The sequence below is a fragment of the Phoenix dactylifera genome, unplaced genomic scaffold (assembly GCF_009389715.1).
Source record: "Phoenix dactylifera cultivar Barhee BC4 unplaced genomic scaffold, palm_55x_up_171113_PBpolish2nd_filt_p 001009F, whole genome shotgun sequence".
Lineage (NCBI taxonomy): Eukaryota > Viridiplantae > Streptophyta > Magnoliopsida > Arecales > Arecaceae > Phoenix > Phoenix dactylifera.
This window is the reverse complement of record NW_024068363.1, coordinates 42,408-167,291: the sequence shown is the minus strand read 5'-3', so window position 1 is coordinate 167,291 and position 124,884 is coordinate 42,408. Positions and strand designations below refer to the sequence as shown.

The 124,884-nt window shown below is 42.7% G+C and overlaps 2 protein-coding genes across 2 annotated transcripts; both read left to right on the top strand.

The window, feature by feature from the left end:
* Positions 1-3,813: 3,813 nt before the first annotated feature.
* Positions 3,814-65,375, top strand: LOC103696096 (DNA repair and recombination protein RAD54). Its single transcript, XM_039121193.1, is given in 31 exon segments — positions 3,814-4,151; positions 6,063-6,132; positions 6,134-6,212; positions 6,215-6,320; positions 6,322-6,349; positions 6,351-6,447; positions 6,503-6,506; positions 6,895-6,947; positions 6,950-6,977; positions 7,087-7,327; positions 7,473-7,598; positions 7,885-7,941; positions 8,077-8,163; positions 43,015-43,106; positions 43,454-43,486; positions 45,847-45,877; positions 46,042-46,116; positions 46,230-46,316; positions 47,568-47,642; positions 47,644-47,660; positions 47,743-47,768; positions 47,771-47,821; positions 47,824-47,873; positions 62,380-62,499; positions 62,577-62,690; positions 62,782-62,865; positions 63,006-63,083; positions 63,165-63,223; positions 63,836-64,040; positions 64,131-64,229; positions 64,527-65,375. Coding segments are annotated over 31 exon segments (2,853 nt in total). The 5' UTR covers positions 3,814-3,918; the 3' UTR covers positions 64,875-65,375.
* A 14,673-nt stretch (positions 65,376-80,048) lies between these two features.
* LOC103696095 lies at positions 80,049-81,325 on the top strand. Its single transcript, XM_008777623.4, has 2 exons — positions 80,049-80,597; positions 80,867-81,325. The coding sequence occupies exons 1-2, from the start codon at positions 80,151-80,153 to the stop codon at positions 80,873-80,875; spliced, it is 456 nt and encodes a 151-aa protein (XP_008775845.1). The 5' UTR covers positions 80,049-80,150; the 3' UTR covers positions 80,876-81,325.
* Positions 81,326-124,884: the final 43,559 nt, after the last annotated feature.

Genomic DNA, 124,884 nt, shown 5'->3' with positions numbered 1-124,884 from the left:
ATTTATATCAACAACAAGGGCATCGTAGGAACTCTCCAGACCTATGCTCTTTTGCCTCCGGGTGGTTCTATATACACCCCCCTATTGCTCAGGACACCCCCCAAAAATTAAAAAAAAATTAAATACTCTCTACACCCCCCCATTTGCTAAGGACACCCCTAAAAAATTAAAAATTCCTAAATTACCCCCCCCTCCCCACCCCCTCACCTAAATTGCTCTCTACACCCCCAAACCCCCCCCACCCCGCTCTTCCCCTCCAAAACACCCGCCGGCTTCTCCCTTCCGCCCAAAAAACCTCACCTCAAGCACCTCGCCGGCGGCCAAACCCCCTCCGTCTCCCTTTGAACTGTTCCGCCCAAAGCACCTCGCCAACGCCCAAAACCCCCCATTCCCCCTTCTCCCTCTCGTCGCCGGCATTCTCCCGATCTCCGACCACCTCGCCGGCTTCTCCCGGAACCACCTCCCCGGCCATCTCCCGAGCAACGAGCACCTCGCCGGCGCCTCCACGACCACCTCGAGGTAGCTTCCCCCCCCCCCCCCCCGCCTCCCCAAATCGTTCGGTTCGGCCCCATGGGGCCGACCCGCTGCAATTGGGTCGGCCCCATGGGGCCGACCAAAATACATTGGTTCGGCCCCATGGGGCCGACCCAATGTATCTTGGTCCCCATGGGGCCGAATCCAAATTTTTTTTTTTCTGTTGCTAGACTAAGGATTATTTTTATTCCCAAATTTTAGCCTAGATCACGTCCTTAGGGTGAATTGGATACCCAACATCAAGGACAAGTTTTTCATTACTAGATTAGATAGTAATTTGAGAAGTAGGGATAATTTAGAATCATTATCATATAGCATTAACATGGTGCATCCAAATATGATGATCTTGTTACCTTCATCGATGTCATTCTTGATCTTGGAATGATTATCTCATATCAAATGCTCTATCAAATAATAAAACCACAACATTAGTTAACGAACAAAAACTAAAAACAAAAACTAAGAACTGCGGCATAGTTTTAGGTAAAGTCTATTATTGAGTTATGTCTTGAGTTTACGAGTCGTATACCTTTGAATTATCATTTATGTATGCAATTGAAGTAACATTGAATTATTTATCACAAAACCCAATCATGTAGATTCCAAGAAGTAACTTGTTTCTTTTTTGGCTTGTTTTATCATTTATCATTTATGTATGCAATTGAATTATTTTCTTTGATATAGCCTAACATTGAATTTCTATATTTTCGGACATGGATCCCGGTCCCTCCAGAGTTAGACCTACGGCGTCAGCTAGGAGACGTCGTGCTAGGATTGCTTCTCCCGAGCCTGCTCATATGCCATCGCCCTCTCCTGAGTCAGAGCATGATGATATGCCCGCTAGGGGCGAAGACGATGAGTCCGTTGGACCATGTCCAGGAGGTCCAGAGGATGAGTCCGTCCTGATCAGTTTCAGGACGCATATAGCAGCTTCCATCTGGAGGCAACAGGTATTGTTTATTTGTTATAGCATTATATTTTGTTTATTGATGTTTTATAAAGTAGTAGTAATTATACATTTATATTACAGGAACGGGCTCCACTAAAGTGCATGAACCATACTGCCAAGGTTGGTGAATGGAAGTGGTGGTCTTCAAACCAACCAAATACCAGGTTCAAAGCACTATTGAGGCAGTCGGGCCTCATAGAGTTAGTACAGTGCTCTTATCGATTCACCGATAAGATTCTGATTTCGGGCTTCATAGAGAGATGGCAGCCCGAGACGAACACCTTCCATATACCATTTGGCGAGATCACTATCACGTTGGATGATGTATCCGCCATTTTAGGGATTCCTGACACATACTGTAGTGCATCTGGATAGGTACCGAACTCTCTCTGCAGTGCACTCCAGCGATCATTATACTCGTCTTCCGTGGAGGACAGCACTAGTACATTCCAACTCATAATAAATTTATCCCATTTCTCCTTCAATTCGAAATTTTTTTTTCACTTGGCCAAAACATTCCTACTAATATGCCATCTACATAATAAATGTCTAGCAGTAGGAAATACTCTATGAATTGCATTTATCAAAGCCAAGTCTCTATCTGTAACAATCAACTCAGGCAAAACATCATCAGCTATGACACTGCGCAATCTCTCTAATGCCCAAGTATAGCTTTCTTCCCGCTCAGAATTTAAGTATACAAAAGCAATTGAAAATGTCATATCAGTAGATGTCACCCCCACAATCTCTAAGAGCGGAAGACGATACCTATTCGTCTTGTACGTGCAATCCATTATCAACACACGGGGAAATGCACGGAACAAATCAATGCTGCCAGGGTGTGCCCAAAATAAGTCATGCACAACATCCGTATTAGTACAATTCCTATGCCACTCAATATATTTAGCCTCTGATAATTTACCTAATAGATGTTGCATTTCAGACCTCCCGGCTTTCTCTACAACCTTAAACCGTTGACGTATATTGTAGATAGTCTTGATAGTCGTAACATTGAGGGCATCTCTTTCCTTCAATGTGATAATATGTCCTTTGGACGAACCAAACTCTTCGACATATCCACTAACAATTCCGTCTCCTGCTCAGATAATCTCCCTGCATATGAGTGCCCCTCCAGATTCTCTGCAGCGGGATGATTGTGCACTCCACATACGACCAGTAATATCCAATCATCCGCAGTATCCAATTTCTTTCCTCTTAATGCAAAAGGGCATCCACACTTCTTTGTCCCACAGGCAGTCTTTATTCGCTTTTCTTTTTTGGTTCGGTACGTCCCACCCCTCTCACAACCTAACGTAATTCTGGATTTCTTAGAAATGGTATCTGCATCGGATGATTTGATTACAACAACAAAACCATTTCGCCTCCCAGCTTCACGACACCAATTACACAAGTCCTCTCTACTCTTGAAGATCTATACATTAAACAATTTATGTAAGTACACAGTTGTAAAAATAGCTCGCTAAACTAATACAAAATTGCACAATACATTATAATACCTCGTAAGTTGTAAATTCGCTTGTGTAATCCAGTACAAATTCTGATCCAATTATACTCGATTCGGTTGTAGCATAGCCCTACATATAAAATAATTTATCACCAAGAATTAATGAATCAGAGGATCTGTTCGGCACAAAATTCAGCACGGCACGCGATTTGGCACCAGAAGCCTTCTGTTCGGCTGCACAGTGCCGGACAGAAGCCTTCTGTTCGGCAACACAGAGCCGGACAGAACCCTTCTGTTCGGCTGCACAGTGCCGGACAGAAGCCGAACAGTGAGCCGGACAGAACCCTTCTGTTCGGCTGCACAGTGCCGGACAGAAGCCTTCTGTTCGGCACTGTGCAGCCGAACATAAGGCTTCTGTTCGGTTGAGGGTTGCCGAACAGAAGGCTTCTGTTCGGCACTGTTCAGCCGAACAGAAGCCTTTTGTTCGGCGATCCAGTGCCGAACGGAGCACGAACCGTAAAAAAAAAAAAAAATTTCGAAACAAGGTGGAACACGTACCTTTGCGGCCGATTCTTCGTCCCAAATCACTAGTTGCTTGTCCATGCTTCGAATGGGGCTTAAATCTCCTTCAAAGATCGCCTAAACGATGTAAATGGATCGAGGGGTTTAAGGGGGGTTTGAGGGGTGTTTTTTTTTTCTTTTCAAAACGAAACGGAGGAGGAGGAAGGGGGGTGTACTGAGAAAATTTCAAGGGCAATATGGTAATTACACTAAAAGTTAGTTTGGGTTTTTTTTTTTGGTTTTTGGGGGTGTCCTTAGCAATAGGGGGGGTGTAATAGAACCCCCCTTTGCCTCCTCCCTGCCGCCAAAATTTGCGCCACCTCAACATTATATCCCGCGGGTGCGAAAAATATGCGAGAACGAAGCGCAGAACCCCCGAAATCACGCAAAGGAAAAAGCAGCAGCAGAAATGGTCTCGAGGAAAGAAGAAGAGGACGAGGAAGAAAAAGAAGAAGTAGCCGAGATTTCCTCCGAGTCTAATCAGAAGGACGAGAAAAACGAGGACTACAACGAAGACGATGGAGAAGAAGAAGAAGCCGATCGAGACGAAGACGATGAGGAAAGCGAGAAAGAAGAGCGTTCTTCCGAATCCCCACCTTCCGATCAAGAGCGGAAGTCCCAGAACGTCGCCGCTCTCGTCAGGTATGCCGGATGTTCTCCTATTCTCCTCTCTGATTTATCAGCAATCCGACGGTTCTGGATTTTCCTTCGTGAATCGCTGTTTTTTTTTTTTTAATTTTTTAAAGACTGAATCTGATGCTGAATCTAGGGTTTTATCTGGGAAGTATTAAGACAGGGTCCGATCAATGTCGATTTTTCTTGTTGAGGAAGGAAGAGCGAAATTTGTGATTCAGAAATTATAAGGCTGGAGTTTGGGGAAAAAAATGAAAAAATTGGGGGCATTTATTATATTTCAAGAATGGAAATGTGTAGGTCTAACTCATAATGGTGAATGGAGGACACTGAGACAATAATTCAAAAAATATGCAGAAAAACCTCGGTTAAGAAAATTATACTCTTTACTTTGCTGTAAATTGAAATTATTGCAATGTTTTTTGATATCTCTCAAGATTTCTTACCTTCTATCAAGTTCAAATAATGAGACTAATTCTTCCTTCATATAGTTTTTTCTGTTATAACAAATGAAAGGATAAAGTAAAGTCGAAACTTCAAGGCTGCCTGGAAGCTAATCCTCGTAAGAGGAGGATAATCAAGCTATATTTTCTGAACTTTGCATGTGTTTATGATTGATATATTTACTTAAAATTTCAAAAATGAATATGTGTGGTGTGTTTCTAAGATTCTTGATGAAATCACTCATATTACATAAGGTGAAAATACAAATCTTCAAAGAATTCTTGCTAGGTAAAGTGTTCAACACTGAGTTATTATATTTAACAGATATTGAAACTTTTTCCTGCGTAGAGTGTGATCATGTTTGTTAGGTATCTTCTTCCGGTAACCAATACCATGACATGTGTGGCTGTGTATGCATACATTAAGTATGCTATATTATCAGAACTCTAAATTACACAAGGCAGTGGCACACTTGGGCTTTCAAATTTCTAAGAACTTTGAGGAATTAAACCTTTACCTTATTGTGTAGTTTGCATAGACTTCAAAGGAAGGTCATTAAACTCCCAACTTTATCTTCTCCATCAGCAGATGCTTCCTTATTCTACTTCTTTATGCGGCAACTTAGATTGTTTATATGTGCAATCCAGGCTAGATCTCCAACCTGGGTGATTTTTGCTAGTCAAATACAAAGTACTGAAAAGGAAAAAAGAAAAAAAAACTTTTCTCCTGTTGCCTCCTAGTAAGCCTTACAGCACTTGGTTTTTTCTTCCAGAGTGAGATAAGACTCAAGTTAACATTTTATTGAAGGCTCATATATTTGATTTATATGGTTCGCTTAGCTAAATAATTTATAATCGCTTAGCATAATGATGTCATTTTTTCTGTTGTCGTTAGAATGTTTTAAGATCTTATAGTAATACTTAAAATTGGCAAAAACACATGAAGAGTAGAGAGGAAAGATGAAGTTGGGGTGGGACAGAATAGTGCATATTGTGGCGGTTTTACTTTTTTGGTTGTTTTATATGAAAGCATCCTGACCAGATTTCAAAGCAAATTTCAGCAAGCGGGGGCTCATATAATCAAACTTTTGTGTTCTCTGCCACAATTTTGTTCAGTTTTCCTCTGCCTTTTTGCCACTTGTTACTATTATCCAAATTCTAGAATTTCTTATTATTCTCCAAACAAGTTCTGTTGGGCTTCATAAACTTCTGCAATTATTATTTCACAAGAAAAAAGGATTACAATCTCTAGAAATGTGAGGTTACAATCAACTGGTGGATGGACCGCCTGTTCATTCATAAATATAAGAAGCATTGATAGCAGTCTTGATCTTTAAAGGGACAAGTTATTATTTATATTGTATTCTTTCTATATTCCCCATCTGCTGCTTCTTATTTTTGCAAACCTCTTTGGTTAAGTATGCAATGGTTTAATAGTTTCTTTAACAAATGATCAGTCTCCTCCTATATCTGACAGAGGAAACCTTCTTGTAAGAAGACAACCACTTATTCCACGAATACTGTCTGTTTCTGATGGAGCAGCAGTGGGCTAGAAAGCCATTTAAGCCACCATGCCCAAAGGGATATAAAGATCATAATGAAGAGCTCACTCGCCGCCTTTGGGCACGTAAAGGTTTGTTCCATGGGGTTCCTTGAGGCCATCTTTGGTTGCTATAAGCAACCTTCTACATACCCCTAGTGTTACGAATGATGATCCTTCAGAAAAAGAATCAGTATCTGCCACCTGGGATTGAGCCTTTAGTTCTTATGGCAATCTGGAGGATCAGATGAGGGAAATTAGCAATTTTTGTGCCAGATTGAAGTAGATCCACTACTTGTTCGTTATCTTCGACCTCATCAAAGTATTGTTCTTGTTTCTCTTGCAAATATGTTAAATTTTCCTTCATATTCAATTAGGAGAGTTTTCTTTTTCCTGTTTTTTCTACTCAAGAAGCATTCTCCTTGTTAAGATATACCAGTTCTCTTCACATTTTTTTGTCCACTCCAAGCAACCCCCCCAACCCAGGGGGTTGCCCCACCTCATGTCCTCTCCTGCTTCCTCTCTCAGTGGCTTAAGACCATATTAGACTTCTCAATGTTGGGTTGTTGTTAATGGTTCTTGTGACAGGACTCCTTATCGATATGATTAGTAATTATGAAAGAACTGAATCTATGTTCAAAAAATAAATGGAAGGAATTGCTTTCAGATCGACTAGTATGCTACAGTCTGTCCTGCTACAAATCAAGTTATTTGAGCCTTTTATGCTCTGAGGTTGAAAATTTCTTTAACTTTGCAATTTAATGCAGAGAAGGGTTCAATTTATGTTTGACTGTGTTTCTGGGTTATCCAGTTCTGATGGTATTCTGGATGCATTCTAGCAGATGATATGGGGTAATCAGCTTTTTCCTTTGTTATCTATCACTGTGTTCATGCTCCATTTATCTGTTCCAGTATTTGTTCCTGAGTGCCTCTTTTGTCAATTATTTCCTATATTCTGCAGATTGGGTAAGACTCTACAGTCAATTGCTGTGCTGTATACCCTCCTCCGCCAGGGCTTTGATGGTAAGCCAATGGTTAAGAGGGTTATGATTGTAACTCCTACAAGCCTTGTTAGTAACTGGGAATCTGAAATTAATAAGTGGATTAGTGGAAAAGTTCAGCTACTTGCTCTATGTGAAAGCACAAGGGCAGATGTCCTGTCTGGGATTGAAAGTTTCCTAAAACCCTGCAGTCCTTTTCAGGTTTACCTTTAAATTTTTCAATTTTTTCACAGTTAATTAGAATTGGACACTTATCACTTGTATGGCACATCAACTGGCAACCTATTTTAATTGTTACAGTAAGCTCCACTTTTGACACATTTATTAATGCATGATACTCTTCCAGGTGCTCATCATATCTTATGAGACATTTCGAATGCATTCAGCAAAATTTGAAAAGAGCGGAAGCTGTGACCTTCTCATATGTGATGAAGCTCACAGGCTGAAGAATGATCAAACATTAACAAATCGAGTATGTGAAACTCTATCATAGGCTTTTCAGATAGATGGTTGGATACTGTTGTGTTTGTAAAATGTTTGCTAGATGTTTCTTTTGATATTCTTTCTTTTGTCAACGTATTAATATGGATGGTTCTTGAAGTTCCTTTCTGGCTGTTTTAGAATTAACTGTTAAATTAGGAATTCAAATTATATATGCTTTCATTTGAATCGTTTTTCTTACTAAGGTATAAATTATATCCATATATTTATCTTCTATAATATAACATTTACAGCTTAAATTATTATACTTTTGACAGGCACTGGCTGCTCTTCCTTGTAAACAGCGTATCTTATTGTCTGGAACCCCTATGCAGGTAACTATATATATATATATTATGTACATGCATCATGATAGTATGTACATATTTGTCTATGTATATTAGTTTCACATAATGTGGATGAATTTTACAAATTTTGCTTTAGTTAATTTAGCGATTCTATTTCTACAGAATGATCTGGAGGAATTTTTTGCTATGGTGAATTTCACGAATCCTGGAGTTTTAGGGGATGCAGCATATTTCCGTAGATACTATGAAGTGAGTTGATTGCCTTATACTCAGTCAATGTTCAAGAACCCATGCATGAACAGGGAACACGTATACTCTGATTACACCAGCATTGTTTCCAATTTCATAATGAGAGATAGTAATAAATTTTCTTCGAAGTTCTAGCATATGTTATGCCATAGCTACAAAGTTGATAGTAAAGTGAAATAACTGAAGCTGGAATATTCAAATGCAAATCTAATTTCCATAATATCTTTTTTGAACTTAGTCTAAAATTTACTAGAATCTCAAAAGCATTGAAATATTTCAACCTGCATGCAACTGCGTGCAACTATCCAATTGGAGTTATATTTTAACATGATATTAGCTTTCTTGACTAATGTAAGAAGAAAATAGAATGTCTAAAAGCTACACCTTGCCATTTAGCCAGTTATCCGTAACTTTATACACCTTATACTGGAACGTGTAGTTTAATCAATCATTATCACTAATAAGATGAATCTGTATTCATGCTTAATAGATAATCTGATGCTTGACCTCTCAGGGATGCCCTGCAATGCACCAGAGGTACCCGAAGACTAGATATGAAGAGAGTTTATATCATATTATTCACTTGTTCTCCATGATCTGAGAATGGAAATAGCATAAAAACTTATGTTTGAAGTTATGGATAAGTGATTGGTATAAAAATTATGCCTTGGGTTACTAGGGCAAGGTAAAATGTAGGAACAGGAAACTAAGGAAGTTTAAGGCTTTAATTAAAGGGTTCATTTGTAAACTTATAACCAGACTACAGTGTATACCATATCACAAGCAGAAAGTACAAAGACAGGAGCATTAATAATAGAAGAATTTCAGCGATTAATAATAGAAGAATCAACATATGGAGTCCCTGTTGAAAGAAATGACCTAACACATCAAATCCAGCAGACTCATTTCAGGATTAAAATCAACTACCAAAAGGAAACTGAAATCTGATGATACAATAGGGATCATTAGCAGCAAAGAGTAATAGAATCAGTGGAGAAAGAAAGATTAATCAATGAAGAGGAGAAGTTCAAGAGTCAGGAAAGGAGGAGCAGCAGGCCAGCTAGCCTATCTTTTCTTCTCTTATTTATGGACATGACATGACTCCCAAAATAACTCTACTTCTAAAACCATCTGGATCTACCTACAAAACCATCTAGCTACCCTATCCTTTTACCGTGTGAGTCTAGGACTTTACAAATGAGGGAAAAAAACAAAGGACTTTAGCCAAATGTTACTGTTCACACAATTATAGCATATATAACAAGATATGCTGAATCCGGTACCGGTAGGCGTACCGGTCGCTTACCGGACTGGCTTGGACTGGGTACCGAACCGGTTTGCATAACACAGCGCGCCGCACGCTCTGCCCAGAGCCCACATGGGCCCATAGCTCGCTCCTGCCGCGCTGTGGCAAACCGATGCGAATCGACCAGTTTGCACCGGTTTCTAGCTATACTGATTCGCACTGGTTTCTAGCTATACCGGGACGAAACTGTCCGGTTCCGGCCAGTTTCGTGCTAGTTCTGGTCCGGTAATATTGGGTTCCGGCCCCTATGGGGCGGGAACTATTCGTTAATGCTGAATCAGATCGGTCGGCGTCGGTACTGGTTCGATACGGGCTGAACCAGTTGGTAGGGCTGGTTCAGCATTCCTTGATATATAGTGCTGTGAAAAGTAATTTTTCATTAATATTGACACTTTTTAAATAAACAAGCAATCAATAAACACTAGAGGCTCAGAACAAAAATCGAATCTGAATAGTTTGAGCAGCCTTGGTTTGTTTCCTTGATGCACGAATAGATGGATGTCGACCAATTATGTCTTTAATGTTGATGTTTGCTTCATTCAACCCTCTGGAACTCAAATTGGTGATTGCAAGCTTTTTGAGCCGATTCTTTCAATCCATTGTATCCTCCCTTGTTGCGCGTCCACTGATCCTCAATCAGTATTTCATTGGTATCTCCTTCATCTCTTCAAAATTTCTAAGTCATTGGCTTCTCTTATTATTTCAAGTTTGCCTTTCCATCCTTTTGGACTAGACTTCAGGGTCTAGAAGCTTCACTTTAACCTGCAGTGGTTAGAGCCAAAATTTTTGCATGCATTGCATTATCACTGTTCTATGATCTGCACAAAGAAAAGGTCAATCCTAGAAATAAACAATTAGATATAAGGTTCGCCGTCTCAGTACTGGATCTCATACTGGTGCCATACTAGCACAGTATTGTACCATGGTATGCTGTATCGTCAGTACCGATCGGTACCGGACGAACCACATACCGTACCGTACCGACATTCGGTACGCCTATACTAGTGCGGCACTGGTATAGGGTTCGGTATTGATACGACGAACCTTTGATCGGTACGATACGATATGTGATATTTTCGGCATACTGACAGTGTCGGTATGCCTCCTGTACTATGTACCGGTACCGAACTAGTACGTATGGTACGCCCCGTATCGCCCAGTTTGGGCTGGTACGAATATAAACTTCTGGTAGAAGCATCAAAATTGCAACATTGGTGAAATTGAGGAAATTGAGAGATGACAAATAGCAGCATCCTGGTATTCAATGTATAAAAGTTGTGGAAGTGAATGCAAGTTTAAAATTAATAGTCTGGGGGCTGTTGTAGGAAAAGTCCTAAAGCATGATAATTATCAAGGGAAATTCCATAGATATCTTAGTATTACTTGTTAGGTAACTGAATTTCTTCAAAGACTGAAAATGAAACCTAGGAACCTATTAGATAAAAATAAAATGTAATGCCAGAGTTGCGTTGTCCCATGGGCCAATGTCTGAATATTGATTTTTTTTAAAGTTTGGTGAAATTTAGTGGATGTAGTATATCAAATGCAAGAACTATGTAAAAGGGCTTAGCAAACATTTATGTATTTATATATCCACTTTAGGAAAATGAAAGGAAGCTACACACATATAGGCAATTATGTGTATACATAATACATACATACATTTCATAGATTACATACATTCATAGATCCATACATACATACATACATCTATATACATACATGCATACATATATACACATATATACATACATATATATATACATACATACATACATACATATACATACATACATACATACATATATATATATACATACATACATATATATGTATACACACATACATATATAAGATACATACATATATATAACATACATACATATATATATACGTACATACATATATATATGCGTACATACATATATATATATGCGTACATACACATACATACATACATACATACATTACATACATACATATATATATACACTACATACATACATACATATATATACACATACACACACACACATACATATACACACACACACAAATATACATACACATATATATGTATATGTGTGTGTTAAAAATTTTGATATACATTGTTGACCCCTTTCCTAATAGCTTAAGCTTGTGGGTGTAATAACTCCAAACCTCATCCAAAAAGGCTAGCCGAAAGGTATTATGTGGGTTTCTTGATCCTGTATAAGTACCCAAGATTTTTCTCAGCAAATAACAATGTGGGACTAAATACACGCCCGCACGGGTCCTCACATTACTCCTCCTATTCAACCTCTAACGTTCCTCATCAAGCTAAGGGTTTCACATCCATTCAAATCTAATCATAAGTACCACGATCGGCCTGTGGTCAGCCTCCATGAATCCATGTTGCCAGTGCCTCCTAGCCTACATAAGCTATGGGCCGGAGTTTTACTTTGATACCTGTTGCTGGAAATTGGACCCGGGGGCCGCCCGTGAAGCCGGGGAAGGAGGAGCTCCGCTGCTGCAGGGGCGGACGGCGGTGCGCCGGCTGGCTGCGTCCTCCGCTGCGGGGGGGTGTGCAAGTCCTGCAAAGAAAACCGGTGGCCGGGCTCCCCGGCGCCGGCCCTCCGATGCCTAAGTCAGAGGGGGCAAGTATGTGGAGAGAGCAGGTGAGAGAGTATGTGGAGAAGACAAAGAGAATCTTGTGTTCAATTGGTGTCTGTGCTGTTTTCTTCCTTTTTTCCCCCGGTCTAGGAGGGTTCTCTCCAGCTCCGGGTTTTTTCTCTGGTTTTTTGGTCCTCCCTCCTTTTTCCCTCCAGGTTTCCTTTATAGGAGGATTTTGTTACCTGGGAGGTGACAGGAGGTTTGTCCTGTTTTGTAATAATTGGGCACGATTTGGCCCATTAATGGCGTAATGGAGAACGGGACCGGATCAGACCGGAATCAGGAAGTTGTCACGGTCGATCGGACCTGTTGGAGTGGTTGAACCGCCGGCTGTGGTGGGCCTGGGGTCCGTGGATGGTAAGTGCATTTATTACCGAATGAACCGGCGGTCAGGGGAGAGCCATACGTTCTGATGGTTCAGTGATCCGGAGATCGTCTTGGGCCATGTTCATTAAATGCCTGAGTGCATCAGAGACTTGAGGGAGTCTCATGCATTAATGCAGGTCGTGCCGAACGCCTGCGGAGATCTTATGCCTTGATGGCTTGGAGATAGTGGCAGGTCGCAAGCCGTTAGGAGTGTCAAGTCCCTTGGACTTTAGGCGGAGGTTGAACATTTGGTTAAGGCATCGGCTCGGCAAGGGTGCCGAGCCGAGCTGATCGCCCAATGGGGCGCCCTGTGGCGGGGCTGCTTTGAGTACTCCTGGTCGGCGCCCTTTAGGCGAGCACCTTCTAGCAGAGCGCCTCGGCGCTGTCTTTGGTCGGCACTTTCTAACCGAGCAGCTTATTTTAGTTGGGCACCTCTTGGCGCGCACTCTGGTCGGCGCCTTCTAGTCGAGCGCCTTCCTGGTCGGCATCCTTTGGCCGAGCAGCTTTCTGGTGCGGCGATCTTTGGCCGAGCAGCTCTCCGTTCGGCACTCTTTGGCCGAGCAAACTTTCCGTTCGGCACTCTTTGGCCGAGCAACTTTCCGGCTGGCGCTCTTCGGCCGAGCGCCTCCGTGAATGTATGGCTTGGGGTTCTTCCCCCAACACTACCCCCCCGACTTCCGAGCTCCAGTTGGCCATCAGCTGGAGCGCGGGAAGTAGCTTTAATTGGGTCATTGCAAATTCCGGAAATTTCGATTTACTGCGCGTTTTGAGTTATCGAACGCTTCGAGGTGCCTTTAATAGGCGGCGTCTCTTCTTTCCCGAAGAGCCTCATTATTGGGACACCTTTTGCGAAGCGTCCTCGCGTCGTGGGCTCATGATGGGGCCGCACGATCCTCGATTGCGGACGCCTTTCCGCGCGATCCGATGGGGCGCTTCGACGTTCGAAGTGCTAGCCCTAATTAAATGCGTCGTTCTGTCTTTTAGACCGACACGTGTTATCATCTAACCAGGACGCAGCGCTTTCTTCGCTGATCCGGGCCGTTGGGGAGGTCTATATAAACTCTCCCCCGGCCCCCTGTCCTCTTTTTATTGCCTTCTGCTTCCAGCTTCCTATTCTCCCAGCCTTCCTCAGACCGAAGTCCCTTTTCTCCGGCATCTTTCCCAGGTCCCCTTTCTTTTTGATTTCCCTCTCTTGTAATGGGTTCTTTGGCCTAGCGAAGTAGTATCCACCATGAGTGTCCTGGAGGTCGAGATGACCGAAGAGTGGTTTTTTCCCTCTTCACGGGTTCCCGTTTGGAACCCGCCAGGCGAAGGGATCGGGTAACCGATCCTCCGGTAGGCCGGATCGGAGTGCACTCGGAGTCACTCTGGGCCGGCCTCCGATTTCCTCTTCACAGCTTTGTGAATGAGTTGCTGGCGGTTATGCCAGTTGGTTCCGGCGCAACTCACTCCAAACGCTTGGAGGACAGTGATGGGTTTCCTGTCACTGTGTTTACTACAGGGGATTCCTACCTCTGTCAACGTCTTCCGGCGACTTTTTATTTTCAAGTCGAACCCGGGAGACGGGGAGTGGCTCTACATCGCCCTCCGGGTGGGTCGGCCACTTTTTTCATGGTGCCCCCCTCATCCATTCATGGTTGGAAGGAGAAATTCTTCTTCCTGGGTTCTGAACGGTCCTGGGGGTTTGACCCCAGGTGGAGGCCGGCCCAACTTAAATCCATCAACAGGCTCCCCCAGCTTTCTCCGCCGTGAGCAGGAGATCTTCGATACCATCCGCAGCCTTGGGGACGGGATTTTGCTGAACGGCCTCATTAGCGAGGACGCCCTGGTGAACGTGGGCTTGAGCTCGGCACGTCCTCAGGGTAAGGATAGTTACAGCAACTTCTTATTTCCTTATTGTTCTAATGTTCTAATTTTGCTTATCTTTGCAGACATCGCAAAAATGGTGACCAAGAGCGAAGTCCTTTACGCCCGCTTCCAGAAGAGGGCGGCCGAACTCTCAGGAGAACCGACCGAGCCGAGGAAGAAAGCAAAGACCTCGGCGAAGACCTCGACGACCACAACAGTTGAGGCGCGCGCTTCTCGCCCCGTGCGCCCTGAGGCTGGTCGGGGAGAGGGCGTGGGCTCTGGCGGAGCCACGATGGCACTTCCGTGTCCGGTGCCGATTTCGCAAGTCCCTGGTCGGCGGGAAGCTCCAAATTCCGACCAGGGAGGGAGGACCTCAACAGATCTGGCGCTCGCACGCCCCACCTCTACCACGCAGCGGTCCGGTCAGCCGTCTACTCGACCCCAATTCCCCAGCTCTGAGCCGGGGAATAGCCAAGAAGCAACAGGGTCGGCCGCACCCAGGCCAGCTGAGGCCGGTCTGGCGGGTTCTTCGGGTCCTCAGGAGCGGGTGCCTTACGCTCCTGGATGGGCTGTTTTCGAGGGCGACTCGGCCCTCGATAATGCACAAGTGGCGCGCGAAGTTCTTCGGGTCGCGCTGCTTCCGGCCGACCAGGCCAAAATTCGGTCCATGAACTACGGCGAGTTCATGGACTCCGCTATTTGCTCTTCCATCCGAGTAAGTCAGCTTTTATCTCTGTGCAAATTTGTGTTTCGGCTTAAAACTGTTTCTTACATGTCCCTCTTGCAGCGCCTCCACGAGACCCGAGACGATGATTCACATCATCCAGGACTATCGGGACCGGGCCCGAAGGCATCAAAGGGGGCGCGAGGAAGCCGAAACAAAGTTTCCTCGCGTCTGAGGCCGAGCAGAAAGTGCTTCAAGCGAAGCTAGGGGCGGCCGAAGACGAGGTTCGGACTCTGGTCGCCGAACTTGAAGAGGAGAAGGGCGCGCACTCTTTGACTATGTCTGAAGTGCGCGACGCGGAGGCCCGCCGGACGGAGGCCGAATCGTCGCTCGCTATACGCGAGCAGGAGGTGGGGGAGGCTCGAATAAAGGTCCGAGATCTCGAGATCCGTCTACTTGACGTGCAATCTCTGCTCGCGGATCGCGAAAGAGAAATAAAGATTTTGGAGCGGAAGGCCGCCTACCACGAGGCTCGAGAGAAGGAGGCCCGGGAGCAGGCCCAGGATGCCGTCAAGCTCTTCCGCGAATCGGAAGAGTTTCGCGACTTGATGGAAGAGGAAGGCGTCAATGGTCTCATCCAGGGCTTCAAGGACTTCCGCAATCAGTTGCGGCGACTTCTCCCAGATTTCGACCTTAGCCTGCTTCAACCAGGCGCTGGGGTCGAAAACCCAGAAGCGGAGGCGGAGGTAGAGGTTCCAACCTCTGGCGGGACCGACCAGGAGGGTCAAGCTGAAGAAGGCGAGATCGCTCTCGAGGTCACCGAGGCAGCTCCCAAAGCCACCGTGGGGGCCTCGGCCGCAGAAGAGCCAGCTGTTCCTGAAGTCGCCGGGCTTGAGCCCTTGGTGTAGTTTTCCCCTTTTTCCTATCTTCTTTTTTCTTTTTTGTAAGCCGGAGCGGCCTCTATACTTTGTTAAGGCCGGGTCCGAGCTCTTGTACTAGGCCTCCGGGCTTTTTGAAATGAATATTCATTTGTGTGGAAACTCGTCTATTGTAGTTTAAGTTTCTCTGCTCGGATTGTTTTAGGTTCCGAGGATATGGGCTCTAGGGCCTGAGCTTTTCCCGCCACAGGGTTTTGAGTTAGAGTTTGGCTTGCCGAGCTCCATTGCTCGGTTCTTCGACTAATGGTATAGCAACGCTTGTGCTTATACCAAGGGTTTGGGCTCGGAACGTTTTTTCCGAGCCTAGTCCAGAATTCGACTAAGCCCTAGGGCGGTCGTTAGGACTTGGGACTTCTTAATGCGGCGAATTTCGAATCCGAGCCTCGGGTTGCCGGGGCGAACTGGATTCTTTTCTTACAAATGGACTGCATACCCGTCAGCCCGTGACGGGGATTCACCGGACTTGCAACAATGTGTCGGTGTCATGAGCACTTCTTCGCCGAGGCGATCGAAGACGCTCCTCTGTTCGGTGTCCACTTTTTGAGGACATCGGCAGAGAAATCCAATAATGGGTAATGTAAAAACATTAAATAAATGGGTACCTTGTACCGTATGCGTCCTTGCGCCGAGGCGACTGAAGACGCTTCTCTGCTCGGACTCCGTTCTTCGAGGACGTCGGCAGAGAAATCCAATAATGGGTAATGTAAAAACATTAAATAAATGGGTACCTTGTACCGTATGCGTCCTTGCGCCGAGGCGACTGAAGACGCTTCTCTGCTCGGACTCCGTTCTTCGAGGACGTCGGCAGAGAAATCCAATAATGGGTAATGTAAAAACATTAAATAAATGGGTACCTTGTACCGTATGCGTCCTTGCGCCGAGGCGACTGAAGACGCTTCTCTGCTCGGACTCCGTTCTTCGAGGACGTCGGCAGAGAAATCCAATAATGGGTAATGTAAAAACATTAAATAAATGGGTACCTTGTACCGTATGCGTCCTTGCGCCGAGGCGACTGAAGACGCTTCTCTGCTCGGACTCCGTTCTTCGAGGACGTCGGCAGAGAAATCCAGAAGCAGAATAGATAATGTAAAAAACATTAAATAAATGGGTACCTTGTACCGTATGCGTCCTTGCGCCGAGGCGACTGAAGACGCTTCTCTGCTCGGACTCCGTTCTTCGAGGACGTCGGCAGAGAAATCCAGAAGCAGAATAGATAATGTAAAAAACATTAAATAAATGGGTACCTTGTACCGTATGCGTTCTTGCGCCGAGGCGACTGAAGATGCTTCTCTGCTCGGACTCCGCTCTTCGAGGACATCGGCGGAGAAAAATCCAAGACAATGTAGAAGCATTAAATGAATGGGTACCTTGTACCGTGTACGTCCTGGCGCCGAGGCGACTGAAGACGCTTCTCTGCTCGGACTCCGTTCTTCGAGGACGTCGGCAGAGAAATCCAATAATGGGTAATGTAAAACATTAAATAAATGGGTACCTTGTACCGTATGCGTCCTTGCGCCAAGGCGACTTGAAGACGCTTCTCTGCTCGGGACTCCGCTCTTCGAGGACATCGGCGGAGAAAAATCCAAGACAATGTAGAAGCATTAAATGAATGGGTACCTTGTACCGTGTACGTCCTGGCGCCGAGGCGACTGAAGACGCTTCTCTGCTCGGACTCCGTTCTTCGAGGACGTCGGCAGAGAAATCCAATAATAGGTAATGTAAAACATTAAATAAATGGGTACCTTGTACCGTATGCGTCCTTGCGCCAAGGCGACTGAAGACGCTTCTCTGCTCGGACTCCGTTCTTCGAGGACGTCGGCAGAGAAATCCAGAAGCAGAATAGATAATGTAAAAAACATTAAATAAATGGGTACTTGTACCGTATGCGTCCTTGCGCCGAGGCGACTGAAGACGCTTCTCTGCTCGGACTCCGTTCTTCGAGGACGTCGGCAGAGAAATCCAGAAGCAGAATAGATAATGTAAAAAACATTAAATAAATGGGTACCTTGTACCGTATGCGTCCTTGCGCCAAGGCGACTGAAGACGCTTCTCTGCTCGGACTCCGTTCTTCGAGGACGTCGGCAGAGAAATCCAGAAGCAGAATAGATAATGTAAAAAACATTAAATAAATGGGTACCTTGTACCGTATACGTCCTTGCGCCGAGGCGACTGAAGACGCTTCTCTGCTCGGACTCTGCTCTTCGAGGACGTCGGCAGAGAAATCCAATAATGGGTAATGTAAAAACATTAAATAAATGGGTTACCTTGTACCGTGTACGTCCTGGCGCCGAGGCGACTGAAGACGCTTCTCTGCTCGGACTTCCGTTCTTCGAGGACGTCGGCAGAGAAATCCAATAATGGGTAATGTAAAAACATTAAATAAATGGGTACCTTGTACTGTATGCGTCCTTGCGCCAAGGCGACTGAAGACGCTTCTCTGCTCGGACTCCGTTCTTCGAGGACGTCGGCAGAGAAATCCATCGATGAAGGAACGAGCCGAGCTCGTTGGTTGAAGCTGGTAAAGAATGAGCCGAGCTCGTTTTGGCCAATAAAGACAACATCCCAACGTATCGGGGCATCCCGATGAACCGGGAGGTCTCGACGTCTCGAGGCATCCCGGCCGAGGTCGGGGTAGGAGCACGAGCCGAGCTCGTCCGGTCAGAGGACCGCTATTCAACAATCGATGGAGCACGAGCCGAGCTCGTCCGGTCAGAGAGGACCGCTACTCAATAAATGGAGCACGAGCCGAGCTCGTCCGGTCAGAGAGGACCGCTACTCAATAGTCGATGGAGCACGAGCCGAGCTCGTCCGGTCAGAGGACCGCTACTCAATAATCGATGGAGCACGAGCCGAGCTCGTCCGGTCAGAGAGGACCGCTACTCAATGGTCGATGGAGCACGAGCCGAGCTCGTCCGGTCAGAGAGACCGCTACTCAATGGTCGATGGAGCACGAGCCGAGCTCGTCCGGTCAGAGAGGACCGCTACTCAATAATCGATGGAGCACGAGCCGAGCTCGTCCGGTCAGAGGACCGCTACTCAATAATCGATGGAGCACGAGCCGAGCTCGTCCGGTCAGAGAGGACCGCTACTCAATAATCGATGGAGCACGAGCCGAGCTCGTCCGGTCAGAGAGGACCGCTACTCAATGGTCGATGGAGCACGAGCCGAGCTCGTCCGGTCAGAGAGGACCGCTACTCAATAATCGATGGAGCACGAGCCGAGCTCGTCCGGTCAGAGAGGACCGCTACTCAATGGTCAATGGAGCACGAGCCGAGCTCGTCCGGTCAGAGAGGACCGCTACTCAATGGTCGATGGAGCACGAGCCGAGCTCGTCCGGTCAGAGAGGACCGCTACTCAATGGTCGATGGAGCACGAGCCGAGCTCGTCCGGTCAGAGAGGACCGCTACTCATGTCTCGACGCCTCGAGCTTCCCGGTAACCGGGGCATCCCGACGTCTCGGGGCATCCTGACCGTGGCCAGGGTAGGAGAACGAGCCGAGCTCGTTGATGGAGAGCGCACTATAAACTCGTGGACATCTTCAGGGAGTCCACGCAGGTACTCCATCATCCCGAGGTATCAGGGCATCCCAACCGTGGTTAGGGAAGAAGAATAAACCTGATGCCATGAGATAATCAAGAAAATTGGTGAGCTTGGAATAAGTTCGCAAACCATCAGTTTATCGTGAAATGAAATTCATAGAGTGAAATTCATAGAATGAACTTTAATGGTTGAATAATGAGGGACCCCTTAGGGTTCTACTGGTGGTACACGCGGAGATTTTCAGAGCTCCAGCTCCGCGGAATGGGAGTCCCATCTAGAGACTCCAATTGATAAGCTCCGGGTCGGCGAATGCGCGTGACTCGGTATGGTCCTTCCCAATTCGGGGCCAGCTTCCCTCGCTCAGTTGGTCGGGAGGTTTCAGCTCTTCTTAGGACAAGGTCCCCTGGTCTGAAAGATTTGACTTTGACCCTGGCGTTGTAGTACTGAGCTGTCTTTTGTTGGTACCTCGCCATACGCACTCGGGCGACCTCCCTTGTTTCCTCGATCAGGTCGAGGTTGCCTCTGAGCTGCGAAGAGTTGGAGCTAGCATCGTGGTGCTCGACTCTTGGAGAGGGGAGCCCAATCTCTAGTGGAATGACGGCCTCCGTCCCATATGTCAGGTTGAAGGGAGTCTCGCCGGTGGGGACGCGGAACGTAGTCCGGTAAGCCCACAGGACATTGTATAGGTCTTCGACCCATTGTCCTTTGGATTTGTCGAGCCTGGTTTTGAGACCCTGCAAAATAGTACGATTTGTTACCTCGGTTTCTCCGTTTGTCTGAGGATGCGCGACCGAGGTGAAGCGGTGGTCAATGCCAAGCTCGGAGCAGAACTCTCTGAAATGGATGTTGTCGAACTGGCGACCGTTGTCAGAGATAAGGATGCGGGGGAGCCCAAATCTGCAAATGATGGACTTCCAAACGAAATCCCGCATCTTCTGCTCGGTGATCCGGGCGAGGGGCTCAGCTTCCACCCACTTAGTGAAGTAGTCGATGGAGACGACCAGGAACTTCCTTTGCCCGGTGGCCAGAGGAAATGGCCCGAGGATGTCAATTCCCCACTGGGCAAAAGGCCAAGGGGAGCTGATAGAAGTCAAAGGAGCCGAGGGCCGGCGCTGAACATTGGCGTTCCTTTGGCACCGGTCGCATCTTTGGACGAAATCCATAGCATCCTTCTGGAGTGTCGGCCAATAATATCCTTGGCGCAGAATTTTATGGGCCAAGGCTCGTCCTCCCAGATGGTTCCCACAAATTCCTTCGTGGACTTCGCGCAGGGCATAATTAGCTTCCGTTGGGCGAAGGCATCTGAGAAGGGGAGAGGTGAAGGATTTCCGATAGAGCTTTTCCTCGTATAGTATGTATCGGGTGGCGAGGCGCTTGATTCGGCGAGCCTCTCGTACATCAGCAGGGAGGGTTTCGTCTTGCAGATAGCTGATGAGTCCATCCATCCAGCTTGGCTCGAGCTCGGTGCAGAGGGTCTGCTCGGGCTCGTCTGTGCTGGGTTTTTGGAGATATTCCAGGACTGCCTCTTTGGGAAGCTCGCTCATGCGAGAGGACGCCAGCTTTGATAGCTGGTCGGCCCTGAGATTCTCCGACCTGGCAATATGTTGAATGTGGAAAGAGTCCAAGGTCGAGGCGAGATCCCGTACCTTCTGGAGATACTTCTGCATGGTCGGGTCTCTGGCTTCGAAGTCGCCCACAATTTGGTTGACGACGAGCTGAGAATCACTGAAGGCCTTCAAGTCCTTCACTCCTAGCTCTTTGGCTAGCTTAAGCCCGGCGACGAGCGCTTCATACTCCGCCATATTATTGGAAGCAGGAAACTCGAGGCGCAGGGCCTGCTCGGCGACCACCCCCTCCGGGCTGGTGAGAATAAATCCTGCTCCATTACCCCCCGAGTTTGAAGAGCCATCGACATGTAGAGCCCATGTAAAACTCGGGGTCCGCTCCAGCGGTGGCTCGGGTTCAGGCTCGACCTCATCTGGTATGGTGCACTCGGCCATAAAGTCTGCGAGTGCTTGCGCTTTGATCGCCTGTCTGGGCCGGTACTCAATGTCGAATTCTCCGAGCTCAATGGCCCATTTAGTGATCCGACCCGCACGATCTGATCTCTGCAGGATCTGCTTGATCGGCTGGTCAGTCAGCACAGCCACTGTGTGAGCTTGGAAGTAGGGTCGGAGCCTCCGAGCTGAGATGACCAAAGCGTAGGCGGTCTTCTCAAGCTTGGAGTATCGGGTCTCAGCATCCCTTAAGACCCGGCTGGTGTAATACACCGGTTTCTGAAGTTTCCCCTCCTCTCGGACCAGGACCGAGCTTACTGCTACAGGGGAGACAGCTAAATACAAGTAGAGGAGCTCACCTTGTTGAGGCTTCGTGAGTAGGGGAGGGGAAGCCAGCAGGTGCTTGAGCTCTTCAAAAGATTGCTGGCACTCGTCCGACCACAAAAAGTTCTTCGGCTTCTTGAGGGCTGCAAAGAATGGAAGGCAGCGCTCGGCCGAGCGGGAGATAAACCTCCCGAGGGCTGCCACTCGGCCCGTGAGCCGCTGTACCTCCTTGACCGTCCTGGGAGGCGTCATCCTTTGGAGGGCTCGGATCTTCTCTGGATTGGCCTCGATTCCTCGTTGTGTAATGATGAAGCCGAGGAATTTGCCGGAGGTGACCCCGAATGCACATTTAGCTGGGTTGAGCTTCATCTGGTACTTTCGGAGTGTGGAGAATGCTTCATTGAGGTCGGCTATGTGGTCTTGCGCCGCCTTGCTTTTCACCAGCATGTCATCCACGTAGACCTCTATGTTTCGGCCTATTTGGTCTTTGAAGATCCGGCTGACCAGCCTTTGATAAGTCGCCCCGGCATTTTTTAGACCGAATGGCATCACTTTGTAGCAGTAGGTTCCCCCGTCGGTGATGAAGGCTGTCTTTTCCTCGTCTTCTGGCGCCATGCGGATCTGGTTATATCCGGAAAAGGCGTCCATGAATGCCAGCAGCTCGTGACCCGAGGTGGAGTCCACGAGCTGGTCAATGCTGGGAAGTGGAAAGCTGTCCTTCGGGCAGGCTTTATTCAGGTCGGTGTAGTCCACGCACATACGCCACTTTCCGCTAGCTTTTTTGACGAGGACCACATTGGCGAGCCATTCCGGGTAGGATATCTCCCGGATGAAACCGGCTTCAAGGAGCTTGCCGACCTCCTCGGCTGCTGCTCGTTGTCGTTCAGGGGCGGCGCCTCGCTTCTTTTGCCGCACGGGCTTGCAGGTCGGCTTCACCTGAAGCCGGTGGACCATGACCTCCGGGTCTATCCTCGGCATATCTACAGGCGACCAGGCGAAGACATCCATATTGTCCCGTAGGAAGTCGACTCCTCTCGTTTTCGCCAAGGCCAGAGCCGATCTGCACGGTTAGCTCGGGAAAGTTCTCTCGTAAGGGAACTTGAATTAACAACTCACCAGGCTCTACCCGCTCTTTCTGGGGGTTGACCCGTGCCTCCATAACTTCAGTTGAGGGCTGGTCAGTCGTTGGGGCGGGCACCTCGGCTGGTCGTCTTGCCTCGTGGGTCGCTAGGTAGCATCGCCTTGCCACCATTTGGTCCCCTCGGACTTCACCGACTCCCTGGCTGGTGGGGAATCGCATCAGCAGGTGGTGAGTTGAGACCGCTGCTCGGAGGGCGTTGAGTCCTGGCCTTCCAAGGATGGCGTTGTAAACCGAGGGCAGGCGTATCACAAGGAAGCTCATACCCACGGTACTTTCACGAGGGGCGAGCCCGGCTGTGACCAGAAGGTCGATCTCGCCCTCTACTGGGACTGAATCCCCAGTGAATCCAACTAGCGGAGCATTCATCCTCCCGTAGCTGTTCTTTTGTCATCCCCATTTTACAATAAGCATCAAAATACAAAACATTCGCCGAGCTTCCATTATCAACCAGGATTCGTTTTACATCAAATTTATTTATGATCATGGAGATGACCATGGCATCATCATGGGGAGTTTCGACTCCCTCTAGATCGTCATCTGAGAAGGAGATGGCTTCAGAGGTGCGCGGGCGCTTCGAGGAGGCTCCTTCCCCTGAGGCTTCCCCAGTCGAGGTCCCTCCTCGATAGTGTTGATGACGCCGGCGATGGGCCTGTTGGCATTAGAACCTTCAGGCTGTGCTGCTCCTTCGGCTGGCTTCTTCCCTTCACGCCGGCCTTGTACAAACCGATCGAGCACCCCTCGGCGAATGGAGTGCTTCGATCTCATTTTGGAGCTGATAACAATCCTCGGTATCATGGCCGTGATCTCGGTGAAAACGGCAATACTTCCGGAGATCACGCCGGATTCTGGTGTCTGGCTTTGGAGGGGGGAGCCGGATGCAATCCCGACTCTCAATCTCCATGAGGATTTCAGCCCGAGGAGCATTGAGGGGAGTATACTCTTCATACCTCCCTTCAGGTGCACGGGCCTGCAGTGGGGAACCTCGGGCGGAGTGACCTCTGCTGCGGCGGTCCTCTCAACCGGGGTGGACTCTTCGGACGGGGCGGATTCTTAGCTCGTCGTGGAGACGGGCTTCTGGGTCGGCTGCGTTCCTCACGGCGCCTCTTCTTGGGGTTCTGCTCGGTCCCGCCCCGCCTGACGGCACGGCTTCCTCAGCCTTGGCATACTTCCGGGCTCGAGCGAACATTTTCTGTAAGGTCCGCTGGGAAATTCTTCTCAATCGAGAAGAGGAATCTGTAGGACCGGGCTTCCAGTCTTCAGCGCCGACATGGCGATTGACTGGTCAAGCTCCCGGACTTTCCATGTTGCGGCGGTGAACCGGTCCAAGTACTCCTTGAAGGATTCTCCCTCCTTTTGTTTGATGTCAAGGAGGGAGTCAGATGTCCGCCGCTGGGGCTGGCTGGCGGCAAAGTTGCCAGCAAATTGTCTGCCGAGCTGCTCAAAGGAAGAGACAGTACTCGGCTTCAGCCCGGTAAACCAAAGCCGGGCTGGTCCTCGGAGTGTGCCGGGAAAGCCTTGCACATCATGGCTTCCGAGGCTCCTTGTAGGGCCATTAAGACCCGGTAACTCTCCAGGTGGTCAAAGGGATCTGCCTTGCCGTTGTAAGGCTCCACCTGGGGCATCTTGAACCGGCGGGGAACCGGTTCATCTTCAATCTCCTGGGAGAAGGGCGACTTCGTATTGAACTCGAAGTCGCCGTTACGTCCCGATTTTCTCCCGTGGAGTGCCTGGATTTGGCGCTCCAGCTTTTCGACCTTCTTGTCGAGTTCATCATTCTGGAGGATCGCTACAGCGGTTCCTCCGGGTGCAGGTTGCCCTGGAACCGACTCAGCTTCTGAAGGCTGTGGCCAGCCTCCGTGATCTCTGACTGGGTGCTCTCTCCAGAGGGAGGCCTGGACTTGAGAGTCCTGACCTCGAAGAGGAAGCCCGCTTGTAGGGGCTCCGGTTGAACTGGAGCCGGGGGAGGCGGTGCTGCTGGGATGCCCCTGGGTTGCAAGCTTTGGACGGCGGTAGCCAACGCCTGCACTTGCTGCACCAGGGCATCAAATTGTTCCGGTTGAACTTGAGGTGCTGGCTCAACCGGGGTGATGAGTTCCGAAGGAACATTCTGGGCTTGGTGGAGGACGTCGAGAGGCGTTGGAAGTCCCTTTGCTTCTTAGCTTCATGGTAGCGAACTCGGGCCCTTCCTCTAGCACCACTGTTGCTGGAAATTGGACCCGGGGGCCGCCGTAAGCCGGGGAAGGAGGAGCTCCGCTGCTGCAGGGGGCGGACGGCGGTGCGCCGGCTGGCTGCGTCCTCCGCTGCGGGGGGGTGTGCAAGTCCTGCAAAGAAAACCGGTGGCCGGGCTCCCCGGGCCGGCCTTCCGATGCCTAAGTCAGAGGGGGCAAGTATGTGGAGAGAGCAGGGGAGAGAGTATGTGGAGAAGACAAAGAGAATCTTGTGTTCAATTGTGTCTGTGCTGTTTCTTCCTTTTTCCCCGGTCTAGGAGGGTTCTCTCCAGCTCCGGGTTTTTTCTCTGGTTTTTTGGTCCTCCCTCCTTTTCCCTCCAGGTTTCCTTTTATAGGAGGATTTTTGTTACCTGGGAGGTGACAGAGGTTTGTCCTGTTTTGTAATAATTGGGCACGATTTGGCCCATTATGGCGTAATGGAGAACGGGACCGGATCAGACCGGAATCAGGGAGTTGTCACGGTCGATCGGACCTGTTGGGAGTGGTTGAACCGCCGGCTGTGGTGGGCCTGGGGTCCGTGGATGGTAAGTGCATTAGTACCGAATGAACCGGCGGTCAGGGAGAGCCATACGTTCTGATGGTTCAGTGATCCGGAGATCGTCTTGGGCCGTGTTCATTAAATGCCTGGTGCATCGGAGACTTGAGGGAGTCTCATGCATTAATGGCAGGTCGAACGCTGCGGAGATCTTATGCCTTGATGGCTTGGAGATATGGCAGGTCGCAAGCCGTAGGAGTTGTCAAGTCCCTTGGACTTTAGGCGGAGGTTGAACATTTGGTTAAGGCATCGGCTCGGCAAGGGTGCCGAGCCGAGCTGATCGCCAATGGGGCGCCCTGTGGCGGGGCTGCTTTGAGTACTCCTGGTCGGCGCTTTAGGCGAGCACCTTCTAGCAGAGCGCCTCGGCGCTGTCTTTGGTCGGCACTTTCTAACCGAGCAGCTTATTTTGGTTGGGCACCTCTTGGCGCGCACTCTGGTCGGCGCCTTCTAGTCGAGCGCCTTCCTGGTCGGCATCCTTGGCCGAGCAGCTTTCTGGTCGGCGATCTTTGGCCGAGCAGCTCTCCGTTCGGCACTCTTTGGCCGAGCAACTTCCGTTCGGCACTCTTTGGCCGAGCAACTTTCCGGCTGGCGCTCTTCGGCCGAGCGCCTCCGTAAATGTATGGCTGGGGTTCTTCCCCCAACAATACCATTTGTAACAACCCAGGATCTTATCCAAAATAGCTAGCTGGAATTATTTTGGGTTCTTTGATCCTGTATAGTACTCAAAATCTCCTCGGCGAATAACCGATGTGGACTAACACGCCCACATGGATCCTCGCAGTGGGTTCTAGTGGTTAGTTAACAATAAACGAACATACATACATACGAACATATATGTGTGTGTACGTACGCATGTACGTGTGTGTACGTACGCATGTATATATGATCTATGTATGCATGTATAGTTGTAGACAATTTCCAAAATCTATGCTTAAATACTTCTAGTCTTAATATTCTAAGGCACCTTTTCCTAGTTAAAATGGGTAGTATCCAAAGTCACAGATCCTCTGCAAGGTTAAGACATTAAAAACAACATGGAAGATTATTAGTGAGTTTGAGATATTGGTTGAAAGCATGAGAATACCATATAGTATTGCTATCAGACCATATTGCCTTATTTCCAAGCCTCATAACGACACCAAATTTAAAAAGAAAACAAGAATAATTAACCATGAAGGAATCGATTGAAAATCTGTGATTTAGTTACCTTCATGAAATGGTTTATCTATATAGGCAGGGGTTTGCAATAGTAAGTTGCTCCATTGCGAGGCACGGTTCGAAATACAGAAAACAACCTTTGCACACATGGTGGTAAGGTTGTATATATCTGACCCTTCCCAAACCCTGCAGTGGCGGATGCCTAACTGTTGAATTGTTGTGCCCGAGACTTGAAATAATTTATTATTGAAGTGTGACCATCATATTCAATTAAATAGGATGTGAAAAAGTAATGTTTAGCGAGTCATTATGAATATACTATATGATCGAGTAGACATTGCTGGATATCACAGACTATAAAAAATTAAGTTAAAATCTGGTTGCAAAACTTTGGATCTAGCCTATTTCACATAAAACCGCACCCTCTAAAAATGTAGATAAAATGTGAATGCTATGTTGTTGGATCACTTCAACGATTACTAGATCCAAAAGCAACTTCAAACACTGAGTCTCCTTTCTTTGAGAATGTCTACACTCTACACTATATCCCTCACTAATCACTCTAGATTGGACACTTATATCCTCATTACAAGTAGGTAAGGTCATTTATTCCTCAATAATGTGGTCATTATGTTACCTAACAGAGGTCCACTCATATCTTCTTTAATTTGAGTGAGCCCACTGATATTCCACTTAGCTAGCTGTCCACATCTAACTTCAAGTATGATACTGTTATTTTCAGATTTGATAGAAACTGACATGTCATACGAAAATTTGTTGGAAGACCTAAATGAAAAAACAGATTAGAATAGGATCTAAAAAGGATGAATCAAATCAGAACGAATACATAGAATTTCAAAAAATATCAATTTTTGATAACTTATTTGATTTCAGAGTTTCCAAATAGAATCCAATTTTTTTTCAAGTTTCACTCATATTTTCAAGTTGGAACATTTTTTTCAAATTAAATAGAAGCTAATCTATGCCATTGTGGGAAGGTTATCAAGAAGCTCCAATTGAAAAAATAATCCATTTCAAGACTGATTTCTTGGAAATCAGAGATAATTTCAAAACTAACTTAAAGTCTCGATTTCCAAGAAGGTAAGTCAATATACAGAAAAACTTCAAAATTGAGCTGATTATATATTCCAAAATTTCAGAAACCATAATGTTGAGGTTTAGAACTTCAAAGTGACATATAAGCTTGAGCTTGAATGAAAGTTTTATAAACATAAGCAAATCTTGATTTCAAGATGCATGGAAAAACTACTTGTGAAGGGATCATAGGTTTTAGAAAAGACCATAAGTTTTGAATTTTACACAATTGAGCTTGAGCATTATTAAGAGACTCGGATGTAAAATACAAAAATTTAAATCTTAGATTCTTCTAGGAGCCTGGAAGAGTCACTTGCAAAATCAAAGGAACAAGATTGTCAACCAATTTTTCATCTTCTTTGTCTCCTCCTCCTCCTCCTCTCTCTCTCTCTCTAATGCAACACAAGGCGTAGGCAACAGGTACTATGACCAACTAGACCATTTCAAGCGTCGAAGAAGCCAACGAATTTATGGGTGAAAACTGCAGTAAGCAAAAAATTTGATTTATTTCCATCCCATAAGCGAGTATGCAAGCGAATGGGATGCAGAGGTTTTCGGCAGATTTTCTTCACACTCACTTATATGGGATTCAGAGTTTTTCGCCAGATTTTTTTTATAAATTTGTCATTAGGGACAATATTAAATTTTGGTCATGTTTCTATATTTGTAATAGAATACTTGTAGCATATTTTCTTATTGTCAAGTCCTATTTCAAGTATGATTCTATATCGGGTTTAATGCTCGATTAGGGTTAGGGTATCATGTCTAATAAATACGCATGTAATACATTGTAAGGGACAACCTTTGAGATAGTAATAAAATTTTTCTGAGAGAATTTCTTTCACCAAGTGAAGAATTCTTCAATCTAGTTTTCTTCTATTTGTGTATTATCTTCATAGCATAACCTCGTCGATCAAATCGCTCTTTTTTCCTTTTCCCATTGCGTCACTCTCTCTCTCCCCCCTCCCTCCTTAGTCTCCTCCTTCCCTCCCTCCTTGCATGCAAACTCCTCCTTTTCTCCCATAGTTTGCCCTCCTTGGCTTTGTTTGTAAGTGTTTACGGCAATTAAGAACGCATAGTTTACTAGGTTGGTTCCCCAAATTAGTTGACGAGGTCAGTCAAGTAAGCTGGTGAATGACTTAGCAGGCATACTGCTAACATAGCTTTGGGAATGTGTGATAAATGATACTGTTGCTGGTGGTCCAAACGAGAACGATTGGCACAGCGGTGTGAACGGGGTTCCGTTTGAGTTGCCTTGGTTGGTGTTGATTGCGCTCCACCTTCCACCGGGAAACCTGCAAGCAAGCCTCGCACCACCACTGGGGTAGTGGGGGCCCTCCGACGATCAAGTCAGAGGAGATTGGAGGAGAAGGAGAGATAATAGTAGCAAGTAAGAGAATGCTCTGGAAGTTCTTGCTTACCCCCCTCCTCCCCCCAGCCGCATATATACCAGGCTGGGGGGTCTTTCAGGGGGGTTCGTCATCGTGGGGCACGATGGAGCTGCCACTGACACGGCCGTTACAGGGCGTCGTGGGGCAGCGCTGGGTACGGCCATGACAGGGCGTAGTGGAGCTCCGCCTTGTACGGCTGTTACAGGGATCGTGGAGCAGCGCCAGATACAACCGTTGCAGGGAGTAGTGGAGCAGGAGGCTGCGGCGTGCCTCTGGGAATAGCCTGTCGTTATCGAGAGATGTCCGACTCGGGGTCGGGCTGCGGAGACGAAGATGTCCGACTCGGGGTCGGATTGCTGGATCAAGGGGCAGCCGACTCGGGGTCGGGCTGCGAGCCGAAGATGTCCGACTCGGGGTCGGATTGCTGGATCAAGGGGCAGCCGACTCGGGGTCGGGCTGCGAGCCGAAGATATCCGACTCGGGGTCGGATTGCTGGATCAAGGGGCAGCCGTAGTCTTCCTGGGCGCGCGTGCCGGTCACGTGGGGCATGGTGGCAGTTCCCCCGTAACAGTAGCCCCCCACTTCCGAGCCGGAACCAGAAGGGGAACGGGTGAAGGAGTGATGCTTCGAGATTGCCGCCATCCCTCGGAGAGGCGCGCGCGCTTCGAGCTCCCCGCCTTCTTTATGGCGTATGGGGTTGTTGCTGACCTGGCAGTCTGAGGATTTCGGCGGACATCCTTCCTTAATGGCGTCGATTCGCCTTTGGGGCGCGAGCGACCCTTCGGCAGCCAGGCGTCCTCTGGCGTCACCGAGGCGTCACCCACCTTTCCGCCTATTTAACCGGGGGTCCTCCTCCGTCCGCCTTTCTCTTTACAGACATCTTCGAGTTTCTCCTTTGCGCTGCCGTCATGCCGTCGGACTGTTCGCTTGCTCCTCCTTTGACGCTCTCGGAGCCGTTCTTCCTTCTCTTCCGGTGAGTTGCCCCATTCTTAATTTAGGGCTCTCCATACTCTCCTTTGTATTAGTGTACTCCAGTCGTTCCGGTCCTTTCCCCCTTCTTGACCCGTCCTGACCGTAGATTCACTGGCCATTAGGGATGGGCGAAGTGAGAGCAGACCGCATTAAGTCGGAGCGTCGCCGAAGACCTAGATAGGTTCGTGGCTCGATACCACCTTCCGAGGCCTGCAATGTTACGCTCCCGGGGCCTGAGGAGAGGATGTCCCATCCTCCTCCAGGGAAGGTTGCCATCAATGAGGGCATTCTTCAGGCCGGGTTCCGCTTTCCCCCTCGGACTTAGTCGTTCAGGTGCTTCGGGGTTTAAGAGTGGCGCCGACGCAACTGGTGCCGAACTCATGGCGCGCCCTGACGGCCTTTCAGGTTCTCTGCCGCATGCACGAGGTTCCCGCCACCCTGAATGTCTTTTGGGAATGCTACGGCCTGAGCGGCCACCCCCAGGATAAAGGGTGGTGGTGCTTTGCGGCGCGGCGAGGGTGCGGCCTCGTCAAGGAGGCTCCTACCTCCATTCACGGCTGGAAGGGCGCTTCTTTTTCGTTGACGCAGATCCCTCTTGGGGAATCAGGGCAACCTGGGAGACGCCGATGAAGTCCCCGATTGGCCTATCGAGGTTGTCGAGGGAGGAATCCGATGGCGTCGCCGTCTTGAAGGGTTGGTTGCCGAGGGCCGGCCCCCCGGTGGCTCGCCTTATTTCCGAGGATACCTTGGTGAACGTCGGTCTGAGCTCGGTCCCCGCTGACCGTGAGCCCGCCACCATTTCTTTTTTAGCTCTTTTCTCCTCTTTCGTCTCGTTCTTTCCTTCAGTTTCTCAACCTCCGACCACCTCGTCCTTTTTGCAGAGATCGACGACGTCATGCGGTCGGACAAGGCAACGGCTGTTGGTAGGACGTCCCTACTGGAAGCAGTCCGGAGGAAGAAACGAGCTCCTCCGAGCGGGGCCCCACCGGCGAAGAAGTCCCGCCGGCAGGCGACTCCGACGCCGACAGACGGGTCCGGACCCACCGATCAGGGGGACGCCGCGGGCGGACCGGCAGTTGACGCTGTATCAGCCCTCCGATGCCGAGACTACCGTTTCTCCGGAGGCATCACCCGGGCGCGCCCGAGATGGACGGGTCGGACGTGATCGGTCCCCAGCCCAGCCTTCGACTCGGTCGGCTCCGGATGATACGAGGAGGGACGCGCCGAGGCCCCGGCCGAGCGGGACCCTGTCAATTCCAGGGGCGGTCCCCGCCCCGAGCATGGTCAGCATGACTCTTCCCCAAGCGATGGGTAAGGGTAAGGCTGCAGAACCACCGTCCGACTCCGGGGAGAAGTCGGGGTCGGCCTTCACTTTCGCCGGCGCCCGAAACCTCATCGAGACGGTGCTGCTGGAGAAGGACCGCAGGCGGGTCCGGGAGATGAGGGTCCCTGACGTTGGGGCTGCCAGCTGCGTCTGTCTCATGTCGGTGAGTGTTCTTTTGGTCGCTTTCATCATTTATAGGCTCTGTTGATCCCCGCCTGACGCCCTCGTTTTTCCTATCTCTTAGCTCGCCCAGTACATGATCCGCCTGGAGGAGTGCTACGAGGAACAGGCGAGGCTTCTGGCGAGGGCCGAGAGCCAACTGAAGGCAGTAGAGGAGGGAGGTCAGGCTGCGGCGGGGAGGACGACCAGGGACCTCGAGACGAGGCTCCAGGTGGCCGAAGAGCGGGCACTCGGCTTCGCCACCCTCGAGAAGCAACTGTTGGAGGCTCAGGAGCAACTCAAGGTTGCCTCGGGTCTCGAGGGCGAGATCAAGAAGGCGGAGGAGCGGGCCGAGAAGCAGTCCCGGAAGGCTGCCGACTACCGGGAGAGGTGGGAGAAGGCCCAGCGGTCAGCCGACAACGCCCGCAACCGAACCCGGTCTCTTGAAGCCAAGCTGGGCGAATTGGAGTCGGCCTTGGAGAAGTCCGCGCGAGCGACCAGGAGCTTCATTCGCGCCTGGAGGAGGCTGAGGCTGCTCGCATTGCTGCCGAGGCGAAGCACAAGGAGGCTCAGGCTGATCTGCTGAGGGTCTCCTCCGAGGCGGATGACCGGATTGTGGCGAAGGTCTTGGAGGCGAAGCTCAGATTATGGAGCGGCAGAGGCGGCGCTGGCCGAGAAGAGTGCGGAGATCGGGCGTCAGGCGGTACAGGCTTATCGTCAGTCCGCCGAGTTCACCCGTGATATGTCGGAGGCGGTACAGGCCTATCGTCAGTCTGACGAGTTCGTCCGTGACATGTCGGACGCGGGGTCCGACTCCTTTGTCTTAGGCTTCGAGGAAGGCCTGGCAAGGGTGTCGGCTAAGTACCCCGAAATTGACCTGAGTGGGATCTCCCTTCTCGACTCCCCTCCGGCGCCATTGCCTGCTGATTCTCCAACCGTCTCCTACCCCCTGCGGACGTGCCCGCGTTCCCGACCCGGGGGTTCCTCCAAGCTGACCTTCTGTATTTTTGTTCTTTTCTTTGTGTGTTGGCGTTTTGCCAAGTTGTATGGGTCTCGGCCCTGAAACAATGAAAGTTAATGCAAATAGAGTTTCTTCATTTCACTTTCGTCCTTCTTCTTTTTAACTCTTGGTAGCGTCTCGCTGACTCCCGACTCTTGAAATTCTTCGGCGCTAGGCCAGGCTGAGGGTTAGGCCTCAGGAAATTCTTCCGGCGCTAAGCCAGGCATCCGAGGGTTAGGCCTCAGGAAATTCTTCCGGCGCTAAGCCAGGCATCCGAGGGTTAGGCCTCAGGAAATTCTTCCGGCACTAAGCCAGGCATCCGAGGGTTAGGCCTCAGGAAATTCTTCCGGCACTAAGCCAGGCATCCGAGGGTTAGGCCTCAGGAAATTCTTCCGGCGCTAAGCCAGGCATCCGAGGGTTAGGCCTCAGGAAATTCTTCCGGCGCTAAGCCAGGCATCCGAGGGTTAGGCCTCAGGAAATTCTTCCGGCGCTAAGCCAGGCATCCGAGGGTTAGGCCTCAGGAAATTCTTCCGGCGCTAAGCCAGGCATCCGAGGGTTAGGCCTCAGGAAATTCTTCCGGCGCTAAGCCAGGCATCCGAGGGTTAGGCCTCAGGAAATTCTTCCGGCGCTAAGCCAGGCATCCGAGGGTTAGGCCTCAGGAAATTCTTCCGGCGCTAAGCCAGGCATCCGAGGGTTAGGCCTCAGGAAATTCCGCTCGTTGGTCGGCCAAGGCTGGCGCAAGCCGAGGCGACCGGTCGGGGCTTCAGGCTAGTCTGCTCCCGGATGATCATCGGGTTAGCCTGGCATCCGAGGGCCGAGCCTCGGGAAATTCCGCTCGTTGGTCGGCCAAGGCTGGCGCAAGCCGAGGCGACCGGTCGGGGCTTCAGGCTAGTCTGCTCCCGGGATGATCATCGGGTTAGCCTGGCATCCGAGGGCCGAGCCTCGGGAAATTCCGCTCGTTGGTCGGCCAAGGCTGGCGCAAGCCGAGGCGACCGGTCGGGGCTTCAGGCTAGTCTGCTCCCGGGATGATCATCGGGTTAGCCTGGCATCCGAGGGCCGAGCCTCGGAAATTCCGCTCGTTGGTCGGCCAAGGCTGGCGCAAGCCGAGGCGACCGGTCGGGGCTTCAGGCTAGTCTGCTCCCGGGATGATCATCGGGTTAGCCTGGCATCCGAGGGCCGAGCCTCGGAAATTCCGCTCGTTGGTCGGCCAAGGCTGGCGCAAGCCGAGGCGACCGGTCGGGGCTTCAGGCTAGTCTGCTCCCGGGATGATCATCGGGTTAGCCTGGCATCCGAGGGCCGAGCCTCGGGAAATTCCGCTCGTTGGTCGGCCAAGGCTGGCGCAAGCCGAGGCGACCGGTCGGGGCTTCAGGCTAGTCTGCTCCCGGGATGATCATCGGGTTAGCCTGGCATCCGAGGGCCGAGCCTCGGAAATTCCGCTCGTTGGTCGGCCAAGGCTGGCGCAAGCCGAGGCGACCGGTCGGGGCTTCAGGCTAGTCTGCTCCCGGGATGATCATCGGGTTAGCCTGGCATCCGAGGGCCGAGCCTCGGGAAATTCCGCTCGTTGGTCGGCCAAGGCTGGCGCAAGCCGAGGCGACCGGTCGGGGCTTCAGGCTAGTCTGCTCCCGGGATGATCATCGGGTTAGCCTGGCATCCGAGGGCCGAGCCTCGGAAATTCCGCTCGCTGGTCGTGCGCCTGTCGCTTGCCGCCCGACGGGATTTCTCCGTGGCCAGCTGCGATCGTGTTTCTCCTCCTCTCCAAGCGTCGCCTGGGGAACACCAGATGGGCATTAAATGCTAATTGAGGGGTTACCTGGGAAATCGGATCGCCAGTTGCTGCTTGCGAGGAGTGTCAGTTAAGCGGCCGCGATACGCGCGTTCTTCGAGGCGGATGCGGCCTGGGCGCGAGCGGAGATACGTGGACCTAGGGGTACAGGCCACCCGGAGTGTCCTGCACAAAGAATGCGATTAAGGAGAATGACGCTTAGGAAATCGCGGGAAGATACGCCTCGAGAGCCGGATCGGCTCCGGATTCAATGCGCCCGCATTTATTGGAGCCACCCGCATCGGAACGACCGGGGGGCCGCAGTTTGGCTATAAATATAGGTGCAGGTGCGATGGAGCCTGCCAAGCCGGAGCTGTTCAGGTTGCCATGGATCGTGGGCCTCCTCTCCGGCGCATGGTTGAGAGACCCCTACCGAAGGAACGGGAGGCGCGCCCTTCGCGACTTCCGCCAACTAGCCGTTTCATCTGGGATCAACAAGGAGGTTCTCCCCGGCGGAACTCCGCTCTAGGCGTTTCATCCGGGATCACGTCTCCCCTCCTTGAAGTTCGGCCTCCCGATTGAGCTCCGCACCAGGCGCTTGATCCGGGACCGCGCCTCCATATGCTCTTCTCCCTTGTATTCCTTCTCTCCCCTAACACTGGGGAGGACCGGAATATCCCTTGGAGGTGGCGTTCCCCTGGAGGCAGCGGGAGCTTCGTCTGCGGCGGCTCCTCGTCTTTTTCGTGAGGCGTGGATGGCGCCTCGGTAGGAGCAGTGTGGACTTCTCCTTCGTCCACTTCTTCTTCATCCGCGCCGGCTCTTCGTCTTTTTCGTGAGACGCCGATGGCGCCTCCGGTTGGAAGCACCCACTTCCGGGGGATTGCAGCCGCTTCAGATGGAGGTTTCGGGATCCCAGATCTTCAGCTCCTCGGAGTCTCCACCTCTTCTTTACTTTCTTTACACCCTAATTCCCCTCTGGGAATTCCTTGTAATCACACGAGCACGCCGTTGTAACCAGAAATTATTGAAAAAAAAGTGTTATACATTTTTGAACTGTCTTTCTGGCATTGTCGTTCTACTGGTAATACATCCGCAGGTTAGCGGAATTCCAGCTCCTTGGAATTTCTCGACCATCTAGGGCCTCCAACTGGTAGGAGCCAGGTCGGTTTACCCAGCGAACCTATACGGGCCTTCCCAATTTGGCGCTAGCTTCCCACCTTCCGCAGGTTGAGATGCTTTAGCTCGCCTTAGCACCAGATCTCCGATTCTGAAAAGCTTCGGTCGGACCTTGGAGTTGTAATATCGGGCCACCCTCCGCTGATACATCGCCATCCGAACCTGCGCCATTTCCCTCGCTTCTTCCAAGAGATCCAGGTTCCCTCGGAGTTGCTCCGAATTGGCCTCGGGTCGGTGCGCGGCCACCCGAGGTGAGGGGAGTCCGAGCTCCACGGGGACAACGGCTTCCGTGCCATAGGTTAGGCTGAAAGGCGTCTCCCCGGTAGGGGGTGCGATACGCCCAAAGGACATTCTCGAGTTCTTCGACCCAAGCTTGCCCCGTCCGACCGATTCGCGCTTTGATTCCTTGGAGGATTGTCCGATTTGTGACCTCGGCCTCGCCGTTGGTTTGGGGATGCGACACAGATGTGAACCGATGCTCGATCCCGAACTCCTCGCAGAAGTCACGGAAATGCTTGTTGTCGAACTGTCGCCATTATCCGAGATGAGGACCCGAGGTACCCCAAATCGGACAATGATGTTCTTCTTCACGAACTTCCGGACTTGCGCCTCCGTGATAGTGGCCAGCGGCTCTGCCTCCACCCACTTGGTGAAGTAGTCGATTGCAACAATCAAAAATTTCCGCTGAGCTGAAGCGACGGGGAATGGTCCGAGGATATCCATTCCCCACTGGGCGAAGGGCCAGGGTGCAGTGATTGGTGCCAAGGGGACAGAAGGGACTCTCTGGACGTTGGCGTGGCGCTGGCAGGCGTCGCATTTCCGTACATGATCCTTTGAGTCCTCCAACAAGGTAGGCCAATAATAGCCTTGCCTCATGATCTTGTGCGCCAAGGACCTAGCCCCCAAGTGTGATCCGCAAACGCCTTCGTGGACTTCGCCGAGGACGTAGGCCGCTTCCGAGGGGCGGAGGCACTTTAAGAGGGGGGCGGTGAACGAGGTCCGATACAGCCTCCCTTCATAGAGTACGTAGTGGGCGGACTTCATAACAAGTCGCCGAGCTTGATCTTCGTCTTCAGGGAGGATCCCTTCGGCGAGGTAGGCGACAAGCGGGTCCATCCAAGACGGCTCCGGATCAATCGCCATCACCGCTCCAGCCTCGCCGATGCTCGGGGCATCCAGGGTCTCCAGGTAGATCGCCCTCGACAAGTTGTGCGCGTCTGCGCGCCACTAAGCGGGACAACCTGTCGGCCCTGGCATTTTCACTTCTTGGGACCTGCTGGATGTCGACACTGCCGAGGTCGGGAATGAGTGCTTGCACCTTCCGGACGTAATTCTGCATGGTCGGGTTCCGGGCTTCGAACTCCCCACGGACCTGCCCGACCACCAGCTGGGAGTCGGTGAAGACCTTCAGGCGCCGGATGCCGAGCTCCTTGGTGAGTTTGAGTCCCGTGACTAGGGCCTCGTACTCCGCCTCGTTGTTGGTCACTGGAAATCCGAACCTCAAGGCATACTCGGCTATCACTCCATCAGGACTGGTAAGGACCAGCCCGGCCCCTCCACCTTCGGGGTTCGACGACCCATCGATGTGAAGCGTCCAAATCGGGAGGTCGAGGCTGGGTGTTTCCGGCGACCTAGGTTCCGCCTCCTGCACCGTGCACTCAGCGAGGAAATCCGCGAGCGCCTGGGCCTTGATGGCGGGTCGGGGCTGGTAGCGGATGTCGAACTCACCAAGTTCTACTGCCCACTTCACCAGCCGTCCCGCATTCTCAGGATTGCTGAGGATCTGCCGCAGCGGTTGATCGGTCAAGAGGGTGACAGAATGGGCCTGGAAATAGGGGCGAAGCCTCCTGGTCGCGGTCAGCAGCGCGAAGGCGATCTTTTCAGCCTTCGTATACCGCGTCTCGGCATCCCGTAGGACCCGGCTGATGTAGTACACAGGCTTCTGGAGCTTTGCCTCTTCCCGAACCAGTACCGCACTGACTGCGGTTGGGGAGACCGCCAGATAGAGGTAGAGCATCTCCCCTTCTTGCGGCTTGGACAGCAGGGGAGGAGACGCCAAGTATTCCTTGAGCTGGTCGAATGCTGCTTGACATTCGGCCGTCCAGAGGAAGTCTTTCGGGCGTTTCAACACCTTGAAGAAAGGTTGGCAGCGTTCGGCCGATTTTGCCACAAATCGTCCGAGCGCGGCGACCCTCCCAGCGAGCTCCTGAACCTCCTTCACTTTGGTCGGAGGGGACATATCTTGGATGGCCTTGATTTTGTCCGGGTTGGCTTCGATCCCCCGCTGGTTGACAATGAAACCGAGGAACCTCCCGGCCGAAGCGCCAAAGGCGCACTTCGCTGGGTTCAGCTTCATGCGAAACTTCCGCAAGGTGGCGAAAGTCTCCTCCAGATCCGCGATGTGCTGGTCTGCATGGCGGCTCTTCACCAGCATATCGTCCACGTACACCTCCATGTTCCGGCCGATTTGCTCTTTGAAGATTTTGTTGACGAGGCGCTGGTAAGTGGCGCCAGCATTCTTCAGACCGAAGGGCATTACCTTGTAACAGTACAGCCCCCGGTCTGTTATAAAGGCAGTTTTCTCCTCGTCCTGTGGAGCCATCATTATCTGGTTGTAGCCGGAGAAGGCGTCCATGAAAGACAGCAGCTGATATCCGGAAGTCGCGTCGACCAGTTGGTCTATCCGCGGAAGCGGAAAGCTATCCTTGGGGCATGCCTTGTTCAGGTCGGTGTAGTCGACGCACATCCTCCACTTTCCGCTCGCCTTCCGGACAAGTACGACATTTGCCAGCCATTCGGGGTAGCTGACCTCCCTTATGAATCCTGCCTCCAAGAGCTTGTCTACCTCCTGGTCGACCACTCGGATCCGATCCGGGGCACAGTGTCTCTTCTTCTGCTTTACGGTCGGTGGGTCGGGTCGACGTTGAGGGCGTGAGAAATGACCTCCGGGTCGATCCCAGGTACATCGGCCGCCGACCAGGCAAATACATCGCATTGGCTCGGAGGAATTCCACCAACCGAGCCCGAGCTCCCGGGTCGAGATTGGCGCCGACCCGGACCGTCCGGTCCGGGCGACCTTCCTCGAGGGGAACTTCGATCACACCCTCGGCCGGCTCCCCGTGCCGCAAGGCCACCTCGTCTCTGGCGTCGAGGGACTCGACGCTTAAGGCTTCTACGGGCTTCTTCCCTTTGAGAGTTGCTAGGAAACATTGCCTTGCGGTCGGTTGGTCACCTCGGACCTCTCCAATCCCGGCCGCCGTGGGGAACCGCATGAGCAAGTGGTACGTAGAGACCACCGCGCGAAGGGCGTTCAGTCCGGGTCGTCCGAGGATAGCGTTGTAGGCCGAGGGAACACGGACGACCAAGAACCCGAGCCGCACCGTGGCTTCTGCGGGTGCAACGCCCGCAGTCACAGGCAGCTCAACGACACCTTCGGCCGAGATAGCGTCACCAGTGAATCCTATGAGGGGGGTGGATGTTTTGTGCAACAATTGTCTGGACAAGCTCATCTTTTGGAAGGCCTCGTAAAACAAAATATCAGCTGAGCTTCCACTATCCACAAGAACACGCCTTACATCATAGTTTGCCATAGTGAGGGAGATCACCATGGCGTCATCGTGGGGGGTCTGAACCCCCTTTACATCTTCATCACAAAAAGTGATTACATTACCGACCCTCTGCCTCTTTGCGACGGCTGCCCCTGATCAGTCGAGCCCCCTGCGTTCCTCTCGGGCCGGGGGCAGCCCCCAGTGATATGTGGATCACGCCCGCGACGGGTCGATTCTGCTCCCGAGGCTCCTGAGGGGCCGGGTCGGCCGGACGCGGGTCTGCGGGGGGACGTCGGTCGTTCACATATCGACCGAGACGCCCTCGGCGGATGAGAGCCTCGATCTCGTCCCGAAGCTGGAAGCAGTCTTCGGTGTCGTGGCGTGGTCCCGGTGGTACTCACAGTACGCCCGAGAGGGCCTCCTCCCAGGAATCTTCTTCATCTGTCTCGGGACCGGGAGGTTCCTCCCGCCCCTTGATTTCCATGAGGATCTGGGCCCGGGAGTCAGGAGAGGAGTGTTACCCGTTTGAAACGTCGGGCGCGGAGAACGAGGGCGTAGGGCGCCGTGGTTCCTCGCCGCGACAGGCTTCCTGCGCGACGTTGAGCGTCGGGGCTCCTCCTCTGGCGTGCCTCTTTTCGCCTTTTCTTCCCGAGCTTTGGAGGGATCTCGGCTCCTTGCTCCGGTGGGCGCCGGCCGCCTCCTCGGCGTCCGCATATTGGTTCGCCCGGGACAACAGCTCCGGGAAGCTCCGCGGCAGGCGTTTGTCCAGGGAGAAGGTGAGTCTGCCCTTTCGGAAGCCACGCTTCAGGGCTGAAAGAGCCACCTCCTGGCTCAGGTTCCGGACTTCCAGCGTAGCCTTGTTGAAGCGGGTAAGATAATCCCGCAAGCTTTCTCCCTCGTTTTGCCGGACATCAAAAGGGAGTCGGAGACAGTCGCCGCGCGCTACTGAGGCGAAATGGGTGATGAAGAGGGAGTAAAAGGTCGAGGACTGGATTGAGTTAGCTCCAAGCGGCGACCGCACGCCCTTTGCCGGGCCACGGAGGGTCGCCGGGAAGGGCCTTGCAGAGGAGAGAGGATCTGATGTCGTGGAGGAGCATAAGGGTCCTGAACTCTCGACGTGATCCGCGGGTCCACCGCCCGTCATAGGGCTCGATCGCCGCATTTTAAACCCCGGCGGATTCGGGGTCGCAGGATCTCGTGGCAAGCGCCGGCTGGGAGGAGATCTCCAAGTCGGCGAAGGGATCTTTGGAGTGGCCTTTCAGGACTGGAGTTTGTCGGTGGAGATCGTCCACCGCCGGTCCAGGGAGCGCGACCGATGGGTGGGAGACAAGGTGCACCGAGAGGGGACCGACTGGAGCGCGGGTTCCTTGAGGACTGGGGGGTCTGGGAACGCGCCCGGGCCCGCCTCTCGTACCCGCGCGAGCTCCGATGGGAAGGTCCCGGCAGAATGGCCGTGCTCCGAGAATTTCTCGCGCCGGCGCTCCTCCCATGGGAGAGGAAGGAGTCGGGTTGAGGAGGACAGGTGAGCGCTCAGGAGCAGCGGCTCTGGGCCGCTGCGGCGCCCGAGACATCAACCTGCAGGTTCTGCATGCACCTGCGCGAGGGTGCGAACCTGCTGGGCTAACTGGTCGAACTGAGCGGCTTCGACTCATCTGAATGGGGGGTGGAACGGTGGAGTGTGCTGAGAATGTGTTGGAGACGCAGCGGCCTCGGCCGGGGCGCGAGAGGCCCCGCGACCGGAGGCATTGGAAGCTCCACGACACTCGCCGTGCCATTACGCGTCTGAGATTCGGTTCCTTCTCTATGCGCCAACTGTTGCTGGTGGTCCAAACCGAGAACGATTGGCACAGCGGTGGTGAACGGGGTTCCGTTTGAGTTGCCTTGGTTGGTGTTGATTGCGCTCCACCTTCCACCGGGAAACCTGCAAGAAGCCTCGCACCACCACTGGGGTAGTGGGGGCCCTCCGACGATCAAGTCAGAGGAGATTGGAGGAGAAGGAGAGATAATAGTAGCAAGTAAGAGAATGCTCTGGAAGTTCTTGCTTACCCCCCTCCTCCCCAGCCGATATATAACAGGCTGGGGGGTCTTTCAGGGGGGTTGTCATCGTGGGGCACGATGGAGCTGCCACTGACACGGCCGTTACAGGGCGTCGTGGGGCAGCGCTGGGTACGGCGCATGACAGGGCGTAGTGGAGCTCCGCTTGTACGGCTGTTAAGGGATCGTGGAGCAGCGCCAGATCAACCGTTGCAGGGAGTAGTGGAGCAGGAGGCTGCGGCGTGCCTCTGGGGAATAGCCTGTCGTTATCGAGAGATGTCCGACTCGGGGTCGGGCTGCGGAGACGAAGATGTCCGACTCGGGGTCGGATTGCTGGATCAAGGGGCTGCCGACTCGGGGTCGGGCTGCGGAGCCGAAGATGTCCGACTCGGGGTCGGATTGCTGGATAAGGGGCTGCCGTAGTCTTCCTGGGCGCGCGTGCCGGTCACGTGGGGCATGGTGGCTAAGTTCCCGTAACAGATACTACATTTTATATTTCATATTTATTATATGCTCTTTATTTCTTATTTTCATTTTTTTTCATTTACTTAATTTATTACATGTAATATGAAGAAATGTTCCCATTTAAGTATGATAGAAAACCTAAAAATTCAAATTTCATTAGAATAATTAAGAATGAAAGTTCTAATTTCAAGCTGAAGAAACTTCACTTTGGGTTTTGGTCAAATAGAGACTTCAAATACTAAAATATTTCTCAATGTTAAGAGCTTCTAAGTTCTGTTATTTTGAAATGTATTCGAACTCAAAAGTTTAAAAAACATAATATATCTAAGTTCTAATATGGCTTTAGTCAGCACATAGTGCTTCATCAAAATGATTCACGTACAGAATTTGGTACCTGTGCAACTATTTATACATATTGTGGTTTGTTATGTTGAGAGAGTGGTAAATATCCAACATTGGACAAGGAATGGGCCTTATTACTTCTTATATACTCTGGGCCTATCCACCTTTGGGTTGGATTTTAACATAGTCTTAGAGCTCATAATCCCTCTTGCCCAGATCCTCCAACATCTCACTTCAAATCTACATGTTGCTCCTCTTTGAGTTTCGTCAAAAGGGTTCCATCTATGGTATGCTGTACCGGTCGGTACAATCAGTACTGGGCGTACTGTACCAGTACGCCAAATATCGGATACAGTGTTGGTACGCTTGGCGTACATACCGTACCGTCTATGCTACCTATGAAAGATACATTGCTGAGAGCTGAATTATCAAATTACTTATCACAATGCATGCTTCTGTTAGCTTAAGCTGCCCAAATTATTTACTAGCTTGTTACAGTCTTGATCAGCAGTTTTTGAGTTGTAGGTTGCCTTAAATGTTAGATAACTTCTACATTGGTTTTCGTATGCTGCTGAAAGTATCTAAGATGCAATATTTAGCAAGATGGGCCTCCAGATTAACATCTCTTAGTTGATAACAACTTATACCATGTTGATTTTTGATATTCAAGTGCTGCAATGTGAAATAAGTTGAGTTCTCTTTAGCTCATGAAAACAATTAATTGATTTAAATATTTCAAGAGACAGTCATATAGAAGCAGACAGGATAGTTTTTCTATGAATTTGTAATTCTTGTTATAGTGTAGTTAGTGCAGTCAATGCAGCCTTTCCTTGCTCCAATATATCTAAACTCATTGTAATGCAATTTTTTGATGGCTCTAATTAAGACACCAATCATTTGTGGAAGAGAGCCTATGGCGACCATAGAAGAAAAGAAGTTGGGTGCTGAGAGGTCTGCAGAGCTAAGTTTAAAAGTAAACAGGTAAGCTCTCTTCTAGATCATGTGAGGCCAAGGTGACATGCATAATTCTGTAGCACAGCACAATAGACTTTTTCTGCGCATAGCTTCTATGTTCATGTGGACACCATGAGCTTAATGATGCTTCAGCATAAATTGTAAGCTCTCTTTCAGATTATGCTGAGGCCCAGCTGACATGCATAATTCTGTAGCACAACACAATAGACTTGTGCATATCTTCTATGTTCATGTGGACCTGTGAGCTTAATGATGCTTCAGCATAAATTGATATAGACCATTCATTCTTGGGCATGAGGCTCAGCTGCTAAATTCCTGATAGTTTCTTTCTAACCTATGCATATGTTTTTTCAGTTTATATTGAGAAGGACAAATACATTGTTGTCAATCATTACCACAAGGTATGATGCTTATTCTTGTTTTGACTTCTTCAAGTTTGACGTGCTGCAATTCCATTGCTTCTATACTTTTTGTCTTGTTGAATTTTGGTAGTTTGAAACTTGGAAACTGGAGAATTTAAGAATCATTTTCCCATAAATATCTTTTCCACCAAAGAATATCGTGTCTCCTTTTGACCACTAATTATTCCATTTCTTGGCATGAAGTTAGTAAACCATTGCTTGCACTCTATCCCCAATATTTGTTTTTTTTAAACAGTTTTTAACGTTAAAACCATATATAGCGAAGTCAACCCTAGATTTTGGCAGGTTGACAGTACAGGCCAATGAATTTGTGGTGGAAATCTTAGCATGCATAACAATGAAACAATACTGGAAAGGATGCTTGGTGGCAAGTCTGCTTCCTGCAGGTTGAACAAAAGATCAAGATATCATAGGATGCAGGAGCCTGCTCACCTTATATGATGTTGCTATCTCGGGGAATGTGATTGAATGTTGTGATGGGCTGGCATCCCACTAAATATCAGAGACCTAGCTTGAAAATGCTGGAGCAGAACCAAGCAGACATTTAATACCATGAAGTTTCTTATTGGAGTTGAAAATTGGGATGTGGCTAAATGGCTAATGGGATAATTGGATAAATATATGTGACGAACACAGATATGTCCACAAATATACACCCATATAAAGAAAAATTGGCATGCCTTTCTTGAGGAGGCCTTTTTGTTGGGTATCAATTGGCTTTGAACTAAATATCTACTTAAGGACTGCAACACGATGTTCATCAAGGTTTTAAGTACGGTGGAAACCATCTAGAGCAAAGTTGGAGGAACCAGTACCGGGCATTGTACCAGTTCTCTAGCGGCACGAGCTGGTACGGGACATGTCAAGCCCGTACCGACGAGCGAGGGCACGTACTGTGGGAGAGAGGAAAAAAGAGAGAGAGAGAGAAGGGGAAGAGAGGGAGGGAGGCGGACGCCGGCGGAGGCTGCGGGGGGGGGGGCAGTGGAGGCTGTGGCTGGTTCTTCTATTTCGAATAAAATAGGAGTCCGCCGCAGCTTAAAAAATTTTAGAATTTTTAAGTGAAGTTGGCAAATCGGCCTCCACTGGCCCTCTCGACCTCTCCCTCTCTCTTTCGTTCTCCTTCTCCGGCTCCGGCAATGGGTCTTGGTTTCCGTTGCCGAAACCATACCGGTGAGCCACTAGTACGGCTCGGATCGGCTGGAACCATCCGGTTCGGGACGGTTCCGCCGACCTTGGTCCAGAGTATCGGATGGGACTAGTCAAGAAATGGATTGAGATGGAATGGGACATCCCCCGACTAACGAGTGGGGTTCGCAGGACATCCCATTCCACTAAATTCTAGGGGTCCCATAGTATTCAGAACCTTGATTTTCATTTACCCCCATTCAAACTCTATACTATTTGTGTCCTTTCTTTAAAGTGTTAGTTTTCAAAATTTCATACTGACATGACTTCTTCGATTTTAGATGGCTAGCCACTAGTATAAAGCATACTGATGCACAAAGAAAAATAATATTTGATGCACCAATGTGTGGCTTTTGTTTTGACGGTTATGTAATGATACTCAGTTAAGTTACATATCTTGTTGAAATGATCCCTTAATTAAGAAATGTGGACTGTGCATCTTCCAAAAAAGCAAGTAGTTTTGTCAATTGATTCTTCCATGACATTTGAGAGAGTGAGAGGAAAAGTGAGTTTGACTTCCTAAAAGCATGGAACTATGAATTCATGCAGGAGTTAAGAGTAATATAAAATTACAGTGTGTAGCACGCTTTGCTTTTTAGTTTTTGAACAAGTAGGACCAGATATATGTAATCTAATTACTTCTATTTTTGTGGTAAAACACCAACATGACTTATAAAATCACTATATTTTATTGACTAGATGCTTGCCCATTGTGACTCTCTCTCTCTCTCTCTCTCTCTCTCTCTAGAGACAGAGAAAGTGCACAATATCAAATAGTACCTTTTTTACTAAATTTCATTTTGTAATTTGCAGCCGAGGACATACCTTGAAAAGAAGAGGCAGGCTTCCTGATGTGTTGTTTTGGGAAGTCTATTAGGAATTTTCATTAAATAGTGGGTTATATGAGTGTAATTAATGTAAAAATGTAGTTCACTATACAAGAGCTAGATTTGATGCATCAGCAACGTCATATTGTAATAGAAACTTATCGAGTTTATACACATGATTCAATAGGTTTAGTTAAAGTAAATCATTGGAACAGAGTTTTCATGATGATGCTGCATGATACAAGGCTTCACATGAATCTGTTCATTCTGTTAGCATGCTTCATTTTCGCTTTGTTTTCTTTTTTGTAGTTCTGACTATCTTAGTTTCATTCCATTTAAAGTCCAGATGCACAAATAACGGTATGTTAAGAAAATGCCCTAGTTCAATGTTTGGTACCCAACAATCAATGCTCACATTGCTTTTTATCTATATAGGTGTTCATTTGCTAACTTCCGCTTTCACAGACTGCATTTTTGGCTACTGACTTGGCTATGTTAATCTAGATAGTGGAAGTGGTTTGTTGCAAATTGACCCCTCTGCAACTTGAATTGTATAACCATTTCGTGCAATCCAAAAATGTGAGAATACGTCCTTACCTTACATCTACCTTCTTGACATGTTGAGCTGATGTTGCTTTTAGTAAAATAATATATTGTTGTGATTGTTATCTTGTATCTATGCTATATTATAGGTGAAGCGTGTCATAGCTGAAGAGACAAAGCAATCCAAAATTTTAGCATACATTACTGCTCTTAAAAAGCTATGCAACCATCCAAAGGTAAGCTCAAAAATTTCCACCCTCCAGAAAGCACTTTCTCCCAAATAGAGACTTAATTTTGGTGCTTATTAAACTTATACTTCCTTAGGCTTATATTTTTCTTAACTATTTTACTTTAAATTTGCATTATTTTATTATGTTCTTGGTAAAGTTATTGAAATTGGAGCTAAAGTAACAAAAACTACTGAAACTATATCCAAAAGTAAGTTTTCTGAATCTTAGTGATGATGATCTTTTTGGTGAGTGTCTGTTCCTAATATCGTTGGTAATATTTAATGAAACTCATGAATGCTATGAAAATATGCATATTCTAGGAGAAGGTGAAAAAACCAAATAAAAGTACAAAACCTATTTTTATATATCTATAATTTCAGTGATATTTATTTTGATATGCATAAAGAAGCCTTCTATGTGTTCCTTTTTTTAACTTGAGTGTTGGCTTTCATTAGCAAATTCCCATCATTATACTATAATATGCAATAAATTATGTAATTGCAGATAGTTGGTAGCAAATAAAAAAACTATTTAACTTCATAGGATAGAAGGTGTTTGATCTTCTCCTTATTAATAATACTATGATAATAATAAAACCATCTGTTAGTATGATGTGATGAGTCCCTGCATTATATAGCAGAGATGTTTTGGGAGCTGTATCAATTTTTTTCTTTTAGTGGGACTCCTCATTGTTGATGTTTAAATACACTTGATAAATGTTTCATGTGAAAAATAAAATTTCATTTTCCTATTTAGTGAAAAATCAGAGGAAGAAGGCGAAAAAATCAAATAAAAGTACAAAACCTATTTGTATATATCTATAATTTCAGTGATATTTATTTTGATATGCATAAAGAAGCCGTCTATGTTCCTTTTTTTAACTTGAGTGTTGGCTTTCGTTAGCAAATTCTCATCATTATACCATAATATGCAATAAATTGTGTAATTGCAGATAGTTGGTAGCAAATAAAAAGCTATTTAACTTCATAGGATAGAAGGTGTTTGATCTTCTCCTTATTAATAATACTATGATAATAATAACCATCTGTTAGTATGATGTGATGAGTCCCTGGATTATATAGCAGAGATGTTTTGGAGCTGTATCAAATTTTTCTTTTTAGTGGGACTCCTCATTGTTGATATTTTAAATACACTTGATAACTGTTTCATGTGAAAAAATAAAATTTCATTTTCCTATTTAGTGAAGAATAGCCTTTACAATATTAATTTTTACCTTGCATATTCTTTGTAGTGCAGCTCATTTATGACACTATTAAAACTGGAAGTTCAGGAACATCAGGTTTTGATGATTGCATGCGCTTTTTTCCCTCCAGAGCTATTTTCTGGGAGGTAATCTTGGTAATGTTATCTCAGTCCTCTGTTAGATCAAAGTCTTATATATCACTAGGTTTTCCGTTTGTTTTTCTACTAGATCTGGATCTTGGACTGGTGGTGGTGGAATTGGGTAGAACTGTCAGGGAAAATGCATGTCTTAGCTCGATTACTGGGCCATCCCGACAGAAAACTGATGACCGAATCGTTCTTGTATCAAATTACACTCAGGTACACTAAATTCTTGGCATGGTTCTTGTATTTGGATGCATAAACAACACTACTTTGCTGGTGTCTAATTTGCTTTTAATGAATTGAGTAAGCCTAAAATGTTGACAGTGCTCTCTATGATGAGATCACAACAATATAATATTTAAATCCATATATAAGAAGAAAAGGACAAATACTATTGAATTAGACAGATTCGGTGGTCTCCAAACAGATTACAACTAACTGTATGCATATAAAATTATTTTTGTTTATAATCTTTGTTTACTTCTACAACTATTGTATGCCTATTATTTCTAGTGATTTCTAACTGCGCATAGTAGCCCACATTTTTTTTCTAAACTTCATATGACCTATTACTTATATGCAAGCTGAATATGTTATGAAAATTGATGCTTTGTCCTTTAAAAGAATGTTTATGAGCTTTGTGGACAACAGTAATAAGGTTCTTTCTTGGCACAAGGTCAAATTTGGCACAAATAAATGATGATCATTGGGCAAAATTTTTATTCAAGATTAAATGAATTTCCACAAACAAGATAGATTGTATAGGAATTCCATCCTATTAAAGAAGCTTTTACAGAAAGGCTATTCTGAATTAAGCTGTGAACTTCGGTATGCAAACAAAGTTGCATTGTAACAGCCATGAGAGTTCACCTAAAAATATTTGGAAGAATTAATTTTAAGCTTGAGAAGTTTGTTCGAGACTTGGGAGTCATGACAACAAATGCGTAATCTAGTATTAGAGGTAGATAGTTCTTATAAAGCTACAATCTATTCTACATCTCTCTTGAAAATGGATCTATAAATGGGTATAAATTGTAGAAGAGGCACCATTCGACTTGTATTAACCATCCATAATCTATACTGTATATAAATCCAGAAACTTCCATAAGTATTGAAGGAATATGAAATATGAAATATATGACTTTGTACCAGAAATTGTCAACTATTAATGTCAGCTTATGAATCTTTGTTTGCCAAACCTAATTTTACAACCTCTATCAATGCTAGCCTAAATCCTTCCAACATTTTCTAGACCCTTTCCACATTGCTTGATCTCAAATCTTTGCTTCACATCTCCATACATATCAGCTGGTTTTCCATCACTTTATCCTCAATTTTTGGGACTCCTTTCTTTCTTCTTGTGTCACGCCCCGAGCCCGAGGCGCGGCAGACGCCGCACCGCCCGCACGGCGGGCCGTGTAGACGTGCAAGGCATCAGATTACATCAAAGGAAATACAGATGTTCAAGACTTTATTTAAGGATTAATAGCAGATGCTTAAAATTGACAAAATACTTAAAAATAATTCAAAAGCAGTCTTACAAAACTCCAAAATAACATATGCCAACATAATTCAAATGTCCAAACTAAACTAACTAAAATGCCAATACTGAAAAATCATCGAAAAATCTAACGCACTCCCCAATCTCGTGCGATCAAGCTTCTGGATCTGAAAAAACAGAGAAAATAAAATAATGAGCTACACTAGCCCAGTAAGCAACAAAATACCCCAAAGTGGGGGTCAGAGCATATCAGATCAAAATACATGATAATGTCTGGATAAATCATAAATAACATCGTTTTACTATTTTCAAAAATTATTATCATTTTTTCAAAAACTCTGATACCAGAATCTCAATATGATAGGCTACGGCCACGTAACCCAGTGGTATGGGTTGCACAGAGTGCCAGAAACCACTATTGTTAGTCACCGGTGGAAACGGTGTCCAGAAACCACTATTCTAATCACCGGTGGCGCGGTGTCGAAACCGGTTCCTCACAGATTACAAGTCGACAGGTCAACGTATAATCCCCATTGGCGGGGCCAGAACAGAACAGAACAGATCATAAGCCATGCTGGAATACATATATATAAGACAGATTTCATAAATTTCCCAATCATAGTTTACGGATTTCAGAGCATACAACATAATTTTCAAATAAAATTTAACATGCCTGACCCATTTTACAGAATACAAAACATTCATCAAAATTTAATCTATTTATCAAATAATTTGGGAAATTACACTTTGAAGTATTAAGTTACTTACCTCTTCTCGCTTGATTCCTACTTCAGGTAGACAGACCAGGTTCACTTGTTTTAAATTTAATTAATTTCTTGTTAATTTCAGAACTAAGCAAAATCCAGAAATAATTCTATTGGACACAGCCCAACAGGGCCTAAAAATTGGCCCATAATGGGCATGGCCCTATAGGGCCCATATCGGATACGGCCCAATGGGCCCACATAGACTCAGCTAACTAGGGCCCCCAATGTTGGCTTCTAATTGTACCTGTATACAATAAAATTTATTGCAGGGACTAATACTTAATTACAGGGTACTGTTCTATAATAAAACTTGAGTGAGGGGACTAAATAAATATTGTTGGGGACCTTTACGTAATAAGTCTTTTCTATAGGGATCAAATACAAAATACAGAAGATCCTTTTTGTGAAATAATAATATACTGTCAAGGGCTTATCTGCAAAATTCCATTTATTGGTTAAACGGGTTCGGGTTTCGGGTTCCGGATTTCAGGTTCGGGTTCGAATCTGAACTGGACCCAAGTTGGGCCCACAAGGGTACTGTCCAACTGGGCCCAACCGAACTGGACAGGGCCCAAGTTGGGCCTGCAGTGGACAGGGCCCCAACGGCCCATCACAGTGTTCACGGCCCACAGTGGGCCTTCCTCCTTCCCGATCTCCCCATGGACAGAGGTGATGGGAAAACGGGGAAGGGGGGCGGCAGGGTGGTTGGTCTAGGTGGCCGGACGGTGGTCCGGCCGGCGGCTCGTGGGGGCGCGACTGTCGGTAGGGCGGTCATGGCCGGCGGCAGATTGCTGCGGCGACCGGCATCGAGGAAGAACCGAGAAGGGTCTCGGTGTGGGCCGATGCAAAGGGAAAAAATATGCTATTTTGGCATGGAATCAAGGCAAGAGAGGGCTTACCGGCGGGTGGCAGAGGCAGTGGGAGGAAGATTTCGCCCGCCGGTGCTCGATTCAGTGGTCAAGCGGTGGTGGCGGCGGTGCTTTCCGAAGAGGAAGAAGGTCTCGAAACAGGGGAGGCTCGGGTGGTGGTGGTGGTTGGCCAGGCGGCCACCGGCGGCTTGGGAAGAGGGAACCGAGGAGGAGAGAGGAGAAGAGAGGGCTCGGTGGTGCTCTAGGGCAAGAAAGGGTGGGGTTTTTATCGTCCTCTCCGTAACGGCCCTTCGCCGCGAAAATCGCGGCGATCGGACGAGATCCGCGGCCGTGAATTGGCCGCGGATTGGCTGGGGGGCGCCGCGGAATACCCGCGGCGTCCTTGCCCTATTTATTCCCCCGAAGGAGCCGGAGAGGATCGCCAACGCGATCCTCTGTTCTGGCTCCTCCCCTAATTGAATCGGGGCTGAAGTCGGCGAGGGCTGCCGACTTCAGCCCGTGTCTCACATTCTTCCCTCTTAAAAAAAATTTCGTCCTCGAAATTTAACATACCTTAGCTTGCAAAAAGGTCCGGATATTTTTCTTTCATCTCGTCCTCTCCAGCTCCCACGTGGCCTCTCGTTCTGAGTGATTGCTCCACTGGATCTTAACATAAGGAATCGTGCGCCTCCTCAACACTTGCTCTTTTCTATCAACCACACGTACAGGCTGCTCAGGATATGTCAAATCTTCCTAAGCTGCAAAGGGGCCACTTCTACCACATGGCTCGTATTTGGATATACTTTCATAACATAGAAACATGAAAAACATTGTGAACTCCAGACAGTGAAGGTGGAAGTGCCAATTGTAAGCCACAGCTCCTACTCTTTCCAGAATCTCAAAGGGGCCCACATAGCGTGGACTGAGTTTTCCGCGTATTCGAAATCGCATCACCCCTTTAGTAGGAGACACTTTCAGAACACATGATCTCCGACCTGAAATTCCAATTCCCTTCTTCTTATCTGCATAACTTTTCTGTCTGCTCTGAGCTATCCGGGAGGCGTTCCCTGATCAGCTGGATCTTCTCTACTGTTTGTTGCACAATCTCGGGGCCATAATTTTTCTTTTACCAACATCATCCCAACAGATAGGTAATCTACACTTTCTTCCATATAGAGCCTCATAAGGTGTCATTTGAATACTTGCCTGGTAACTGTTATTATATGCAAACTCAACCAAAGGCAAGTGACGGTCCCAAGAACCTTTCATATCCATTACACAAGCTCTTAGCATATCTTCCAAGGTCTGAATGGTTCTTCTGATTGGCCATCAGTCTGAGGGTGGAAAGCTGTGCTGAAGCTCAGAGTGGTCCCCAAGGCTTTATGCAAACTACTCCAAAAGTGAGATACCAACCGCGAGTCCCTATCGGAAACATGGATATGGGTACTCCATGCAACCTCACTATTTGTTCAATGTAGAGCTCTGCAAACTTTTCCAAGGTCATTCCTACTTTGAATGCCAAAAGTGTGCCGACTTGTCAATCTGTCCACAATCACCCATATAGCATCATAACCTTTAGGAGTGCGAGGCAACCCGGAGACGAAGTCCATGGTGATGTGTTCCCACTTCCATTCAGGAAGTGGTAGGGGCTGCAACAACCCTGCCGGTCTTTGATGCTCTGCTTTAACTTGCTGACATGTCAAACACCGAGCCACAAATTGTGCAATTTCTCTCTCATATTATTCCACCAAATGTACCTTTCAAATTCTTATACATCTTAGTACCCCCAGGATGCACTGTATATCCAGTATTATGAGCTTCCTTCATAATTTCATTCTTTAAATTGGAGTCATTTGGAATACACATTCTATTCCTGTATCTCAATGATCCATCCTCATGAAGTCTGAATTCTGATTGAGAACCTGATTCAATATCACTTCTAAGCTTTTGCAACTGAGGTCATCTGCTTGAGCAATCCTGATCCTCTCTATCAAGGTAGGTTGGACACATAAGTTTGCCAATTGTGCATCAGGGTCATGCCAACATACCTCAATTTCTGCTCTCCTCAGATCTTCCAGAATTTTCCTCTGAGAGGTGTAATGTCCGGGCCCAATACAGACCGGGCCCAATACTGTAGGGCCCAGTTGAATAGTATTGGGCCAGGGAGGGGTTAGCTGGCCCAAGATGGCCATGATCTCCCGCCTGAGGGCTGAAAAGACAAGACCACCAGATGGCTAACGGAGAAACCCCCACCGGCATGCAAAATAGGAGCCCGCCACCTCCTCCCCCTCGGGCAACGGAGCTGTGAGCTGGCCTGAGGAGGAGGGGCAGCTGGTGGCTCCCGGAGAAGTGAGGAAGGAGAGAACGCCACCTCTCCTTTGGGGTCAAGTCATAAGCCCTGTATTTAAAACCCCTAAGATTTGCTAACCCCGAATTGAATGTACCCTCCCTAAACCTCTAACCCTCTGGATCTACTGCGCCAGAGAGCCAAGCCTTGGAGCTGGAGGCGGAAGGGACCCTGCAGCCCAGGAGAGGAAGGAGGGACTGTGAACCGAGGTGATCCCCCACAGCTTCAACCGACCACAAAAGGTAAGGCTCTGTAAATAGGTCTCTGGGCAAAGACAGGGTGGAGGTACCCCTCTGTGGGGTATTCTCCCCTCTGTTTCACTGATGAAACAGAGGGGAGGAGACCGGCACAGTGAGGAGGAGACCGGCATGGGAGAGAGAGACAGGAGGAGGACTGCAGGCCGGACCTACAGGCCGCGGGCCGGCTGAGAACGCCACCCGGGCCGAGCCCAACGCACCCGGGCCGAGCCCAACCGGACTCGGCCTGCGGATGACCGACCCGGCCAAGGCCGCCCTCGGGCAGAGGGGCAGCCAAGGGGTCGCCGGGTCTGGCCGTACCGGGCGACCGGCGCGGCCCCGAGGCCGCCAGCCTCCGCCGAGCCCCCGCTCTCCACCGGCGAAGAGGTGGCGGCGCGGCTCCCACACACACACAAAAAAAAAAGGAGAAGGGAAATTAAAAAAAAAAAAGAAAAAAAAAGAGAGAGGGAACAGGGACTCACCAGTTATTGTCACGTGCGGCGGCCACCGGCTTCGGCTGCGAGCGCCGCCGGCACGAGCCTCGGCCGCAGGCCGGCCGGGGATGCGGGCGTCGAGCGTCGGCCGCGAGCGCGGCCGAGGGCGTCGGCGGGCTTCGGCCGCGGGTGACGGCCGCGGAGCCGGTCGCGGGAGCCGGCCGTCCGGGCTCAACCCCTCCCGAGCTCACCCTCCTCTCTTCGCGGCGGAAGGAAGAGAGGAGTCGGGAGAACTTCGGGAAAGAGAAGAAAAGAAGAAAAAAGAAAAGAGAAGCTTCGGGAAGGAGAAGAAAGAAGAAAAAGAAAGAGAAAGAAAGGAGAAGAAAAGAAGAAAAAGAAAAGAGAAAGAAAGGAGAAGAAAAGAAGGAAAAAGGAAAGGAAAGAAAAAGGAAAAAAAAATAAAAATGAAATGGGTTAGCCAAATTTGACTAACCCAAGCCCAATTAGACTAGGCTAAGTTTAAAAATCGAGCCCCAAAGGCTCTAAATTGGGTAAATTGGACTTGGGCTAGATCTTGGATGGGATCCAAGCAAGTAAGTTCATAGTATGATGAACTAAGAAATTTTATAATAAATAAATGGGGAATAATGTGATCCCTATGGTGTTGTTTTAGGTGATTAAGGATTTGTCACCTGGACTTGAGAATTTGGAAAGCGAATTGAGGTAAGTAACCTGTCCTAATCCGGTTATGGATCATGTCATGTTATTAATGTTTTCCTAAGCATTTATTTTAAGTATATATGTTTCATGCATGATATGTTACAATGCATAAGTAACTTGCATGATCCCAGAAGCTATGGCTATGTATGCAACATGAGGATGCTGATATTTTAATCATGCATGCAAGTTAGTATAATGAAATACTATCTAGCCAAGAGGCACTATAATGGGCTCAAGATGCTACTGAGAATGACTGAGCTGCCAGTGGCTGAGTTGGAATTGGGCCTGCCCCGCCAGTGGCTGAATAGTAACTGAGCCTGCCCCGCCAGTGGCTGAATAGTAACTGAGCTGGCCCCGCCAGTGGTCGAGTCTGACTTCGCAGTAGCATCCGAGAGAAAAAGGACCACGGCATGCCGGGGGGCACGGTTTCATATGCATATATTATGAAAATTTTGTGATTTGCACTACTGCTTTGTTTAAATTGCTTACATGTTATGCCAGGATGATTATTAGATAAACGTGCATGTCAGATTCTCAAACCCTGATTTACATGTTTAGCATACTGGTTGATCCGATAGGATTATGCAGGATTACTTACTGAGCCGTGTAGCTCACATCTGTTTATGTTCCGTTTTCTTTCAGATCCTCATCAGTGATCGCCATCAGATATGTTTTTTATTTTGTTACAGAGCTTCGTATTTTTGGAAGAAGCTTATATACTTTTGTACATTTGAATAGTATAGAAGTTCTGTATTTTTGGTTTCAACCAGTTGAAGGTTGTACTGCAAAACTTTTAATATATATATAAGGATGAATCCTTTTGGCTACCTGCTACCCCTGTATGAGGCTGCGTGCTACTGTGGGCGATAGTCGGCAATAGCACGGCCGTGTCACGGATCCGGGTCCGGGGCGTGACAAGAGGTAAGGCAGCAATACTACCAGTGGATTTTCTGCTCAGTGGCATCTGCTACCGACATTAGCTTTCCCCGGATGGTAATGAATAGACAAATCATAATCCTTCAGTAACTCTAACCATCTTCTCTGTCTTCATGTTTAGTTCCTTCTGGGTAAAAAGGTATTTCAAACTTTGTGATCAGTGTACACCTTACAAGATTCACCATATAAATAATGTCTCCAAATTTTTAATGCAAACACAACGCAGCAAGTTCCAGATCATGAACGGGGTAGTTCTCCTCATATGACTTTAATTGTCGGGAAGCATATGCATAACCTTATCATTCTGCATCAGCACACAACCCAATCCTTTCTTTGAGGCATCACTGTAGATGGTAATAACCTTCGCCACTAGAGGGGAGGGTAAGGATGGGAGCGGACACCAAACGTTGCTTAAGCTCCTGGAAGCTCTGTTCACATTTATCTGACCACTCAAACTTAACTCCTTTACGAGTTAGTCGAGTCAAAGATGCAGCAATAGAGGAAAATCCTCAACAAATCATCTATAATATCCTGCTAGGCCCAAGAAGCTGCGAATCTCAGTAACACTGTTGGGTCTGCTCCAGTTGACCACTGCCTCGATCTTCTTTGGATCCACATAGATACCCTCTTTAGATATTCAATGCCCTAGGAACATCACACTGTCTAGCTAGAATTCACTTTTCTTTAACTTACCATACAACTGCTCTTGTCTTAGGGTTTCCAGTACTAACCTCAAATGTTGCTCGTGCTCGGCCTGGCTCCTAGAATAGATCAAGATATCATCAATAAAGACTACTACAAATTTGTCCAGAAAGGGTCTGAACACCCTGTTCATCAGATCCATAAAAGCTGCAGGGGCATTGTCAGTCCAAAAGGCATGACCAAAAATTCATAGTGCCCATAACGAGTACGAAAAGCAGTTTTTAGGCACATCTTCAGCCCTTATCTTTAATTGATGGTACCCAGAACGAAGATCAATTTTAGAGAATATCTGAGCACCCTTTAACTGATCAAATAAGTCATCAATTCTTGGTAGAGGATACTTGTTCTTATTATTGCTTTATTTATCTCTCGATAATCAATACATAATCTCATACTACCATCCTTCTTCTTTACAAATAAGACTGGAGCTCCCCAAGGTGAAACACTAGGTCTGATGAAACCCTTATCAAGAAGATCCTGCAATTGCTCCTTTAATTCTTCATTTCAGCTGGAGCCATTCTATAGGGGGTCTTAGAGATTGGTGTGGTACCAGGAATCAAATCAATTGCAAATTCAATTCTCTATCTGGGGTGGGGATGCAAGCAGGGGGTCTTCGGGAAAGACATCAGCAGTATTCAGTTTACTACTGAAATATCTTCCAATTTTTTGATCACTGGACTTCTAGTGTCAACCACTGTGGCAAATATATGCCACACTCCCCTTCTAAGTAGTCGTTTGATTTGCATAGCTGGAAAAACAATCTGGGGGAGGTGTTATGCACCAGCTGCCCATGAAGCTGAATTCAGTGGTCTGCCTGGAATCCGGAAGTTTTACCCGTTTTTCATGGGCAGTTAAATGGTGGCAAATATTGATCGGCTAACCAGTCCATACGAGGAATTATGTCCAAAGTCATGCCATATCATATAACTATCAAGTCAGCAGGCAAGTCTCTACCTACTATCTGCAACTGGTACAAGCTCTTGCAGACCTGATTACTAATGCATCCCGCTTTCCCGGAGGAGTTGTAACATGCCAAATGCATGCTCTAGTGCCACACAAGGGCACGGTCATAGTTTTTGCACAAATGTAGATGATGAAACAAAGGAATGCGTAGCGCCAGAATCAAATAATGTATGAGCATAAACAGAAGCCACTGGCAATGTACCTGACACCCCAACAGTGTGGATGCCTGAGCATCCTGCTGAGTCAATGCATAAATAACGTCCTTGTGTGCGTGGTCTCCCCCTTTCTGCTGCTTAGGAGAAGAAGGCTGAGCTGACTGAGCCAAAGCAGGAGGAGGTTGCACTTGCTGGGTTCTTGTAGTTTTGAGGCCTCTGAACTGATCGAAGGTCCTGTTGAGGACACTCAGCTATCTATGACCCTGCTGGCCGCATCGGAAACAGGCACCGGATAATCGTCTACAGTGTTCAGTCTTATGCATACCACCACAAGCATCACACTTTTGCTTCTCTTGCTGAATAGTTTTTCCATAAGATCCTTGCTTCCCTGATTGCCAAGATTGGTTTATGTGATTTTGCAGTCTTGCTAGAATTCTGTCCACTGCGAGCATCATAATCTCTGCTTCTCTTCTTTTGTTTCTTATCTTTGTCATTATATATTTCTTTCCAGATAATTTTCAGATTCTTAGCCCTGTCTACCAGATCATCATAGTTCGTCGAGTGTATTGCGGTCAAACTCCGACGTAAGTGAGGCTTCAATCCTTCTTCAAATCTCCTCATCCGGGACTCTGCATCCATGATGAGGGTGGGAGCAAACCGAGATAGCCTGTCAAACTCTGCCTCATACTCATCCACAGTCATAGTTTCTTGATTCAGATTGAGAAATTTCCCTCTCTAGCTCCCTCAGGCGACTGGAGGAAAAATACTTGGAGTAGAATGTTGTGCGGATCTTTGCCAGGTAAGTGCTTTCTGCTCGGGTGCCAATGTGCGCTCCACAGACATCCACCAATGATGAGCTCGGTCTTGAAGCATATAGGTGGCAAATCTGATCTTCTCTTCATCGGTGCACTCCATTGCCCTGAAGGCTTCTCCATTTCATCTATCCAGGTTTCGGCCTCTTGAGGACTAGTAGTGCCTTTAAAAGCCGAAGGTGCCATTCTCTTGAATTCTGCTATGCTTCTTCTTTGCTCAGGGGGAGCAACATCCTGCTGGATTGGTTGCTGAGGTTGTTGCCTCTGTTGGCGTACTAACCCGACGACCTCCTCGATCAGTTCGAGCACCCGAGTTTGATTTCCGGCAGCAGCTTCTGGAGTTGATTGACTCTGGGGCCCTGAGTTATGCGATGCCTCGCCCGCTTGGTTAGTGGGGGCTCTTCCCCGAGAGCGCCCAACCATCCGATTCAAGCTACGGACACGGCGAGGCGGCATTCTGATTCAGTGAAAATATTTTAAATGTTATAAATTTATCCAAACAGAATAATACATAATAATTAACAAAACAAATGAACATTATCCCCTTATCTGGTTCCTACCCATCTCTCAACTTTCCGACGAATCCTAAAGATCCTAAAACTTAAGCTCCATCCGACTATTTCAAACACAATCCCTAGGAATCTGAAACCTGGCTTTGATACACCAAATCTGTCACGCCTCGAGCCCGAGGCGCGGCAGATGCCGCACGCCCGCACGGGCGGGCCGCACGGCGCGCGCAAGGCAGCAGATCATATCAAAGCAGATACATCTATTCAAAGATGACATAATTATTTAAATTGTCCAAAAGCGGTCTTACAAAATTTCAAAATAACCTATGCCAACATAATTCAAATGTCCAAACTAAACTAACTAAAATGCCAATAACTGAAAAATCATCGAAAAATCTAAACGCACTCCCCAATCCCATGCGATCAAGCTTCTGGATTTGAAAAACAGAGAAAATAAAATAATGAGCTACACTAGCCAGTAAGCAACAAAATACCCCAAAGTGGGTCAGAGCATATCAGATCAAAATACAGGATAATGTCTGGAATAAATCATAAATAACATCGTTTTACTATTTTCAAAAATTATTATCATTTTTCCAAAAACTCTGATACCAGAATCTCAACATGATAGGCTACGGCCACGTAACCCAGTGGCATGGGTTGCACAGAGTGCCAGAAACCACTATTGTTAGTCACCGGTGGAAACGGTGTACAGAAACCACTATTCTAATCACCGGTGGCGCGGTGTCGAAACCGGTTCCTCACAGATTACAAGTCGACAGGTCCAACGTATAATCCCATTGGCGGGGCCAGAACAGAACAGAACAGATCATAGCCATGCTGAGAATACATATATATAAAGACAGATTTCATAAATTTTCCAATCATAGTTTACAGATTTCAGAGCATACAACATAATTTTCAAATAAAATTTAACATGCTTGACCCATTTTACAGAATACAAAACATTCATCAAAATTTAATCTATTTATCAAATAATTTGGAAATTACACTTGAAGTATTAAGTTACTTACCTCTTCTCGCTTGATTCCTACTTCAGGTAGACGGACCAGGTTCACCTGTTTAAATTTAATTAATTCCTTATTAATTTCAGAACTAAGCAAAATTCAGAAATAATTCTATTGGACACAGCCCAACAGGGCCTAGAATTGGCCCATAATGGGCATGGCCCTATAGGGCCCATATCGAATACGGCCCAATGGGCCCACATAGACTCAGCTAACTAGGGCCCCCAATGTTGGCTTCTAATTGTACCTGTATACAATAAAATTTATTGCAGGGACTAATACTTAATTACAGGGTACTGTTCTATAATAAAACTTGAGTGAGGGGACTAAATAAATATTGTTGGGGACCTTTACGTAATAAGTCTTTTCTATAGGGATCAAATATAAAATACAGAAGATCTTTTTTGTGAAATAATAATATACTGTCAAGGGCTTATCTGCAAAATTCCATTTATTGGCTAAACGGGTTCGGGTTTCGGGTTCCGGGTTTCAGGTTCGGGTTCGGATCTGAACTGGACCCAAGTTGGGCCCACAAGGGTACTGTCCAACTGGGCCCAACCGAACTGGACTGGGCCCAAGTTGGGTCTGCAGTGGACTGGGCCCAAGTTGGGCCTGCAGTGGACAGGGCCCAACGGCCCATCACAGTGTTCATGGCCCACAGTGGGCCTTCCTCCTTCCCGATCTCCCCATGGACAGAGGTGATGGGAAAACAGGGAAGGAAGGGGGGCGGCAGGGTGGTCGGTCTAGGTGGCCGGACGGTGGTCCGGCCGGCGGCTCGTGGGGGCGCGACTGTCGGTAGGGCGGTCATGGCCGGCGGCAGATTGCTGCGGCGACCGTCGTCGAGGAAGAACCGAGAAGGGTCTCGGTGTGGGCCGATGCAAAGGGAAAAAAATATGCTATTTGGCATGGAATCATGGCAAGAGAGGGCTTACCGACGGTGGCAGAGGCAGTGGGAGGAAGATTTCGGCCGCCGGTGCTCGATTCGGTGGTCAAGCGGCGGTGGCGGCGGTGCTTTCCGAAGAGGAAGAAGGTCTCGAAACAGGGGAGGCTCGGGTGGTGGTGGTGGTTGGCCAAGGCGGCCCGCCGGCGGCTTGGGAAGAGGGAACCGAGGGAGGAGATGGAGAAGAGAGGGCTCGGTGGTGCTCTAGGGCAAGAAAGGGTGGGGTTTTTATCGTCCCCTCCGTAATGGCCCTCCGCCGCGAAAATCGCGGTGATCGGGCGAGATCCGCGGCCGTGAATTGGCCGCGGATTGGCTGGGGGGGGGCGCCGCGGAATACCCGCGGCGTCCTTGCCCTGTTTGTTCCCCCGAAGGAGCCGGAGGGGATCGCCAACGCGATCCTCTGTTCCGGCTCCTCCCCTAATTGAATCGGGGCTGAAGTCGGCGAGGGCTGCCGACTTCAGCCCCATGTCTCACATCTTGTGTCCTCATTTATTTTTCTAATTTTTAGTACATGTCCATCTCAGCATTGGTATTTATGCTATTCCTGTCTTATGTTGTTGGCCCTTGTGGTGTCCAGCATTTTGAGCAAAGCAGCATTGCAGGTTTGCTATTGCTCTGTAAATTTTTCTCAAGTTTCCAAGGAGTAAGTTGGTCGGGTAATGCCCCATTTATGCACAATCTCAATGCTCAGCCTCATTGCCTGAACTAATCAGTCTTCTTTCAACCAACTCCGTAAAAGTGGCTTTTTTATACATATTATTTCTTTCCAAAATTTTCAGGACATTTTTGGATCCTCATCTGCATATCATTTCTTTATTGCAGTTTGCACTCATTTGAATCTCTTTTTTTTTCCCTTTTTTTTTTTTTGGGGGGGGGGGGGGGGAGGGGGGGGGAGGGTGTGGGGGTTGTAACAATATTTGAATCTCTCTATTCTGTCAACCAATTTTGAAATCTTTTGACTTATCTCATATAGACTGGAGCAAAGGGCCACCAGCCAAACAAAACATAGTAGCCTTCTTAAAATGTGGCAAACATAAGTCCAAGCACCCACTTAACATTTTCCATTACATTAGGAAAACTCTCTTTGAAAATTTGAGTATGTAATTGTTTCGTGTGGTCTTTCAAGTTTTTTGTATGAGAAATCAAAATGACAATTTAATAAGAAGAATTGAATGAGGGCCATTCATAAAATAACAGTTTAGTTTGAGGAAATATAATTAAGCATAATCCAATAAGATAATACAATATTAATTGATAAATGGCGTTTTATTCATGTGATACGAATTACGAGCACAAGTATCAAAACAAAACAAATACACTAATCCAAAGGACAAGTCCAATTTTCCAATCCATGAAAAACATGGGCAATCGAGACCTGATGGATGATTTTTGTTCAATAAAGACTTTTGAACAGGTTTTTGGTTGATCAATCCGGCTAACCAGAATTTTCACTCAGATTAGCTAGTTTTAAAAATGTAAATTTTAGTTCAAATCCATGCTGACAAGATCTGCTTTGTTATTTTACTATCCATGAGAAACTTTTTTCCTCGATCAAGTCTAGAGATTCTTAGATTTTCCAAAATCGTTGCCGCCATCACCCTATGTAATTCATACAGGCATAAATGATTTTGTTGATCCATATAGCATGCACCAATTTTTTGCTACTACATGTGCATTGTGCCATATAATTTCAGGTTTTCTTGTTTAATTTTCCTAAAGAATTGTTGTGTTCATGTGCATGTGCTTGTCTGTATTGCTAGAAGTGCTCTACTGTTCTGGCTTTTGTATCCTTCATTGATCTTTATTATTGTTTAATTCTAACAGACATTGGATCTTTTTGCTCAATTGTGCCGGGAAAGAAGGTATCCATATCTGAGGCTTGATGGGACTACATCGATCAATAAAAGGCAAAAGTTGGTCAACCGTTTCAATGATCCATCTAAAGTGTGTACATTCTTCTCTTTCGTCTAAGAATGATGCATTGCAGAAATTTTGCTGAACAAATGGATATGATATTGCAGGATGAATTTGTATTTCTCCTAAGTAGCAAGGCTGGTGGTTGTGGACTTAATCTGATTGGTGGAAATCGCTTGGTCCTCTTTGATCCTGACTGGAACCCTGCCAATGACAAGCAGGTAATGATCTATCTTAACGGACACGATACTTTATGTCTTGCGAAAAGTTCTTCATATCTTTTACTTTCTTGTATGTCTTTGATATAAAAAGGCTGCAGCAAGAGTCTGGAGGGATGGTCAGAAGAAGCGAGTGTACATATATAGGTTCTTAAGCACTGGAACCATTGAAGAAAAGGTCTTTAACCCTAGATTTATAAATTTATAGGAACTTTTATGCATAACTAGTTCACCATTCTATATTGCTTTAATTGTATAAAGAATTGCTCAATATGAGCAGATTTTCCATTTTTTGTCTGATACAAGAATATTTTGTAGGTGTACCAGCGTCAAATGTCAAAAGAGGGCCTTCAAAAAGTTATTCAGCAGGGACAAATAGATAATCAGATGCAACAAGTATGAGAACTTGATGTATATGTCTTGCTTTTTTTTTCCCCTTCCGTCGATGCCATATTTATTATGTATCTCTTCTTTCAGGGTAATTTTCTTTCAACAGAAAACTTGCGTGATCTATTCACTTTTCATGAAAATGTCAGGTAATTCCTATTTTTCATTGTTGATTCGTTCAGCTTATTCTAATGGCATGATATGCATTTTCTTTTTATTTTCGGAATATAATTGTTAATTGGGAAACCAGTTCAGGTTTGATTTTTTTACATGTTAATGCCTGGGAGGTTTAAGGAGAACTGCCATGTTAAAAAACAGGAAGAGATGAAAATTTTTGAGTTATAAATGTTATAGTTAAGTGTTATTTAAACTTCTAGTTGCTGCGACTGTGAAACTGATAACTCAACATGTTGCAGTACTATTGTTGCACATGTTATCATGGTTTTTTGTCTTACTATTTTTATTTGGCTATGGTTTCTACTTTATATGTGTTAATTGATAGGCTCTCTCTCGCTCTCTCTATAACTGCTCATGCACATGTGCACGTGTGAGGGGGGGAAGGGGTACGGGGTGGGATGAAGGGGCAAGCTTTGTCTATTAAGCACATTGTGCTGCCCTTGTTGAACCAGCCCTACAAATCTCTTATACCATATACAAGTGTATCCAATGATCCATAGACCTTTGTGTCACTGACAATTCAGCAACTGAATTCATAAATTTTTAATACTTATACCAATCTCATGACATTGGGACTTTCATAGGTCCGAGATTCATGAAAGCATGAATTGCACCCGTTGCAAAACAGATAATCTAATGTCAGTGGATACCGATGGTAATGAGATAGAGCCTAATGATGATAAATATTCAACTGAGGAAGGCTATCAAGCCAATCAAGTGGTTGATGATATTGGCAGATTTGCTGAAATTGCTGGATGCCTGCACAAATTAAAAGGCTCGGAGAAACAGGTAGGAATATGCTGCAATCCTCTTTAGCGTATGGTCTAATCTATGTTTTTGCTACAATTATTTCTTATATGTTTTTTTCTCATGGTACAGCTTGGTGCCCCATCTGAAGAGGATCTTGGAAGTTGGGGTCATCATTGTGACCCAATGACAGTGCCCGATGCAATTCTTCAATCTTCAGCTGGTGATGAGGTATGATACCAAGTTATATGTATAATGTTCGGTAATAATTTTTCGGTAGAACTTGCATCACCTTCTGATATATACATCCACTGCCGTAGGAACCATCATCAATATGAGAAAATCACTTTATGTCTGCTTTATAGCTCCTGGGTTTCCCTTTTGTGGATCTCAGAAGCTTCACCAAAATGTAGGTTTTGTGCTCCAAAATGACTTCTTCGTTGTATACTGCAAGTCCTTGATTAAATGGTTACATGCACCAGGGATGATTAATCAATTGTTGACAATGACATTTTTGCTTCACTGTAGATCACTTTTGTTTTCACAAATCAAGTTGATGGGAAACTTGTACCAGTTGATTCGGCAGTAAAACCAACCACTCAACAGTTGAATGAACCAAAAGACTCCAAGCAAAAAGATGAGAAAGCCCTATGCTCGTCTCAGCAACTTAGATCGCAACCTTCAACATCTAATGAAAACTGTGACAGGAATAGTCCTATGTTAAGCACACTCTTTTTGAAGAGACCTGCTAAGTTGATGAGGGTACCACCAAATAGTATGCCTGCACTGAAGCAACCCAACACTTCTTGGGGTGGTCAATCATCCCTTAAAAGGATTTGTGTTGCTTCTGATACATCTGATGATGATTTTTTGTGAATCTCCCTGTTGTCAAATCATTATTCATTTTACTTGAGGGATTTCCATTTCATTCATGGAGTTTCACAGAGAGAGAGAGAGAGAGAGAGAGAGACTTGTTTTCAGATCACCATTCCATTAAGTACATAGTTCATGGGCCTAACTTTCTATCTGCTGGCTGTTATCTGTCTGGAACCTATTTTTTTGTCGAGAATATGGTCGATGAGCAAAGTTGCCAAGGTGAATCAGCATGTCTGATATTACTTCCCTTTACATTAGAATGCACATATTAACCCAAGAAGAATTGGGCAGTTAACCAAATTGTCTAATGTAACCAAACTGAAGTTGGAGTATGGACTTTTCCTGGCGATGAAGGATACATCTCTAAGCCGCATGTTAAGGTATCAAAGAAGAAGATGCCTTCTTTTTTGTATTCTTTCTCCTCATATGTAATATCTTTCTTTTTTTTTTCCCGTATGTAATATCAAGAATGCTCAATAAACTTGTTATATTCCTTTAAAATTATCTTGCACTCTTTCATATATGCCTATGCGTCATTATGAGCATTTTGTTTCCCCTGAACAGAAGTAATCCCAGTTTGCCATTTAACGAAGTTCCCTATAGCTGTTGGATCACCCAAAGAAATCTGATGTTGGGTTGTTTGAACTGATGAGGGACCAGAGTTTGAAGTGCTGTCATAACATAACCATCTACTCTTGTCCAAATTATCTGGGATTGGCTTTGTTAATCCTCATTTGCTAATAAATGTTTCTATGTGGGACAACCTCTGATGATATTTTAAGCCATGAACTAGCAAATTGTACTAATTATTGTCCTAAACAAAAACTAATAATAAGCAAGATAAATTGTCACGCCTCTGACTCGAGATCGTGAGCTGGGGGCTACAGTAACCGCCACATATTTATAGAGAATTTTTTTTCCATATGTAAGGCATTACATTATGATATCATAATTAGGTAGCAGAAATAATTTAAATAATAATGTTCAAACTTTAATTAAATGATAGAACTAAAAGACTTACATAATCAATAATATTTCAAAATCTTGCATTAACTCTAAAACAAAATCTATTTAAATAAAGAAGTTATAATCTTGTCTTTAATCGCTTTTTCATGATAAATCTCTGAGTCAAGCTAATTCTTCTGATCTATCAAAACAGTAAGAAATCGTATCATGAGCTAAACATCCTAGTAAGCAATGAACCCTTTAGCTAGACAAATCAAGCAATTAAATAGATAATGATTTGTAGAAAATAATATATATCAATCTACTAAATCCATAATAAAGTCAAATATCGTCATAACCTTCTAAAATAATATATACTATGCATCAAATTCATGCATCATGAATAATACCGCTCAAATGTTATGAATATAATAATATAATGATTGATGATAAACTTTGAAAAAATGATACATTACTTATGCTAAATTAATTTTTTCTTAAAATCTAAATATTGTTCATAAATTAATTTCTTTTAAATTACCAAATTCAACCCAACAACTGAAAACTATTACCATATCTTTTCTGTGGTAGGGTCATAACACCAATTATTTTTTCCGTGAGTTGTACATCAATTCGGGACCGCCAGTTTGCTGGCGATATATCACTAATCATCTTAGACAAACCTTCAAGACAAATCATGTGCTAACATATTAGACCCCATTGGCGGGCTTTTCAACATAGCCCGGCTGCGAGTCCAAATCTATTTCGATTCAAAACTCTTTTTCTCATAACATGATCAGTATCCTAAATCGAAAGATGAGATATCAAAATCGATCAAACATAATCAATATCAAACCCAATATGTTCAATCAAGAATCACACAATATTCTAGGAGAAGACATATAACACCATGCATCAAATTATAATTTCGATTCAAAAACTATTTATAATTTGCCGATAAATCTAAAAAAAGGTTACATTAGTTACCTTGCAAATGCAATCCAACTCATAGATCCAATTAGTCTCAAAAATTCTTCTTAGAGCATAATTTTTCAAAATTATACTTTTCATTAGAATTTGATCATAATATTATAAAAATAAAAATGCTAAATTCCAATACCCTAACACGGCTAACCAAGCAGGAGCGCCCGACGCCCTGGTCGGTTTTATCAAAGTAAAATTCATCGAATCATGCTCGGATTAGGGCATAGATAATTCAACAAAGATCAAGACGATCAAATCTAACAATGTTTGGCAAAGGCTAGGGTGTGGGCTGGCACATAGCCCGACGATCCTAAATTAGGACCCTTCACCAGGGTCAATTCAAGATCACTGTGAAGGGTCCCTACTGGATTCAACTATCCTAGAGAGAGTAGAGAGAGAAAGTCCAAGTAGAGAGAGAAAGTTCAATGAAGAGAAATGATGGAGAAGAGAGAGAATTTTAGTCCGAGTTCATACAGGGATCTCGGTTTGGTTGTCAGTGGCACGATCAACCTAGATCAATTAACATAGCTAGCCATGAATTAAGAGAGAAACTTTGCAATGAGAGAAATAAAAGAGAGAATAAGAGAGAAAGCATGGGGAAGAGAGAGAAAAGAGGGAAAAAAGCTTCTCTCACTAACCAAGAAAGAGGAAGGAAGAGGATTGTTGCAGGTGATGCCTGGGGTTAGGAACATATGGCCGGCCAACAGGCGGCCGGTGGTGACTAGCGGCCGACAGCGCCAAAACCAACAGAATAGGGGAATCATTTTTTTTTGGCCATTGGCCGCTCATCGACGGCTATTGTTTTGCCAAGAAGAGTTGGTGGGAGGCAGGGCAGTCGATCAAGGTCTGACATCAATAGGCGGTAATGCCGGTGGTCGAAAAAGGGAAGGAGGCGTCGGTTTTCACAAAAAACAGATCATCCAACTCTTCACAAAAATCCGGCGATCGCCGACTGAATTCAAAGCTTTAGGGAGTCCAGAAGGAGGAGAAGATATATCAAGGCTAGCTGGGACCTTGCCTGGTTCCGACGGCGAATAGCAGTGACAACGTTGGTAGCAGCCGACATTTGGAGAGAAAAACCAAAAAAATCTCCTGCGAAGAGCTCCGTTCAAGCTTAGATCTCAAGCGAGGGAGGATGGGGAGGAGCTCTTATAGTGCTCGACCATGACTGGAATCTGACTTGAAGACGGATTCCATCCGACCAACTTGAGAAGGAAGAAGATTCTATTGAGAGTCTTCCTCTTCCCATGCACGTGCCGATTTACTTTTTTTGGGCCCAAAGAGGCTGGGCTGGTCAAGTGGACCAAGCCCAATACACTAGGCCTTACATTCGCCACCCCCCCCCCCCCCCAAAAAAAAAAAAAATTTCGTGGACGAAATTTTTATGGACACGACTTTCAAGACAAATCATGTGCCAATATATTAGCCTCCATTGGTGGGGTCCTCAACATAGCCAGGTTGAAATTCATATAGTTCTAGATTTTATATTCTAGTTCTAATATTATGAGGTGTCAAAATTAATCGATCAGATCCATAAGATCATAAATCGTCATAACATTCCAAAATAATATATACTATGTATCAAATTTATGCATCATGAATAATGCCACTCAAATGTCATGAATATAATAATTTAATGATTGATGATAAACTTAGAAAAAGTGAATAATTACTTACGCTAAATTCAATTTTTCTCATTCTTTTAAATCATCAAATTCAACTCAACAACCAAATATTATGACCACATCTTTCCTGTGGTAGGGTCATAACTCATAACACCGACTATTATTTTTGCGGTGAGCTATACATCAACTTGCAGCAAAGTCCTTCAGAACTGCTGGTCTGCTGGTGATATGTCACTAATCATCTTGGACACAATCTTCAGAATAAATCATATGCTAACATATTAGCCCCCATTGGCAGGATTCTTAATATAGCCCAATTGCGAGTCCAAATCTATTTCGATTTAAAACTCTTTTTCTCAAAACATGTGCAGCATCCCAAATAAAATGATGCGATATCAAAATCGATCAAACATGATCAATATCAAGCCCAATATATTCAATGAAGAATCACACGATATTCTAGGAAAAGACATATGACACTATGTATCAAATTTATAAATCAAGAATAATTCGATTCAAAAAATGTTTATAATTTGACGATAAATTTAGAAAAATGTTACATTACTTACCTTGCAAATCTAATCCAACTCATAGATCTAATTAATCTCGAAAATTCTTTTCAGAGCATAATATTCCAAAATTATACTTCTCATGAGAATTTGATTATAATATTATAAAAATAAAAATTCTAAATTTTAATATCATCATAGGGCTAACCAAGCAGGAGTACCCGACATCCTAGTCGGTCTGATCAATGTCAAATTCATCGAATCATCTCGAGGGTCGTCGGCGATCAAATCTAACAGTATTTGGCAGGAGATAGGGTGTGGGCTGATATGTTGCCCGACGACCCTCGATCAAGATCCTTCGCCAGGGTCGATTCAAAATTACTGTGAAGAGCCCCTATTGGATTCAACTACCCTAGAGAGAGTATAGAGAGAAAGTCCAAGTAGAGAAAAAAAGTTCAAGTAGAGAGAAAGTTCAATAGAGAGAAAGGATAGAGAAGAGAGAGAATCTTAGTCCAAGTTCAATCAGGGATCTTGGTTTAGTTGTCAATGGCACGGTCGACCCAGATCAATTAACATGTTTTGTCATGAATTAAGAGAGAGAAACTTTGTAATGAGAGAAATAAAAGAGAGAATAAGAGAGAAAGCATGGAGAAAAGAGGGAAAAGAAGGAGAAAAAAAAGCTTCTCTCTCTAACCAAGGAAGAGGAAGGAAGAGGATGGCTGTAGGTGATGCCCGAAGTCAGGGATTCATGGATGACCAACAAGTGGCCGGCAGCCATGGTGACTGGCAGCCGACAATGCCAAAACTAAAAGAACAAGAGAATCATTTTTTTTTTTTGGTTGTTCGCTGCTCATTGATGGCCATTGCTTTGCCAAGAAGGGTGGGTGGGTGGTCAAAACAGTCAATCAAGGTCTGGCATGAAGTGGCGGCGACGCTGGTGGCCGAAAAAGGGAAGGAGGGGCCGATTTTCACAAAAATAGAGCATCCGATTCTTCACAAAAATCCGGCGATTGTCGGCTGGATTCAAAGCTTTAAGGAGTATGGAAGAAGGAGGAGAAGATAGATCAAGGCTAGCTGGGATCCTGTTTGATTTCTGACGGTGAATGGCAGCGACAACAGCATCGGTAGCAACCGATATTCAGAGAGAAAAATCAAGAAAATTCCTAACGAAGAGCTCCATTCAGGCTTAAATCTCCATCTGGGGAGGATGGGGAGGATCTCTTATAGAGCTAGGCCGCAACCAGAATCCGATTTGGAGTCGGATTCCGTTTGGCCAACTCGGGGAGGTAGAAGACTCCATCGGGAGACTTCTGAGCATGTGCCGATTTTATATTATTATTTTTTTTTTTTTTTGGGCGTCAGGGGTTGGGTGGGCCGAACCCAGTCCATTGGGTCTTACACATAGTCTCATTATTGAACATATGTCATACTATCCTTCGATGCGCCACGAGCTGGCCTGTGCCAACAAGGTTGGCCCATCAAATTAGCAACCCTTCTGCATCCTTGAAACAGGTTAAAGAGAGCTTGAGGAAATCATCCTCCTAGTTAAAAAAGAATCCTTCGTTTTGTGATGTTTGTATATGCTAATCTGCTGCTGTGATTCCTCCAAAACAAATCAGAGTGCTTTCCATTTGCCTCGACAATTAACAATGTCATGCAAAGCAGCTGCATTCGCAAACTGGACTGGTTTCAGTCATTACAAATTTAGCTAGTCCCTCTTCCAAAAACGCAGATTTATGCTTGCCAAAAGTTTTCCAACTTGTGCACCCTCCAAGCCATCTTGCCCCTTTTTGTATATTTAACTAGAAAATGCTTCTTGTAAGAAAATGAAATGATAGAACAGGATTAAAACACCTTCTTCGGAGCCTCTCTTTTTGCAATGTTCTCCTTATGAATGTCCTACTGAGAAAATTTTTCCTTTTCTGTGATTGCTTTTTTTTTTTTTTTTTTTGAGTAAATACCTATACCTAAGTTAACTCTAGCCAGGCCATAAGTCCAATAGCAATCATTGCATGGACTTAATATCGGAATTTTTCCAAAAAAAAGGTCAGTTTAATTTAATTCAAATAATGTCCATGAATGCACTGCAAGGCCAAATGTCATTGTAGGGTTAAGTTTCAAAATGAGTAAGATGTTGTATAAATACCCAAGTAGACCATGTGCTGAAATATGGCCTCAAAATCAAGCTCTGGTGCAGGCAAATTTCTTTTTATGAGTCATAGGAAATGTATGTGTGGACTGTAAGTCCAAACACTGTAACAACTTGAGGTCAAATTAACTCTGCAGTGACTCAAATGAATCTCTAAGGAATATATAATTGTGAATCAAAAGTATGAACATTCCATGGGCATAATGCTAGAACACAAACGGAGTAAAAAAAAAAGGTGTGGAAATAAGCCCAAACATAATATGGATCTATTGTCAAGCTATACAGGCTCTGAAGGAAATGTATGTGGATATATCATAAGCCCAAATAGTTTGCTTACGTAAATCCAAGCTCCTGAATAGAATTAGCTATGCCCACCTACTGATCTTTTGAGATCTTCGACTTCATTAACAAGCTAACTTTTGAATTTATCTCCACCTCATCCCTTGTGCTCAAAGAGTCTGTCGTCTCATTTTTTGTTGATTAACATTGAAGAAGGGCTGCTCATTGACTACTCACCATAACTTGGCTTCTTATTATTATAAACCGGAAGCCATCTAACTCATGATAGTCCTCATCCCACCCTTTAAAGAAATATAATAACATTCATGATCTTTGGATCTGACATTGGATTGGGGAACATAAGACTCACACTCCCAAAGAGCTTAAAGCATTTAACAATGGAGCCTCTTTCAGTATATAAAACCCAAAGACAGGAAGCCTTGCCGCCAGGACAGCAGACCAAAACAGAGATAACTACAAAGTCACAAGTTCCATTCTATCCTCGAGGGAGATTCAACTCAGTTGGACCACGCCTTAAACCGCCACCTGGTTCATATCGCTTGTCACCACGTGTCCCACCCGAGCATGTGAGGGACAGCCGTACCTTTAGTTGGTAGTAAAAGATAATTTTACCATCAATCATCAAATCCTAGCTTCAGCCTAACCAACGTTAGTGCGAGAAAACAGAAAGGGGGAGAGAGAGAGAGAGAGAGAGAGACGGGGAAAAAAAGAGGCATTAAATAAATGCCAATCACCCTCGGACATTTTCAACCAGTTGGGCGGATAAATAGATAAAAATCTGCCGAGCCCTATTTATTAAATAGATCCAAAATTTAGATCTTCTAATTATTTTATTAAATAGAAAATTTAATGCAACATATAATGAGTTGAAATAAATTAAATAGGTCAGACGGTTAAGCATTGCCATCCTTATTCCTATGTAATACGTTTTGGACGAAAAATTCAATCTATTGAGCTCCACAAATTTTACAAATGTAGCTTTTCAATCATAGAGGAGAAATTTAAAAAATAATTTATTTAACATCTCGTGATCCACAATCATCATCTCGTAGTGCTTATTTCCCTCTTAATGTAAATGCATCAAGAAGCAAGATAGATTAAATCCATTTTTAATGACTAAATAGTGGTGGGACATTAGAAGGGTTACCACCTTAATATAGCAATCTCAATACAAATTCTACTAGCTCCAAAAAGTTTCAAATATGTTTATATTATTTTTTTGGTAGATAGATAGATAGGTAGATAAATAGATAGATAGACATATATAGCTAGATTTTACCAAAGGGAAACAACATGTGCATTTGTGTAATTTACCCACCAAGCTTCACATGTGCAGCCACAAAAGCAGGACTGCAGGCAAAGTGAGGGGCGGCTCATGTGACCACGTGGTGCCACAAACCTTTTCCTCATAAAAATTATAAAAAAAAAGAAGAGGAAGAAGGCTGTTCAATTTTTTACCAAGAAAAGAAAGCTAAAAAAGTATCCATATTCTTTTTTTATCAGAAATTTTATAGCACAAAGCGTCTTGTTTTGTGATGGAGAGCAGAGGGAGACATCTCTCGGGATCACGTGGCCTTGTGGAGCTGTCGATATCGCCAGCTCACGCCTTGCCAATAACAAACCAGTCAAAGACCGGTCAACTGAGCCCCTCTTTCCTTGAAGCAAGCCTGTGGCCCTGCCTCTTGCGATCCATAGATTTAATTATAGGCAGGAATCAATCAAAAGTTCTATCCTTTGCCAATTTGTTACTCCCAATGGTTTCCAGGCCAGCCTTGGGAATCTCAGATACTTGCCACGTCAAGAAGTCATGTCATGGCATTGGCATGCATGCCCATCATCTTCGACCCATCCATCCATGACCCATCTTTATGGGTTTAAAAGCTATGTGGCTGTTGGTTAGGTGGACTCAACTTCCATCCATCACCCATCTTTATGGGTTAAAACTTTAGAGTATATGTGGTTCTTTGGTTGGTGGACTCAACTTGGACAATTACCATCCATGTCTAAGGTATTTTAAAAGTCTAGCTCATTTTTTGGGTTGGGGGTTGTATAATTGTCATTCCTTGAGTTTTAGGGTTTCATTAGTTTAGATAGAGGTTAGTGATTCTTTACTTCCCATCTAATAAATATTTGCATTCATTGATTGATTTTCCTAATTATTGTTTTATTTATTTGGTAAGAGATAAGATATGGTTTTGAAAACTTGATAGGATTATCAGGATATCCAGCTATGATTATGGTATTGTTATCATGTTATGAGAGATGATCATGGGTTTTAACAGATATAAGGTGTTCTTAATAACCATAATATATGTTAGTCTATCGCTAATATTCAAATAAAGAATGGATGATTATGAGTAATTAAAAATTTTCCTCTTGCAGCATCTACAAGAGAAACTACATGCTTTTGCAATCTCACAAATGCTATCCATGTCTCGATGACTAGTCCTTGATTCATGTTGAAATTAAACTTTATAATAACTAATGATGAAAGAACATAAAGGAAGGAATGAGGGGAAAGAAGATTAATGGTTTTCACTACGTATATGTATCTAGTTTTTCATTCCTTCTCTTATTATTTTTCCCTTCTTTGTTTGAAAAAAAATGTTTGCAAAAGCCTAAAAAAATAATTTCATAACTTAAAGCATCCACATTCTTTTATGCTAGTATAAGTACTATAAATATGAGACTATGAATACAACTAAAAATTAGTACCATTATTTACGTAGCAGACTCTGGCTGCATAACATTCTAATGATATACAATACTAAAACATATGTTTGTGAATTTTGTAAACATATCAAAACCAATATTAATTATCACTCCTCAAGAAAAGTTCCAAATCCGCCAGCAACAAAAAGCAAGGTTTTGCAACACCATTACCGTGTAGGAAATGCAAATAATAATGCTTGCATGGTTTTTGTTTACATTCTATTTTTACTGAATTCTATTTATAAGGAATGATGTCTTAGAAATTTTTAAAAAATATGTTTGCAATGGTGCAATAAAATTTTTCATGTTTATCTACTTCAAATACCATGAAACTATGACTAGCACAAAATGTTTCCTAAATAAGTAGTTGATATCTTTTCTGATATCCAAAATATTAAGTAATTACATGGAAATAAAGCAAACTACTTATGCATCTTGTCACATTATGACATATTATAATACAAGTAGAATTGTGTATAACAAAGGTCCTTGCTAACAAACCCTTATGGCCTATAAGGAATTCCAGTTAAAGCATAAAGGAGTGTTATAATAGCTATAATGGAAAAAAATTTAAAATAAATTTTGTTAAATAACAATCTTTATAGATGTTATATAACTTGATTTGTGATATGCACAATAAGTAAAGCCAAAATTCTTAAAACATAATCTAGACAAGAGTATTTTATAAGAGTAAAAATGACCATGTAAGCATAAATGCTCTTATCACCTTGCTTTACTCCCCTATAGTACTTAATTGGTAAAACTACAATTAAATCCTAATGAAGATTATTAATATGAATAAAATCTAGGAATTTGATTGGACACATCACATTTTTATATACTTTATCACATAATTTGAAGACCAACAAGCTATCACACATCTAGAAGTGCAAATTTATATGCGCATAATGTAAAATGTATTAGGAAAAAAAAAACAACTAGTGGTATACCCTTCATAAAAGTGCCTAAAACGATATCAAAATTTATCTATTTACATGACGATTTGCTGACTTTGGAGGTGTATCTATATAAGGTAGAGAGCTTGCAAAAAAGATCACCAAACTAAATGAGTGAATATAATCTCAAATGTCTAAATCAAGATCCTTTTTGATTGAAATGGGATATGTCTTTTAAGATTCAAAAATGCAAGGTCCATAAAATAGTAAATCATGCAATGATTATTTGTTATTTAGTGTTTTAAATGTCTAATATAAGAGGACTACGTAAGATTAGTAATGAAAACAAGTTAAATGTAACAAAAGTGAGAATCTCATGATTATCGTATAGTAAAACTAGAAAGCATAAATAGTATAGTTTTCACAATTTCACTTATTTAAAGATAAAGCATTGCTTAAGTCAAATCCTTTTCTTTGATCTACCGATGCTACTTTTGAACCATTGCATTGCAACATACAAGTCTACATCAATATATGACAAACTTAGAGATCAAGTCAAGACCTATAATGCAAGGCTAGTTAAAGTAATTTGACACATACCAACCATATGTTGTAGTTAGGCCTGAAAAAGGACGAATAATATTTGTCCTAGTTCATTTCTATATCTAAATTTATCTGAATATGAATAGAATTTTTAATATTTAACTGATGTCTATACCATAAAAAAAAGCATATAGAGATAATAGTAGATAATATCTAATATGTATCTAAATATTTAGTTCTACTTGCAATCCTACCTAGTCTTATAGAACTCTCATGAAGTTTAAAGAAAAATAGTTGATAATAGTTATATATGTTTAACTAAATGTATCTTCCATACAGCCATAGTCACAAGTTCAGTGTTCGGGAATGTCCCAATAAGGTCAAAAAATTGATATTTGGAAAAGATCTGAAAAATTCAAAAAATTCAAAAAGTTTGTTATATTTATAAAATTAAAAATATTCATAACATATACTCAAACATGTACATAATATTTATATATAAATATAAATTATAATAATTTTTTTATTTTAATTTAAATAATAGAGGGTCTTTTCAAAAAAATAAATGGATAGGATAAAGGCATACATAGACTATGGGAAAAAGGGGCTTGAACAGGATGAGAAGAAAAAAAGAGTTAAAATTATGGAGAAGACAAGGAATGTAGCAAGTCTGAATGAGTGAAAGTGTTAGTAGCATCTAATATTGTAAAAAAATATATTTGAACTCTAACTATAACCTTAAGTTCTCCATTCTGCCAACTGTTTCTCTATGATTGTGCTTGCTTCATGCCTTGAAGCAAGAATGCATGAACCTTTCCAAAGAGGGTATTAACTTAAATGAGTATTTTAAAGATTCATGATCTATTTATGAATATTGCAAAATTTAGTGATGTATTCGCTATATATTTGTGGTACACTGGGGATTGATGAATTATCGGCAAAATTATCTGGTTAGACTATAAACTTCAAATAATTCATGGATTTTTCAGAAATTTGATAATTTTTATAACTATGCATTTAGTGTCGTTTCTTATTTGGTAGTTCATAAAATTTAACTATTCAATTTACATTCATATTTATATCATACTATCAATATCAAATTTGTATCCATGTCTTTTCTAAAACAAATGTTTGATATGAATTTTAGCCACCCAATACCCAAGTAGTACTCATACCATGTTCCCATTCATTACCAAAATGTATATAGATATAGTGTTATCCAATACATTTTTTACCTTGGATACGATGATATAGCAATTTCAGTTAATCTCTATTTGTAGTTCCATGAATAAGTTGCCATCAAAATTCGAAGTTAATGGATTGAGACTAAATAGAAGATGCTCTTATAAAAATATATAGAATATTAATTTGATTGATATAGATAGTTCCTTATGAATATCTAAAATAACATATATATCATTATAATTACTTAAAATTGTATATATACCCTTGCAAATTTACTATTTCATGTATATTTGTTGGCTATTGGATTTTTTGTTGGGAAAGAATGGCTTGCATGTCCCTAGATAGCTAGTTCTTGTAAGTATGCGGGCGAGCTAGTGGCATCAGTAATTAGAAAGAAGAGAGGGTAAAAGATTGATAGCATCGGTGTTGATGCCTTAAACTTTAAAAACTTTTATTATCATAATATCACATGCTTGAAAGAAATTGAGGTAGGTTATAACCGGGGCTACGATTCTATTATAAGAATTACGGATAAACTAGTATAACTAAGGCTAGCAAAGATAAATGAGAGAACAAAGTAAAGATAAAGATAAAGATGACAATAGGTGTTTGATTGGCCAAAAGGGACTTGTTCTTAGATGCATCCCCATATTTATACAATGCAACTTCAAATGGTTAGGTAACTATTGGTTGCTAACATCCATAAACATTCTTGTTGTATCTTCATGTATCTTCAGTGGTTTCGGTAGTTACGTCCCACAATTTTTACTTTTCTTGTTCAAACAATGCTCAAGTACTTTCCACGTTGCATGACCACTATTGTCAGGCTGAAGATCTAGTTATCAATTATCACTAGTGCCAATTAGCCTATACCTCTGTTCTCCTTGTGGTTATTTAGTCTACCTCAGCTAAACCCTATTCGACCTGTCAGATGTCACATGATAACCTGCCTAAAGTTATTCTGTCTATCAAGTTTATCCCCCTGGCATCACTTTAGGGCAATCACAGGCTATCAGGTTAAGGTGTAAACAAATATCTTTATTAATTTTTTTTTTTTGCACATCATCCCCTTTTAAGTTATGGATGTACATACATAAAGAAATAATTTATAGGGGTCTACATCTAAATAGCAACTTTGCAATGATATGCACAGAATGCTAGATATTTATAAGGGTATACATGTAAAAAGAAAAAAATTATAAGAGTGTGTATATATATATATAGTAAATTTTGTGAGGGTATATGCGCGAATGGTATTGATACGAAAAAAAAATATTAAATTTTATGAATGTGTCACGAATATGCTTAGAGAGATGAAAATTTTAAGTTTAAGATCAAGTGCATATCTGTTAGAGGGCGCTAGGCCTCATATCATTTGAATTTCACCATAGATGCAGGCATTTCATGCGTGCTCCCACCAATGAGTAACCCTAAAGGTGATACCACAAATCCAATATTGTGCAAAAGATACAAGCAAACAAAGTTATCAGGAAGCTTGTACATGTTAGTTACTACCAATAATTGCATATAGACAGGTTCCGACCAAGCACAAAACAGCAAATTAAAAGAATGCACTTGAAAATGACACTCATGTCACCCTCATATGCCCACCCTTCAATTATTTTGTTTGGTTCACATGATCAGCCATCAGTTTGAGTCATCGATCAATCCTGATACTGTAGTGCCAACTGTAATCCAGATTAAGCATTCTGGACACGTAAGTTGGGATTTAGGTTACAGACTTTTAATTCAGCATTCCGGGCAAGGAAGCAAGGGGGGAAAAGTGCCAAAAGAAGCAGCAGCAGCTTGCTTTTGATTCAATGAGATCAACTGGATAGGCACAGACCCGTCTACCTAATCTAAACAAACTATACCAATTAGATAGGCTTCCAATTCATCCACAAATATAGTCTTGACATGAACTTGATTAAAACCGAGCCCAACTGTGCAAATTCACCACCCCTCACCAAAACCAGCTGTTCAATATTTACATTCTTGAGAATCAGATTTTTGATAATGCCACTATAACTATAAAACAGCCATGGCCTCAAACATTGTGTATCATGCATATACAACTTTTAATGTTACTGATATTAGCTATTATGGCTGAAAATAAATTTTCTAGAAAAATAGTAAAATTTGAGATTTTATAAAACTTCCCATTTCTTTTTCTTTTTCATGCTATATTATACAACTGTTACTGATATTAGCTATATATTATTGCTGCAAATAACTTTTCTAGTAAATTATCAGCATCTGAGTTTCTAAAAATATCTATTAATTAATCTTTTGGAAATAGTAAAATGTATAAGTAAAATAAGAACACTGGATGGTACGAAATAAAAGCATCAAATGGTATCACCCTTGCTAGTTGGATGAGGGGCAGGTGTTCCATTGAAGTCAGCCCTCCATGGATGGGGTGAGTATAGATATAAAAAGGGTGATTAGCCACCATCCTAATATCAAAAATAAAAAAATATATATCTTGACATTGTAACCATGTATATATATTGGTTTTTTTTGGATAAACACACACACACACACACACACACACACACACACACACACACACACACACACACACACATATATATATATATATATATATATATATATAGATAGATAGATAGATAGATAGATATATGTGTTTTCATTAAATATATGGATGTAATATTTCTTTTTAATTACTTTGTCAAGAATGGGATCCAGAACCTGGTGTGTTAGAACAACTCATCCATCTTGAAATTAATGAATCTTGTTATGCGTGTTAAACTTGCACACTACTTCCTAGTTTGAACTATCTTGAATCTTTTATCAAAAAAAAAAATTTTAAAAGGATGTGTGCCCTTTTCTTTTGACTTTTGAGTAATTCAAGAGTCCCAGAGTCCAAAGAGAATTTTCGTGGCGAGCATGCCTCAGATTAATTTTCTGCACACGTGCCATCACACATGGATATGCCCATAACGTAACGGAGTTGTTTCTTCGCACATTACCGGCAGTTATTTAAAACCATGGAGGAGAACTGCTGTTCCTCGAGGAACACAGAAATAAATCCTTACTGCGCCACCGACAGCTAGCTTTCCTTCATACATGGACCACTTAATTATATACACAAGCGAGGAAGATGATGCCGGTGTTAGTAACAGCCCTGCGGATCTAATCCTTTCAAAGTTTCACAGTACGCCACACTCTGGTTGGATGGTGTCAGTATACGGCAGATCTAGATGCTAACCCCAATGCATTCCTCACTACATGCCATGCATGCATCCATAACACCCATCCCCCCTCCCCTCCCATCCTCTATATATAAACATAAACCCCTCACCGTTAAGTCATGTCAAGTGGTAGTAGAGCATAAAATTTTTGGTTCTTGTTTGTTCCATTGCTATTGTGAAAGAGGAGAAAAGGAAGGGAGTGAAGACAGGTTGATGGCATGCATTAACATGTTCAACTCAGAGCACCAGGGCTTGTGCGGGGTGCCGGCGGCTCCGCCGATGAGCCCCCGCATCTCCTTCTCCAACGACTTCGCCGTGGACCCGCCGCTGGCCCCACGCGGGCCTCCACCTCCGTCCGACCCCAACTTCGAGTTCTCCGTGGGCAGCCACCACATGATCGCGGCCGACCAGATCTTCTTCAAGGGACGGCTCCTCCCCCTCAAGGAGAACCACCAGTACTGCACCGGCCCCCAGCGGCTGACCACTCTCCGCGACGAGCTTCGTGCCCATGACGCCGGCGATGGCCGGCCGCCGAAGGGTTCCATCAGGTGGAAGGAGCTGCTCGGGCTCAGGAAGGCGCACTGCCCCACAGGCAAAAAGAATGATAAGAACGATGGAGAAATGGAGGCTGCAGAGGTGCACCATGGCAAGTCTGCGCAGGTTGGTGAATTTTCATGCACAACTTTCTGCACTGATAATAATAATAATAATAATAATAATAATAATAATAATAATAATAATAATAATAATAATATGCGAACATGATAAGGGTCTGGCTCATTTCTTCTTCTTTTTTTTTTTTTTACATAAGCCATTTCTATCATGGGCTATCTTTGTTGTCATTTCTTACCATATAAATACATAGCATTTATTCAATATATAGGTTGTAACATTTGGTTTCATTTGTTGTCATTTCTTTTCTCATGCAGGAGCTATGAGGCACTATGGAGGAATGCGAATTTAAAAGACATCGGTGGTAACAGTACATGATACATGAAGTAGCAAAGGAAGCAGTAGTGGTGGTAGCAGCTCTTGTTATTATTTTTGTTTTTTGCTTTTTCTCTTCTCCTTGTTGATGTTGTCTTTGTAGTTGGAGGAAGAGGTGGGTGGCTGTGTAGGGATGACGCTTGAAGTGGGGGGCACTCCTTTTGTTTTTCTTAGTCTGGGAGTGGGAGAATTGGATGAAGGGGATGTGCATTGTATGAGAGGTGTTGGTTGGGTGATATTAACTCTCATTGATCTGTCTGTTGAGATAGCTTAATTGTATTTTTCCAACAGGGTGTTGTTTAGCTGTCTGCTTCTTTTTCCTTTTTTGTACAGATGTTTGTAGTTGAAAAATTATTGGTGTGATGATATTGATTTCAGATCTATGGAGATGGGGCTTTTAATTTTGCTTGGATGTGGCATCGATTTGTTTGGGCCCCTGGGGTTCGACACAGTTCTCCTTTTGTCTTTTAGGCCGAGGTGGGGGCGAGAGAACAATATAGACGGAAGAAAAGAGGCAGTATTAAATTTTGAATTGATTCGTTGTTTCTGATCTCCGATACAACGTTCATTTATTTGATTCAGCTTTTGTTTTTTCAATTCAATTGAAACTTATTGCTATCATTAAACTGTTGGGTTGAAGAGGAAGAAGACGGAAAAAAAGATGGCATGTGTTGGAAAGCAAAGGTGGAAAAGGACAAAAGAGGTGTTGGAAGAAAGAGGGAAAAGCCAGTTCAGAGGGTAAAAGTAAATTTTGTTGCTTAAGGACTTTGTTTCCCTGGCGGAATTTGCGGGAACTTTGTCCTAACTGCGCCATTATTAAGCCAAAGCTATGACTAGGTTAAGGCTTCATTCATAGGTTAGCTGGAGGAAAAGGAGGATAGCTAATATTTTAATGAGATTTCACCGACCATGCACTAAAAGTTTGTCTTGGAGTACTCCCCTTTATTTCAATGCTGGTGAGTAAATTAAAAATCTCTCTCTCCCCTTCAGTTATCTTCAAAAGAAGTGTAGTTCACCCCTTGCCTTGAAGGATGGCTTGCTACATGAGCAGCCTCTTAAATCAAGTGGAACTTTCTTGGAGCATTAAGAAGTCTTCAGTTGGCAAGAACAAATTATGCAAGATATCAGCATACAAATCCGTATCTTTCCTTCAATTAAGCCTACATTTAAGGAAGCTGCTAGAGCCAATGTTTTATTATGCCTTTTTTTTAATCCTTGGCCAAAATGAATAATGCTAGCTGCAATCGCACAACTTCCAACAAATCCTGGTCAATAGGCTACAATCCTCCAGCAGAAATTCTATGGAACCATTAGTGCCTCCCACCGTCCATTCATTCCTAATACAGGACAAAACCTGAAGAATCTATCCTTTATTTTGTTTGAGGAAACTCCAAAAACAGCTAGAAAGAGTGCCTAGTTTGTTGGCATGTAAGCCGGTGCTATTCAATCACATTATCCACCTGAATTCTACTGTTCTGAGGAACTATTCTTAGTTTAACAATGGCTGCAGACAACGTGGCAACCAACCTAGCACTCTGTTAAGAAGGAAATTTGTGGCCAAAATGCTTCATTTTCATTAGCTATGATAATATATTTATATACACTTCATTTGGGATCAATACCCCTGCATCAAAGGGATAGTACAAGATATGGTCAATGTTATGATACATATAAGGAAAATCTATATATATATGTATAATCTTTAGCTAGAAGCGTGTGATGAAATTTGATTAAGGAATGATATGCATCTGAATTGCATAGTTGGCCATATCAAGGAGTGATTTTCATCATATGGGATGGCAAAGCTGGCCATATCCGTCGAATCTGATTGCATAATTTTCATCACTCTCTCCCAAGTCGGCATGTGCAGGTTTGCAACACCCAACTTGCTAATAATGAAATGGAATGTGTCTTTGCCCAAAGCTTTGGTGAAACATCAGCTACTTGGTTAGCGGTGAAAACAAACTTTGTATGGAGTAGGCGAGTATGGATTTTCTCATGAATAAAATAATCTATTTTGATGTGTTTAGTGTGTCTATGGAAGATGGGATTGACAATGATATGAAGAGAAGCTTTAATGTCACAATACAATAAGTGCAGAATGAGTGATATTTAGAATATGGAGCAAGTATTTTAACCATTGCATCTCACAGGCTGTTGTAGTTATGGGACAATATTTAGCTTCGGTAGAGGAGCACAAGATAGTGACTCATTTCTTTGTCTTCCAAGAAAGAGGAAAACCAAGAAAAATGTAAGAATCAATAGTAGAGCACCAAGTCATAGGACGGCCGATCCGATTTGAATCACAATAACTCGTAAGTTAAAGAGAACTAGAAGAAAAAGGAAGAATGCCTTGGCAAGGGGTACCTTTAAGATAGCGAGATAAGCAAAGTGCAACATCAAGGTGAGGCTTGTATGGTTGATGCATAAATTGACTGAAAATATGGAGTGAGTAGACAATATCAGGCCAAACGACTGTGATGCCCATGAGTCGTTCAATGAGGCAATTGTAGGAAGAATGATCATCAAGCAATAGACCATCAGAGTCTGTAAGCTTCAGATGTTGCTTCATAGGGTCTTGGTAGTTTTGGCTCCCAAGAGGTCCATATCTTCTAAAAATCTTAAATTATATTTTTCATTGCGAAAGATAGATGCCTTTGGAAGATGGAGCAATCTTAATGCCCAAAAAAATTTAAGAAGTGCCAAATCTTTAATGCGAACTTTAGAGTGCAGATAGGACTAAGTGCATCAATAGCTCATAATATCATTTCTTATTAGGATGATATAATCAACATAAACCAAGATGAAGAGTTGGGAGGTACTTTGAATGCGAAAGAAAAGGGAATAATCAGCATGGGACTGAGAGGACCCAAACATCAAGTAAGGCTTGAGAGAATTTTTGAAACCAATTTCTACCAGCTTGTTGAAGACTATACAATGACTTGTTTACAAACTTGATTTTCATCCCGGCAAGAATAACTTATTGGCATTTTCATATAGATTTCTTTAGAGAGTTCTCCATGTAAAAATGCATTATTAATGTCAAATTAATAAAGATCCCAACCATGAATGGTTGCAATGGCAAGTAAGCAATAAATTGTGACGAGTTTGGAGACTAGGGCAAAGGTCTTGTGGTAGCCACTGCCTTTCTATTTTGTAAATCTTTTAGTTACAAGCCTATCCTATATCGCTCCATAGTATCATCACATTTTTTTTTGACCTTATACATCCATTTCTAACCAATGGGTTGTTTTCTTAGCGAAAGAGTGGTACTAGTCTAGATTTATATTATTTGCCTCAAGAGCTTAAATTTCTTTCTCCATTACCTCTCACTGTTGAGAGAATTTGATTGCCTGTGAAAAAATTCTATCTTCAAGAATAAAAGTAAGAGCAGCAGGAAAACACAATGAAAGGAGAAAAAATTGTCATATGTCAAATAATTGGAGAGCAGAAAAGATGTACTTAAGGACGAAATTATCAAAAATGAGTATTGTTGGAGTGAGAGCTTGGAGGTAGTAATAGTGGAGCAATAATAATCCTTGAGCCAGGTAGGTTGCTTGGTAGGCCGAGTAGAGTGACGTAGTGGAATTGGTTTAACATAATGAGGTGATGTAGGCAAGTGACTAGGAGAGGGTGACGAATCTATAGTTGACTAGGATATGGATAGGGACATAGATGTGGTGGAGAAAAACTCACGGTTAAGAAACGAAGTCGTGCAATCATGTGAAATAGTGGGTTCGATAGGAGGTGTTGGTGTAGGAAGGGTAGAGCCAAGAGAGAGATCATTCATAGGAAGGGATAGGATTGGGTTAGGAGTAAGAGAACTTGATGGAATGTGTTGAAAATGCAATATATTTTCAAAGAAATGAATATTTCTACTTATGAATTTTTGTTTTGTTTTGATGTCATAGACACAATAGCCTTTTTGTCCAAATAGATAATCCATAAAAATACTAGAAATAGAAAGACCTTTAATTTATGTTTCTTAATTATGGATTTAGAGAATAACATAGGCAACCAAAAACTCTAAGATTAGCTAAAGTAGGTCAAGTAATAAATAAAACTTTATATCCAAAAGATTACACAAAATTGGAGAAAGAATATGATTAATCAAGTAAGTTGCTGTAAGAGCACATTCGCCTCAAAAATCAAAAGAAAGGTGATCCTGAAATCGCAAGACACATGCAACCTCAAGTAAATATTTGTGTTTGCATTCTATAGTCCTATTTTATTGGGTTATCCTTAAACAACTATGCTCATGAATAACACCTTCAAGGTGTAAAAAATGTTGGAGTTCATGATGAAAATATTTGAGTTGTTGGTTCTTATTCTTTTAATATGGGTATTGTGTTAGGTTTTAACAAGTGAGATGAAGGTTTGGTTATAATACTGGGATTGAGATTTGTATTGCATTAGATAAACCCATGGAGAATGAAAAAAAAAATCAACTAAAGTTAAGATGTAATATGCACCAAAATGAAATTTAGCATTATAAGCCTCCTACATATCAATGTAGATTAATTCAAATGGAGCAACATATGAAATTGATCTTAAAGAAAAGGACAACCTTGTTTGTTTAGTAATAGGACAAACCTGACACAATTATTTTTTTGAAAATAAAATGCTAGGAATAGTTTTGGATAAATGAAGTAGCCAAGATGAAGATGAATGGCCTTAACGACAATGTCAAAGGTTGAAGTACTGAGAAGAAATTGAAAAAGCAGAATGGAACTAAAATTGGATTGAAAAATGTAGAGGCCTTTTTTCTCTATACCCACACCAATCTCCATCTTTGTTAACAGGTCCTGCAAAGACAACTTGTCAAGATTAAAAAAATGAAACAATTCAGAGATTTTGTAAGCTTACTAATAGAGAGAAGATTATGTTGAAAAGATGAAAATGTCAAGGACACCATTTATGGATATAGAAGAATTAAATAGTGTTGTTCCTATGTGTGTAATATTGGTTTCTTTTCCAATAGGGAGAGCTGTCTTTTTAGGTGAATCTAAGGTAGCTGAAGAGGTTAGAAGCGAGAAACCGGATACCATATGATTAGTGGCTCCACTATCAATCACCCATAGCTTAGAAAGGATAAAGAAACAAGCTATAAGCATACCTGCAATATTGGTCATTGGTGTTATTATATCTAGAGATATCAAAGTAAGTAGCTTGGCATATTGCTTGGGTATAAAGGCTGGAATATGGGATTAGGAGCAGCATGAGAGCTATTAGGGTAAACATGTGTGGGAGTGGAAAAATCAAGGGCATTCATAATATAGGAGGAACGGCGAGATCGATTTTGTATAGGGATAGCTAAGGCAGCATTATTTTGTTTGTTTTTCAATTTGGAGCAATTTTCAATTGTATGATTTTTTTGCTTGCACTAATGGAATGTCAAGGGCTTGGAAGGATTAGGAGCACTTCTTTTAGGGTTTTTAAAATAGCTAGGGCCATGGTTCCACAAGAGTTTTGGAAGTTGGATAGGGACAACAATATTGTTTTTCTTTTAAAGGGAGACTATACGTTTATTGATTGAAGGGAGCAGATCCATAAGCAAGATTTGGCTGCAAAGAAAAGAATATGATTTGTTGAGTCCCATTAAGAATTGAATCAATTGTTGGCGAAGCTCAAATTGGGACATAGATTGGCATGCACTACATGCGCAAAAAACAATCTTTGACAAGTCGACAAGCTTGTCGCAAGGAGATTTGAGCTTCTTATAATAAACAACAATAGAAGGGTTGCCTTATTCAATTGCCGCAATATCACTCATCAATTCAATAGACCGCCAAATAATAGACACTATTTGATATTTCTATAGAGAGCACATTCAGAATCCATGACATGACCATGTCATTGACATGGTTCCACAAAGAATAAATTTGGGAGAGATGGCGGGTGGCCATGAAGGAGACCTATCTATGAATCCCAATTTATTTTTGGCATTCAAATCCATTTTCAACACATGTGACTAGCTGTGATAATTATCACCAATCAAAGATTTAGAAACGAGGGTAGCATCTAGGTTGCTGGAGGGATGGATAGTGTAGGATGAGAATAAATTTAGATCAATGAGAGAGGTGGAGGCGTAGCTATCTAAAATAGTGGTGGAAGAGTTAGTGAAGGGTGCAAAAGTTTATATCAAGGTGGTGGGAAACAAAGGCTAACCAAGTAAGAGGTGTATTATTGCAAAAAAAAAAGGAGAAAATTAGGATTTTGGATGTAGAAAAAAGATAAAGGAAAGGATGAAAGAGAGCAATTTCCTACTTTGTTACCATGTTAAGTAGCAAATTTGTAGCCAAAAGACTTGATTTTCATTAGCTATGATAACGAGTTTATATAGACTTCATATAGGATCAATATCCCTAGATCAAAGGGATTATGCAAGATTTGGTCAATAATATGATGCATATAATTTAAGAAAAATCTACATAAATATATACAATCTTGGGCTAGAAGCATATGATGAAATTTGATTAAGGAATAGAATATGTCTTGATTGCATGGCTGATCATATCAAGGAACGACTTTCATCACATAAGATTACATAGATGGCCATATTTGCTGAATCTGGTTGCATGATTAGTCAAGAAAATCAAGAAATAATTTTCATCACATAGGATTGTATAGTTGGCCATATGTATTGAATCTAGTTGCTTGATTTTCATCACACTCCTTAAAAGTACTTCAAATAAAGATCTCTATTAAATTTGTAGAAATCAAACTACTTAGGTTCCAATATTTGCATCCCCAAAAAAGATCTCTTTGCATGCCGGGTAAGGTTGCGTACATTTGATTTTCACTAGATCCTGCAATTATGGAAGTCTCGTGCACTGGGATATCCCTTTTTTTTTATTAACTATCACGAGGTACAAAATCTTCACCCAAAAGCACTAAGGTAAGGCTTCATGAATTCTAACCTTTCTAAAACTCACTTACAGATTAGCTATCTTAATGATATGTCACGGTGATGGGAGCCTTATGCACCGAGACACTCTTTTTATATCATTCTTTATCACAATATTCCAATCCTATGAGGATCCACATGGCATGTATTTAATTCTACATCGGTATAAGGTAGAGAGATCTTGGGTACTTATCATGACCAAATAATTTAATTAATACCTTCCGTCTAGATTTTTTGGATGAAGTCATGGGTTGTTACAAATGGTATTAGAGTGGATCCGGCCATCACCCATTTGGATTGGAAGAATGCAACATGGGCTGTTGTAGTTGACCACAAGCTTATCATACTATTTGTGATTAAATTTGAATAAATTTGGACCTTTAGTCTGGCGAAGATGCTAGGACTTAAATGGAGGGAGAAGTATGTTTAATCCTATATCTGCTATGCTCTTAACTGGAATCACCAATCTTAGAGACTGAGTTTGGAAAAAGCAATGTGGTTGATGTTCAAATATTGAAGTTGATATTCTTTCTTTATACTTTCAGTATATTCAACACACTTTGGACACAAATACAAGTAAGATTTTGGACCGTGTTTGACCATGAAATGATAAATCGCAGATGAAGACAAGAAGCCCGAGTATGAGCGGCAATGGAACCTGTTGCCCAAGGTGACAAGCCAAGAGGGGGGGGGGGGGTGAATTGGTTTCTTTTAAATTTAAACTATCTTACTCAAGTCAAATAGATGGTTAGTAAGCTAAGGCAATTCACAACACAAACAACACAAAGTATAGTGGTTCGGTGCTCTCCTTAGCACCTACGTCCACTCCCCAAGCGACCCCTTGGAAATTCACTATAATCTCGCGGATTACAGTTGGATTGTTTTCCGGGCTCATAATCCAAAAACCTTTGTTGGTTTTACGGGCTCACCAACGAACCTTTACAATTTGGTTTTCCGGGTTCACCAAAAACCTTTGTTGGTTTTACGGGCTCACCAACAAACCCTTTACAATTGATTTTTCGGGTTCACCAATCAACCTACTTCGTTGGTTTTCCGGGCTCACCAACCAACCTTTACAAATAGTTTGACAAACAAAAAGAAAGATTCAAACTCCTAAATGAGCAAATGAAACAATATTAACTACAAAGAAGAGTTAGAAAGTATTTATCGCTTTGAAGTGGCTTTGCTCTTCTTTGTCAAGGATGCTTCACTCTTCAAGGGAGGATGGAGCTCTTGATGACTCTTTGAATCTGCTCAACCCCTTTCTTTGATTCTTGAATGAAGCACTTGAATGAAGAAGATTAGGGCACTTTTGTTTTCTTGTGTACTCTTTGATATCTCTTTCAAAAGTTATTCTATCTGATGAATAGTGCCCCTTTAAATAGCTTCCCACATCCTTTGGACAAGCCCCAATGGTTAGATTTGAAAAACTAGCCGTTACTGACCTTGGGAAGGACAAAAAGTACATCTGCAGAACTAGCCGTTATGCTTCAGCCCGTGTTTGGGTCGGCTCAACCTGTCCTTGGGTCGACCCAACTTTCACTTGGGTCGACTCAAACATTCCTTGGGTCGACCCTCTCAGAAAACACAGAAACTTGAAATTCAGCCTTCCTTCCCTTGGGTCGACCCAACCATTCTTTGGGTCGACTCAAAGTTCACTTGGGTCGACTCAACTTCTTCTTGGGTCGACTCTCTCAGTAATTCCAGAGAACCATTTCCTGACTTCTTTTTCTGCTTTGCCTTTGGGTCGACCCTCTCAGGATTTGGGTCGACTCAAGCTTGGGTCGACTCAACCACTGTTTGGGTCGACCCTCTCAGTAAATCCAGAGAGCCATTTTTCTGTTTTGTTTCAAGAATCTTGGTGTTTGGGTCGACTCATGCTTTTCTTGGGTCGACCCAACTCACTGTTCATCTGTGCCAATTTTGCAGAAGTGTGCCAAATGACTTCATGTGCCGGGATCGACCCAATCAATCTTTGGGTCGACTTAATCCACTCTTTGCTGCATCTCAATGTTAGATTCATTCAAATGAACAATGAAATATATCTATGTCAATTCATACAAATATACTGAGAGTAATGGACTTATAAATGAAGTATTGATTTAACTTATAACATACTCTAGATAATTGCTTGTTAATCATCAAAATAACACTATCATCCTCAATCTCCTCCTTTTTGATGATTACAAAATAAAGAGTATGAACCTATTGTTATTTGTCTTTGAAATCAGTTTTTGAAAGGGCTTAACTTGCTGAATTTCAGCTTTTCATATATAAGAGTGAAATCTCCTCCTATATCATTTAAAAGTTGCCAATTTGACTTTTTGATTGCTCCCCCTTTCATTTATAATTCATTAGCGATGAAACTTCAAAAATTTGGGATAAAATATGAGTTTCAGGTTATGTATCGGGGTGCGAGAGGTGCGTGCCAAATTCTGAAATTTGATATAAATTTTTGACTTGATTATTTTCATTGTTGCAAATTGCTCCCCCTTAGATGTATATGCTTTCTTATATGATTTTCAATTTGTTTTACAAGTTATTTCTCTTTCTTTCTTTACTTCTCCTTTCTTTAACTTTCTTTACTTCTCCTTTCTTTAACTTTCTTTACTTCTCCTCTCTTTAACTTTCTTTACTTCTCCTTTCTCTACTATTCCTCTTTCTTTACTTTTACTCTTATCAATCTTTCTTTACTTACTCTAAAGATATCTTTACTTCTCCCCTTTTTGTTACTTTATCTAATCTACAAAATCTTTACTTCTCTCCCCTAAGATCTTTACTTCTCCTAAAATAAATACTCTTACTTTACTTCTCCCCCTTTTTGTTATCATCAAAAAGATACATGGGAAAGATGCAATAAATAGCAAACTTCAAACTTCATTGATCAAAATAGGAACATTTTAATACAGTCATCCCCAAAATGAAAACAAATACAATGTTCCTCAATCAAAGTTTAAAGATACATGATAAAAGCAAAATACACATGAGAACTAGATATCTGGCCTAGGCTCTAAACATAAATGCTAAGATCAGCCTAGGGAGACTCTAACGGCTGGGATCTAGTCCTCATCCTCCTAGTGTATGTGGCGAGGGGAGGTCGTGCCTGGTGAGACTGTGTCTGGCGTGGAGCACGACGAGCTGGATGACTCTGTGCCGAAATCTCTGACTCAGCAGCCTGTGGCACAGATGGTCCATGGGTCTCTCTCTCTCTCCGAAATGCTTCTATCTGCTGCCTCAGATCACTGATCTCAGCAGACATGACATCCAACTGGGCGTCCAATCGGCTCGTCAGCCCGTCAGTGATAGTCCTCGCCTGAGCTGACATGAGCTCAGTCATCCTGCTCCAGAACTCATCCGTATCTCTCGGAGGAACGGATGATGATGGTCCAGCCTCTGAAGGTGCAGGAGGATGATCCATATGCTCCTCATCCTCATCCTCTGGTGCATCTCCCTCTGGTGCCTCACCCTGAATGCCTGCTCCAGTGTGAATCCACTGCCCCTTCACTTTCTCATATCCCATGCGTATAAGTGTCCGTGCAGTGTATGTGTCAGTATGATGCAGACTCTTGGATGCCTCCTTCTCGAGAGCTAAAACGTGCTGTCGAAAAATCAAGGTGAGTATCATACCATAAGGTAGTGATACCCTGTTGCTGCACATCACCTTCCTCATCTGTCTCAGTATCATGGCCGGAAGATTTAGAGGAATCCCCTGAATCATACACTCCATCACTGCTAGATCTCGCTCTGTGATGAGATCGAATCTCCCGGTCTTTGGAAATAAAATCCTATTTATTATACTGAGCAGTAATCTCATTTCAGCGGAAAGAGAACTAGCTATTACCTTCGTGGAAAAGTCGAAGTTCTCATTTTCCATGATCAACTTTAGAGCTCTCATTTTGTTTTCTGGCTTTTCCGGAGTGGCTCCTATGCAGGGTAGATGAAGTAGCTCACTCAAGCTCTCCTCGGAAACTCGAACTCGAACCCCTCGAACTTCCGAAACAAGCCCTCCCATACCAGTTTTGAGGAAGGCATAGAACTCCTGAACCAATCCGGGGTAGATTACCACATCTAGGGAGCAAAGATACTCCCAACCTTGCCTCTGGATCCATTCCCTCAACCGAAACCCTTCTTGATCAAAGAACTCGGAATGGATCCTTCTCCCCATTGTAACCGGCCTTCCCGCAAATCTTGCAAGTATCACTGAGGGGGAAGGAGGAGGAGGGGCCTCCGCACGTGCCTCACGTCGTGGAGACACGGGAGATGGCTCCATAGGTTGCCTTTCCTCCCGTTGAATCCGTGTGACTCTTCCGGATCTCTTGGCTACGGCTCTTTTGGGTCCCATTTCTCTAGGATCTCAAGGAAATCTACTGTTTGGAGATGATTGGAGAAGATTTGAGAGTGGGAAAAAGGGTTTTCGGAAGAGGACAAAGGGTAAACAGTGCCCTAGATATGCTCTCGGGTCCCCTTTTAACAGTGGGGTCCCGACGTTGGGTCGACTCAAGATTTTTCTTGGGTCGACTCAACGTTGGGTCGACCCTATTCTGGGTTGGGTCGACCCAAGTGCAGAATTTTTCTTTTTCTCTTCCTTTTTGCTTCTAAAAATTTTCTTTGCTTCCAATCCTTATAACTTCTTTCTGGGACAATGATACATGAGTAAGGAATCTATAGATAACAAGTTTGACTCATGTTTCATGGGATTTTAGAAATTAGAGGAATGTATCATGAGACTACTAGCTCCCTTTTATATTTCTTCAATAAAAAGGATCACATATGCCTAATTCCCTCCTTAGCATGCAGAATCTATCTTCACTCAATGGTTTCGTAAATATGTCGGCTAATTGTTTTTCAGTGCATATATGCTCAATACATATATTTCCATTTTGCACATGATCCCTAATAAAATGGTACCTTATTTCTATGTATTTGGCTTTAGAGTGCTGAACTGGATTTTTAGTAAGATTGATGGCACTAGTATTATCACACTTAATAGGAATATTATCTAGTTTAACTCCATAGTCCTCTAGTTGTTGCTTAAGCCATAATACTTGAGCACAACAACTACCAGCAGCTATGTATTCAGCTTCAGCTGTGGACAGTGCCACTGAATTCTGCTTTTTGCTGAACCATGATACTAAGTTGCTTCCTAAGAATTGACATGTGCCACTTGTGCTCTTCCTATCTAATTTGCATCCGGCAAAATCAGCATCTGAATATGCAAGCAAATCTAGACATGAATCTCTTGAGTACCATAAACCTATATTGGTAGTTCCTCTTAAATATCTAAGGATTCTCTTAACAGCACTTAAATGTGACTCCTTAGGATCGGATTGGTATCTAGCACATATTCCTACACTAAATACGATGTCGGGTCTACGAGCAGTAAGGTAGAGCAAGGATCCAATTAGTCCTCTATAGAGCTTAATATCAATACTCTTCCCTTTTTCATCTTTGTCTAGCTTACTAGTAGGGTTCATTGGAGTGCCAACTCCCTTATGATTTTCATTCCCAAACTTCTTTAGTATTTCCTTTGTATACTTAGTTTGATGAATGAAAATGCCTTCTTTAGTTTGTTTGATTTGTAATCCTAGAAAGAAGCTTAGTTCTCCCATCAAACTCATTTCAAATTCTCCATGCATTAAATCAGCAAATTCTTTGCAAAGAGTATCATTTGTGGCACCAAAGATTATGTCATCTACATATATTTGTACCACTAATAGATTTTTGTCCTTTCTTTTGAGAAATAGAGTTTTATCTACATTTCCTCTACTAAAGTCATTATTAAGCAGAAATTTGCTTAATCGATCATACCAAGCCCTAGGTGCTTGCTTTAATCCATATAATGCCTTATGTAGTTTAAACACATGATTTGGAAATTCATGATTCTCAAAACCTGGAGGTTGTTCTACATATACTTCCTCCTCAATAAAACCATTTAAGAATGCACTCTTCACATCCATTTGATATAATTTGAAATCCATAAAACATGCAAATGCTAGAAGTAATCTAATAGCCTCTAATCTAGCTACAGGAGCAAATGTTTCATCAAAATCTATTCCTTCTTCTTGATTGTATCCCTTAGCTACAAGTCTAGCCTTATTTCTTATAACTAATCCATTTTCATCTAATTTATTTCTAAATATCCATTTTGCTCCAATTACTGAATTATGCTTTGATCTTTCAGTTAATGTCCATACATTACTTCTTTTGAATTGATTTAATTCTTCTTGCATGGCATTTATCCAGTTATTATCTTTTTCAGCTTCTTCATAATTCTTAGGTTCTAATTGTGAAACGAAAGCAAGATAATCATTTAAATTCCTAAGAGATGATCGAATTCTTACCCCTTGAGATGGATCACCAATGATTAAGTCTTTAGGATGTCCATGTGCATACCTCCATTCTTTTGGCAAGTTTTGGGGTTGTGGTGGCACGCAATCATCTCCCTTATCTTGATTTGGCACGTCATCAATATTCAACTTTTCAAAGTCGATAATTCCTGTATCATCATCAACAATATTTTCTTTCCTAGCAGACACACTATCAGACTCATCAAATATAATATTGACTGACTCTTCCACTACTAAGGTTCTTTTATTGAATACTCTGTATGCCCTGCTAGATGTGGAGTATCCTAAGAAGATACCTTCATCTGACTTGGCATCAAATTTACTTAGATCCTCTTTGCCATTGTTTAAGATGAAACATCTACATCCAAATACTCTAAGATATTTAGCAGTTGGTTTCTTATTCTTCCAAAGTTCATAAAGAGTTTTCTTGGTTATTGGTCGTATTAAAACTCGATTTAGAATATGGCAAGCAGTGTTTATAGCTTCAGCCCAAAAGTACTTTGGAAGATTTGACTCACACAACATCGTGCGTGCCATTTCTGCCAATGTCCTATTTTTCCTTTCAACAACTCCATTTTGTTGAGGCGTTCTAGGTGCTGAAAATTGATGTGAAATACTATTTTTATTACAAAATACTTCAAAGTGTTGATTTTCAAATTCAGTACCATGATCACTTCGAATTGCTACTAAGGTGAGCTTCTTTTCATTTATGATATTATTATATAGTTTCAAGAATTCTGAAAATGCTTCATTCTTATGTGCCAAAAATGAAACCCATGTATATCTTGAAAAATCATCAACAATAACTAGTCCATACTTCTTCCCTCCTAGACTCGCAGTTCTAGTGGGTCCAAATAAATCCATGTGTATGAGTTCAAAAGGCCTAGTTGTTGATACTATATTTTTTGATTTGAAAGATGATTTAGTTTGTTTTCCCAATGAACATAGTCCACAGATTTTGTCCTTTTCAAAAATCAATTTTGGCACATCTTTTATTAATTCCTTCTTGACAAGTTTTGATATTAATTCCATACTAGCATGTCCTAGTCTACGATGCCAAAGCCAACTTGTTTTATTTTTCTTTTCTTCATTAGTAATTAAGCATAATCCATTTTTCTTGCCTAAATCATGAATATCTACCAAGTAAATATTTCTTTGCCTTTGTCCTACAAGTACAATGCTATTATCTTTAGGATTTGTGATTATGCATACTGATGCTTTAAATGTGACTTTAAACCCTTTATCACAAAATTGACTTATGCTAAGCAGGTTATGTTTCAAACCTTAACTAATAAGATATTTTCTATAAAAATAGATGGAGTAATGAAAATTTTATCCTTTTCAATGATATGCCCTTTACCATTGTCTCCATAGGTTACTACTCCACCCTTCTTTGATTCCAAGGTGACAAATTGATCTTCGTCACCGGTCATGTGTCTTGAACAGCCGCTATCTAGATACCATCGTTTTTCCACTTTATCAGCTGCAAGACACACCTGCAATCAAGATCAAGAAGAAACTTTAGGTACCCAAACTAAGTTGGGTCCTTTAGGGTTAGTACTCCATGTTCCTTTTGGAACCCAAACTTTCTTAAATTTAATCTTTTGATTATAACTTAACTTGTTTTGACTGGACTTTCTAAAGTTACATTCATATGCTCTATGTCCTAACTTATTGCAGCAATAGCAAGTAATATTTTCACTTTTAGCTTTTACAAAAATGTTCTTTAAGAATTTTTGTTTCCTATTCGTTCTATATCCTAAACCGGCCTTATCATATACAGCTTTTTGGCTATCAAGAATCAAATTTAATTTGGTAGAACTAAGAGTAAATTTATCTACCAATGATTTATACTTTTCAGCATCTTCTTTTAGCTTGATATTTTCAGCAATTAGATTCTTGGTTTCATTTGCAAGTTTTCTACTTAATGTTTCACAGTTATGTGACAGCTTTAACTTATCTTTGATAAGAGATTGATTTTCTTCTTTTAGAACTTTATTTCTATTAATTAGTTTCTTATGTTCTTCCATGAGTTCTAAGAATGCATCATGTAATTCATCAACAGTAAAATCACAGTCAAGTTCAGAATCTACCTCATCGTCATTGGCCATATGACACATTTGGGCCATCTCTTGATGATCTTCCTCCTCTGAGCTTGATTTCTCACTTTCACTCCATTCAGCCATGAAATTTTTCTTTTTCAACTTTCTTGCCATCCACTTCAAATCTGGGCAATCTATCTTATAATGCCTGGGTTTGTTACACTCATAGCAAATGGGAGTTTCTTTTTCCTTTTCTTTGTCCTTACCCTTTTCTTTGCTTGAGTTACCTTTAAGGAAGGGTTTCTTTTTATGGAACCTATTCTTACCTCTCATAAATTTTCTGAATCTTCTCCCAAGCACAGCCATCCCTTCTTCATCGATTTCTTCATCATCATCCGAATCTTCCGATTCAGTTAGTTGTTTAGGGGTGGTAGTCTTTAGAGCAATGGGCTTTCTTCTCTTGACCTCATCTTCTGAATTTTGCCTCATTGTCAACTCATGGGTCATGAGTGATCCTAGAAGCTCCTCTAACTGTAGTGTGTTGAGGTCCTTTGCTTCTTGAATAGCGGTTACCTTAGCCTCCCAATTTCTTGGTAGAGACCTGAGAATTTTTCGCACCAAATCAGAGTTAGAGTAAGATTTTCCTAAACTCTTAAGCCCATTTATAATGTCAGTAAAATGAGTAAACATTTCAGTTATGGACTCAGTAGATTCCATTTTAAACAATTCATACTTGTGTACTAATATGTTTATCTTTGACTCCTTTAACTTGATTGGTCCCTTCATGTGTGACCTCAAGTCTGTCACAAATTTCTTTGGCAGTAGTGCAAGTAGATATTCTATTAAACTCATTTACATCTAATGAGCAGTAAAGTACATTTATAGCTTTTGCATTTAACTGTGCTAATCTTCTATCACTTTCATTCCAATCCATTTCTGATTTGGGTATGATAGTGCCCTCTATGTTAAGTGTGGGTGTGTGAGGTCCTCTAGTGATGATTTGCCATAGTTCATAGTCTGAAGCTTGAATGAATATCCTCATTCTAGCTTTCCAATATGTGTAGTTTGTGCCATTAAATAGAGGTGGTCTATTTGTGGATTGCCCCTCACTTATAGAACATCCCACTTGGGTTGTCATGATCTTTAACTCTTGATTGTGAGATCAATGAGTACTATTAGAGCACCTTGCTCTGATACCACTTGTTGCCCAAGGTGACAAGCCAAGAGGGGGGGGGGGGGGTGAATTGGTTTCTTTTAAATTTAAACTATCTTACTCAAGTCAAATAGATGGTTAGTAAGCTAAGGCAATTCACAACACAAACAACACAAAGTATAGTGGTTCGGTGCTCTCCTTAGCATCTATGTCCACTCCCCAAGCGACCCCTTGGGAATTCACTATAATCTCGCGGATTACAGTTGGATTGTTTTTCGGGCTCACAATCCAAAAACCTTTGTTGGTTTTACGGGCTCACCAACGAACCTTTACAATTTGGTTTTCCGGGTTCACCAAAAACCTTTGTTGGTTTTACGGGCTCACCAACGAACCTTTACAATTGGTTTTCCGGGTTCACCAATCAACCTACTTCGTTGGTTTTCCGGGCTCACCAACCAACCTTTACAAATAGTTTGACAAACAAAAAGAAAGATTCAAACTCCTAAATGAGCAAATGAAACAATATTAACTACAAAGAAGAGTTAGAAAGTATTTATCGCTTTGAAGTGGCTTTGCTCTTCTTTGTCAAGGATGCTTCACTCTTCAAGGGAGGATGGAGCTCTTGATGACTCTTTGAATCTGCTCAACCCCTTTCTTTGATTCTTGAATGAAGCACTTGAATGAAGAAGATTAGGGCACTTTTGTTTTCTTGTGTACTCTTTGATATCTCTTTCAAAAGTTATTCTATCTGATGAATAGTGCCCCTTTAAATAGCTTCCCACATCCTTTGGACAAGCCCCAATGGTTAGATTTGAAAAACTAGCCGTTACTGACCTTGGGAAGGACAAAAAGTACATATGCAGAACTAGCCGTTATGCTTCAGCCCGTGTTTGGGTCGGCTCAACCTGTCCTTGGGTCGACCCAACTTTCACTTGGGTCGACTCAAACATTCCTTGAGTCGACCCTCTCAGAAAACACAGAAACTTGAAATTCAGCCTTCCTTCCCTTGGGTCGACCCAACCATTCTTTGGGTCGACTCAAAGTTCACTTAGGTCGACTCAACTTCTTCTTGGGTCGACTCTCTCAGTAATTCCAGAGAACCATTTTCTGACTTCTTTTTCTGTTTTGCCTTTGGGTCGACCCTCTCAGGGTTTGGGTCGACCCTCTCAGTAAATCCAGAGAGCCATTTTTCTGTTTTGTTTCAAGAATCTTGGTGTTTGGGTCGACTCATACTTTCCTTGGGTCGACCCAACTCACTGTTCATCTGTGCCAATTTTGCAGAAGTGTGCCAAATGACTTCTTGATGTGCCGGGGTCGACCCAATCAATCTTTGGGTCGACTTAATCCATTCTTTGCTGCATCTCAATATTAGATTCATTCAAATGAACAATGAAATATATCTATGTCAATTCATACAAATATACTGAGAGTATGGACTTATAAATGAAGTATTGATTTAACTTATAACATACTCTAGATAATTGCTTGTTAATCATCAAAATAACACTATCATCCTTAGAACCCTCATCTGATCAAGTGAATTTGTCACTGGTTCTGATCGTTGTAACGGAGAAGAAATTAATGAATGCAAAATTAACCTAGTTCTTCTAAGGATTTGTCCAACTGAAGGAAAATACAGAGAAGAAAAGAGTTTTATATAGAGTATATATATAGTCGTCATTTTCTCTTTTGCATTTTTTACAAAGAAAAACAAATAGTCGGAATCATATCGACCTTCAATCAAAGGAAACAGAAGAACAAGCCAGGACTCTCATATCATCATCAATACATAAATTAACATTTACAAAGGGCTTAAAGCCCAGGATTTCGTGCCTACCAAACAAAACAACCACCATGAAGCATGTGCAAAAGAAAACTTGGTAGATAGAGCAAAATAAGAGAGGCCTACCAACTGCAAGTGGACACAAAAGAAGAGAGCCAGACCAAAAAAGCTCAGGCTCGCGTGTTACTGCAAGATCTCCATGGAATCAGTTTCTCCTTCCACTTCTAGTATTTTTATTCTAATTAACCATGCGTTTATTTGTAGATACTCTAGTTAACTGTATGGCTCCATGTCCCAGAAGACAACGGATTCATGATGGTTGTTGCTAGGTTCATTGTATATTTCTCTACAAAGCATACTCTCTCTTCCAAGGCATGCTGGATGGAGCTCAACAAATGGCTTAAAAGAAAGGGGATCGGCTCTGCTAACTTTAAATTAACCTCGCAATTGTAAGATTTATTTGAGCCGGAGTGTGTCATTCAAAAGAATTAATTAGTTATTTTAGTAACATTGTTTTTGAGGGGAAAATGTTACTGAAATTTTAGTAGCATTTGTTTTTTTTGGTCTAAATAATCCACTCCTCATAAGTTTCTAAGTTTACAAAATGGCTTCAGTAAAGCCTTCTTTTAATCATGCTGCACTATAGAAGGCTCTAGCTCATTGCATTTTTCTTGCGCTTTTCTAGCTAACAGCTAGATTCCACACACACCTACAACTGCCAGAATAGAGAGGAGGAGAAAACTTTGTAGCTGTTTTTGTTTCAAAAGTGTATTTGAAAGTAAACATTATGTTTGAAGCCCGATTCTCCATGTTAGTTGTAGTTTTAATACAATCAGAATTTTGGCCTTGGATAACCGTTACTCTGAATTTTGGCATTGGATTTGCTTGGACCACTAATGTCAGCCTATTCTAGATACAGGCTTCGGACCAAACCTCTCATGGACCACATGCTCTTGCACCAAGTCTGGCTTCGCGGCTCACTGCCCATGTCTCTCATTAATGTTCCTAGGGCCTCCTGAATACATAATGGGGGGTGCCTTCGCATATCAGTAAGTAGCCCAATTAATGCATTTGGTTTGATGTACTCTTGGTACATATGGTGGGGCTGAGCCTACGAAGACCCTCCTAGCTTTAATAACTTGCTCTATGGCCAAAACGTTGCAGGGAGTGGATCTGCCAAAATAGCCCTTTTGTCTTACATTCACTGGCATTAGTTTAAAACAATCACAACTAACCAAACATTGTAAGTTGAGTTAGATTAACTAATTACATGTGTCCATGAAAGAAGTTAAAGCAGACCATCAGGACTCTACTAGAAGAAGAGTTATCAAGCCTCGATCAGACCAAGATTGAGGTCTTACTCTCTCCTTCCTCCGTTCTCTTGAATTCTTCTGCAATCTAGCAACGATTCGCCATCCAACTCCAAGAATTCATCAAAATATTTTCTTGGTAAAGGACCCTGATGTGTCTATGTCTCTATCTGTACGTGCCTCATGCTAACACATCACCAGAATTTGATTTTTATATTTTGATATGGATTATGTATTTAAGATTATGGCCTCCAACATGGCAATAGGATACGATGTGTTTGTCACAATAATGGATAAATTTCCTTTTAATTCTTCTAGTTCTGAATAAGAGACAACACCCATCTTGATACTAATTACCTCTTAAAGTTTATATTGTGGTAGAGCCGGACAAACTTGCATGTTAATTTCACTCTCTTTTATTTTATTTTTCTATTCCCTCGTATTTCTTCTTCCATATTCCCTTGTCTTTAGCTTGCTTTCTTTATATTTGAGTTGAGTGGGAACGGACAAGCTGTCGTGATCTCCTATTGGACAATGAGCTTTGGATACGTCACTGATGACCATTGGCCTTGCTGGAAACCCTGGCAACCGTGACTGGAAACCCATCGGTCAAGTATGACCTAGGGGGAGATGCCATGGCTTCATCATATTCCTGTATCATGTCTGGACGAAAACAAAGGAGGGAGTGGAAGGGTTAGTGGGGTTTGGATCATAAAATTAATGGATGCTATTTTTATTATTATAATAAAATTAATATATCCTATTTATTATTAATAAATCCAATCCATAATATTTTAAGTTATGCAAACCTGCTATACATATTAGACTTTAATCCAGTAACCCATCACATATTAGATCAGTGAATTAGGTTTGAACAATCTAACAAGTTTGCCTAAACTAGACCATAAATTTTTGACTTTAACTTGACTTGATTGGATTTGATTAAATACTCTTAAGGGCTAGATTAACTGATGCAGTCTTTTTCGATTATATTAGTATAGTCCAAGTTGATTCATCAAAATTAAATTTATTACAAATTTAATATAATCTTGTTTAGCTGAAATAACTTGTAACACTTGGGCCTAGCCTAGCTATCATCAAGCCCGCTTGCAAAGGTGGTGCCCTTTAGTTATCCAAAATAGAAATAGAGGAAGAAATCCCTTATTTAATTCTTCGATCACCCTACCACACCTCCACCACCTCTTACCTCACCTTTTTTCAGCCCACGTAACTCTATCCCCATCGCCTTGCCTAAATCTACCGCCTCGGACCCAGTTTTATACATCAAAATAGGGGACGTCCCTATTTTCACCAGCCCCACCTCCTCCCACCACCTCAATGCCCCACCTCCTATCTTATCCCTACTTCCTCTCTTCTCCTCTTCCTCCTCCACTTCTCAGTCTAAGCATTGTCTCTCTTTCTCTTTTGTTTCTCCCTATGCCCAATGTTTTCCTTTTCTATATCTCTTGATGAAATCGAATCCCCCATAAATTGCACGGGTGGCTACCGCTTTTGTCCCGGCCCTTACCATTGCCATGAAAGCCTGGCATGACCATCAATCCATCACCGTCTGGTTTCTCTTAGGCTCTCTCATATAACCTAACAACGAGTCCATGCCACACCTTCCTCTTAGCATCGAACCGCCACATCTTCCCTTTCCACCGCTCTCACTTCCTCCTACTTCTGCCTCGATCTCATCTCTTTCTCTTGTGTTGTTTCAACTCTGTTGTTGTTGCTAATGCCCCATCCAAAGACTTTCTTAAACCACCTTATTCGCTCCCTACTCTCCTTAATACTTTTTGTACTTCAAATATGGGAGTCTCAAAAATGCTTGGTAAAGGTTTAATGTAATACGTATGTGGAGTGTTACTTGCACAAATTTAAAGTCAGTGAGTTGGGGGATGGATTGGATGAGGGAGTTGGGAAGCTCATGATTTGAAAGCAAATAGAAAGAGTGAAGCTAGATGGTTTTTGGTCTCCACTATTCTATCTTTGCGCGATTGGCTTGTGAGAGCTAGATCCATTGTTTATTATGAGGAATAATTTGGATCTATGCTCAGATTTCCATGCAAAAAATTGCCTAATTGATATGAAAGCACATGTGGGGGTTCCAAAATGTAGGTTTTGATGAAATGGCATTAAAGCATTTAGTCACTTGAACAACTATAATTGTGAGCTTTATTGGAAGTGAAAAACTAAAATACGAGATCCTTAACAGGTACTAGAGAAGGTAATATTGGAAAAGAAAGGCTTTCTTGTTGGACTTACCATTCTATAAGTAACCTTTAAGCTTTTGAAAATAAATTAAGAAACATTATTTGAAATTTGGAAGATATTGGAAATTATTCTTAAGTTAATAATATTGTGTTATGGGTTATTACGTTCCGAAAAATTTCTATGAAGTGATTTGGTTACCTAATTGTTGGCATCTGCAAGGTAAGTAACAATTTGCATTTTATAGTGTTTATTTAAAATTATTTACAAAATAACTTGTATCAAATGTTGTGTAAATTCTCATTATGATTCCAAATTTGTGTGTTAAAAAATCTCTGTAACTATGTGAAATATATTATAATTGTACTTCTGTTGGTTAATTGCATGGGTATCATCTATTATGTATAAATTGTGTTACATATGTAATTGGTTCAAGCATGTGAAGTTATATTTGTTGTATGTTCATTGTAAAACTCAAAGCAGTATTGTAAAATAAAAGAATGCTTGAATTAAATATATTTCTATATATGTATGCATCACCTAACTCGTAATTTGACTATGTATAGATTTGAACTTGATTACCTAACCTACACTATCTGGGTTAAATCTAGTAGTATGTAGACCTATCATCGGGGTTATGTTGCAGCATAACCACACCATAAGGGTTAAATATGGCAACATAGTCTATAAGGGTTAAGTACAACCACATGATCATTGCTTCCGAATTTGATAGACACCCACCACAAATAGATTGAAAATTTGATATCCAGGTTCAAGTATGTGAATGTAAGTATAATTGAATATGCGATTGGATATTTTACTTTACTCTGATAAAATTGTATCATTTTAGTATATGGATACTATTGAAAGCAAATGTTATGAACTATACTTGTAAAGATGTATTATGTCATGTATGATTTAAGGGAACTAAATTATTTAATATAACTTGATCCAATTCTATGAAGTAGATTCATTACTTACTAAGTTGTGAAGCTCCTTATCTTCACTTTTTTTTTTTTTGATCCAGGATGCAAAGACTAGGCCGGTATCGGCTTTTGGGAGGAGCATTTAGAGGCAAGGCTATCTTTGTAGTTAAAGTAAATCTAGTTTTAGTCAATTTATATATATTAAAGTATTGTTTGAATTATATATGAATAACTTAAATACTAAAACTTTTGAGTTGTAAATTGGAAGGAGATCCCTGTTTATAACTTGTGATGGTGTGCATGAATATATGTGATATTTTGTTTAATAATTTAATTGTTTTGATGATCACTACTACCAGTGTGTGAATTATCTAATTTTTAGATAATATTCAATCTATTGAAAGGTGGAAAGCTTTGCATGCTTAAAGAGCCAATCTTTATGAGTATGCGATAGTTGGAATACTCTCAAATTATGATTTTGTGGTTGAGGGCATGACAAAATTGGTTCCTGTTGAGAGCTAAACTGGATTTGTTTGTTCTGCAACTGTTGGAGTACAACAGGAAGTTAAAATGATCTTTCAAGGATCTATTTTTGAATTTATGTTTACAGCTAAGGATAGTAGGGACTTACATCTAACAACAATACCTATCTACTTTTATTTTCCACATTAAACATTTAATTTATGTGCTATTAATTGATTTATATGCAAATAAAATATTGTAAGCCAATGTCATATCTTAAATTATCCTAATAATTAGATACACATGTAGTCTTGCTATTTATTATATGTAAAGTTCATTAACGCCATTTATGAAAGATATGATTTTTTTGAACTTGATTGCTCAACACAATCACCAAAGTAACCTTGGGCATGAAAAATCCGTATTTTTGTGTGTTATATATTTTAGATAAACATGACTGGTCCAATAAAGTTTTTTAATGGTGTTAGAATTGTGTATATGCCATTGAAATGATAAATCACTTTCTGAAAGAAGGATCTTCATATTTGATGCCTAGATAGGTGAAATAGAAAGAGTGTGCATTGGCTCAAGTAGCACTTTATGCCCAAATAGTGTGATGTTTGCTTGCACTTAATGTTTATGACTTATTGTTTATGATTTGTTTCTAGATACCCACCAAAGTAAAAATTTTAAGAATTTTAGTTTACCTTGGCTAAGATTTAACTCTTGTTTAGTCTCATTAGTTGATAAAAACATGAGTATGTATTACTTATTTGCAACATTTATTTCTACATCAAGTTTGTTGGAATGGGAAGAGAGAATAATGCTCATATCCGGATGTGCTGACCTTGATCCTTGATTTAGTGTTCCAAGTGGATGAAACCCCTTTACTTATAGATGAAAGTATAATAGAGCAACAAAACTTATTTGAAAAATGAGAGCGATCTAATCACCTTGGTTTGCTCCTAATAAAATCTAACATGGCTAGGAATATTAGGAGACCCATTTCTTTATATGACAAGGCATGTGATTTCTTAAAAGTCGTCGAGTAACAATTTATAAGCTCTGACAATGCTAATGCTAGCACCCTAATAATGAGTCTAGTCTCCTTGAAATATTCAGGCAAAATTAGTATCCGTGAACCACTACAGGAAAACAAACTTTTCCCAGCGCTTTTTTGGACCTTTAGCGACGCTTTTTAGCGTCGGCTAAAGTACCGCCCACGCCAAGACAAGCATCGCCAAAGCGTTGGAGATACCAGAGTGGCAAAAGTTTTTGCCGACGCAGGCGGAAAGCGTCGGCAAAAACCCAGCTTTACCGACGCTTTTATAGCGTCGGCGTTTACCCGATGGACATTTTCGTCATGGATGTGCTGTTGGTTTTCCTCGACGCTTTAGAGCGTCGCAAATTTCCGACGCTTTAAAGCGTCGGTATATCCTCATTTGCCACGACGCTTTAAGCGTTTGAAGCGTCGGCATAAGCATGCCGGTGCGGTGCCACGACAGCTTTTACCGACGCTTAAAAGCGTCGAGAAATATTTTTTTTTTAAAAAATAAAACACTATTCCATATTAAAAAACACACATTACAAAACATACATTATTACAATATGAACCTGTATTACATTGATACATTGACACAAACACTCAGATCATTCGAAATATGAATATTGTCATATTTGATTAAAAATTTGCTTAATAAGTTTCAAATTACAATGTACTCTGAAAAATAAGAAATATATACATATCAAACTCATAAAAGATAATCTAGAATGCATCAGGGACGGGATTCAGCTCCATCATCATCTCTACAAGCATTTGAAGTATCAGGAATCTACAAAAAAAAAAAACCCGTAGAAGTTAGAAATATTGTGATACATTAACTTATATATCATAATTGATAATATGTAAAGTATTCAAATATATATAGTTATTTACCTGAGAAGGGAGAAATCGTTGTAACATGGATGAAATATTCGTAAGCTGAGACTGCAAATTTGCTTGATTTTGCTTCAGCTCTTCAATAGTTGCTTGAAGATGACGAACTTCTGCAGTGTTACTAGATTCTCTGGCATTTCTTGTATATGTGCCCACTGAAGACAACTGAGTGGGGGTAACTCCAACGCCGTAACCCCTCACTCGACCATAACGCTCTGGGCCCATCAATTCAGCGAGCACTTGAGCTTCAATATTATGGGTCGCGTCGGATGACCCCCCGACGCGCTCCGAAATAAGATTTGTTGCCCTATCCTATATCTTTCAAAAAAAATTCAAATTAATGTATGCCAATAATAAAACCAAAAAAAATACAGCACAAGCCAAAGATGAATACATACAACTATATCTCTTGACTCCTCCCGGACAAAGCTGCCATCTCGGTGGGTGTGAGTCATCTTATAAAACTCCACCCTACCAGGCTCCCTCCCATTATCATCCATCTACAACAAAAAGTATATTTCAAGAGTATTCATGCTATATGATAGAATAATTTAAGATAAATTTAAATTATTTCAAGAAAGCTTACGAATTCAGCTCTATGCCTCGCATAACTCATAGAGCCTGAAGTATGAGGAACAGTCTGTGATGCTCGAGCAGCTCTACCAATATTGGAATATGTCTTCCCCGAAAAATAATAAACAATGTAATGCATAAAATGTATAAATTTCTAATCTAAATAATAGTAAATACAATCTAAGGTATTGAAAAAATATACACAACCTGAGCTCTCTCGGAAAATCAGTAGTGGATAAGCTCCCTCCACTGATGAGAGATTACATCTGGAGGACAAACACGGGCCACCTCCTCCTCAGTCATGCCCTCGTGCTTCCAATCCACCTTTAGCTTCGCCTTATATTCTTTCCATTTGCGGTTGACGGACTTCAGCACCCAATCATGGCTATTTGCAGGAAGGACAAACTTTGTCTACATCAACGTCAAAAATGTTATATCAATGTTAAATCAAAAAATAATTGAAGATAGTAAGCAAATTCAATTCTTTACCTCAACAACTCTAAGAAGCTCAACCTTATACGAAGGAAGCATTTCGTTCCATTTCGTATAGTTGAACGGACACAATTGTCCCTTCGGCGCAACCGATCCTAAAAAAGTTGATAAAATGCTTGCTGCATTCTTGATGGGCTGTCCCAGTTCGTTGCAATGGACAACATTGGCGTATCACTGCTATTGTAGTAAACAGCATAGGTACTATTACTGACAGCATATGATATATTTGTCTGTCCTATTCTAATTTAGTTTTGAACCTTGGTACAGAAGTTCATCCTAAGTTGGCCTTTGAATAGATTTCTGGGCCACCTCCCTGTTCTCTCAGCAATGCCAGGTGGGTTCGCCATCTCTTTCCCTCACAGATACACACACAACATAGATTTCCTTACATACGGAAGAATATGTGGTCTAAAGCAAAGAATATGAGTGGCATGTGATTCCCATGCACCTACAACATGATTTACCTTTACTAGGATTCTTATTTGAAAACTGCAACTAGATGTAGTTCACTAAGTTTGTTGTGAATTCTTACAAAAAGAATTCATTGTCACACTACCTAAGTTTGCTGTGAATTCTTACAAAAAGAACTGTAGAAGACACTACATTGACTCCTGCCTTGTAAGAGGATGCAGAACAGCTTTAGGAAAACTTTCAACAAGAATCTCATGGAAGCTGCACAAGGAAGACATGATAAACAAATGACAAAAGTGAATATAGATCAAATTGAAAATTTCCAGCTATTTACAACTTCATCAATGTATACGACAGGGAAAACCTGATATCATACTAGCAAAAAAAGAAGATGCAATTTTACGGGAAGTAGATAAGTAACTCATAAGAGATTGTGATTGATAAGGCAACCACTTAAGCTTATTCTATTTAAACATGAATTGAGACTCATAAAATTAAAACATAGCTACAAAATTAAACTAAATTAACAAATTAAAGGAGTAAAATAAATTATAGAATTTTTAATTTATTCAAAACCTATTTTAGTGTGACATGATATGTTTACTGTTATGCAACAATGGTAATTAATCTTAAAAGAAACATGTTGAATACTTCAAATGAACTGATGCAACAAGAGGTTCAACCATATAATGACTAATGAATCCAAAATCGAGTATAAGCAACTAATCAAGTATTAGTGAATTTGGTTGGCTGTAGCTAAGAAAGATAGAGTACCATAATAAAGATATCTAATCCACTCAACTAACAGGCCTAATATATTGACAACTCCATGATATTATGTATACTAGTTCCCCTTGCCATCGGGGTTCTTGCAAGGTGGTCGGTCAACATATAAGATCTGCCAAAGTGTTTTGGTACTGAGTGGAAGGCCTGGTGACCACCTCTATGATTACATTGAAGCAGATGTCCATGAAGAAATATATGAAGTCCTGATCATTTTCCTCCCAGTTTGAAATCCGTGTTTTGATTTAGAAATACATAACTGATATCAAAAGTACCATCATCAATATCGACAAAACCTTTTTCCCATCAAATAAGGTCGGCACCAGAGCTAACATTGAGAAGGCTCCATTAAAGAACTAAACAAAGTTTTATGACTGGTATCATATCAAAAGGATGTTTTCGATGCACATTTCCAGTACATCCAATAAAAAAAAAAGATCCTCTGTCAAATTTCATTTGTTTCACATAGTCATACTTTGTACAATGCATCAGCCATTCATAAATAAGTTCATAGAGGCCACCGAAACAAAGGATAGGCGCATGCATGAAATTCTAATCTCTCAATCATATTACTAAGCCCATGCGTGTCATTGTAAAGCAAAGCATCACGGTAATAACCAGCTGATGCTCCCTCTAGCTTGCTCTCCTTGTTTGCTTCTGGTACGTTAATCTTCAAGATTTTACAAAACCTAAGTAGTTAAAAATTTTAGCTATCTATAATGGTTTCAAAAATAAGCAGATGAGACGATAGAGCAATACAAAAGCTCAATATATAAAACACTGACATGTATCAGACTACGATCTTAGATATTTAGCAACAGAAATTCGAAATACCCAGGACGTCTACGTCATCCGTGTCTGGACGATCTGCAGGTGGGGCGTGCTCAGACTGGGACCCGGACTGAGTATGGGGCACATCAGGCTGCTGGGAACGATCAGAAGTAGATCCCACGGATGTGTGCTGAAACTCAATATTTCTGAAACGTTTTCCTCGCGGCATGTTGTAATCTAGTATACACAAAAAAGAATCAATATTAGTTAAAAATTAAATCCATAGAAATAATTTATGAATTGCAAAATAATTTAATGCATAAAAGTAATGTTTTTCTTACCATTAAGAAACTAGCCAGCTCTCATTCAATATCCATCCTAACCAAACTAGTAGAATTCAGTTCATCAATTGGCGGAACATTAAAAGGCATACACTGAGTATAAGTCTCATCATCCTTCTCTGCTAACCCTTTTCCCATATCATACAAGTCCCTAGGTTTAGTCTTAATAACAACAGACCAATCTTTATCCTTCAAGTCTTGCATGAAGAACACTTGTTGAGCTTGAGATGAAAAAACAAATGGGTCATCTTTCAATAGCACACCAGTATGTATCAACCTTGAAAAATTTACTAGTGTGAAGCCATTTATATCTTGCTTCAAACCTCTAGATGAGTTTATATCCACCCAATCACATCGAAATAATACTACCTTAAAGTTTCGTAATAATCTAACTCATAAACATCTGTTAGGGCACCATAATAAATTTTTCCGTCCGCCTCAACCCTAACTCCACTATTTTGGATTTTTCTAAATTTTTCACGTTTTTTTGTATAAAATTTAAAACCATTTATAATGAACCCATCATATCTGTTGACAATATTGTTCGGACCTCGAGCAAGGACTATTAATTCATTGGAACAATGTCTCTCCATCATAATCGGTACCTAAAAAAATTTAAGTTGGATAATAATTAATTTTTCAAAGTTCCAATCGTAGAATATAATAAAAGATCTAATAGAATTCAACGTCTAACCTGTTTTAATAACCATTCAGGAAATAACTCAACCAACCATCTTTGCTCAATCCTTGGGGTAGGATGAATGTTATTGTTGGCGCTTCGCTGAGCCACTAAAAAATCTCTGTACGAGAAATAATTTATTTGTTTTGAATATTATATCTGATATGACAGTAAATTGTGATTTCTTATAACCATACTGACCTGCGATACTCGGATATTAAGTCACTGTGAAGTAAGACATAACGATGTGCCTATGCCAATAATTTGTGATGAACTACAGTACTTTCAGCTTTCCCCACAAATCTTCCACCAGATGAGAACTTGTACTCCTCTGCATTATGTATAATATCGTAATTCTTTTATGGTCGATTAAAAGCAGTTTCAACTCCTTCAAGGTATCTCGAGCAAAATATCAAACACTTATCAGCAATATATCCCTCCGCAATCGATCCTTCGGGATAGGCTAAATTGCGTACATATTCCTTTAAGCGCACAAGATACCTTCAACAAAAAATTTTAGTGCTCAACATCAACATCGACGAAGATAATAGAATATATATTCATATTAATAATAAATATGGACATTCGAGTTTAAGAATATCACCTCTCAATAGGATACATCCAACGATAGTGAACCGGTCCACCAAGTTTAGCTTTCCCAACCAAGTGAATGACTAGATGAACCATAATAGTAAAAAAACCAGGAGGAAAGATCTTCTCCATATGGCACAGTGTTAGTGCAACATTAGACTCCAATTGATCAAGCTCCTTGGGATCAAGAACTTTGGAACATAATGCCTTAAAGAAGGATGATAACTGAGACACAATTGCAAGAACTTGTTTATGTGTTGATGATCTTAAAGCCAATGAAAAGATATCTTGCATCAAAATATGGCCATCGTGACTTTTAAGATTCGTAAGTTTTCGCTCTTTAAGATTAACGCATCTTGAAATATTCGATGCATACCCATCTGGAACCTTCAGCTTTTTCAAAACCATTAGAAAAAGATCTTTCTCTGGAGTAGACATTGTGTAACATGCAGGAGGTATAAAATATTTATCATTGGGTTGTTCTTTCGGATGAAGCTCTTGTCTTATGCCCATGTCTTTCAAATCAAGACGCGCTTTCAAGTTGTCTTTAGTCTTTCTTTTAATATTTAACATTGTTCCAATCAAGTTATCACACACATTCTTTTCTATATGCATGACATTAAGATTATGTCGAAGAAGATTATACTCCCAATAAGGTAATTCAAAAAAAATGCTCCTTTTTTTCCATAACTGCTTCTGTGTAGATACCAAGTTTGTGCCATTGTCATTTTTCTGTCCATAAATGCTGTCATCATTCTCGAAGTTGTCAGCGTCCTCAAAAACCTGTGTTATTGAGCTGCCAACATCCCCCCTTCCCCGCTTCTTTGAACTGTTGAATGCCTTACCAGGTATATAGTTAGTGCCATGAGTTTGTTTAAGAACTTCAGTTCCAGTTGGTGGAATAGGTGCAGATCGCAACTCTATAGTACCATCAAACTGATTATTCTGATGTCGAAATGGATGATTTGCTTCTAACCATCTTTGATGACCCATATAACAGAATTTTCCTCCATATTTTAACCAATATGAATGAGTTGAATCTCCACAAGAAGGGCATGCAATACGCCCCTTAGTGCTCCAACCGGATACATTAGCATATGCAGGAAAATCATTGATTGTCCAGATAAGAGCTGCATGCAATTTGAATGTTCGGCCAGTGAAAGCATCAAATGCATCAACACCCTGCCATAACTTTTTCAATTCATCTATTAAAGACTGCAGAAAAATATCTATATCATTACCTGGGCTCTTATCACCGGGAATAACCATTGATAGAATGAGTGAAGACTGTTTCATATACATCCATGGTGGCAAATTATATGGAACCAAAACAACTGGCCAAGTGCTGTATATAGAACTCATCGTTCGAAATGGATTAAATCCATCAGTTGCCAAACCTAGCCTTACACTGCGAACATCAGAAGCAAATTCATGATGCCTATCATCAAATACTTTCCATGCTAAACTATCCGCTGGATGTCTTAACATTTCATCCCTTGTACGTCCTTCATCATGCCATCTCATTAAGGAAGCCGTTTTTGATGATGCATACATCCTTTTCAATCTAGGTATGAGAGGAAAATACCTCAAAACTTTAGCCGAAATTTTTTTAGACTGTGCAGCATCCACTTCATTTGACAAATCATGCTTGTCTTCATTTTATTTTTTTCATCATGAAGACCCACATGTTCGGCACGAATCTTCATTAATATTATCACCACAATATAAAATATAGTCATTTGGACAACTATGTATCTTCTCATATCCAAGATTCAAGTCTTTTACTAGTTTTTTGGCTTCATAAGAAGTTGACGGCAAAATAACACCTTCTGGAAATGCATCTTTTAATAATTGAAGAAGCATAGTAAAAGACTTTTCTGACCATTCATTCAAATATTTCAAATGGAATAAATGCACCATAAAAGAAATCTTCGTAAAATTCTTACAACCCGGATATAGTTCTTTATCACAATCTTTCAGCAAGTTATGATACCAAGTTGTGTTATCTTCAGAGTCTATAAGTTCCTCAACATATATAGATTCAGTAACGGTATACTCATCACCTATTGGAGCTCCTTCTTGCTCTCCACTAAAATATGTTAAATTTCTAATATTATGTTCAAGAGCATCTCTGAGTAAGCCCCTCATATCATCTTCTACAACAGGATTTCTGTCTGTGTTACTAGATCCAACACTAGCAATGTGTTCTATAATTAAGGGTTGGTTAGATGAAGACGACAATTTAGACTCTCCATGAAATATCCATTCTGTATAACCCTTCAGAGAACCATTCCATACCAAATGTTCTTCAACAATTTGTGGAGCGATAGCGTAACAATTTACACATTTTTGACATGGATAAAAAATATTCCCATTCATTTCAGATTTTTCAAAAGCAAATTTAATGAAATTTTGAACTCCATTCAAATATTCGGCACTGGATCTCGACTTATTTATCCAACTTTTGTCCATTCTATTAAAATACTGATTGAACTGCAAGTAATATAAAAAAATAATAAACGAAATTAGGGCATGAATCACCAATACGAAATTAGGGTATGAATCACCAATTTAAACAAGGTGTTTGCACAAAAACCTAGTCTATTTGAATATTGCCAAAACAGGTCACTTTTTTTTATTTTTGCAGAATTTGTCCATCTAAAACTTTACTAGACCATAATGGCCACATACACAAAGGAACGCACACATTTAGCTCAATGATGCCAAGATACTGCTAATGGGTGCACAGATTAATACAAGCTAATGCACATGTAAAATTGTTATTAGCATAGTCATAACAGTAGGCAGATAATGGTCCGGCAAAGCCAAAAATGAACTTTTCTAGTTTAAGAATACTTGAATAGGATTTTCTGCCAAATTTTATGTAAAAATAAGAATGTAAAAACATACATTTGTGGTACCCCATTTATGAATTTAACATGTGTACAAATACATAGATCTAAACATAATAGATTATTGGCAGCTGAATTTGAGGATCCACAATGTTGATCATGAACTACAACATTGAAAATATCCAAAACCCAAAAAGTATGTCTTTAAGAACAATTACCCACGCATCATTGGTCAGAAAACATATGATATCAATAATTCTATCATGTTAAAATGGATAACAGTGCATACAGATTTTGGTTACACAAAAGATTATGAGCATATTAAGACATGCCTGAGCCAAAATTCAATAAAAACAAATGATTTATTATTTCTGGGTATTTTTTCCTTAATGTTGCATATCAACAAAGGATACTCTGTTCAAAATATTCATCATTGATTTTGCACTGGAAGAGACTAGTGTTCCTCGTTCTCTACACAGGCACATGCATTGGATTCTGTATGCAAGCGCATGCACATATTTCCAAGTTCTTGCCACATATCCTCTAAGCAAGGTTGTATTAATATCTGAAAGCATCCATATCCAAAACTATCCTAATGCATCCAATACACACACTCTCAATTCTCTTAAAGAGAACAAGACATGAATTGTTATGTTTGTTCTATGCTAGATGTAACTAGATTGTTCAATCATCCCATCTTACAGCAAGTATCCTGCGTAAAAAAGTGCAGAAGACTGGAAGTATTAGTCTTATTGTTCATGGACATGACATCTTCAATCTAAAGTAACTATCAAGTTGCACACTTCATAGAAGGGCATTCACCATTTAAACATTTCTTTCACGATAATCTTTCCCAAACCAATGGTCTCACCTCTTAATGATCCTCAATTCAAAGTTTTATTCACTTCTAGTTTTGCCAATTTACTCCTCATCTGCTGACAGTGTTTTTAGAAGAATATAAAAGAAATAAGCAAGCTATGTCAAATCTACACAAAGAAATACTCCAATGGGGTAGATTCAATTACATCAAGAGTTAGCGTAAACAAAATTAGTCAATGGAAATCATATCGTATTGTATATTGTATTACAAGCAAATACCCAATACACCCATATATAACATACCAATTTTCTCAACTTGAAAATACCATACAGACTGACATCTTTAACATTAGTAGTAAAAAGAAATAATTAGGACAAGAAAAATGATGGTCAACCAGGGTAGCACTTCTAATTCCAAAATGTGCAAATTAGGAGATAGTTCTTTATAAATTATTATAAAAGTTACTTTCATTTCTGAATTTAGCAAAATGTTTTAAAAAAAACAGAATGGAAAATGCCTTTGTTGTATAATTTTCCAACATTAAATGCTACAATATAATTATACCAAGTGACTCCATCTAATCAGTATGAAGGTACATACTCTTTGTTGTTTATTATAGGCATTTGAGATTAATATATTTTAGAAAATGTAATTTGGCTAGATGTCAATTAGTTGAGATTATCGCAATGTAACTTTCACCATATAAAATTCAAACGTTAGATTTAGATGGCATCATAAAGATCATTTATTTTTATCAAAGTTTATTCTCGCAAGTTCATTAGGAGATACAACATCTGAATTATTCCTCATGATAATAGTCCTAAATGCTGTCCTTGAGATGATCGGAGAAGAAACTACTACAAAATCTAACATTAGTTGCTTAAACTGTTGAACCCATGACTTAGAACAAGAGAGTAAATGGTTGCAGTGTTACTTTAAGGTTCTCCCTCTCAAATACACTCTCATTTCTCATCTCTCATCTCATCTTTAACTTTTTTTTTACTCCACTGCCTACTTTTTTACCTTGTAAAAGTGCTACTTCATTTCAGTTCTCACTATCCCTTTAACTTGGGTTTCAGCATGGTATTGCGAACAACCCTAAAACTAAAATAAACATGGAAAGAACAGGAGAAGCATTCGGTGTACCAGGCTTGGACTAAACAATCAATATGCAATTAATAAATGTTAAAAGAGAGTATGAGGATCACTTACCTCAGACGACGGCGAGGCGAGGTCGACGGCGGCCGAGTAGCTAGGGCTCGCGATGGAGGTTTGATGTCGGCGCGCAGCTAGGGCATCGACCGAGAGAGGATGAGGAGAGGGGGTCGGGCGAGCGTTAAAAACAAGAAGAAAACAAACAGGAGGAGGAGGAGGAGGAGGAAGAGGAGGAGGAGGAGGAGGCTTACCTCAGACGACGGTGAGGTCGACGGCGGCGGAGAAGCGAAATCTTCGATCGCCGATCAGGGATAGCGATGGAGGTGAGATCAGTTTGATGTCGGCGCGTAGCTAGGGCATCGACCGAGAGAGTATGAGGAGAGGGGGCCGGGCGAGCGTTAAAAACAAGAACAAAACAAAGAAGAGGAGGAGGACGAGGAGGAGGAGGAGGAGGAGGAGAAGGAGGAGGCTTACCTCAGAGGAGGAAGACGACAGCGGGGAAGCTACGGCTTGCGATGGAGGTGAGAAGTCGGCGCGCGCACAGGTAGGGCATCGATCGATAGAAATGGAGGAGAGGGGGCCGGGCGAACGGTTGGAGGGTTTTATGTTTTCTAACGACGCTTTTAAGCGTCGTCATTTCTCAATCTTTTACCGACGCTTTAATGCGTCGTCGGTTCTTTAGATTTACCGACGCTTACTAAAAGCGTCGGCAAAGGTTGGCGCTGAGCCAAACTTTTTCGACGCTTTCCCCTAGCGTCGGAAAAACTGAGTCGGCAAAACTCACATTTGTTGTAGTGAACATTTTATGGAGATGAAGAATATTGCAACACAATTAAATGGTATAAAGGTTTCTATATCTGATAACTTTTTTAGTCTAATTTTTTCTCACTTGTCTCCATATGAATATAATCTCTTTAAAGTCTCTTTCAATTTACACAATAAGGAATGGATGGTTAATGAATTGCCGACCAAATATGTGCAAGAGGAGAAGAGATTAAAAGGACAAGTAGAGAATATGAATCTTGTTTCACATTAGAAGGGGAGGAAGTAGCCAAAAGATGTACGTAAATGAAAGGAAAAAAAGCATTTGCAGTGGCTTCAAACATAGATAGCAATAGAGTTATTGTTTCTTTTGTAAAAAGAATAGATACTTGAAAAAGAACTGCAAAAAAGTGGAAGCAAAAGAAAAGTCCCCTTTACTCTTATATATGTCTGGAATAAAAATTAATAAATATTTGAAATTCTGCCTTGTAATTGACTCTAGTACATCTATGTGAATTGCTAATAATTTATAGAGCTTGCTATCTAGATGACCTTCAAATACAGGAAATCAAGCATGTTCAAATTTAAGTTATCAAGATGTATATTATACGGATCTTACCTAGTCAAGAGGCATATTATAGGGATTATTCTTCCTTCTTGCAACCACTTTCTATATTTATATCAAATCAAATCCTAGCACATTATAAAGAATATTTTTTCCCATATTTGTAAAATTATATGACCTTCTCAGCAAGAAATGAATGTATATATATTAAAGGGTTTCTCAGAACGTATAGAACAGAGAAGAGCTGAGAGGAAAAGAGAATTGCTGTATTAGGCTTCTCTTACTAAAACATTACATTCCTCTCACTGGCACGGCACGAGCTACAGTGCTCGGCTACAGTGCCTTACTTCAGTAAAAAATTAAACAATGCTTACAAGAATCAAGTATTTATAGACTTGTGAAGAGCTGCCCTGCTGAATCTTGCTCTGGAAGAAACCTGGTAACTTGCAGGGGAAGAAGATAAGCTTGGTATCTTGCTGGGGAAGAAGAAGAAGCCAGCTGTGGTGGAGTGCCAGCTGCCCAGCTGAGTAGAAAATTCTAGAATCGATCTTCAGCCGGCTGTGTTGCTGAGATGATGATAGTTGATAGGCCCCCTCAAGCCGAGGATACTGGAAGAATCCAAAGCTTGGTTGTAAGAAGAAGATGACGCTGAGTTGAAAGGGGCTTCGTGAATATGTCAGCCGGTTGATCAGAAGAGGTGATATAAGACAGGTGAACTTCTTTGGAGAGTACCTTTTCACGAATGAAATGATAGTCTATCTCTATGTGCTTGGTGCGAGCATGGAAGACCGGGTTATTGGCAAGAGACATGGTTGAAACGTTGTCACAGAAGATCTCAGTAGGCATTGTGAATTTGCTAATTAGTTCGGATAGTAGTCTGCAAAGCCAAATTATTTCAGAGGCTGCTACTGCAAGTGCGCGATACTTGGCTTCTGTGGAGGACCTGGCAACTGTGGGTTGTTTTTTTGCACACCAGGAAATTAGATTAGAGCCTAGGTAGATGCAGAAGCCAGATGTTGAGCGTCTATCTGAAGTATTCCCTGCCCAGTCTGCATCGCTGAATGCAGTTAGGACCAATGGGCTGGGAACGTAGGTCAGTGAGTAGTCTAGAGTACCCTTGATGTAGCGAAGAACCCTTTTAAGTTGTTGAAAGTGAACTTGTAAAGGGTTATGCATGAACTGACAAAGGAAGTTTGTTGCAAATGATATGTCAGGTCTGGTCACAGTAAGATATTGCAGTGACCCAGCCAGACTTCGATGGAAATCTGGATTGGAGAAGGGAGTGGAGTCCTCTGAAGCTATGCAAGATGATGTAGAGAGAGGAGATGTGAGTGGCTTACAGTCTTGCATCCCTGCTTTTTTCAAGAATCCTAGTGGCATATGTCCTCTGACTCAGGATAACACCACTATCAGTGTAGGTTGCAGAAATGCCCAAGAAATAAGAGAGCTGACCCAGATTTTTCATCTTAAATTGGAGGTGAAGTTGGGCAATCAAATCAGAAGTAGCAGAGGGATCATTTCCAGTGACAAGAATGTCATCAACATATATGAGAACATAAATTTGAATGCCAGTCTGCTGATATAGAAGAAGTGAGGGATCAGCCGAACTTGTTCGAAAGCCCTTGTTGAGTAAGAATCCGGACAGAGTAGCGTACCATTGACGAGGGGCTTGTTTGAGACCATATAAAGCCTTCTTGAGCCTGCAAATGTGATTGGGAAATACAGGGTCCGCAAAACCTTGCGGCTGTTCCATGAAGACAACTTCATCAAGCTTCCCATGCAAGAAGGCGTTGGATACATCTAACTGTGTGATCTGCTATTTGTATGTGAGAGCTAGTGTGATGAGTGCTCGAATGGTTGGGAACTTTGCTACAGGGCTAAAAGTTTCAGCGTAATCAAGTCCATACTCTTGTTTAAATCCTTGAGCCACTAGCCTTGCCTTATGCCTTGCAATAGAGCCATCAAAATTCTTTTTTAGCTTGAATGTCCAGCGGCAACCCAGTACATGTTGATTTGGTAGTCTCGGGACTAGATCCCATGTTTGTTGATCCATTAGAGCAGTGATCTCTTGAGACATAGCCGTCCGATGCAAGGTGAATGGAAACAAGAGATGTGATTCTTGTAACCAGGAACTTGAGTTTTGGAGAGAATATCGAGTCGGATGAGTGTTGAACTTCATCCGATCGAACTGCATTTACTGAATTCGGGGATGTCATTGACTCTTCTGCAGTGTCTGCCGCTGAGAGTAGTTACTTGGGGTGGGATATAGAGATTCGAGTGATAGTTGGGAAGAAGGAGGGTGGGAAGTTGATGGAAGGGAGGACCGCCTGCTCTGATACCATAAAGGGATTCTCAGAACGTATAGAACAGAGAAGAGCTGAGAGGAAAAGAGAACTGATGTATTAGATTTCTCTCACTAAAACATTACATTCCTCTCACTGGCACGGCACGAGCTACAGTGCCTTACTTCAGTAAAAAAATTAAACAATGCTTACAGGAATCAAGTATTTATAGACTTGTGAAGAGCTGCCCTGCTGAGTCTTGCTCTGGAAGAAACCTACTAGCTTGCAGGGGAAGAAGACGAGCTTGGTATCTTGCTGGGGAAGAAGAAGAAACCAGCTATGGTGGAGTGCCAGCTGCCCAGCTGAGTAGAGAATTCTAGAATCGATCTTCAGCCGGCTGTATTGCTGAGATGATGATAGTTGATATATATTTGTGTGAGATACTGGGCTGAAGTCGGCAGCTCCAGCTTCAGCCCAATGCCCCTTTTGCAAGGGGCAGAGCAGGGGATTGCAAACGCGATCCCCCTCCGCCAGCCACTTCAGCCCAACGCCCCTTTTGGAAGGGGCAGAGCAGGGGATCGCAAACGCGATCCCCCTCCGCTTTCTCCGGGCGCGATGGGAGCGGAGGCGCCGCAGACAATTCGCGGTAGCCCCGCGGCCGTTTTGTGGCCGCTCCACATCCGCACGGGTGGCCATTGATCACGGCCACCGCGAGAATCATGGTGGTCCACCGTTCGAATTGGGGGCCTATTAAAAACCCCCCATTCTTCTTCCTCTATGATTGCTCCACCACCGATCCTCTCCCCCCTCTCTTCCTTGCTTCTCCTTCTTCTCCGGTGACCGCATGCGCCACTTCAATTGAGTTCAGCCATCCCGGGAGACAAGCTCCTTTGATTTTCTTATTCTCCTATTTTTCGATCTAGTTTGGCCGTTGGAAGCCCCACCGCCATCGCCGCTGCTAGCTGTCGGATCGAGCCACCTGCGGCCGGGATCCACCGCCTTCGTCGACCGCTGGTAAGCCCCTTCTTTTTCTCTTTATTTCGTTGCTAAACCGCCTCGAGTTCTTCCCTTTGTTTTGGCCCCAAACCGAGACCATGCTCGGTTGTCTTCACGCGGGAGCCGTAGCGGCTGCCGGCCGCCACTGCGATGGCTGACCGTCGATCGAGCGAGAAAGGGGGGCTTACTCGTGACGATGTCGGGCAGGGTGTCATGGCCCCCGGCCACCTAGGTCGGCCCCCCACCGGATCTCCCTTCACTCTTCCCCTTCCCCTCCCGTTCTTCCATCTCCCCTGTCCATGGGGAGCTTGTTGAGGAAGAAGGCCCACTGTGGGCCGTGAGCACTATGATGGGCCGTTGGGCCCTGTCCACTGCAGGCCCAACTTGGGCCCACTTCAGTCCGGTTGGGCCCAGTTGGGTAGTACCCTTGTGGGCCCAACTTGGGCCCAGTCCAGATCCGAACCCGGAACCCAAAATCTGGAACACGAAACTCGAAATCCGAACCCAAAATCCAATGGTATTATTTTTGATTTTTGCTTAGCTCTGAAATTAACAAAGAAATTAATTAAATTTAAACAGGTGAACCTGATCCGCCTACCTGAAGTAGAAGTTAAGCGAGAAGAGGTAAGTAACTTAATGCTTCAAAGTGCATTTTCTAAATTATTTGATAAATTGATTGAATTTTGAAATATGTTCTATAATTAGTAAAATGGGTCTGGCATGTTAAATTTCATTTAAAAATTTTGTTATATGCTCTGGAATCCGTAAACTATGACTGGGCAATTTATGAAATCTGTTTTTATATATATGCATTCTCAACATGGCTATGATCTGTCCTACTCTGTTCTGGCCCCGCCAATAAGGATTATACGTTGGACCTGTCGATTTGTAATCTGTGAGAAACCGGTTTTGACACCATGCCACCGGTGATTAGAATAGTAGTTTCTGGACACCGGTTGCCATCGGTGGGTAAATATAGTGGATTTGACACTTTTGTGCAACACCGGCTGCCATCGGTAGATAAAAATAGTGGATTTGGCACTTTGTGCAACCTATGCCACTGGGTTACGTGGCCGTAGCCTATTATGTTGAAATTCTAGTATCAGAGTTTTTATAAAAATAAAAATAAGTTTTGAAAAAAAGAAAAACAATGTTATTTGTGATATATTACCTAGTTATTATTTTGTATTTTGATCTGATATGCTCTGACCCCACTCTGAGGTATTTTGTTGCTTACTGGGCTACTGCAGCTCATTATCTTATTTTCTCTATTTTCAGATCCAGAGGCTTGATCGCACGGGATTGGAGAGTGTGTTAGATTTCCGACGATTCCTTCAGTTTTTGGTCCTTTAGTTAGATTAGCTTAGAGTATTTGACTTATGTCAGCATATGTTATTTGAAATTTTGTAAGACTGCTTTTGAATGACTTTAATTATTTATGTCAATTTTAAGCATTTGTTATTAATCCTTAAATAAGTTTTAAGTATCTGTGATTGCTTCGATATGATCAGCTGCCTTGCATGCCTGTGCGGCCCGCCGTGCGGGCGTACGGCGTCTGCCGTGCCTCGGGCTCAGGGTGTGACAGATTTGGTGGTATCAGAGCTCAGGTTTCAGATTCCTAGGGATTGTATTTGAAATAGTCGGATGGAGCTTAAGTTTTAGGATCTTTAGGATTCATCGAAAAGTTTGAGAAATGGGTGGACATTAAGCCATTAGACAAAGGAATTTATTTGCTTTTGCTATTAATAAGTTTATGTTATTTTATTAGTAATTTTGAAATGCTAAAATTAGAATGCAACCTAATTATGGTCGTAACCGAAGTGTGAATAAGCGATTCTGAGAGTTTTCTTGGTAGAGCAATTTGTATTTCAAATTATGATTAATCGGATTTTGACTAAATTAAGTGAAGAATATTAGTCATGGGATATTATTGTGTAACACAATTATTTTAGAAGTTTAACTTGATATCACTGTGGATATTGCCTCTAGTTCAAGTTAATTATTTTGGTGGCAAGTTAAGGTTCATTTATAAAAAGTTGTTTAAAGTTTGGACTAGAAAATATTTTATAATATTCATTGAAATATTCTTCGAGGATTGAAATCTGTATGTTGATCATATATGAAAATCTTGTGTAGATAGAAAACATATTTGGGATGAAATTCTAGAATTTTTCTTTGGCTTTACCTAGAATTTGAAATTTTAGATCTTTTCAAATTACAATGCAGATTGGTATTTTAATTGGAAGTGATTTAGTAAATTATGAGATAAATTATGAGAATATTGGTTATTTAAATTATTTTAAGCTGGTCAGCGATATTAACTTTGTGATTTGGAAATAGTTTCTGATGGTTTTTCTTATTAAGGTGAATTTCAATGTCAAAGAAAAGAATAGTGTTTTTGATTTTGACTGATATGGATATCATGGTGTCATTAGTCTAGGTACTTCTATCTATTATGCAAAAAAAAAAAAAATCATTGGAAGGTATAGTATTTTTGATTTTGACTGATATAGATATCATTGTGTTACTAGTAGGTTCTTTCATCTACTATATAAAAAGAGAGAGAGAGAGAGAGAGAGAAATCTCTCATCTCAAGTCTGGGATTAATGATTCCTGCATTAGCTGATCTTAGATTTGGAATGTTTTAGTATAGATCTCTTTATCGTAGATTTGTAGCTTATGCTTTTGAAAGAATTCAGAAATAATTATTAATCTTGAAGAATTAATTTTAAAAGAGAAGTCAGTAGCAAATTGTTTATTGTCAAGAAAAACTAGAATTGGCTTAGTTCAAATTTGGATCTAGAATATGATTACTTGATTATATGATGGAACAAATACGACAACTATCTCAAGGGTTAATCATAACCTAGTGTACTTGGGAAGCAAAGATAAAATTTTGCTTGGATATTATATAAAAAAAATGTTGATGATCTGGGATCATTAAGAAATTTTGAAAAATATTGATCAGAGTTGCGCAACGAAAGTATGATGAACTGAATCAATTTAAACTGGTCAAAAATATTGACTGTGTTTTGATAACATATTATGATGAAACACTATGTTGTTCAATAATGAAAGATTTTGTTAATAAGGGAAGGTGAATGCAATTGATTCTCAGGTCAATCATAGTACGATTATGTTATCTCTTGGATAGACTTTGCTATTTTTGGGTATGCTAAGAAAATAATAATAATAATAATAATTTGAGCGTATCACGACTCGGGTTAGTTAATTGTTGACCAAATATGGTTTAATTTGTTAAGTATCTAAATAAACCATGCATTATTTGCTCCCATCTTATAATTTATAAGTTTAAGTTAAAAGCTTTGCGGCATATTGAATCATGGTATCAATACTTTGTCTTCTCAGACTTGCTCTTGTGATTTGATGCAAATCATTTTTGAGATAGACCGTTGCTATCTAATGATCATCAGTACATGTTCATTTTGTGAATTACATTCTTAGCCATATGATGATTTGACTCCAAGGTTGGTCATTATCCTTTGAGGGATCAGCACACTACCATAATAAGTATATAAGATCTATTTCATTTCAAGTTCTATTCCAAACGCAACTAATTCTAATCAATCCTGTTGTGAATCGATCCTGATCTAATCTCGAGTGAACATGCATCAACATGATAATTTCAATCTGAGATTTTAGTTAGTCACTTATCTAGTGTTAATCTTGCGAGTTTTATAAAATTTTTGATAGTTGATCCAAAGTTATCTTTCACACTGATTTCGATCAAGAAGAATGAGATCTTGGATTTATATTACTCAATGGGCTAAGCATCTTTAAATTTGAAAGGCCTAGATCTCTCAAATTTCAAGGACGAAATTTTCTTAAGGAGGAGAGAATGTGAGATACTGGGGATCGCAAACGCCCTTTTGGAAGGGGCAGAGCAGGGGATCGCAAACGCTTAAGGAGGACTTCAGCCCAACACCCCTTTTGGAAGGGGCAGAGCAGGGGATCGCAAACGCGATCCCCCTCCGCCAGCCGACTTCAGCCCAATGCCCCTTTTGGAAGGGGCAGAGTAGGGGATCACAAACGCGATCCCCCTCCGCCAGCTGACTTCAGCCCAACGCCCCTTTTGAAAGGGGCAGAGCAGGGGATCGCAAACGCGATCCCCCTCCGCCTTCTTCGGGCACGACAGGAGCGGAGGCGCCGCAGACAATCCGTGGCAGCCTCGCGGCCATTTTATGGCCGCTCCACGTCCGCACGGGCGGCCGCTGATCACGGCCGCCGCCAGAGTCATGGCGATCCACCGTTCGAATTGGGGGCCTATTAAAAACCCCCCATTCTTCTTCCTCTGTGATTGCTCCACCACCGACCCTCTCCCCCTTCTCTTCCCTACTTCTCCTTCTTCTCCGGTGATCGCGTACACCACTTCAATCGAGTTCAGCCACCCCGGGAGCCAAGTTCCTTTGATTTTCTTATTCCCCTATTTTTCGATCTAGTTTGGCCGTTGGAAGCCCCACCGCCGTCGCCGTTGCTAACTGCCGAATCAAGCCACCTGTGGCCGGGATCCACCGCCTCCGTCGACCGCTGGTAAGCCCCTTCATTTTCTCTTTATTCCATTGCTAAACCTCCTCGAGTTCTTCCCTTTTTTTGGCCCCAAACCGAGACCATGCTCGGTTGTATTCACGCCGGGAGCCGCAGCGGCCACCGGCCGCCACTGCGATGGCTGATTGTTGACCGAGTGATGGCCCCTGGCCACCTAGGTCGGCCCCCCGCCGGATCTCCCTTCCCTCTTCCCCTTTCCCTCCCGTTCTTCCATCTCCCTTCCCACCGGCTGCCATCGGTG

Bases quoted from the DNA above. Each gene is read 5' to 3' on its own strand.
- LOC103696095 (XM_008777623.4), top strand. From the start codon at position 80,151: ATGGCATGCATTAACATGTTCAACTCAGAGCACCAGGGCTTGTGCGGG.